This window comes from Strongylocentrotus purpuratus, unplaced genomic scaffold (genome assembly GCF_000002235.5).
Source record: "Strongylocentrotus purpuratus isolate Spur 01 unplaced genomic scaffold, Spur_5.0 spur5_scaffold_2, whole genome shotgun sequence".
NCBI classification, from domain to species: Eukaryota; Metazoa; Echinodermata; class Echinoidea; order Camarodonta; family Strongylocentrotidae; genus Strongylocentrotus; species Strongylocentrotus purpuratus.
This window is the reverse complement of record NW_022145605.1, coordinates 24,756,304-24,900,482: the sequence shown is the minus strand read 5'-3', so window position 1 is coordinate 24,900,482 and position 144,179 is coordinate 24,756,304. Positions and strand designations below refer to the sequence as shown.

The following is a 144,179-nucleotide window of genomic DNA, read 5'->3' as shown; positions in this document are numbered from 1 at the left end:
TATTCATCCTAACCTGATGAGTGCAGTCATGTCGACCCATGATGATGACGAAGTGATATTTATTACCAAACCTGTTGAACACAACACATCCCTTTCTTCTCTTGTAATATTCTCTCTCTCTCTCTCTCTCTCTCTCTCTCTATATATATATATATATATATATGTATATATTATATATATTGCTCTTTATCTCTACACCCCGCTCTCTCTCTCTTTCTCTCTCTCTCTCTGTTTCTCTCTCTTCTTCTCCCTCTTCCTCTTTTTCTGCCATATACCTATTTTGGTAGCATGAGTTATAATCTATTTAGAAAATTGTGATATTAGGTTTTTTATACCTAAATCTTCGGATATATTATGGTACATCATATTATTTACTTCATGCATTATGTCATGTTATTACAAGAAGGAAAAAGACTTTTTCTGCTGTATACGATTTTACTTCTGTTTTGCTACGCTGCGTTGTAAATTAATTTACATGATAGGCCTATAATATATGTTTACGAACAGAATATTGATTTGTTACATTGCATTGCATTGTATTTTTGATTAATGATTTATATGTTTATAAACCGATTATTGATGTAAATTAATGAAGTTTAATCAATGCAATATAATACATGTAATATATAATCATTTGTAAAAATTTAGTCTCACTTAAGAAATGTTTACAGTAAATACAAAAAGTCAATCATCCAATACATATTGTCTTATTTGTATTGAGAGAGTATTACATAATTATGATGACGTCACGGACCTCCATTTGGCGTAATACGTTACCCTTTACTGCAAAATGTCGCCTTTTACATTACCATTCTCGCACAGTACTTTAATAATGGCCCTCCCGTTCACCGGCTGCTGTACAATTGATGGAGCTTTTAACTAATAACCCGGATTAAACTGATAACAATTCACCGCGTACATTAATTTGATACGCCTCGGCCCTCTGCCTTTTGTAAATCAAACGTCATATATCAGCATACGTAGCTCTGTGATATTTTGATAATGGATTGAATTTGTTGCGAGGAAAGTTGGATATACTAGATCATGCGAAATGTCAAGCGAGCCTCTTCTTTTTATGACGTGTTTGTACATCATTTTAGGCTCTGCATGCATGTATCTGGCAATATGTTCATTATCTGGCAATGGTTTGCCCAAGAAGATTCCTCATTCTTTTAAAGTGAAAGTTTGCATCATAAGGTTCAAACTTTGATTAAGAGGCAGTTCCTATGGGGGTAAAAATCCATACAAAATCTCTAAAAGTGATTTAAACTATGTGAATCTTGTTTTGTATTGTTTTATTTTGTTTGGGTTTGGGGTGTTTTTTGCAGAAAACGCCGTCATGTGAATATATATATCATGTATTTCGATGATTTCAATCTCTAAAATTAACTGAAGTCATAACTAAAGTCAACAAAATTTTCAAGCCATATACAAAACATTTTCATACAAATCATATAATAATAAAAGATTCAGTATTTCATTTAATACCCTAAAAGGGAATTTTCTTCTAGGGCATAATGTATAAATCAAATGTTGACATTTTGTAAATGAAACCAATTTGAATGAATATCTGGATTAGGGATGACAGATTATCAACTTGGTAAAGAAAGACTTTTCCATCGATGAATGATGATAACAAATCGATTGAGACGGATGATCCGTTTTTAAACTTATGAAGTCAAAATTCTTTTTAAGGACAAGGTCGATGAACTTTGAATCCTCACAATATGATTTAAATGCCAGGAAATCGCAAGCAATTTGTAAACTAATTTTTTGACATGTAACAGTGTCAAATTTTTAGTTAATACCCAAACGTTAGTGCATGTTTAATGTGCTTTGCGACTACTCATGGTGAATACCACGAAGCTGACACTAAAAGTATTCCAGGACCCTCAAATAAAAATGTTGCATTTATTCATCGGCGCCGACCTTTTCAAATGTCACCTACAACCCAATGATACTGAAACCTACCAAAGCTTCTGGATTTGGTTTACAATAAAGATACGGTCAAATCAGTAACACAGTATCTTGTAAAGTTCTTCTGTATTATAAATTGGTCATCATAATGGCTTTTGCAAAGGAAGACGGAAATAGAAACAGATCGCTTGCTTGATAAGCAATTTGTTCGCTAGATATATTGGGACGGCAATTGTTTCCGTCTAAATCGTAATATTTTCATATCTCTGACATTCAGACGTCCTCTCTCCTTCTCCAACATCCCTTGACAATTTTGACGATGATATTTCCATCTCGACGGAGGGAATGAAAGATGACATTTTGGGTATCAATATCTCTCTTCAACATCTCATATTTTTTCCTGCGGGACTGCTTTTCGGGATGAACTAGAATACAGATAAAAAGCTCTACTTTCGATATCTGTATACTTTTTTTTCATACTGTCTTGCTAGTTGAAATTGATGTGCATTACCCGTGAAGAATATGATGTTACACAAATATTTGAAGAATATTTCTAAGATTTAAGTAACATTTGATATACTAGTACCTGAAGTGGATATGTAATCAGGAAACATTTTGATGATGCTTTTCGTCAAGTTGACTAATTTTTTTCTGGGGGATATATTTCACTTCGAATTTTCTGATAGGCAAAAAAAAAAGAACAAAAGAACAAAGAAACAAAAAATAGACAAAACTATCTACAATTTTTTTTCTTCAGATTTGGGGCTGCATTTCCAACTTTAAAATGCTTTTGACCAGCCCTCCTTCCCCCTTTCCCTTAAACAAAATATCTGAAACGAAAAAAGAAAAAAAATTGAATCGAAAACAAAGAAAAAAAGAAATGTGAAATAAGTAACACTCACAAAAGATTGTGTCACATTTAAGGGTGCCCTTTCACTTTGAAATTCATTGACAGCACCCCCACCCCCATCAGCTTCGCCCCCCAGCTCCATGTTAACAACCTGCTGTTTACCAAGCTATCTCCGTAAAATTACAATTTAGAGCTTAATCTGTGTCAGCACGTTAAAGTGAGAAAGGTAGAGAGAGAGAGAGAGAGAGAGAGAGAGAAAGAAGAAGAGAGGAGGAGAAGGAGAGAGAAAAAGAGAGAGAAAGAGACAGAGAAGGAGAAAAAGAGAAGGAAAAAAAGATATATATATATATATATATATATATATATATATATATATATATATATAGCGGGATGGGAGAGAGAAAAAGAGAGAAAGTGAGAGAAAAAAGAGAGGTAGAGAGAGAGAAAAAAGTAGAGCGGGGGAGGGAGAGTCAAAGAGAAAAATCCATAAAGAGAGAGAGAAAGAGAGATAGAGAGATGGGAGTAGAAAGAGAGAGAGAGAGAGAGAGAGAAGGAGGAGAGAGAGGAAGATATTGTCAAAAGTAGCTGTTGATAGAGAAGTACAAGAGGGAAAATAAAAAGGTAATCAAAGCAATTTCCTTCCTCATGAATTTTCATTTTAAAATAAACAAAAGGAATGAGCCCACATCATCTCAAACTCGTAACACAATAACAATACGTCAGAGAAATAGAGAGAAAGTTCCATGTTGATCCTCTTTGCGTTGTCATGGCAACCAAATGACACATCTTCCGTGACTTTCTTCGATGAAATCGTCTGTGTGCGCATTTTAGAGGTAATTTGGTTCGTTGATGAAAAAGTCAGATGAAAAAGAAAGCATTCTATTGCCGAAATACTTGCTAATATATGAGTGAAATCAATCCTAAATCATGATTTATTAATCGTAGAGGCGACAGCAAATGTATTCCAATCTCATCTACGTACGGTTTAAAAATTTGGTAAGGTATTTATGAAATGTGGAATGCCTTGTTTAAATGAAGAAATTTCGCATTGATCTTAGCACATGATGTTTGTGCTAGTTGTTTTATTGCTATCACGTGTTAATAAATTGCAAGATTTCCTTTAGAATGTACACCTAAAGCATACACGTATGTCTACTTTCTAACCCAGGTCCGCTATGGTTTGATCAACTCTATGATATGCCAATCACTACCAGAAACCCAACGAAAGGTACAATAGTAGGAACTTAAAGGCCCACTGCACTACTGGTAGCTACTTGCGCCCTCTATATAACAAACAATGCCTAATCGGTGACCATTGGTCCCCCATGATCCTCTTTTTCTTATGTTAACTGAGAGCTGAGTTGATGAGATAACCACCTGTCCAGTGACCTTGCAGAGCGGTCTAATCCCTCCTGTAAACTACGGCAGATAAGCTTTAAACAAGCTAAATGTAACGTTTGATCCACAATTGTGATACTGTCTTTAATAGTAAATTTACTGTGACCGGGGTATTTATCCAGGGAAATCCGCGAACGCACTTTAACTGTGTAATTCCAAAGCAACCCATACCATTGGTTATTATGTGATAGTTTAGATATATTGACTGCTATGAGAGGCATGGCTATTTATAAAGGTTCAAGGGGACGTGCGCCGAGGGGTCATAGCAGGATGTGCACTCGCACAAAGAAACTTTTTACACGTAAACCAATGGGGATTTCAGCAAAATTTAACTTTGCGGCCCGTTACCCGGGGCAACGGGCATCTTTCTCATTAACTATTGACCGTTAGACGGGCATGGCTAAAATCACGACTCCAATTTCGACCAATCAGATGACTAGATTTGTTCAACATACTACAGAGAGGTATACAACTTTAACTATTGACTGTTAGTGTAGCAACCATGATGGGCAATCTATCCTATGTCACGCGACCTCAATTTGACTAATCGTGTTGCAAGATTCACGGAAAAGTGAGCTGATCATGCTACATAGACATACTCGCTCCGAGTTTTATGTTCCTATTCAAATATGTGGTCATTGTAGTTGTTGTCTTTATTCCATGTCTATCCTGATTCTCAGTTAGATATCTTCAAGTTTTTTGTATAAATCGATTCTTGTTGTATTGACAAGTATTAAAGTACGTTTCTATTCCAGATGACATATTTTAGTTTCATTATCAAAGATAATGTAGAAAAGCTACATAGTTTAGTTGCGATAATAGGGCCTACGGGATAACGGCGTTGTATATTGCCTTCCGTGTATATAGATATACTAGAGACTTTCTGGGAATATAATATCGGGTTAGTGAGAGTTCCAATGGACGTGAATTGATGTAATTTGTATTCCCGCGTCTGTCCGAGGCATCAATACCAGTATTAAGGCGTGTAAGCCCCGCATACATAACCAATCTTCTCACTTTAGCATGGTGAAACAGTCGGTAATGGAGTGGTAGACAGCTAAAGGTTGCAACGGATGGGGTTTTTACCCCGAGGCGAAGTTCGCACTATCTTGCTAGAATCACACTATAGCAAGTAATAACACGTATAGTGTATGTAGAGGGAGGGGACAGATGCAGAGAGAGAGAGAGAGAGAGAGAGGGAGAGAGATACAAAGAGAGAGAGAGAGAGAGAGAGAGAGTGAGAGAGAAGGGGAGGGAGAGAGAGAGAGAGGGAGAGTGAGAGAGAGAGGGGGGGGAGAGAGAGAGATATACAGAGAGAGAGAGAGAGAGGAAAGAGAGAGAGATGGGGAGAGAGGGGGGAGGGGGAGGGAGAGAGAGAAAGAGAGAGAGAGAGAGAGATACTAGTGGATGATAGCAATCTCAATACACACACAGAGCTTCGCCACTGAACTTACCCAGTTTATAACACACACTTCTACATGCTTTTTCTGTTTCTGTATTTAACCTAGAATAGTAAAAGATGTTTTTTACAACTCTAAATCATCTGCGTTTTATCTTTATAAAAAAAAATGGTTTCACTCGAAAACCCATCATAGAGTTAATGAATCAATAGAGCTGAAAACAATGAAACACTGCTAAACAGTCAAGGAGATCAGTGAGAAAGAAAAATCTAGATGGATTCTAAAATGGACTAAATGGATTCAGTCAAGATCAAACTTTGGTAGTATTAGGTAATCATTTACAATTAAATTAAAAAAAAACGTTTTGCAGTAGCTGCATCCAAGACTTGGAACAGCATCCCTCTTTCCATAAGGGAATTTACATGTACCTGTCTTGCCACCTTCAAAATATCCCTCAAAACTTACCTTTTCCCCCAGTGATCTACTTTATGTGAGACTGTATATTTTTGTCCTCTTTTCACATATTTGTATTTGTAAGCGCTATGGTATTATTGTTTTTAGCGCTCCTAAATATTCGATACTATTAGTAGTAGTAGTAGTAGTAGTAGTAGTAGTAGTAGTAGTAGTAGTAGTACAACATGATTTAAATGAGAAAAATGAAATACGGTAGAGTACAGTAATGAAGATTATGCAGTTCGTGCACAAGTTTTGTTAAAGATAGATTAGCCTTATTGTGCAAAAGCAACAAGTTCCTCTTCCGACAAATGATATGATGAAACAATAAAGTAAGTATTCACGAACTCAAAGTTACGCTGATGGAGAAGCAAACAACAGGAGAAGAAAAACTGATCATTGAGACACTATCTTGTTGATCAAGTTATAGTATCGCTAGTGCCACTGCAGAAGAAAACTTGATAGGAACTTAGTAGTTATGGATATCGAAATAAGAATTCGTAACTTTGGTTGAATTATTCTCGACATGATTGGGTGTAATGTAAGAGCATAATTTCTTTACTGATGACTACTGTATTAATAAGCCTACGTTCATATCTCCTGAAGATCGTCTTAAGAACAGGGCCAAAATGCATAGGGGATCCTGTGGTTCTAGCGGACCCTCCTCATAAGCTATCATTTTTGTTATTTCATTTTAACAATAAAAAGTAGCTTGTATGAGTATGTATGAAGTGTGTTTTTGCGGGCCCTCGTATCTTTTACCAGTCTTGTATCAAAGTGTTGGTGAGCACACCGTTTGATAAACGTCTTCCTGTCCTCATCAAAATTTCATTTACATTCTGTTCCACTTACGAGCCACACAAAGATTAAAGTGTCACTACTGTATCAAAAGAATATATCCTTGAATAGGGCCCCATTTCACAAAACTTATGATTAATGTTGGAATATACTGGTCGGACATAATCACCTGTCAATAATATCTGGCAGCTAGAAATGGCAATTAGTTCTAAGGAAAAAATGGCAGATTTGTCACTGATTTCTGTCATTTATCATTGAAGACGCTCATGTAGTTCATCACGCAATACTTTGTTTTGCTTCTTTTTTCTGTCTTCCTTTTTTAAAATAATTTTTGCTGTTTGTTTTCAAATGATTTTCACCCCCCCCCCCCCCCCATGCAGCGCAATCCTGGATCTGCCACTGAAGCTACCAATCTGTGTTTGCAGCATTGTGGTATATGTGCGAAGGCTCTTGACTTTCAAACGAGAGAACGTTTTAGCATGACTTTCTTTTTAACTCTTACTTTCACCTATCTCAGATAACCCTAAGTTTTTGGTTGCTGCTTTATATGTAGTTGATAATGCATGATTAAAGTAAAGAGAGAGAGAGAGAGAGAGAGAACCACCATCATTTTGCAATGGTTCAGGGTTCGTGTAATGTACATTTGAAACCATTTCTTAGCGTCTCAACCCTAACAAAATGGCAAAACTATTTTTGAGGAAAAGCATTATACTGAATTAAATAAAGAATAATAGCTTTATATTGGATCATACTAATACTGATACGGGCTAAAGACAATGTGGTATTTGTATAGAGGTATTCCAAAATGACATTCTGATAATCAACATTTGTTCTGGTATCATAATTATGTATATACGCATAATACAACTGATCTTTATGATTTCTTAACGTGACATAGCTTCTTTTCCCCCTGCAAACAAAAAAGAAAACAAGGTTATTTAATAAAAGGATCATGCGACAAATAATCATTGTGATTCAAATTGATGCAAGGATTTTTTTGAATAAGCAATGCTTTTCACCAGAATCTTCTTTGTAAAAACGACTTTTACAAATCTCAGCCATGCAAATCTGCCACTGTGTTGTAAGATCACTTTCAGATTAGGAGAAGTGTATTCTTTAATGAGTATTTTACATTGAATGGAACGTCTCAACTCAGTAAGCATGGCTGAGATTTGTAAAAGTTGTTTTTACAAAGAAGATTCGGGTGAATAGCAATGCTTATTCAAACAAATATTCGCATCAATTTGAATCACAATCATAATCAGTACTAAAAGAGCCCCCGTGAGAAGGCTCACGGGGGCTCTTTTTTGGGGGAAGAGCCCCCGTGGACAAAAAAATAATTTGAGCCCTGCATGGTATATACCAATTTAATACATTTTCAAACAAGTGAGGTTTAGGCGCGAATATAATATTTTGCTGTCAATTGTTATAGTCTTCATGCTTTGCACAAAGCGACGGATGAGGAAGAGGAAGGGAGGGGTAGCGGAAGGGGGAAAAGGTAGAGGATGAAAGGTAAGGAGAGAGTCTGAGAGTAAACGGGAAATGATAATGCCGACTGGGTACATGGTCACACACAATACACAAGGCTCGACTACGGGAAATGAATTCGCTCAAAGTCGCCTGGAAAACGGAAAGAAATACAGGTGTTTCGCAGTCAATGACGTCATTGCCGACATTGTGCGAACACACTGAAAGCTCTAAGGGGCGGAGCTCTGGGTAGATTGGATAGCTATGGGGTATGGGGGGGGGGGGGGGGGGGGTTGGGGTTCATTATATTTACTGTTAGTATAACGTGTGATTGCAGCCTAAGCGATCATATTTGTAAGCTTTAGGGACGGAGAGAAAACGGTTGGGTATATTAGAAGTACAGTTTGGTTTAAGGGACTTTATGCAACGAATAGATGAAATAATTTGCTGCAACATGACACCATTCAAAGTTCATGGAAATCCACCACCATCCACCACCCCTTCTCTCTCTCTCTCTCTCTCTCTCTCTCTCTTTCTCATTCTCTCTCTCTCTCTCTCTCTCTCTCTCCCTCCCTCTCTCTCTCTCTCTCTCCAGTATCGGTGAGATAGAAGTAGGCAGCTGCTTTTCAAGTGCATTTATAGTCACAGGGCAGAAGAAGAGGTCGTGAAACACACAAAAAGACAGAAGAATAAAAATGAGAATGAGGAGATGTGTGAGATTATAAAACAAAACAAGAGAAAAAGATAGCTAGAAGGCCACATTTTCATTTATTTGAGAGATAAAGAAGAAAGCTAAAGAAAAAAAAAAAGAGGTGTAGAGAGAAAGAGAAAGAGAAGATATGCAGAAATCGACATACAGGTATTACATGGAGAGGCAGATGGAGAGATAGAGATAGAGATAGTGCATCAGGAGAGGAATGATGAGCAAGAGACAGGGACAGTTTTTGGGGGTGGGGAGGTATGGATTTTGCGCGCGCGAACGATCGTGACATTTTAGAATATTACTCCGCCTCGTATGGGGTCGCTGTGGAGAGAACCTATCGTCTGCGAATTACTGCGGCCTTCTTAATGGGATGGCCCGAGTGATCTGCGCTGCGTGCTAAATCAAATCGGAGTGAGTAGTACGGCAAATTGAAAGCATGTGAGTGCGATTTCAGCTCGGCCATCAGCCTGATTTGGAAGTCAATTTTGAGAAGAGTGTGACACAGCTTAGAGAGGACGCGGTTGGTAGGCTATGGGAGACAGCAAATCTCTTCTTTCGTCGCGTGTTTCTAAATGTCTGTTGCAAGACTTCATGCCATCTATTACGTCCACACTTCACTTCAGACGTTAGTGTTTATTGTAGCATGTGTTGTAATATATCTGCCATCTGGATACTATGATAACTGCAACTAATGAAAAATATGGAGTAATTAGCATCGAGATACCAGGAGCTTGGAGGAGAAGTTGCGTAATCAACGCCAGAAGCGTGAAACTGAATTTAGCTTTGTTTGCATTCATTACTTCTGTGTTTTAGCTTCCGTGAAAAGGTCTGCAGTGGTGTAGTAACATATTTCAAAATTTGATTTTCAAGGTGGATAACACGTTCTGTACTTGAGAGAAAAGTAAAATAAAAGTCAAAATGGATCCTCGTATTGGACTTATTTTTGATGGGATCATCAGCGCATGTCGCACAGGATGGCGACGACTGGTTCGACATCGAGCCGAAGATACGATCCCCATCATCAGCTGCGATGGTGGTCGAGATCTTGATCACACCGATGAAGACGGAGTCAGTACCCAACGAAAATCATGGTTTCGATTGGCACGACTTAGTGGTACGGTGTGCGGCATCGAGTTCTGCTACGCCGCCGAAACGGCCTTCGTGTCGCCGATCCTTCTCAAAATCGGTATTCCACAGAGATTCATGACGATGATATGGTGTTTAAGTCCCTTGATCGGGTTTTTCGTCATGCCACTCTTAGGTTCAGCAAGTGACCGTTGTTCCTCTAGACTTGGTCGTAGACGTCCTTTCATTTTGCTGCTCTCCGCCGTCATCTTCATCGGTCTCCTTTTGGTCCCCAACGGATATAGGTTTGGCCTCACGGTATGTGGACACCACGAATCCTCGGCGTCGTCGTCGTCATCATCACTTTCATATGGGAATTACTCAGAGGAAAACCCAATGATACATGACTTCGGGACCACCGTCAGTAATTCCCTGGAAGAAACAGCTTTGGTGACATCATCCTACTCTTTCCAGAATCATGATCAATCTTCCTACGGTGATTCCCCGACAACGGAAGGCATCTTTGATAATACGACATGGGAGGCGACCACTCCCTGGACGGAGACCGGGCATATCGTGGCTGGCCACGCCTGTGGTGTTATCTTTACCATTCTGGGTGTGGCTTTCCTCGACTTCAGCTGTGACGCCTGCCAATCACCAAGCCGCGCCTATTTGATTGACGTGACACACCCATCAGATCACACACGTGGACTTGCTACCTTCAGCTTCATGGCTGGGTTCGGAGGCGCTGCGGGATACCTCATTGGGGGAATCCCATGGGGTAAAAGTTCCATATGGGCTGTTGTAGGTTCACATGTCAGGTGAGATTTTAATATAACCTCCAATATTAGCTAAGGAACTACCGATGATTAGGGTATTTAAGTATAAAATCGAATGACCTTGGGTGGGCCAACAATGGTATAGCACACGAGCTGATGAGCATTATTGCGCGAGTCGGCACAACGAGCGAAATATTCTAAAAACGAGTGCGATTTTGTTTTGAAAGAATAGTCATTCAATATTAATATATGTTAAAAATCTTATCGATTGTATAAAAATCAATTTTTCACCATTATATAAATCCTCGTGTATTTTTATCAACTTGCACAATAACACGCAGTGAAAAAATAGTCCCAATATATTTTTTTTATTTCCCAATATATTGCAAGGGCTTTTGCGTACATTTTCTTAATGCACAAAATATGCCCTTTTCTGGTTGGCTCAAAACCCTTCATACACGTGATATGCTTGTATCTTCCAGACTTTGTATAGCATTAGCCTATTAACACCGAAAATATGCTAAAAAATATTGGTTACTTTGGCATAAGATTGTCGAATTTGTATTTGCCGACAATAAGGTTGCTTTCACATGCATGTTTGAAATTTTAACCACCTGTTAGATTTTAACTACTACTTTTCTGCTTATTTCTAAATCAAAGAACGATCACAATTTAGTGGTCAGGATTGCAATCAAATATCCTATCAGCCGACATGTCACCCGCTAAGTACTATGTAAGCAGACCTACAAGAAAGCGTATTAAAGTCACAATGTTAGATAGGGATCCAGAGACTCATTTTAACACAGAATCTCAAAGAGAAAGAAAATGATTTGATATTGCTTTTGAAATTCATGATGCGTATTGGAAATATTCTGATGCAACTTGATTACTAAATTCCCTTCCTTGCTTCTTCATTCCTGCTTCAATGGGCATTCTGAATTCCACAATATCATGACAGTAATTACTGTTTTCCAATCGATTCAATTGGATCCAACGGTTTGCACGCTCTGCTAAATTGTGTATTGCGACAAATTTAAATCTTCGATAATTGATGGGTCTACATTATATAGACTGTGTTTACAGATTACAGATCTATAGCAAGATTCAGAATGACATTTAGGTATGTGTTTAATTGAGGTTCACTACAGGGTAACAAAGGCAGTGGGAAAACGAATCATGGTTCAGTTCATGATAGAAAATCATAATCAATTTTCTTCTTTTGGGGCTTTATTATTACGCTTTATGAGAAAAGAATTGTCAGTACGTTGACACTAATGAACTACAATCACAAACATCGTTGCGAGCACTCCTACTTTATAATGGCAGCTAGGTTCCTAATAAATCAGACGTTGTTCACATTGTAATGCTGTAATTAAATACATATTGCAATATCTATACTTCTACAGATGCTCGAATAAATGAATACAGTCATTTGGTAATGGTAATGGTTTTTATATTGAAAATTCATTTGCAGACAGAGGGCTGAATTGCGGAATTTCGTACATTGCGTGAAAACATAAATAATTATACAAATATGATAAACTACAGTAAAATTATCCAGCAAATCGTATGAAAAGATAACACATAGGAATTGAATTGTTTTGATAAATCAGTTATACGCCTATACAGTTCGCTAAACAGGTGACAATTACATACATTCCACAATCATATATATGAGATCGTTTGAAATACGAGAGATGAGAGAACAAAATTAAAGGGGAAGTCCACCCTGAAATTAAGTTAGTTTTAATAGGAGTAGAAAAATGAGAGAAACAAGTCAGTGAAAGTTTGAGCAAATTCCGATTAAAAATAAGGAAGTTAGGATTTTTGAAGTTGTGATCAATCAAACACAAATTGGCAACTCTATGACGTATCATGCGAGCTCAACTTCCATTTGCTCAGTACTAAAAAAAATCTAAAATTTTCATTTTCCCTCAAGAAAAATTTTAACCATACATGCACCCTAAATATAATAATTGCAAATATGTTTCTATACTCCCCCTGCAAGGAACAAATATATATTCCGTCATCAATAACGAAGAAAACATGATTTTATGGAATATTATGCACAAAGCAAATGAAGGAGAGCTCGTATAATAAGTCACAGAGTTGCCAATTTGTATTTGATTGATCACAACTTCAATAATTCATAACTTTCTTATTTTCATTCAGAATTTGCTCAAACTTTCACTCACCTGATTTTCTTATTATTCTGCCTCTATCGAAACAAACTTATTTTGGGGGTGGACTTTCCCTTTAAAGGGTTGGGGGAAAGTAAAGAAGAGAGGTAGGGAGAGAAGACACAGACAGCACAGGAGATCCGGGAAAGGTTTTAGAGAGAAAAAGACAAAGGGAGAGAGATATAAGATAATGCTGAGGATGAGAGTGCATAACGGACATATCGAAAATGAGGAAAAAAGTACAACTATGACATTTGAGAGAGTACTGGTTTTAGATTCATAAATAACAAGTAAATTTACATTTTCATTAATGAGATATGGATAACATAAATTTGTAAACTAAAAGTTACTGCAATACAAATTAAAAACATGAAATATGGTAATTTTGAGGTTTTCTGGTAATCAATATGTGATAAGTATGTTTTCAAGCAATACAAAAGTTAACCATACATATAAAGTTATATTTAAGGAGTGACAATCTTTGGAAATGAATCATCTTTCTCCTGGGCTTTACACTAATCGTAGATAAACTGAAAATGTTGATACTTTAAGAATTCCGAGGATGATGTATCTCCTACTCTATACACTTTGACTTCACGAAATGTCGTTCACTCACAAATAGCGCACATGATGGATTGAAAACATAAGCATCATTCGCTTTAAGCGAATATTATTATTGAAGAGAAGGGAACTTCTTAAAGTGTAACATGAAGGACAGGTTCCTATTTGATGGAACTTTTTATCAATAACAAGTTACAACAGCTGTTATAAGCTACTTCTGAAATTATTGCATTCGATTGGCTAGGAGCAAATTCGTCGTAGGAATTCAATTTTGTTTTTGTTGTTGATAATTAGTTTTATGAAGCAGGTCCCAGACGCCTTCATCAAGACGTGAAAGCACGTCTGATCATAGACTGATTGTGTCGAGTGAACATTGAAAGGAATTACCTTTCCAATACGCACTATGAATATGACTGACAAAGAAAGCGGACAAAATATACAGTTCCTCAGGTAGACAAAGGAACATCCCTTCACTGCTAATATGTAAAAATGTGTAGAACAGGTGTCACATGCATATTCACCTTTTTACATAATAGCAGTGAAGGGATGTTCCTTTATCTACCTGAGGAACTGTATATTTTGTCCGCTTTCTTTGTCCGTCATGTTCATAGTGACGTTACCTGTTGGGTCATCTACACGTAGATCGATGTAGATGATGATTAATGAGAGATACATTAGAATTCGTTTTTGAGAAGTTAGCGGGAGGGGTGCAGTAACATGTATGCACTGTATCAAACAATAATTGAAGGAAAACAGGGGGCCAATCGGAGTCAAATAGGGAGAACAAAATGTAGAGTGTCTTCCTTTGTTTTCCTTTTAACGCAAGTTAATGGATTAAACGCGATAGATATTCATGGCAGAATGTGCATTATCCATACGCGGTCAGACAATCATTGCATGGTGAAGAAGCGCTCATTGAATGGTCAAAATAATATAAGTCGTGTGCTTTCGAATGGCTAATTGAAAAAAACTGGAGATTGTTTTTTTTTATCGTATAGCGTGACTTGTATTACAAGAGTCGCTCTTTCCACTTATTTTGGAACCATCTTAATTGGTTGATTGCACAGGGGTCAGAAACACCTTTGCACATTGGAGTTTAAAAAAAGGACAGAAGTAAAACAACAACTCAACTTGCAAATTCATTTTGAATAGATATTCAGCCTTTAAAGTGTAAATTATAATTATTTGTTATTCTATTAATTTTTAATGAACCAAATGTACATGTAGTTGGAATATTACATGGGACTGAGCCACTGAGTATTGATATGTAATCATCTCCATAAAAGTAAGTCCTGGTGCGGGTGTTAAAAGAAGTGGTTTAAACGAAGCGGGAAGAGTGTTTCTGATGGTCGTTTATAGTTACATTTTGAATAAGAACAAATTATGAATGCTTTCTTACCTGCACTGCATTATTCTCATCCATTTTAATAGCATGACATTTTTCTTTCTTTTGTATGCTCAGATATGTATTCGGTTTAATCACGATCATCTTCGTAGTGGCTCTCTTCATCACTGTGACCGCCGAGAGAGAACAGACCCTGGCAGAGATCAACCCTATCGAATCAAAACGGCGTCGAAAACGAGAAGGAACGTACGGTGGCATGGACGACGAGGACGAGGAAGTGGAGCTCGGAGTCATCGAACAGAGGAAGAAGAACTACGGCTCACAACAGACGGACATCGTCCCTACGACAACGGCGGACATCGTCTCTGAGGGGACTGTTGCAAAACCGGAAGCAGAGGGGCAGCTTCCGGTCGAAGCAGGGAAGGAGGATGTCCCGAATGGTGTTAACGGGGCAAGGTCAAAGGTCAAGGGTAGAGACGAAAGCGATGGGAAGATGGGAATGTACCAGGCGTTGCCTGAGCCATCTTCTACCAAGGATTTCATCAATGGCGAACCGCCGGAGGAGGCGGCTACCATGGGAACGTACCTCCTTTCTATTGTCTTCATGCCCCCATCTCTTCGTATCCTCTGCTTCACACATCTTCTAGGTTGGATGTCTCTTCTCTGTTACTCGCTTTACTTTACAGACTTCATGGGGCAGGAGGTGTACGGTGGAGACCCGATCGCCCCGGCTGGTTCCCAGGCCAGACAGATCTACTCGGATGGGGTAAGGAAGGGGTCCTATGCCATGGCTCTCTACTCCATTACCTGTTCCATCACATCGCTCTGTACAGAGTGGCTTATCAGGAAAATAGGTAAGAATTCATAACGCTTTCTAAGAACTAATTGTCCATGCCTTTTTCCACCTACCAGATATTATTGACAGGTAAGTATGGCCGACCGGGATAAATCAACCTTAATCATGGTATCTGAAATCCATTCAACGGGCCACTTGTTGGAGATCGATGATTAATAAATGCATAGACACATTATTCGAAGTTGCTAGTTGAACAGCCTATCACTACTGCAAGCAACACACTACACTGTTTGTCCCCTGTCTCCTCTGACATAAGGTCGTATACAGAATAGATTTTAAAAAATCTGTAGTATAAATGATGGAGTGGATGTTACAATAGATACAGATAGATACATGTACATTAATAGGATGAAATACGCCTCCAAAGTCATGAAAATATGTAGTTTATCCCTTTTCAGAGATATGTGTATTTAGAGGCCTGTAGCATGGTTGCATTGACATTTAAGAAAGACAACTTTTTCCATTGAATGAAGACCTCGTAATGACGTCACATAGTATCGCCTTGATTAATTTTCTTTCATAATGTCACCATGGCATAATATGTTACATTTTACTTCACAAAATCATGACGCCTTTTCCATTACGGTTACTTGCAGCATGCTTTAATGACCTTCCCATCCACTGCCTGCTGTACAATTGATGGAGCTTTTAACTAATAACTCTGGATTAAACTGATAACAATTCACCGCGTACATTAATTAGATACGCCTCGGCCCTCCGCCTTTTGTAAATCAAAGTAACGTCATATCAGAAATAAATCTGTGCTATTTTCGTTTTGTCGAGAGAAAAGTTGAATACTATATAGTCAGGGCTCAAATTAATTTTTCGTCAACGGGGGCTCTTCCCCCCCCAAAAAAAAAGAGCACCCGTGAGCCTTCTCACGGGGGCTCTTTTAGTACTGACGGGGCTCTTTTTTATACAAATTTTCATTGAATTGGTACCTAGGACACCCCTCATTTATTTGCTATTTCCTCATTATCATTTTAATCAGCATTTACAAACTACATAGCTGTTACTGACTGTCATCCCGTGATGACATTCTCTCGATTTCTTCCCGTTGTGCACATTATTTCCTCCTCATTTTTCGGAGCAAACTTTACATTCTTTCTTTACTGAGCCACGTAGCGGCGAGGCGATTCTGGTTTTGGTGCTTTTTTGTACAGGCGCGGAGCCATGGGCCGATTTTAACGGCTGCCCCCCCCCCTAGCCTCCCAAACCGGTAAAAAATAGGATACTAACGTAAATTTAACCTTAACCCCCCCCCCCCCGACCTGCCAGTGAGATAAATGCGGCATCAAAATGTTTGTGCTTCTTTGACCGTAATTAAATGCCTAAAACCCCTGAACCCCCACACCAATTTACGCTCGCTATCCTCTACCTGATGGTAAATACTTTAGCCCCCCACTTTGATAAACGTTCCACAGGGCCTGTGTATATGATATATACGCATACAACACTGATCTTTATGATGTAGTGCGGTATGGTATGTAATCCCGCATGATTTTTTTTGACAAAGTTGATTTTTTTTTGCTGTTTTGGCTTCAAAAGGGTCCCAATTGGCCAAAAATGATGGGGTTCAAATTTTCAGACCCCTCCTTCATTTCCTGGGGTCCATATTGGGGGCCAAAATGGCTTATATAGAGCACAATATAGATATTTGGTGTATCCGGGAAAATTTGAACCCCATCAATTTCTGATAGCTCGGACCCCAATGAATCCAAAAATGCAAAAATGCAAAAAAAAAAAATTTGCACAAAAGTCCTACGGGAGCTGTTTCAGTGACATACCGTACCACACTATGACATATCTTCTTCTCCCCTTGCAAACGAGAAAGAAAACAAGGTCATTAAAAGGGATTAAGCGACAAAAAATTATTGTGATTCAAATTGATGCGAATATTTGTTTGAATAAGCACTGCTATTCACCAGAATCTTCTTTGTAAAAACAACTTTACATATCTCAGCCATGCTTACTGAGTTGAGACGTTCCATTCAATTTAGAATACACTTCTCCTAATGTGAAAGTGATCATTCAACACAGTGGCAGAATTGCATGGCTGAGATTTTTAAAAGTTGTTTTTACAAAGAAGATTCTGGTGAAAAGCAAATGCTTATTAAAAAAAAATCCTTGCATCAATTTGAATCACAATGATCATTTTGTCCCATGATCCTTTTATTAAATAACCTTGTTTTCTTTTTTGTTTGCAGGGGGAGAAGAAGCTATCAGAATGTAATTTTGGAATACCTCTGAGGTATTCCAAAATTACATTCTGATAATCAACATTTTGTTCTGTTATCAAATGTATATACGCATAATACAACTGATCTTTGTGATTTCTTAAAGTGAGGCAGCGAAGCAATGGCTCGCTCGCATATACAAAGCACTATAACGATAGCGTGCATGCAGCCTAATGGCAGGCTATGAGTTAAGATATATTTTGAGATTTTCGCACGGATAGAATTATTATGACTTTATTTTATTAACCTGAATCCGAACCTGAAGTTGCAATTGAATACAATTACTGATTAATTATGTTATTAACAACCAACATTATTTCGATGTTGAGCCTTTTCGGTGCTTCTTTAGCATGAAGTTCTATGTTGAAATTCCCCTATACATGTATGATCAGTTTAGACTATAACTTTACCATACTAATGATATAATTCGATGGGAGCATACAAGCAACGCGTGTCTAGCAAAACAAAAATCCACGTAATTCCATGAAAAGACATATACATGACTTGTATAGAATTTACTAGATGGGTTTTTATTACTTTATATCCACTATATTTTGACCTTCTTCTTGAAAAACAATTATTCGTCAATTTCCTTTCTTCAATTTTTCCTGAAACTCTTTCATTAATCATGATCAATTTAATTTTAGTAGGAAATTTTATTTCAAACCGAAATACTGTATATCCACGGACTACAAATATCACCATGTGTTTTCGTGTTGTCTTCATACATGTACCAGTAAGCTTATTAACATGAAAAAGTGTTCATTTTCAAAGAAAAAGAAGAGATTCAAACTGGTGGACAAGGATAAATCTGGCTGAAGAGATTAGGCCAATCTTTATTGTCTTGTTAAAGCTTTAAAGCTATTTGAAGAAGAACGATTACTTGGTTTATTTCTAAAAACCTATAATTTACACCTAGGCTCATTTTCTTGAACTCATAACCCTAATTAACACAATACAGCTGTGAAGTAATTATAAGAGTTGATAAACTGAACAGATTCACGATTCACGACACAAAATATTTAACCCTTTGTCTATTGGAACCGAGCGGTCTCTGTATTAAGCCTATAGGAATAAGATAATCCAGAAGTCAACAGGTTAAAAAACTCTATGGTGTGATTTTTTAAACAACCTTTATCCCATTCTTTTGTAATCAAAATATGTATCCTCTATTAATATTAATATTCTAACAACAGCAGACTTGCTATTTTTAGTGTGATATACCGAGCTTCTACGTGTGAAACTTCTAACAGTGTTTAAAAGGTGTCGTACAACAGTATTCAGTGGGATTGACTTGACACGTATATATATAGAACGGATACCAGCTTATGTGCGTAAATAAACAAATCTGGAAGTCAACACATATATTTTTTTTGGCAATACTAGCTTGGAAAAGAAAAAAAATTCCATGCTACATAGGTGAAGAGTATGGCAGAATATTTATCCAACCATAGTTCCAGAGAAGTTTATAGTAGATTGTCCATAATGTGTATGAAATCTTATCTCATTGTTATTCATTGGATCTCGCGAATGTATCAGTTAAATGTCAAAGTTAGCATTTTGCCGTCTATTTCAGTTCATTTCACTTCATACTGACATTTACTTTCCAACTTAAAGCAACGGGCTTTCTTAATATACAGATTAATATGGAGAACCTCATTTAGAAAGCCGCAATGATTTCTACTTCGATACATTTTCAAGTCATACGAGTGACTTTTTGATATTATACATCAACATATTAAACTCTTGATCCATAACCTTTTAAAATATTTAATTGAAATTGAAATCAAGCTCTTACTATCAATTAGGAAATTCGTTTTTCATTGGTAAGATTTTGCAGATCAATTTACCAAAATAAATAATCACAATCATAGCCAATTAACAGTCATAACGGCTTCAGTTGGGTAAGTTTAATACACGAAATCAGTTTTGTACGAAGTTGAAGTAGACGAAGGCAAAGGTAGACAGAAGAAGAGGAGAATAGAGCAGTACTAAAAGAAAAAAGAGAAAGAGAGAGAGAGAGAGAGAGAGAGCCAAGAGTTACATGAAGTGTAACATGTATTTTAGCTGCGCATACTGACATAAAGAGGACACAATTAATTTTTTGAGTTCAATTAATGGTTAAAGTTAACATCAGACTATTAGACGATAATAAAAAAAAAGGAGAAAAAGAAGACTAATAGAATGGCATATAGTAAACAATCAGTGCTGTATTTATCAAGAGTTGTGAGGTGAGAAGCAAGGGTCAAACCAAAAACAATAAACTTGAGTTCTGGTAAAAAAAAAAGAAAATGAATTTTCACAGAATCAAACGAAACTTACACTGAATGTTGAAGATTACAAATAAATGTCATGTGCCAACAATTTTGGTAGAAAATGTATACTGGCTGAGTAATGAGCGTAGAAAGATAAGGAAATCAAGGTAAGTAGGCCCGACACCATTTGTGTAGTCCCATATTCATCTTTCTGTGTACAGTGATTGTTACTTTACCAAGACTGGGTCAAATTTATTATGATTTTGATGACTCTAGAACCTTGCAATACACACCAATACTTACATACTACATGATCAACTTTTTCTGATCCATTCCACACCTTTTCTTTCACAATGCAATCGCATGACCAGAACTCAACTTTATCTTTAATACTGAAACAAAGTCAACGTTGAAACTGATGCTAAAGGAAAAGACACTGGTACTTAGAATGGATGAGTTGATGATCCTTGAACTTACAGTTGAACAGTTAATGCATTAATAATGTCTGAATGACTGAGTGAATGAATACTTGATAAAGAATGATCTACAAAATGGCAGAGGAATGATTCTTAAGAGAATACCAGATGCTGATGACGTCTTTCTTTCGAAGATGATTTCGACACACAGTCAGTCTTGTATAAAATGACTTCCAATGCCTGTTGTTTATTTAATGCAATTGAAAACACCTTTTCCGAGAAATATGATTTTTTTTTTCCTCGATTTTTTAAGAGAGGAACGCTTTGCATTTCAGTCACTTAAAGATGCTTGTTGAGTTGTTCTGTTTGTAAACTTGTTTTTACATAATCTATTTGAACTTGTGGTTTCTTAACAGTTCTTTACGTTGATCGAATCCGGTCTCACTCACCCGATTGACGATATTTTTTCTCTTCCTGGTTCGTACGATTGGTTCGGTTTCCCCTAATTTAAGCTAAACTTGAATAATCTCTGGAAAGGGTTTAGACATACTATTTCAAATGTATTTTTCTTATTTTAAGGCAATTTAACATTAAATGATGTAAAACCGCAGCATTTCCTTCGTCTTCATATAGCATTGCCAGACATTTACATGCCACCGAACGAGGTTTTATTTCAAACCTTGGATATATTTCAATCTTACTTAAGGTTTAAACAAAACAAATCATGAAAAGAAAAGTGCATTTCTAAAGTTAACTAATATTCAAGTGGTTTTAAGTAACTGAATTCAGTGACACAAAGGTGTACAAAGGACACATTATGACAAACCCATGATGACCTTTGTCATTATTCCGTTGCCTTCATATACGCTCCTTTCAAGAAAAAGTATCTACAAAACTTGACTAGTTTATGTGGAATTAAAAGCCATCTACATCTCATTTCTGCGCAAAATCTGGTGTTTTTCTCATGAATAATTCCATTACGCTTGTCATCAGGTGATTTAAAGATTTGTCTGTATGCGGCATATCCGAAGTGAAAATGAAAATGTCGTGTGTATTTGAAAGGAGAAGGCCTCAAAGTAAATTGAATGGATGTGGACAGCACTTTGTTGAGATGACAGATTCCAACGTAACCTTGACATTTCATCTGGAGATATGATGGATGATTATCAATGAGATGCGTGTACAAGAATCTTTAAAATGGATGTCATATAGATTGACTATGCATCTCAAATTCACTTTTAGTTGATTGGGCGTGCCGTCGTAGTGTATTCGAATCATGTTCTTATACAATTTGAAGATAAAAGCTTATCGATTGAGTTGACCTTGGAGTTGAATATTCTTCCAGGAAGAAAAAGAATAAAGGGTTCTCATTCCTAAATGCATAAAAATCTCAAGGAAATTTGTAACCACCTGTTGTGCATTAACACCGTAATATTTGTAATATCCAATTTAAAAACCTCAGATAATGTTTCCTTGTTGTAACCATATCCTGGATATTATTCACCTATCTTTAGTATCCTCCATAAACAATGTTCTATTTTGCGGCTCAGTCAATTAGAAAGTACATTTTCATGATGTCTAGAGAAAATATTAGAATAAACAAAGCGGCTGGGGCAAAAACACATTTTAGATGATTCGAGAGGAATGTATATCTAAGAGTAAAAAAAACCCTGATAACATCACTTTATCTTGTTGTTTTGTCTTTACTTTTCTTTTTATTTTGTTTTGCTTTTATCCACGCACGTTTTTTTTTATGTCTTAAATATTAGTATACAGCAGAGGTATCTTAAAAATTGGAATCTATCTAAATGGAAATAACAACCTTTTAAAAGACTTACAATTTTCCTGATCCTAGTTTATTTCTTTCCTAAACCTTCATCACGATGGCTTAAGCGCAGGAAGACTGAAATAGAAACAGATCACTCGCATGATAAGCAATTTATTCGCTAGATATATTGTTTCCGTCAAAGTCTTTGTAATATTTTCATATCTCTGACATTCAGACGTCCTCTCTACTTTTCCAACATCCCCTGACAATTTAGACGATGATATTTCCATCTCGACGGAGGGAATCAAAGATGACATTTTCGGTATCAATATTCCTCTTCAAGACTTGATGGTTGGAATGGACTAGAGTATATTTAACAAGGTCTTCCGTTTTATTCTTTTCCCATAGTTTTGATGTTGCGATGCAGAAAAGGCTTTTTGTTTAAGGTTATAGTACTGATATTGAAGGATGAAAATCATAGTAATGGTATCTCTATGACTTCTTGTGTCTCCTCGACCCCTCCCAGCCCCCCCCCCTCCACTGCCTCTTTCGGGTGCCCCCTCCTTCTCAATGTTTCTCTCTCTCTCTCTCTCTCTCTCTCTCTCTCGTCATCTCTCGCATTTCCGTTTCATATCTCCTTATCTCTTAACCGGTTCTTTTCCCTACTCCCCTGATCGTCCTAATCATTTTGGTTGATTTAAGCTTTTTGGGGGTTCTTATTATAATTTTCGCTTTATGGGCTTTTTATTAGTTTTACTTTCTATCATTGTTTTTTACAAAGAAGTTATGTAATTAAGTGTGATGTACCAACGTGAACATGAGGAACGACCGGTACGTATTTGTAAAATATTTTACATGAATTGTATAACAAATATTAATAAAATCCGTTATGTTTGTCACCAGAAAATAAGAGATACTTCAGGCGTCAAAAATGTCAAGGCTCTGGCAGCTGCACTATTTGTTTTCTTATAATAAGCACACACAACAGTGTCCAAACCAGTGGATGACATCGTTAATTGCTGATGAGCGCAGATTTTATATAAAAATATTTTAATTTGCCGTCTTGACAGACGATTACAAATTGGATATGCCATAATCTTTAATCAAAGCTGGACTTGTACAAATATACAGACTTTATGGCCCGAATTCACAAAGGAGGTTTGTCGACAAACCTTGGTTTTCGTACGTCATATGACGCGTTTTACGCGTTTTTTTACAAACCTGGTTTGTAAAGAACAAAAGGAGGTTTGGCGAAACAAAAGGAGGTTTGAGCTCAAACCTTGGTCTGAGCTCAAACCTTGCTTTGTGAATTCGGGCCCATGTATCTGTTGTCATATGTCAGGATCGACTTATGAAACCATGACATTTAACGACTCATTTTATGTTAATCAGTGCAACCGCAATCTCTCTTCAAAATCACGATTTCGAGCTAAATCCATATTATCAGCACGTTTGCAGAGAGAGAGAGGGGGAGGGAGAGAGAGAGAGAGAGAGAGAGAGAGAGAGAGAGAGAGGAAGATAGAAAGATTGTTATCAGAGTAATTGTTGACAGAGCAGTACAAAGAAGAAAATGGTAAAGCAAAGTATTTCCCTTCCCCATGAATTTCACATAAAAAAAGAGGAAATTAGCCCACATCATCTCACATCTTACATTCATAACCCAATACTACGTCATGGAGAGGGAACGAAGCTCAATGTTTATCCTCTTCGCGTTGTCATGGCGACTAAAATGATCTTCCGTGACTTTCTTCGGTGCAAACGTCTGTACGAGTATTTTGGAGATAATTTGGTTCGCTGAGAAAAAGACAGAAAAATGCATTCGATTGCCAAATTGCTTCTGTTGCTAATTTATTACTGAGGTCTATCCGTACCTTGGTATTCAATATTGGGGGCGACAGCAAAATTATTTGAATTCAATCTTTAATCACTGCAAAATTCAATGAGGTATTTATGGAATATGGGTTAAAGAGCTACTAATATAGAAAGTGAGATTTATTTTCGGCATAAAGTGTCGTATCTATGGGGGTCATGGGGTGCGTCCCCCCCCCCCCAAAAAAAAAAAAAAAAAATCGAAAGGCAAAAATAAAGAGGTGAGAGTGAGTTGAAAGATGAAGGAAACGGGAAAAGAATGTGAGATAATGAGATAGGTTGCTCGAAAACGCTCTTCATAGGTTATAATATTATGTGAGTCGTTAACATGGGGACAACATGATAAGTCCTGAATGGTGTAAGACTGAGGTGCATTAAACGATTGCTTTGGGGTGATCATTATCTCCGCCCTTGATGTAGTGTACAGCAGAGAAGAAAAAAAAATAGAGATAGAAGTGATAGATAGATAGAAGATAATTGTCCGGGAAAAGAGACGGAGAGATTATGTATGTGTGTCCGTTCCACTCTAAGGGGCACACGGTACGCCACTGTAATCAGAAATTATTCTTAACAAATGTGTTGGTGCGATTTAGTGAATATCAAACGATTGTGATAAGCAAGACATAGTTCCTCGACAATTGATCATCCAAATACTTCATGTATATGCATTCTAGTTTCTTGCCTTCGTTTTGTTCGTTTGTTTGGAAAGTGTCGTGGTGTTGTATGTTTAACTTTCAATCGTTTTTTTGCGATGAAAGTTTTTTCAGGGATGCCATTTCTCGATGAATTCATATTAATTCCGATGTCCGACGTTTTTTTGCGACGAAAGTTTTTTCAGGGATGCCATTTCTCGATGAATTCATATTAATTCCGATGTCTTCATTTCGGACAAATCTGAAATCCAAATTCAAGGTTGAAGAAATCAACATGTCCAATATCTCTCATTGGCTCCACGATTGTAGTGCGACTAGACTTATCACAGTCGTAGGGCATAGCACCATTCGATCAAAATTATGATTGTATTATATCCGATTGGCTTATAAGCATTATCAATTCAATCACTAAAGCATCCTTAAATGTATCTTTAAAAAAGTAAACGGTGGTATAGTGTTGTTTTTTCCTATATCAAATCGTTTTTGAATAAATTCCTACTTTACAACTTACTGAAAACATTCATCATGGAACCGAAACGCCGGTATCATAAAACCATAACGTCTTGATGAAGGCTAGACGTGGCGCCTAGCTCGCATGGCCTATACGCCTCACAAGCCAGTGAGCAAATAGACGCCACGGAACACCGGCCAAGCGTACGCTTCACAATCACCCTTTCCACAGGATTTATTTCACTATCGGATTAATTTCCTCCGGAGTAGAATGCTCCAACCTCCTTTGCTATAACATTCTTTCACTTTCAGGGGAAATGGGGGAAATACTATTTCATTTTTGCCGATATGGGTTGCTAGGGATATGCATAGCGGGCAAATATTGGGTCTCTCGCCCGGGTAATACTAGACGAGCTTTGGGGAATTTTCTTAAATCCCTCACCCGAGACTGGTATAATGGGGGTAACAGCAATCAAATGGCTAGTATCAAACGAAGTTGATGAAAAACTTTATTAGATGCATTAGGGTCGCTATAAAAGTTTTTTATGAGCTTGGTTGGATATCCTGTACATCAAAATAGAGAGTTCACATGCACCCCGGTAAACTTTCATGACTATACGGAGATTTGCGAAGGCAAGAATAACATAGTTCAAAGAATGCCGCTTTGTAGTTAAAATAGAGAGGATGTCTACCCATCCAACTTAAAAACAGAATACCTCGCCAAATCTTATTTTATTAAGACAGACAATTATTCTATTTTGGGAGATGTACTACAAAATAAAATGGAGAATGATATTGAATAAAGTGTGCTGAAAGAATTTAACAGTTAGAGATGATGTGACTAGTCACTTTAATAATGAGCTTGTATTATAGATGGTGCCTTTAGAGTACCTACACAGTATTCTAAGAATCCGAAGAATTCGAAGGGGGTAGAAATGTGGAAGAGACAGAGAGGTTGGTAGCCTTGATAGCAGCAGCCATAGCTATAATGGAATATGAAGTATAGGGCTATGGTAAAGGGAGATCTACCCCAAGAGGGAGAGTGGGAAAGAGAGCAAGAAAAAAATACGTTATGCTACAGGAAACATAATGAGATGGTACCAGGGTAGAAAAGGTTGGGAGAGAGGGAGAGAGATAGAGAGAGAGAGAGAGAGAGGGTGGACGGAAGAGGAGAGAGAGAGAAGAGAGAGAGAGAGAGAGAGAGAGAGAGAGAGAGAGAGAGAGAGACGCAAAGAAGAGAAAGTGAGTGCAAGAGAAAGAGAGATAAGAATAAATATTAGGCATGTAGAGAGAGCTCGAGAGAAAGCATGGGCGAGAATGAGAATGAGAAAAGAGCACGTTATGAACAAATCGAGGACAAGGCAACATTTATCTAATCAACCTATTTTTCTCTGATTAAGGGGGCATTAAAAAATTAAACATTCGTATATTTATTAAACATCCTCAAATAACTTTTATATTTCAGCACCACGTACCAACAACCTACGTCATTTACGAATTACACGTTTAGTTGCAGGCGTAAAATTCCGGCATATTAAACCTGAATTAGATCCGAGTCAATTTAGAACTCAATTACAATTGATTAATGGAAGGGAAATTTGATTTTGAGTTGTAATATTACAGCTTTGTCGACGATGATCCTCACCCACGGCCGCTTTATTAATTTCCAGTTGTGAGCAGAAAATCGACTTTCACATTCTTACTACTAGGACATATTCATGGTTAGCTTATTTTGATGTCAGTTAAGTGTCCTAATTTCTATATACCCTTGGAAGTATTTCGGTATGGTATTAATGCAAGCAAACGAATTAATTAATGTTTTGTTTTATTTTGTCTGATGGTTTAAAGTTTACAGCATGTTCAAATAGTTTCCAGCGTACAGCATTAACTCACTCGGGAGATACTTTCTGCGCATGTGCAGATAAAGGTCATTTGTACAAAACTGAAACCCATCGAGACTACTTCTGGATACATACTCATGAAAGTTATGTTGTTTTATTCGTCTATTCATTTATGCACCGGCGGTACATTCTATGATACGCTGGTGTGAGTATTCTTTTCAAGAGGGCGAACAAAGGGTTTTAATGAAGCACCTCCATCACTTTGACAGTGATTATTCTAAAATGCACAAAGTGGGACGTCTCAATGTGTAAAAGATCTGTGGATATTTGGGGTTCATTTGTAAAAGTGCTTTCTCCGATGTGGCTTATACATTCGATGCAATTTTAACAAAATTCATAATCCCGTTCGCTCGTTAATAAACCGTCTTGTCTTGTTAATCTTTTTCTTCTTCTTTTTTAAAATTCAGCTTGAAATTAAGAATTTATTCTTATAATTTGAGGAGTATCTAGAACTTAGCCACTTGCTTAGTTCTTCAAATTGGACGACATTTACGACGATGGAAAACGATCTTGTTTGACTAAGTGCGTGCAAAGTAATGAAATGCCTCCCGCTATTAGTGGATCTCGTTGTGATAAACGACTAGCTATCCTCAAATTGTGTACTCGATCCAGGCATAAAGAATATCGTCGTGTCTTGATTTTACTTTATTTTCTTTTTCAACGCAATGAACTGAGGTTCTCATTGACACACTAAGTCAGCCGTGTTAGTGGTGAGTTGTCTTCTGCTACGCTTGCTCATGCAGGCTTTGACTGACGTGAAAACGTGGTATATGATCCGTAACGGGCATTGGAAACGCTTGGTTTCAAACCAAATCACACGAAGAGTTGTAAAGAGTCGAAAGCGATTTGGAGGTTTGTGAAGGTGTTAAACTGCGCGGATTAAATGCCCATGCTTCATCTAGTACCCAACGACTGGATACCTTAATGAACTAGGTGGAATTGTGGCGTTCGAATTTTTCACGTTTGACTTTTGATACGCAAGCGTTGATCCGATATAAAGCTCATAGAATTATTTACGAAGTACAATACTGTATGTGTGTTGAATTGACATAGATTATGTTTCTTTTTTGTTCAATGAATGAAACACCAATTTTATAATAAAGTATCAAACCGGAAGAAATTATTCATGATATAATCTGGTTCTCGATGTGTGTATAAAAAATGCTGAATAAAAAAATAATGATGACAATTTTGAAATTACAGGTTTTACTTAAATAACTAGCATAAGCTGAACATGATGCACAGTGTGTATACTTGAAGGTGTGGCCTGTCACACTCTAGCGATGCGTTTGACATAAAGAGAAAAAATTAATATTAATAATCTGAATTTATATAGCGCTTGAGACGAAGTATTGTCTGTAAGCGCTTTACAGATATTATAACCCTGGTCATCGGATTCATTCACGCATAATGTGCACCATCTCCATTCCCATGCCGTGACGGCATATGGCAATTACTATTAACACAAAACTCTTTCGTCATCCTAGATCCCTGTTTCTCTCCTGGGTATGGAGTGGCAAATTTAGATTGATGCCTTGCCGAAGGGCATTGGTACCGTATTGCTATGATGAACTGTAGTCACTTGTAGACAAATAACGATTTATTTTGTATTTGTTATAAACGGTTCGTGGACACCTACCCCCTGGACATCAACCCCCGGATAACCACCCCCAGTCAACTACCCCATAGGGCAACCACCCCCTGGATAACTACTCCCAGGACAACTACCACCCAGACAACTACCCCCAGACACCTACCCCACGGACAACTACCCCAGACAACTACCCCCTATGATAGTTGCCCGGGGGTAGTTGTCCTAGAGGATGGTTGTCGTAGGGGGTAGTTGTCCGGGGGGTAGTTGTCCGGGGGTAAGCTTTCAAGGGGTAGCTGTCCTAGGGGGTGGTTGCCCTAGGGGGTGGTTGCCCTAGGGGGTAGTTGACTGGGGGTGGTTGTCCGGGGGTGGATGTCCAGGTGGACAGGTGTCCGGATACGGTTATAAACAGAAGGGAGATGTATAATACGTTCACATCTTATGACGATAACGTATACCTTTCCATTAAACCTTCCCATTCAACTTCAAACTGCTCTTACAAATTGGCTTCGATCCCCTTAAAGAGAAGGTTGAGTTCGCGGAAGAGAAGAAAAATAATTTGGGAGAATTATCATTGTTATTATGCAAGTGTGGTAGAAAATCAGATAAAAAATGTTCCTTTAGAAGCATGGCTCTTCAAATGCCTTAATATTATAAATATGGCATGTAACAGCATACAAATCGGGACGGATTTTTATGCCACATGTTCGTGTAGTCCCATATACACATTTCTGTGTACAGTGCTTGTAACTTTACCAAGACTGGGCCAAATATCTTATCATGTTGATGATTCCAGAGCCTTGCTGTGCACACCAATACTTGTAAGCTAGATGATCAACTTTTTCTGATCGATTCCACACCGTTTCTTTCACAATGCAATCGCATGACCAGAACTCAACTTTATCTTTAAGAGTCCCTTTAGTAGAATAGAACCCATTCTTTTTTGTTCTAATTAGTTCGCGAATGTAACAATAATGTTTACCTATTAATTATCAAGGATTGTGTTAAAAAGGCAGCGATACAAATGTAACCGCAGTCTAGAAGGTACTACCTATGCGTGACCACAGTCGTGTTCCTGCATGATATATCAATTCTGATATTCTATAAAAACATCGTGCTCTTCTACCAGAGTGTGTATGAGTAGATCATGATTGCGTATATGCCCCCTGGCTTGATGGCGGTTGCATCTTTCTCAAATCAGTGGTAATTGAAGCACGAGAGATACATATCTATACATCCACTGTAAATAATGAGGAGCTCAAAACGTTTTTAATCATCTCCAAATCTTTCAAATACAAATCGACTGGAATAGCAATCACAAATTGAGCGGATGAACGTCTGCTCTTATGCATAGTAGTCCTTTAGGCATGTTTGGTATATGGAATAATCTAAGTCGTAAGTTTGTATTGGTATAATGACTGTGAGCACGCTTTTCATTTGCTTCAGTAGATTCATGTACATAGATAGGTATTGAGAAAATATCGTAGCTTTGAAAATGCGTGTATCGGCACAGTTAATCTACTTTCATATATGATTGCCATGACAACATTACCAAGGGATTTCTATATGAATTAATTAAACTGTTCATCTGTTATCGATGATTATGACAAGTCAATTGCTAACGAGAGAAACATAGAGAATGAATAAAAACGAGCGTTAACTAACAATAGTTCATTATGATTCAGTGATGAGAACCTTGCAAAATACGATGACGAAATTAAGTGGGCGAAACTGGGAGGAGGGTGAGAAGAGAGGGGTTGTTCGGGAGGAAACGGTAAAGGAAAAAAAGGAGATGGAAAAAGAGAAAGAAAAGAAGAGTGTTTAGAAATGAAAGGTCTATCATTTTATAAATCACGTATCATTGTGAAGAATTGGAAGTTGGATACGCGAATGCCTTTCTGCACAGTCACAGTGGGACCATGGGACCACCGCGCCACTTCGTCAGTTTTTAGCAAACATGTCTCGTATCTATAATGCTCTGTATGCATTACATGCAATCGTACACGAATAATTAGTGCAGGTTTCGGAGGTGATTGGATTTAGAAGCATGAAGTGTTAGTGCGAGAGACATAACAACCTTGACTCGCATTCATCATAGGATGTGAGAAAAACACTTTGTTTGAGCAGTGATGGAGTCGCAGACAGATTAAAGACAGTAACCTTTTATTTGTGCCTCCTGTGCTATACTCTTTTATCATTCTTTCTTTTAATGGAACAACATTTTTGAATTATTGAATCTTCTCAATTTCCTTTTTGTGATGCATATTCTTACATAATACTTATGCTTCCGTTTTTCTCGCATTTTTCTTATTTTACTTGTTCTTTTAAATATTCCTTCTCATTCATCTTATTTTTCTAAGTCTATTATAGAAAGTTGTCTGCTTTACTGCTTTACTGCTTTCTCCACAACCCTCTTTTCCTTTCTCTTCCTGTTCCTTAGATTTCTTTTTACTTGTCTTTCTCATCCACCTCCTCCATGTTCTCCTTTTCTACCTTCTTCTTATTTCTCTTAACTTTCACAACGATCCCATCTACCATGATCTGTCACTGTGTCAGCAGTGTTGCCTTCTTAACTAAAGGCTCGTTTAGATATGAGGTGTTGGTAGCCGCGCTTTTTTTTTTGGTCAATGTGTGAATGAATGGCAATTTCGAGCAAAAAAATACGTGTATTCATTAAGCTCTGTGTTTGTTGTAGGATACAGAAATATGAAGCGTACTAGTATTACAATATAATTACGTCATCATAAAAAACATCGCCGCAGTTTACCGCGTCACATCTGAGCGAAGCTTAATTCAACCTTGACGCACACGGTAAAAAAAAGTGAATCACTGAAACACCAGTGACTGAAAACGTGATAAAATTCGTTTCATCTGATCAGTTAACAGCAGCACCATGCGACGCACTGTTTGTCTTCTCATTCGCATAAACCAGATTGGTTGAAGAAAGAAACTGGAAAATTATTCTCATTCCAAATCCCCAATTATTGCAGCAAGTGCAATACATCGAATATCAACTTTTAATGTGGATGGAAAATGAAATCTGTGTGTGTGCATGTGTGTGTGTAAGTTACAAATTCTTGTCTCATTGGAGTTATTAGCAAAAAACATCGTGTCATTTATATCTAAATATAAATTTAAATATACATCTAAATATAGTTTTTTGGTATGTTTACTTTAATTTCCCTATATGTTTTATACAACTACTACCAGACCTGCTTACTTATCCTCCTATTAATATTACATTTATTAAGAATATATTTAAGGATAACGTCTATGTATTATGTAGTACACATTTAATTAAGATTGTTGTTGCTCTTACATCTACTCCACAATGCCACATATACAAACAATATAATCTCCCTGTCCGGTCAATACAGAGAGGGTACCTTTCGAATCTTTTAGAGGTGTCTTTTTTTTTTTTTATATATATCATATGATTTGTAGATCTATAATAATTAAGAGCTTTATATTTCGTCACCTTATGAATACTTCATCCCCGATTCCTTTCGACATATACATGTACCTCTGTAAAAAGGGATGTAACAGTTTTTACGATTTTTGATTTTTGCCATCTGATTAATCTGTTTCACTCCTCTGTCCAATCTGCTATGATATACTACTCTAGACAAACGTCAATAATTTTGCCAGGGCAGGGATGGGAAGGGAGGGCTGGCGTGCCTTTCCGAATATAATTTTTTTCCAGTTTTTAAAATTTAAATCTTGCGAGTGAGCGAGGCGAGGGAACAAAATAAATTCTTTAAATTAAACGACTTGTTCTTAATTAATTACTTTACTATGAAATTATGGCACGATGAAATAAAGCTAATTTAGGTGAATTCGATTACAGCACATTCTGTAACTGCAGGGATATCTATAAGTGGGGTCTACCTCTCCTTTTACCCAACTGTTAGCAATTTACAACCAATGTAACAACCACACACACACACATTTGTCTTCTGTTTACATTTTACATGGTCTTATTTTGTGTGGAATGATGGACAAAGAAATAGGGAGAACTGTAAGGAGAGGACGGGAGGGAGAGATCGAGACAGAAAGAAATTAAGAGATGTGTGTGGGGGTGAAAGGGAGAGACAAAACAAAAATGAAAATATATACACACACTATTGAAAAAGAGGAAGGAGAGAAAGAGAGCCAAAGAGGGAAAGAGCAAAAAAGAGGAAGAGAAATCGGTAGAGGGTCACAGAGAGTGAGAGAGAGAAACAGAGAGAGAGAGAGAGAGAGAGAGAGAGAATGTGTGTGAAAGAGAGAGAGAGAGAGAGAGAGAGAAATTGAGAGAAAGCCAACAAGGAAGATTGTTTGAGAAGTAGTAGGATGATTCACGGTGGTCATTCTGGGCAAAGGTGTTAGCGGGCTCCGCTTCGTAGCACGAGCAAATACATGTTTATAAAGTACAAAAAAGAAAAACACATATCGATCTCAATTCACTAGAAATCCCACCTTACTTCCTTCCCGCCCTGCCCGGCGGTCTGCTTCTCTTTCTCCCTCAGTTCAGTTTCTCTCTTCACCCCACCCCACCCCATCTCTCTCCCTCTCTTTCTCTTTCTCTCTCTCTCTCCCCCTCTCTCTCTCTCTCTCTCTCTCTCTCCTCCCTCCCTCCCTCCCTCCCTCCCTCCCCCTCAGCGCCTATTCTGATTTGCCCGTCGCTTTCTTCTGTCTCCGATATGACTTCATCTTCGCAGACACCTGTTTCAAATATTGATCGTTGCCGTGATCGATACTGGATGTGAAATCCGGATTGGAAGTGATTTGACTTTGCAGCGCCTGAAATAATGCTCTGAATAACAAGAAGGGATTGTGGAGAAAGGAAAAGAAGATATGAGGAGAGGAAGAAAGAATCAAAAAGAGACGGATAGACAGAGAGGAAGAGAGAGAGATAGAGAGAGAGAGAGAGAGAGAGAGAGAGAGAGAGAGAGAGAGGGAGAGCGATGTTGAATCATCGCAGATTCACTTGAGAACGATGATGATTGGTCAGTTTTAATCACCGCGGAATTACATTCAGGAATCAGAAAAGTAGTTAAATTGAATTAATCTGTATTCGACTGCAATGTAATTATGGTCATAATATGTATGGAAATGCAATCCCAAGGAAATTCACTTGTATAATACAAAACTGCACCGCAATCATTGATAACTGTTGATATTTGCATTATGCCCCCCCAAAAAGAAAAGAAGAAAATCTATCTGGAATAAGTGATAAAAAGGGAGACATAGACTTCTAAAAATCTCCACGCTTCCTCTAACTATGTAAAAATGCTCTTTTGAAGGAGTCACCGGTTCTCGCATACGGGACGATGTCGTTCTGTTTAGAATTAAATGAAGCCATTGAAACTCATCAAATAGGAGCGGTAAAAATGGTCAGATTGAATCTTAGAGTTGATTCGATTTCCGCGAGACTTCAGGATATCATTTCAAGCATGCGCTCGGTGAGCTGTACATAAATGAGTCGATTGCAGGCTCCGAAATTGGAGACAATATTGGACTCGGCTTCAAATAGAGGCAAAACGTGATCCATTCACGAAAATTAGTTTTGGGGAAATTCAAAGTGCTTTTCAGCCAGCATGGTGCATTATGGTTAAAGGTAAAGACCAGTATTGGAAACGCCCCGATTTCAAAAAATGAAATGGAAGCTCTTATTACCAATCATGTGAAAGAATATATTTTGAATAATACATGATGATAACAATTTTGCCGGGAAACCGCCTACTAATTGATATATTTGGTAAAATAGTTTATCTATTGGTGTGTGAGAGATAAAAACGCATGTGTCGCGCACGTGTGTGAAGTCCCATATACATCTTTCTGTGTACAGTGTTTGTAACTTTATGAAGAATGGGCCAAATTTCTTATCATTTTTGATGATTCCGGATCACCTTGCAGTACACCTATGCTAGATGATCAACCTTTTCTGATCGATTTCACAACGTTTCTTTCACAATGCAATCGCATGACCATAACTGGTCTTTATCTTTAACGAAAGCTGGCAATGAAAATTGCTCTCTGTATATTTCTGAGCTCGATGCCAAATTTATAAAAAGATGGTTGCTAGTGGATTTCGTTTTAGTCCTAATTTATATGATTATTATAATATGTTTTTATAGTCGTCATCTTTTTCCAAGTCATTTATCAGATGAGATCAAATCAGATCAGACCATCTTTATCATCATCATCATTCCCATCAATTGAATCATAATAAAGCATCATCAATGTTTTATCTTAAATAAGTCATTCAAATTTTCTTTCTTCTATATGTCTTTTGTTTCTCCTATATATTTCCTCTCTTTATTTCCTAACGTTTCCTGTACATTCCTTCGATTTATTTTATTTAATTTATTTATTGTAATATAATCCAAAACGATATTCTGAAAAACGATACGCGATGCAAACCCCAGTGTAACCATGACAACGTACATTCAGTGCTATGAATCATAGTACCATTACTTTTGGGGCTACTACTGAAGCTACTAGAGATGCTGTAGTCAAATAGTTTAAACACTACTATCCTATGGTTGTGGTTTTGAACCGCGGCGGGGCACTATAATGTCCTTTGGCAAGACATCAATATTTATTAATTTGATATTTTTCATATAATCCAAGTATTTTAGCAGCAGGAAATGTGGAATGCTGTGAGCACCGGAATTGGTAGCCTTTATACCTAGAGCCGGGGTAAATTTAGTACCACTGCCACTGCCACTACCACTACAACTACCACTCCCACTCCTACTACTACTACTACTACTACTACTACTACTACTACTACTACTACTACTACTACTACTACTACTGCTACTACTACTACTACTACTACTACCACTACTACTACTACTACTACTACTACTACTACTACTACTACTACTACTACTACTACCACTACTAATACTACTACCACATTATACTCCTACTACTACTACTACTACTACTACTACTACTACTACTACTACTACTACTACTACCACTACTACTACTACTACTACTACTACTACTACTACTACTACTACTACTACTACTACTACTACTACTACTACTACTACTACTACTACTACTACACTACTACTACTCCTACTACTACTACAACTACTACTACTACTACTACTACTACTACTACTACTACTACTACTACTACTCCTACTACTACTACTACTACTACTACTACTACTACTTCTACTACTACTACTTATACAACTACTATTGGAGTAAGACAAGTTAAATCAAACAAAATTTTCTCCACAGTAACATTCATCGATTCGGTAGAACAACTGGTATAATTAAAAAAAATAGTCTGACTGATATTCATATTTCATCGACCCCTCCCCTTCCCCTTCTCACTTGCTGATGACATATCTACATCATTTCGTTTAATATCGCTATGTTTTCTTATCTTGTCATCCATCCATGCAGGTGCCAAGTGGGTCTATGTTGGTAACCAAGCAATCTACTGCGTTAGTATGGCTCTGATGGCGGCTATACGAACTCCTTGGGCAGCCTTCCTCTTCTCGGCTACAGCAGGCATCGAATACTCCACTCTCTTCACGCTACCGTTCATCCTCTTAGCAAATTATCACTCTACAGATACAGTGAGTTCATTAATAATAATAATAATATTAATTATGATTATGATAATGATAATCGGCCTAATAATGATTATAATAATCATAGCAGGCATCGAATACTCCATTCTCTTCACGGTACCGTTCATCCTCTTAGCAAACTACCACTCAACAGATACAGTGAGTTCATTAATAATAATAATAATATCAACAATGATTATGATAATGATAATCGGCCTTATAATGATTATAATAATGACAATAATAATGATTGTAGTAAGGATAATAATAATAATAATAATAGTAATAGGACTAATAATAATCAAAATAATGATAATAAGAATGAAAAATAATAATAATTATGATAATGATAATTATTATTATAATAATAACAATGATGATGACCCCATAATAATAATAATAATTTTGATAATAATAATGATAACATCTATTATTTAGGAGCCTTAAAAAACGAAAAGTACCATAGCGCTTACAGAATCACAAATTTTGAAGAGAAACATAAAACTCATAAAATAGGCCAATCGTATCATATTCCTAAGGAAAAAGTACGTTTGAAGAGAACTTTTGAAAGTGGCAATACAGGTTAATTATTCTCTGATGGAAAGTGGCATACTGTAAAACGTCTTTGCAGCAGATGACAGTCTGGATTTGGAAATAATTAGTTTGTATTTGGCAGTTTTTGAGCGGAGGTTACGAGCTAGTGTATATTTTGGAGAGTGCCGTTCAGACAGGTATTCAGGTGCCATGCGATTTAAAATTTGGGGGCATACACATTTTATCTAAATAAATCCAGTCTTGATACCTCAGTCATTATTATTACTATTCATTCGGCAAAAACAAAGAAAATCATTGAATACAAAACAAGAGTACATTTGGGAAAGAGTCACATGGATGCCGGGAAAAGAAAAAGATTAACTAAATAACTGTAACCCAAAGGTCTCCTTTTCCAATCCATGTGACTTTACAGAGATGGTAACAGTAAAATGGTGAGGCACAACAACAAGGAATGAGCATAAATAAATTACTCCTAATGGCCAAACACGGTATGGCGTCGATGAAGACTATAGCCGTATTGGGTTTAGTTGTGTGACTGAGGTATGAGTCAGTGCATGGTCAAAACCGATGAACAAGAAGTGATTAGTGTCGTAGTTGGGTGATTTAGGCACTTGACTTGAAATTCAAAGGTTGTGGTTCGATCCCCGACACGGCACTAATGTTCTTTGGCAAGGCATTAAACTACATTTGCCATTCAATACCCAAGAAAGAAATGGGGACCTGCATGGTACGATGACGAGAGCATTTTGCGATAGTAATTGCCTATGCCCTCACGGTGACCATATGGCAGGAATACTCCCCAGGGAGTGGGAATGGTGCACATTGTGCGTGAATAAATCCGATGGTCGGGGTAGTAATACCAAGTCACCGAGGGATCACTAAGGGCTCGCTATAAGGCACAACACTAACAGGGGTTCGAGTTATGGGCCCCATTTCACAAAACTTGCCATCAGTGACAAATTACAATTTTTTTTATAAGCTACTGAAATCCTTGCTTCTGATTGGTTATCAGCACATTTGTCACTGATTGTTGTCAATGAAAAAGGGCCTTGTGAAACACCCCCATACCTTGACGCAGATAATCTGTGGAGCATCCTTAATTATTTTATGACGATTGTAAATGCATTGTTTTCTAATGATAAACCAGATCCGTTTCATGCCTTTGCACCAGTTAATAATTTTCCTTCTCACCTGTCTACGTTTCTCACTTTACCATTTTATCATTACAGTTCTATAAAACGAAGAGCGCCACCCTCGACGAGGATGAGTCCGATGACGAGGACATCACTGAGAGCAGTAGCAGTAAACATGCGAAGCAAGTCATACGGGGAATCGGCACCGATGTCGCCCTCCTCCAGAGTATGGTGTTCGTAGCTCAGTTCTTCCTCTCCCTCTGTATGGGGAGTATCGTCCACGCCGTGGGAAACACGACAGCTATAGTCGTCGCCGCATCCGTGTTGAGTGGGCTAGGGGCGCTAGCAGCTACCCAGGTCCTATACGCGGGCTTATGATAGAGTCATACCTATACAGTCACTATGAACATGACGGACAAAGAAAGCGGACAAAATAAACAGTTCCTCATTCTACCCTCAACAATTGCTGTGGTAGACAAAGGAAAATGCCTTCACTGCTATTATATAAAAATGTGTAGAACGGGTGTCACATGCATATTCTTCTGTTCTACACATGTTTACATAACAGCAGTGAAGGGATGTTCCTTTATCTACCACAGCAATGTTGGGGGTAGAATGAGGAACTGTATATTTTGTCCGCTTTCTTTGTCCATCATGTTCATAGTGAGTAGTACCTGCAGTCATCGAATCTCCTCTCTTTCTACTCGATCCATCCAAAGGAGTTTGAATTTAGGAATAAATGTGATTTATAGATTAATAGCACAAATATATGTGTAGAGGTGGTTATTTTACCTGACTGGTAAGAAAGCATAAATGCTTGTTAGTAAGCAACCAGAGGACCGACGGCTTTAGTTCCCCTCCGAAAAGCCTGGTAATAAGGATTAAAATGTCTTACCAAAGGGCACTAGCGCGTCGCCTTGGTTTCGAACCCGGGTCGCCGAATTACGAGACCACTGCTCTACCAACTGAGCTATCGTGACCTAGCAACGGATACAAAATATAGGTTTATCAAAAAGATTATGAATTCGTGGTTTTGCGTCACTCTGTCAGTACTATATATTAGCAAACAGACCACGCGTAAGGTCAATGGCATTTCATTTTTTTCACAAAATTAATGACTTATACTGAGACTGAGGTAAAACCATTATACCTGAATGAATTTTTAATGTGACACAAACAAAATCTCTAATTTGTAAATCAGTAAAAGATTATCATCTGCCGAATCAATCATGGCTTTTAAATGGTTATAGATTAAGAAAGTACGATTATAGAGAAAATATGATCCGCGTGGAAGTTCATTCAGACGAGTGGCTTCTGCCTTTATTTTGGATCATATAATTTCGATATTCAAACTTGATATATTTGTACAAACATGAAGTGATAATAAAAATACACCAGATGGCCAAAAATATATTTTAGATATATTCAAAATATGTTTAAGTCAAATAAAAATATATTTAAAGTATATTCAAAATACACTAAAAATATAGTATAATTCTGAAATGATTGCCAATAGCAGAATACTGTATGACAATCCTGAATCAATAGATCAATTTCGACAGAAGAAAAAAATGAATAAGTATAAGTTCTGTACAGGAAAAAGTTAAATCTCTTCAGTACTCAATTCATTGTTAATCGTGTGTTTGTATATTTTGAAGTTAACCTACCTTTTTAACAGGTTCAACATTGTGATCCTGCGGTAAGAGAATTAAGTATACTCGTAAAAGAGGTTTGGTTGTATTTGCGTATTCATATATTAGATAAAATAGTACCTAAAATGTTTTCAAAATATAGTTAACGTTCACATCGTTTCAAATGAATGTAGATGTATGATTAAAACAAAATAAGTATATCATTAGTTCACTAATGTAAATGTATATATATTGCGAATGTTGATTCAAGTGTCAAAACTACAAAGCCCAAACTCCAGAGACACACTTATTATTGCGAACTTATAATCTTTAAAAGAAAAAGAAGGGCATTACGCATCAGTGGTCCAAACAGTTTTTATGTCTGTTCATGTAATGGTTTATTTAATAAGCATTGAGTAAAATTTGTGTTATGTAAGTCAAGATAAGGGTGTGTCTTATGTTTTCTGTTACAGCATGATACTGACATGTCTGATGTATATCGTGGTTAAGGTTTTACAGAAAGGGGGTTGAGATTCTCTCGGGAAGGGGGAAGGAGGTGCAGAGAGAAAGACAGGAGAAAGGGAAAGAGGAGAGAGAGAAAAAAAAAAGGAAACTGAGAGATATAGAGAGAGCGAAAGAGAGAGAGGGGAAAGGAGTGAAAGCGAGGTAGGAAGGGAGGGATATATATATATATAGTGAGAGAGAGAGAGAGAGAGAGAGAGAGAGAGAGGAGAGAGAGAGAGAGAGAGAGAGAGAGAGAGGGGACGTGTAGTCGCATAGTGGTTCATTTACTTGACTATCAATTCAAGGGTTAACCCTAATAAGACCGGGGGGCCATTATGCCCCCCCCCCCTCCACGATTTTTCCGATTGCTCGGAAACGCATATGGATGGCGCCCCGCCGCTCGCTGACTTTTTTCTTTCGAGTCTTGCGCAACTTTTAAAAGATTTTTTTTTGAAAATCGGACCTACGGTTACAAGGTCACGTGACCTTTTGTCTTTGCATGTCAGCCCGAAAATCGCTCATTTTCGTGATTTGTGTACAAAACATATGGAAAAGTCATTTTTCCTAAAAACAGATCAAACATGGGTTATTGGGTCTTGTTTAAAGTTTACGTGGTTTTTTGGGGTGTCAAAATAGTTGAATTGTAGTAATTGATCTTAAGGGGGGCCATAATGCCCCCCCCCCCACCACGGCCGTACTAAGACCTCAAATAGCCCGGCCTTTTTAGGGTTAAGGGTTCGAATCCCAGCTTGGCAATACCGTTCTTTGACAAGATATTAATCCACATATGCTACTCAATCCAGAGGGCTGACGTCTCTTGCCATAATATTTACTTTATTTCTTTAACATAGGGGCTGACAAAATGATTTTGCCATCAAAGTAGTATCAAAATACGATCGCAAACATTATCGAAAAATCAAATCAAGAGCGAATACAAAACTATATTGTATTGCCTTAAAAATTAACATCCGGATTATGTTACATATAATGGTAATGTTCGAACGTTTCATAAGGAGTTGCACAGGCCTATTGAAATTGCACTATGTTAATTGTTGATTAAAAGATATTTTTGTTAAAGCACATACTGATCAACTCGCTGCTCGAAAGTGAAGTGGAAGCTTTCACTTCGTACACCTGTAATTCAGTTTAAAGCTTATCTGCCGTAGTTTACAGGAGGGATTAGACCGCTCTGCAAGGTCACTGGACAGGTGGTTATCTCATCAACTCAGCTCTCAGTTAACATAAGAAAGAGAGGATCATGGGGGACTAATGGTCACCGATTAGGCATTGTTTGTTATATAGAGGGCGCAAGTAGCTACCAGTAGTGCAGTGGGCCTTTAATAGCGTAAACTTCGTGACAATCAAATAATTTGTAGTTAGCATATAATGTCTGAAACACTTTGAATTGATATTGTTATAGCCCGCCAAACATAGGAAAGTACCGAATTATCCCCTCTCTCTCTCTCTCTCTCTCTCTCTCTCTCTCTCTCTCTCTCTCTCTTTCTCTCTTTCTCTCTGTGTCTCTCTCCCTCTTCATCTCTCTTCCACCCCTCTCTCTCTCTCTCTTCCACCCTCTCTCCTTTCCTCCTTCCCTCCTCTCTCTCTCTCTCCGTCCCCTATCCATCATGCTACCCCCAATCCAATCACACCCCCGAGGCCCTATTTTGTAAAATTGACTCCTGGATTCGATTATCACAGTAGCTGTATACAGCGCACTTAAACTTGTGTGTGGGGTTCGGATTTCAGGATGTGCGCTCTCTCCGTTTGATTACACAATATCGGGTTTACAGGTGGGGTCTGCCGCTCGGTGGTTCATTACTCCAGTATAAAGAATGAAAAGGTCGCTGTATGCTCTTTGTATACCTTCTGAATTATACGGATGTTCACCTCTACAAGTGTCTTGAAAAACAAGGCATTCTTCCCCCTTTCTTTCTTTCTCTCTTTATGTCTCCCCCTTATTATTAAAAAAAAAGAGAAAAGAAATTGTTTCAACAATACATTCTATATATAAATGTTCTAAACGAACAAAGGTGCATTTCTATTACAGCTACGGTCACAAAGGTTCGTACGAACGATGCGTTCGTACGAATCTCCCTTTTTTTTCTATTGTCTTTTCGAATTTCCATTGTCTGAAAATCGTTCGTACGGCGTTCGTAGCAGTTCGTAGCAGTTCGTAATGGCATTTGTGACCGAGGCTTAAGGTAGTGGCCCAAAAGCGAGTTCTTTTAAATATGTTAATTCAAATCTGAGAACGTTTGTGATGCTTTCCAGTCCGCTCCCCCAATTGGTGCTAATGTGCAATTATACTATAGGAAATACAATTCCAAACATGTTAAAATAGCAGTATACAAAGTTGATCAACTAGACGATTGAAAAAAACGTTGCTCGAATATTGGATTAAGTTGATCAAATTTGCAACAAGAGAGTATTAAATAGACTTGTGACAAAGAAGATTCGGTGACGCATGCATGCTACTTAAAGCCCCACTGCACTATATACTTATAGCTACTTGCGCCCTCTATATAGCAAACAATGTCTAATCGGTGACCGTTAATGTTATTAATGTTATCTTATGTTAATTGAGAGCTGATTTGATGAGATAACCACCTGTCAGTGACCATCCAAGGAGGTCTAATCCCTCCTGTCTAATGTAGTGCAGATAGGATTTAACTTCCTTGCCACTTTCAGACTGTCTGTCAAGACAAAAAATTCCAAGATGTGATGTTGCCGCTGATGACGATGGTGGTGGCGTTAGTTCTGGTGATGGTACTGGTGATGATGATTGTGATAAGGAAGGAGAATGAGAAAAGGAATATAAAGAGACGGAACATGGAAGGAATGTGATTAAACTAATATGCCTTAAAAATCACCGTTAACCTGCCCCATCCATGTATATTGCTAATGAGATTTTTGTTTAATGTGATTTAAAAAGGCATTGAGCGCTTTTATGTATACTCATCTCTTTTCCATGCATTCGTTTTCGTTTGGTTTAAGTATTTTGTTTGTTTGTTGTTTTAAATATATATCTAACTTTAACGGGCATAAATGACAATCAAATTTGTTATCTATGTAACGTGTTAATACACTGTATGCCCCACCCACATCTCCCTCTCTCTCTCTCTCTCTCTCTCTCTCTCTTTCTCTCTCTCTCATACACACACACTATATATAATCTATCTCTCTTCCTCTCACTCTCTCCATCATCCTTCTCTTTCTCTGTTTTATCACCCGAATCATATCTAACATACTCTGTATCGAATGTTTTTACTATGGTTCCAAATTTGTATCGGTTATATTGTTCCTCTGCAATTAAATTACAGCCAAACAGTACCTATCGAGTCATGCAATATGTACTTATGTTCTTCAGGAACTCTGTTATACCCCAGTAACACCGCCAAACCGACTCCATCCCGACTCCGAACCGACCAAGTCTCGGCTATTCGCGGTTATGTCATTTTATGTTCGTTCTGTCGCTCTTTTGTCGGTTTCGTTGGTGTGATTAGAGAGGAATGAGCCCATTCATCGCCGCAGAAAAATAAGAGAACCATATCAGAGACAAATATTATATAAATCGGGCAATTAATGATAAAATAATGATGACGACAAATTTGGACAAAGGATTCTGACTATAACTTTTTGTTGAAACTGAGAGGATAAATAACATGGAACTGATGAAACGTAATATGTGGGAGGACATGACATCATTTTCGTCGTTATAATAGGAAAATGATATGTCTCTTTCATAAAAATAAAAATAAATTATATTTTTGAAAATGGAAGTATGCGTGGCAAACGGAATAACCCACTTGCAAACACTAAGTTTTCCAGTATTATCTGAAATTTGAAATATTTGAAACTTTATCTTTTACCAATTAATTTCAAAATTGTATTAATTTTTTTTTTTTACTGATCTCTCAGCTTATACTCATGCAGGTTGAACTTCGTTTTAAAGTTCAATGAGAATTTATTCCTTCTCATCATTTGATATAAGGATCATTCAACACGGCACTGTCCTGGATGATTTCAAACCGGTGGAAGTGGGGCAGAATGCTGGATTCTGTCAACAAGATGGCGAACATGTCAGGATGTTCTTATTTATAGGAACTAAGAAACATAGACAAGGAAGCCCTAGAATAGAGCGGAACTTAAAGTGCAATGTAAGGTTGATGAAAAACGGAGTGGAAGAGGCGGGGTGAGAGACGAGGACAGACAGACAGACAGACAGACAGACAAAGAGGATGACATGATAAGAACGCGCGAGATAGAGAGAGAGGGGGTGGAAGAGAAGGATGACGGGAGAGAGAGAGAGAGAGAGAGAGGGAGCATTGAGAGAGAGAGAGAGAGAGAGAGGGGGAAAGAGAGAGAGAGAGAGCATTGAGAGAGAAAGAGAGAGAGAGAGGGAAAGAGAGAGAGAGAGAGAGGGAAAGAGAGAGAGAGAGAGAGAGAGAGAGAGAGAGAGGGAAAGAGAGGGAGAGAGAGGGAGAGAAAGAGAGAGAGAGCATTGAGAGAGAGAGAGAGAGAGAGAGAGAGAGGGAAAGAGAGAGAGAGAGAGGGGGGAAAGAGAGAGAGAGAGAGAGAGAGAGAGAGGGAAAGAGAGGGAGAGAGAGCATTGAGAGAGAGATAGAGAGAGAGAGAGAGAGGGAAAGAGAGAGAGAGAAAGAGAGAGAGAGAGGGAAAGAGAGAGAGAGAGAGAGAGGGGGGGGTGGGAGTAAGAAAGGCAGAGTGGCTCAGAAAAAAAAGAGAGTCAGACGAGCAATAGAGAGAGAAGATTAGAAAAAGAAAGAGAGAAAGAGAAAGGAGAGGGGCAAGGAAAAAGAGGCGAACAGAGGACAAAATAATGAAATACAGTAGTGAGAAGAAAAATATCGGGTACAAAAATAAGAAAACGGCAAGAATATATCAGTAGGACGTAGTCACATTTCACTTTAATCACAACTGTTCACTACTATAACGAAAAGGTTGGTAAGACAGCGATAACATGGAGACCCATGGGCCAACTAAATCAAATTCTCCTTCTCCATCAACCATGAACGCAAGTAAAATTCGTCCCCCACCCCCTCGTAATATTAGTAAAAACAATTGACAACGCATAATCCCTAAAGGTTTTTAACAAAAATCAGTTCAATTCAATTCAAATTTATTAATGTTTCCAACAAAACATTACAAATCAATTATAAGCATTTAAAACAAATGTAAGAAATACATGTTGGAAACAGAGGGGTTCACTAAAAAGCAATGCTTGTACAAGTGTGAACACCTCAAAAGATACTTACGAATAATGAGTAATTAAATTAACTAATCTGTAAATACAAAAGGAACTACAAAATAGGGGAAAGAAAAATGGGGGATGCCAACAGAGACGAGAAAGGGACAAGACAATACTTTACACGACAAAGATAGAAGAACACGGTCAAAATACAAAGAGTAGACAATGACAAAAAGAAGTGAGAGATCGAGGGTACAGAAAATAATACAAGATGATGAGCTGCAAGTAGGGTTGAGAAAAAGATAAGGAAACAGAAATGCGCGTTAGAAAGGAAATAGGCATGAGAAGGCACAATATAATATATCAAATTACATTTTGAGTCAGCGAGCGGAGAATGATCTTATATTATTAAAGCAAAAGCAACAACAGCATATAATTCAATGAGGTGTATATGTTTGTAATAAAAACAATTTCAATTTTTTTCTTAAAAGAATTAATCGATGGAGCATTTTTTATTTCACTACTTAATGAATTCCAAAACTTTGGACCTTCATATATAAATGTTTTTTGAGCTGAACAAATGTGACAATCTTTCTGTTGGACCAATATACAGTAGAAAGTATTTAATGTTATGTTCTTCCCGTGTTCTTCTCATATTTCATTTCAACACGTAAAATGAGGAAATAGAGGTTAACAACGTCGGATGGCAGAATTCGAGCGTGAACTAAATAGATTTGAATTACCTTATTCGTATCAAATGATATAAATATATCAATTCTTAATAGAGAGGAAGGAAAATCATGAGAATAAGAACGGATTATTGATACCGAGTCACAAAATCTCTAAATTTAGGCCCGAGTGAAGATTTTAGTACATATCTCACATGATAATATGTTGTGCCTTTGTGCAACGATCAAAGGAAAATGTTTCACTGTGTAGAAACAAAGCTCTATTTTTAAGTGATACTTCCCCCACAAAACCCAACGTGATATAGATCGGATAGGACTATACGTGACAAGACTATCTATGTTCCGAAATAATTTTTTGTTGTTGTAATATTGTCTTTTTATTGAATTTGGATATTATTATTATAGAAATTTTTGAAAACAAATGGTTTAGTTTCAAACACTCTTATATCTCTTACAGAAAGGAAATACATTAGGTAGTCGGAAAGAAAATATCAGTATTCAGGTTTGATCCGGTAAAATATCGCTCATGGAATAGTATTCACAACAAACTGACAGAAGATGGATCGAATTATTTGCAATCTTTCAGCGACCACAGCAATTATTGTTTCATTATCACTAAACTTTTCTCTGTTTTTACTTCTTACTTTTATTAGAAATGTTCTTCTCGTTCCTTCACGTATAACCCTTTCATTTTCACCTATGACTTTAAGTGTCTTGTAATATATTTAACCCTTTATATTTCTTCGTTCAATTTTTTCTTTCTCAATTCTTTTGGGAAACACTTTTCTTCCTCCTTTTAAGATCGATACCTTTTATTTCTGTTCCCATAATCACTTCAACGGTTTTACTAATCTCTCAAAATTCAATATCTAATTAATGGTGAAGAACTCGTGAAGGAATTAAACAGAGTCGTCGTTTGTCTATCGTATGTGAATCACATTCGAGTAGATCTATAGAGAGCACCATGATTCGTCAAATGTGTCATAAATAGGTCAAACTATTTATATCCGCTTGATACAGGGAACTTCCCGCGTTATAAAATAGGATAGGGGATGGGTAAGGGCTTACAAGGGTGGGAAGGGGGGGGGGCATCTGCAGGACCCAGATAAATGACTCTAGATTATCAGTATTTGGGCAAACGTCACTTTACATCCGGTCAACCTTTACCTCATATTCACGCAGTAAGGTGGCCTATAAATAATCTCACATCCCAAATGAATATATTTATACATTTCTTAATTACCTGGAATGATATTCTACCAAGAGAAGTTAGCCCCCCCCACACACACACACGCACATTGGCCAATGAGTTGTGGAAACATGCATTCAGGACAAACAGGCGGCGATCATGCTCAGTTTCACGTGCACTTTTAACAAGAAGATATTATGTTCTGATTGCAATTTAGATTTGGATTTTAGATCTGTCCCCTTAGCCTTTGTCAATAACCCATACCTGTATCGACTAGCCATTCAATATTTAGTCTTCATGTTTTCTCATTTGGTATAATCAGGGGGGTGAGTCTCTGATATAATATTACACTTCTCTACGATCAAATGGGGGATAAAAATCAACACACCCTTTGTGCACAGTAAATTTTGATTGAAGACAAAAATGTCCGCACTTTGAATAAGGACAGACTCGACGTAGAACGTGTTACGTAACTGGTCATTGGGCCAAATAATGGTCTTTCCTTGGAGTGTCCACTGAATAATCTGAAAGCATTTTACAAAGGACCGAAGTCCAGTGAAAGAAAAGTGTACCTTCTTTTGTTCTTTAAATGCATGGTTTCACAAGACAGTCACTCTCCGTTTTATAGACGCCCTTCTTATCTTCTCAATCGGTCCCACCCTATAGAGAGATACGTTGTGTTGAACTCGCGTACTTCGTGAGTTCTAAGTAGGAAGTGGCAGGTATTGATGCTCTCAAATGCATTGACAGATATCCTGCAAAGCATGCCGTAAGCACCTGGCCCAGACTCAAGAGAAACACCAACGATACAACTTAATCTTCGCTGAAAGACAACTGCAGTTAGGAAGATCAAACTCCGACACATTCTCGGCTCCTGCGCCTTGGATTTTAGAGTCCTGAAAATCTATGACGATCTTTAGAATCGTTGAACCCACTTTGAAATGCTCATCGCATAAGCTTGAAGACAAGTGGCGCTTCTACGGAAGAAGTGTGGAATGGTAGCATTGAGGAGCAATCCAGATTGACTAATGTGTTTTTTGGCCAGGGATTGTTGTCTGAATCGAAGGATATTATGGCGGGAATTTACGGGAATATATCGCGTCTGGCTTGGTTAATCGTCTGCGCGTTCCATATGATCTCATCAGTGCTCACACAAGGTAACATGTTTCTCTTATTGGTTAAAACTCAAGTGCACTTTCTTCAAGTATCGTTAATTTCTAAGGAATAGGCATAACTGTGAAGATGATATTTTCATTAGTCAAAATTAGTAATAAAACTCTGTTTTCTTAATGTTGAAAGAATAAACATGAGAAAAGAGGGATGATTTTCAATTTTCGATGAGTACAGAAACAGTACGATTGTATCATTTATGTCTGAGTAATTGTTTAGTACCAGATAATATTATTAATCACGCACTAAAAACACAAATTGTTGTCGTCATTCAATTCTGCCCTAAAAGTAAAGTGAACACAATATTAAAGAATGACTCTACACTGATTTAAAATCTGTCACTGTCAGTAGAAATTGAAGAAGGGACTAAAATGTTTTAAATTCTGCAGGATAAATGTATTACACCATTCCTTCTTTCCCAGTGTCATCAGCAAGCACTTACTAGAGCAGCCCCCACCCTTTAATATGCAGTTCAAAAGGGGGCTAGAACGAATGACACTAAGGCCAGAGTGGACAGTACACAGGAGAACTTTTTACTTGCACCACCACACTTTTCACTTACTAGATATTTAGAAGGACAGTTTCACCGCCACACCCCGCACACGGCACAAAGTACGAAGATACCGAGGCCGGTACTGAAGAAGAAGAAGAAGAAGAAGAAGAAGAAGAAGAAGAAGAAGAAGAAGAAGAAGAAGAAGAAGAAGAAGAAGAAGAAGAAGAAGAAGAAGAAGAAGAAGAAGAAGAAGAAGAAGAAGAAGAAGAAGAAGAAGAAGAAGAAGAAGAAGAAGAAGAAGAAGAAGAAGAAGAAGAAGAAGAAGAAGAAAAGAAGAAGAAGAAGAAGAAGAAGAAGAGGGTTTCAAATTTTTATTCTGGTTGTATGGCTATTTTTATTTGAAAGTTTGATTACCTATTTGTTGTGAGTAACATTTACAGACCACCCTGAAACCATGCGCGATCAACGTTCTATTCTTATCCTCCTGGTTGATCTGCATTTATTTCATATAATTCTGTTCCCTAATATGACTTGGTCACAAACGGCTAATCTCATTGGGTGTAAATCTCTCATCCAATCCGCACTAATCTGTGAAATGTCATGTTCAATTTCTCCTGTTTACCGTTTGAAATGCAGATCCCTGCGCTACCAGTCCTTGCCTGAGTGATGCTACATGTGTTGCTGTAACTCCCAATCAGTACTCGTGTGTTTGCCCTGCTGGCTTCACCGGTAGCACATGCACCCTAGGTAAGCTTACTGATTACCATTTGGTCCAAAGCCATTTGGTCCAATTCCCAGATTGTCTAACTTCATGTAGTCTTCTCTCAGTTGGCCACTATAGGCCTACACCACTGATCCAATTTACATTTCGTCTAATCATCATTTAGACTAACAACCAGTGTAGCAAACAATGCGTAACATCATAAGTTTGGAGGTGTGGTCACAAAAGGCCAAATTCAGTAAAAAATATAGTCGTAAAGACTTTCAAGAAATCAACTTAGGCAATCGTTTTTTTACAACCTGGTATATTGTAGAAATCATGCACGAATTGCATATGTCTACCCGAAATTGACTACTTCATAGGGAAATATACGGTCTTCATGTTGATCTACCATGTCTAGAATGACACAATCATGGTGATTGCATCCCGATATAATATAACGCTAATTAGACATGTGATTACATCCAGTTGCTCATCCACAATTAATAATTAATGATTCATTATCTATTCCGGTGATTTGACCTCAAGAGGCAAAAACATTGACCGGGGAGGAGGTGAGAGTCTTGAAGGCATTGTAGGGGCTGTGATAAGGACATGGCCACACAGTTACTCAGCAAGATCAGAATCCAAATGTATCTTGCCCCTCGGTCAAGGTTACATTAAATTGTGAACTTTAGTACTCTTCTTTTTAAAATTAATCTTTCTGGATCTTCCTTTCCTTGGTTATTTTGAGATGCACATTTGCTTGTTCTGATTTCCTGTTTGACGTATCTAATGTTTTTCTTGTAAGTCGGCATCCTACATGCCTGTAACCACAAATCACTCAGGATTATGTTCAGGCAACATGACTGTCATATGAAGCTAAACAGGTACCACGAAATTACTACATAGTCCGCAAATGATCCACAATACCGAACAACTTTCACATTACTTTCCATGTCTCAAAAATCTCAAATCTACAGTTACAAATAAAAAAGGAAAATGCTTCTGTTAAACGTGATTTTAATGAAGAAAATTCACAGCTTTTTGTAAATAAAATTATGAATGTATGTTGGTCTGTTGAAAATCATGATGCTAATGAAGCCTATAATGATTTTTTGCAAAAGTTTTTAAACATTTATGAGTCATGCTTTCCAATTAAAAAGTCAGTTAAAAAGAAATTCAAAAATAAATCATGGTTTAATAAACCACTACGTAAGCTCTGTAATAAAAAATGTTACTTATACAGACGATATGTTAAAAAACCAACTCCAGAAAGACATGAAAAATACAAGAATTTCAGAAATAAGATAACTGAAGAAATTAAAGAAACAAAGAGAGCATATTTTAAAGGTAAATTTCAAAATGCTGCAGGTGATATGAAAAACACATGGAAAATAATCAATGGAGTACTGGGTAGGGGTGTAAAGAAGAAGGTGCTACCAAGTTCAATTCAGTGCAATGATGCAATGATAAATGAGACAGCAGCAATGTGTAATGCTTTTAACAAATACTTTGTAAATATAGGCCATACACTGTCTTCTTCTTTTGTAAATTCTGGGGACTGTATGCAACATGTAATAAAAAATAATTCATCTGCATTTTTTACTCCGTGTACACCAAAAGAAGTTATTAATATTGTTTCTAAACTTAAAAATGGCAAGAGTCCTGGTTTTGATGGAGTGGATATCACATTGGTTAAAAATGTTATTCATATTTTATGTTACCCTTTATGTGATATTATCAATTTATCTTTAAATACTGGTGTTGTCCCAGACAAACTTAAAATTGCAAAGGTTATTCCTATTTATAAAAATGGATCAAATGATAATTTATCAAATTATAGGCCCATATCTATTCTTCCTATTTTTTCAAAGATTTTAGAGAAATGTGTATATAGTCGTGTATATAAATTCTTGGAAAAGTGCGATATTATTACTCCCAAACAATTTGGTTTTCGAGCGGGACACTCTACTTCTTCTGCCATCACTGATTTTATTCATAAAGTTACAAATGCCTTTGATAATAAAGAAATAATGATTGGCCTGTTTTTAGATCTTAGCAAGGCTTTTGATTCTCTTGATCACTCAATATTATTAAAAAAATTGGAATGTTATGGTTTTAGAGGTATTGTACTGGAATGGTTCAAAAGTTATTTAAGTAATCGCAAACAATATGTTGTTCTAGAAAAATGTGAATCACAGACAATGGCGATAAGATGTGGAGTGCCCCAGGGCTCAATTCTTGGGCCATTATTATTTCTTTTATATGTAAATGATATTTGCAATGTTTCAAAAGTGCTAGAACTGATATTATTTGCAGATGACACTAGTGTGTTTATGTCCCATCAAGATATTGTATCTCTTCAAAATATTTTTAATACAGAATTTGCTAAACTGGTTGATTGGTTATATATAAATAAACTTGTAATCAATATTAAAAAAACACACTTCATGATTTTTACTAAAAAACACATTGATGTTACCCAAATAAAGGTTAAAGTTAAGGAATCAGTTATTGAACACGTTACGCATTTAACGTTTTTAGGGGTCACAATAGACGATAAATTAAATTGGAAGGAACACACTGGTGTCGTCTGCAATAGATTGGCTAAACATGTTGGTATATTTTATAAATTGAAATTTTTACCTAAAGAAATATTGATAATTTTGTATAATACATTAATATTACCCCACTTAAATTATTGTATTCTTGTATGGGCATGCTCTAGTATGCAAAATACAAATAGGCTTTTAGTTTTACAAAAGAAAATTATAAGAATTATATCGCACAGCCAATACCTTGCTCATACTTTACCTCTTTTTTACAACCTAAAGTTTTTAAAAGTAAACGATATTTATGTTTATCAATGTGCAATTTTTATGTATCTATGCTTTAAAAAACTTTTACCAAATACTATTTTACAATATTTTCAACTTAATAAGAATATTCATGGCCACCAGACCAGGATTTTAAATAATTTTCATATTCCAGGAGTAAGGACACTAGTTTCCCAAAATACAATTTTTTTCAGGGGTCCAAAAATTTGGAATGACATACCCATAGATATTCGACTGAGTCCATCACTAAATAGTTTTAAAAGAAAATTTAAACTGTACTTGTTAAGACAATACTCAATAGTGCAATAACCTATATTCTTAATGTTCATCAGACAGAAAAGTGTGTGTTTGTGTGTTTGGGAGAGAGTGTATGTGTGAATGCAATTTTTTATTTCCCCTTTTTTTTTACTTACTTTTTATAACAAATACAAAATTTAAATAATGTACTTAGTTTTTTATACAATTACTGGAGACAGACTTTTATATAAGGCCCAGCCTTCCTGTCTAGTCTCCAAATACTTTCATTAATGTACATGTTTAAAATGTTTTTCCCTTGTCCATCATGTCTTCTCCACTTGTGTTATCCTCACGTTATATATTGATACATGTATTATATTCTAACTTTTATATGTTTGTTTTCCTTGTATATTTTTAATGAAAGTATTGAATAAAGTGAACTTGAACTTGAATGTCACTGGTTCGGACCTCCGGATCTTTAAGAATTTTCATATGTTAATGATGATGATGATTATATCTAAATGTTTATGGCCCGTATTCTACTAAAGATTTAAAGCCCTGCTGTACTACTTGTAACTTCTTGCTACCTCTATATAGAAAACAAATAATCGGTGACCATTGATCCCTCATGATGCTCTTTTTCTTATGTTAATTGAGAGCTGAGTTGATGAGATAGCCACCTGTCATTGACCACCATGGGTGGTCTAATCCCTCCTAGCCAAACTAGTACAGATGACCTTTAAACCCTCCGCTGAGCCTAAGTTTTTTCTTCAAAATCGAGTTTCCAAAGGAGGTTAGTTTGAGGTATAAATTTTCCGTTTGTTAAACTTATACACAGTGTCGAGGATTAACTGAATAAATATAGTACGGACCATAATCTGCTTTAGCTTTAGATTGTTCTGTGCATTCTACTATTTATCTATTTATTTATTTTTTCTTCTTCATATTTTTCCTCCAACAGACACACCTTGTTTTCCAAACCCATGTCAGAATGGCGCTGGATGCATCAATCGAATAGACACCTTTCAGTGCGCCTGTTCCCCGGGCTACTCTGGACAGCTCTGTGAGATCGTTGGTAAGTAGTGGTGCAGGGCGATGATGACGACGACGACGTCAATGATGACGGTAGTGAGAATGATTAGTGATTATAATGAATGCAATATTGAAGGCAACTGCAATGCTTTAATGATCGGTACAGAACTTGGATTATTAACGTCGACGTTGTAAATATTTGTGATTGTCCTACATGATGTTGATGATGATGACGACGATGATGATGGAGGCGATGACGACGATGACGATAGCAATGATGACATAATAGAATGTGAGCATGATGATTACGATGACAAATATTTTATTATGATGACAGTCTGCTTATTTCAGCTATATTTGTACATTTAGATACCTTATATTGTGTACCTCAGATATTAGCAATACTATTTGTGCTATTTGAGTATAAAATCCACTAAAAGCTCGAATATAAAAACACAGAGACATAATCACCAATGATTTATGGAAATAGCATGCAAGAAATATTTGATCGATTTCCCGCAAAGAAGACCTAAATGCTGAGGTTACATACGGTATCGTATACAACGCTATTGAATCCACTTCATCATGAACCTTTGAATATAGCAACGTTATTAGCCCAACAGCTGAAACTGGGAAGACTTCTGCCAAAATATCCCATTTCCTCCAAAATTACTCAATAACCAGCGCACGATCATAGCGTAAAATTATTAGTAATCTCGGAGTTTTTCCCCCTTCACAGTTTCACCTTACAAGACGTAACAAGTCAGGTGATGTGTGAAGGAACATGACCTTCCGAAGATTTCTCAGAGCACAGTTTGTCTCTATTTTAAGATTTAGTTTGGTGCTATAACGGGTCCAGGGGGTACAGGGCCACGTGCCCCAGTGTAGGTTTTTGGGGGAATGTTCTTTACTACCCCACCCCAGCAAGTCTGGGAGCACTTCAGTAAATTGTCACCAATTGCGTGACTGCTAAAGCATGTGTGTGCTACTATGCTAATCAACTAGGGGACCTACGTCCTTAAATCAAAACTGACAGTAATGGGGATTAATGCCTCATAAAAGGGCACTAATATAGCACATCAACACGGTTTTGATCCTGGGGGCTCACAGTAATGAGGCCTTTGCTTAGCCAATGAATCATGACTGTACGCAGCGGGCGCTAGGGTACGTCGACGCCCCCACAAAAAAAAACACAAAGAAAATGCAATAAGTTTTCAATAATTCATTGCATTTCCCCCAGTCCCCAACAGGAAAAATTCCTCTGTAGGGCCATGCATTATTGATCAAGGCATACCCACATAGAAGATTTTGTTATGTTGAGGGTCGGGACAAAATGCAATGAATTATTGCAAATTTATTGCGTTTTCTTTGTTTTTTTTTTGTTTTTGTGGGGGCATCGACGGGCCCTAGCGCCCGCTGCGTACAGTCATGATTTATTGGCTAAGCAATGGCCTCGTTACTGTGAGTCCCCATGATCAAAACCGTGTCGATGTGCTATCTTAGTGCCCTTTTATGAGGCATTAATCCCCATTACTGTCAGTTATGACTTAAGGACGTAGGTCCCCTAGTTGATTAGCATAGTAGCACACATATTCTTTAGCAGTCACGCAAAACAAACACTCCCCAATTGTCATTCAATAAAATCTGAGAATGTATACTATTATCTAGATCTGTTAGGAATAAACCATTGTCAAAATCATTCAATAAATTGGGGTAAAAATAATTATTCCACCATTGTGACCAACAGTGTACATCACCCACCCCCCCCCCCCCACCCCCGGTGTCTCGATCTTACTATGAGCATCCAATTTATGTTTTCGACATCAACGTTTATCTTTCCTAGCTAATTCTTGTGTTCGAGGACCATGTAAGAATGGTGGTGCATGTATAGCTGATGGAGCTGATTTCGTTTGTAGGTGTGCTTTCGGCTGGATGGGGGAGACTTGTGAAGAGCGTGAGTAAAGCCCCTAAATACTCCTTAGTTTGTACAATCTTTCTCATTTTACCTTGTAAATACTCCATACGTAAAAAACGTTCTCAATTTAGTTTTTGAATATTCGTTACTTAAAGGTGAAATTCAAAGAAGATCAAAAATATGTCAACTAATGTATCACTAGAAACTGGTAAGCTAACAGATGGCCATCGGACAAGTTTTAGGTGAACTACATATCGGGTGATTTATAAAAAAATAAAAATACAACCACCTCCATAGCAGCTGGGATATACGAGAGATTCGCCGGAAAAATAACGATGTTTTAATGACGTCACTATATGGACCAACACTGCCCAAGCAGACGACATCCCATAGAGAATTAACATAATTTCAAAGCTATTATTTCTCAAATTATAATGAGTTTAGTGTATATAAATGTAATGGCATGTCAAACCATTCAAAAGGGGATATGACCCGATTCTGATAACTAAAATCTTTTGCTTGTAAATACACAGGATAGGGGTTAATTAACAATCAAAGAAACCAGACTTTCAAATTGAAAAGCCCCGGAATGATATTAAGGAATTTTGTTCCCTCTTAAACTGCCGAACATACCCCGGTGTGTGCAGCTGAATATACAATGGCGTCTTATTTTGTTTACAAGCAACAGATTCCTTTATTTTTGTGTCGCTGCATTTGTCATCAAAATAAAACCATGCGCGGGGTTTAGAGTGAGGCAATAGATTATACATTTAGCCTGACGGTAGTGAAGTAAGAGAAAGAACTCAAGAGAAGATGAAAACATAGGCACTGAAAATGTGTGAGATGTCATGGGACATCGTCTGCTTGTGCAAGTCAAGTCCATACTGTGATCTCACACATCTCAGCAGCGTTCGGAGAGCTCTTCAGGTGCTATGCCGGGGCTGTATTTAAGCGTTTTGTAATTTATAATAATCATTACTTCGAATGTTTCCAAGCATTGAAATTTGATAAACTTGTCGAATCAAAGTTTCAACTTTGCAATAATGAAAATAAAGTTAGTTTTTAAAATCAATAAATATCTACTTTAAGTCTTTCTCAATTTAAGCGTTATGATCTTTCTTCAAAAGTTCATCGTATAGAAAAGTTAACTTATGACACACACTAAGTCTGATGTATTATAAATAAAGCACACTGGTAAATCTTAGGTCTGCATCCACAAGAGAGAGACGGGGAAATGTACGCAACTGTTTTTTTTAGCTTGTTTGTATGGTTGCGTAAGTCCGTATTTTCTTTTCAAATAATGCACTTTGCATACGAACTACAGTATTGTATAAACATGACAAATAAAGACATAACTTGGAAAGTAATTGGGGACGAATATATAAAGCTATAGTTTACATTAAAATTTGTAACACTTCTCTACATGTATTTTCTTGATCTGATTATTATTCATAGGTATTCCGCCCCCCTTTTGTTTTCCTCTCTCTCTCTCTCCCTCCCCCTCCACCCCTCTCTCTCTCTCTCTCTCTCTCCTTCTTTCTTTCTCTTTCTTTCTCTTTCTTTCTCTCTCTTTTTATCTCTCTCTATTTATCTATCTTCCTGTCTATCTACGTATCTTTTAAAAAAAAGTCTTTTTGTCGTCTCTATGTCTCTCATTCTCTTTCTCTTCCTTTTCTATTTGTTTCTGTCAAATGCATTCATATGATTATTACATTTTGATTAAATTCTACATTGCAGCCGATTCCTGTAACAGCCAGCCGTGTTTGAATGGCGGTACATGTATTACGGCCCTAGGAGGGTTGTTACATCACTGTCAATGTCGTACAGGCTTCACTGGTAGTGAATGTGAAATTAGTAAGTCAATCATCTAAATCATTCCTCTGTCATTATACCAAAGGATAATTATGAATTATGTGTTCTAGTATAAAGTTATGATAATTATTTGTATAAAGTTCCATGTTAATTTATAAGGCAATGTTTCTCTACGACTCTATTCCCTCCTTGCCCTACATAAAATTAATGTCGTGACAATTTGTGTTCACTCTACATGTTCTAATGAGACATTTTGATATTGGAATTAAGTAAAATAATCATAAGCAAGTATGTACATTTATTTTACACTTGAATGTGAATGTAGAGCGTTGATTAAATGACAATAAATAATTAAGCCTTCTCTTGAAGGAGCTATAGTATTCCAATGGGATTTAATAACAATGTAGCTTAAGGAAGTATAACGATGTATTTTTTATGTTTGCATTCGAATTCGTATATCAATATTTTTTTTGCATCTGATGGTGCAAATGTTTTTATACTAAATAATTGCTTAGCAACCATGGAATGTAATGACAAGTACAAGTTATTTTCAAGGTCATGTGGTAGCATATCAGAATGCATGGTCTTTATAAACAGTTTGCTGACCGATGACTCACATAGTTATTTTGGTCGCTCTATATTTCCAATTCCCCGGCCAAGTAAATAGTCGATAAGAATTTGTTTAATTAAGGAAACCGGGGACAGGTGGCAATACGATGTGAGGAGAAGAGAACAAATTAAGGAGGAATAAGATAAAGAAGGGGATGAAAATATGCAGGTAGAAAATTACATGGCTCATGATTATGAATATTCTATTAAAACCTTACCTGTAACGTATCGCAAAGATGCGAGAGCATAAAACAGAAAATTTTTGATGATTGTTTTTTTCTTGGGCAAGGTGCATGGAACTTGCCAAACTCCATCTTTATGAAGCATATTAATAAATTGATAATTTTCTAAAAGAGACTTGGAACTACTTTCAAACTCAATATAGTTTACTTGAGTCTCCAAGGACTCTTATTCATGTGTCATTCTTTGGTTTATAATTTTCCTTTCACTTGCTTGTTTGCTGCTTGTTTCCCGCCCAAACGTCTACCCATTACCTCCCACAACCTAGATATGATCCCCTGCATCAGCGATCCTTGCATGAACGGCGGTGTGTGCCTACAGCCTCAAAATACCTATGACTACAGGTGTTTTTGTGAGGGCGATTTTACCGGAATCAATTGCGAGTTCAGTGAGTGATAACACGCCAAAGGTTTTGCCATATCATCATTGTTGTCGTCTAGAAGCTAATCCGGTTTTCATGGCGTTGGCGTGCTTTGTTGTGCCTTCTAATATATTTGTCATGTAACATAATTTGTTAACCATTTCAAAGTGTTTCTACATCCCGTCTTCGTCTGTTTTCCGCATGGTCCATTATTCATTTTTGAATGCTTAATACTGTGCAATTCTTTAGCCTTGTTCCACTTTTACTGTTTTCCTCGTTTATATTCTTTGTATGCGTATTTACTTGTTGTTCGATTTTTGTTCATCATCGTATTAACCATTTTGTAAAATTTACTCATATTCCATCATGACTTAAATGCTATCATCATTTACTCTCATAATGTCAGATTGTGCATCTTCAGTATCAACGTTTATAGCATTCTAATATATATATTTTCAGACAGATACATCTACATAGCTTTATCTATTATGTTACAGTCTAACCTGTCTATAGCAACTGCCCAAGGGAAACACAAAAAGTGGCCTTTGTAGACAGGTTCCTTTAGAACATGTTTTAAGGAGAAAAGATTTTCAAGGGAAACAAAAAATTTGGTCTTTCTAGACAGGTGGTCACTAAAGCAAGTTTGACTGTATATCCATATCATGTTAATGGGGCTGTGTTTTTTACTTTAAAAATATGTGACAAGCAATGGTTTTCAGTGAGTCATTTTGGGCAGATTGACAGATCCAAAATCATCAGGGCATGCATATGTGATATTATGCACCCCCCCCCCCGCATTTCCTAATGTATTACAGTCGGAAATGGCGTTTCCATAGATTGAAAGTGGCTCAATCCTGTAACATGTCGAAGGAGGTGGGAGGGGCGGGATGTATCAGGACCCTGTTTCATAAAACTTTATATCAATAACAAGTTACAAGCTACTGTTATAATCTACTGAAATCATGGCATCTGATTGGCTGAGAGCAAATTTGTCATAAAAATTTAGCAATTGTTTTTTATAAAAAAAGTTTTATGAAACGGGCCCCTGGTCAGCCCAACGTAGCCGTAGACATGTTAGACCCATTTGAAGTTATGTTGAAACCCCCCCTGGACTTTCTAGGGGTTGGGGAGTGGGCTTACGCCAGCTGCATAATTATGCCGCTGGTTAGTTTACGCTGATGAACGTAGAATTTTATTTTCAAAAGGGTGAATTGTAAATCGTAATTGTCTCTCTTGTTTGTCTACTGGTTGAATCAAATTTGAGGTGTGAATATTTCACCCTTCCTGTTGGTAGACAGGGTGTGCGTGGGGGGGGGGGGGGAGGCGATTATGCCATGTTGTCACGGGAATGACTGTCAAAATTCACCAGTAGACCGGAGACAAAATATCCTGTCTTTACGAAATCGGTGACAGGTTAAAGGGTCAATACCAACTTGAGGGTCAAACTGACTGGGGGCAAAGACATAGCTGGTCGCTGCCAGATGTGTGTTGCGTTGAAAACAGGAGAGGATTCTAGTCCATCCCCTTTCTTCCTTCACATAAACTTACCATGGACATTGTCATCACATTTACTCATCTCCATTCATGCTAACAATTCTCAACATTGTATCACAATATTATTCTCTCTGTGATGTATTTTACTTTAATAAGGGCGCGTCAAAAATAAAGGGACATTTGAGGGAACTGTTTAATTTATTAAAAATTATGTGAACTAAAGTAATACATGAATACATATCTGCTATTTTTAGAACATTTCCTTTATCCGGATAGGTTAATTAAAAGATATTAGAACAAGGCAAATGTGCATGTTTACTGATTCGGTTTTTATTATATAGACTATGTCACATTGTAGTGTCAGTTATTCTGTTAGTGTCGATTAAGTAAATTGCAAATGTAGATATTTGCCTTATGTATTTGATATAAAATTCTCTTAATCATATAATATACATGTTCTACATATAAAATGATATTTTGTTAACAGTAGGCCTATTCGTGCAAATGCACTTCTTGTACCTGGTCTTAAACCAGTAGATTGGCACTTGTGGCTTTTTCTCTCATGCATTACCCATCTAACATGATTACAAATATCTGTATGTTCGGCGACTTCACGTCAACATAAATATCTGTCTTTCTTTAGCCTTCAAGTCATTTTTAGCTCGTCACGAGTCACTGTGTGTCTCATCCAAATTTTTTACAACAACGAAGTTGTACCTTCTTCCTTCACGTATTAAAATATAAATAACTTTTGTGTTATTCATGTCGATGTTAGTATCACTCGTTCCACACATGTTGCAATACTTTGGTGAGACTTAGAAATTATCATAACAAATCCCCTTAAATTCGTTCCGTATGTTTCTCGTCTTCTTCGTCATGGTTTCCTTTCCTTCCAATCGTATCTCTCTTTGTTTACTGTCCAGGAATAAACCCGTGTTTGAGCAACCCTTGCCAGAACAGAGCTTCGTGTTTTAGTCGACAAGATAGAACTGGTTATATCTGTAACTGTGCCGATGGATTTGAAGGGATTTTCTGCGAAAACCGTAGGTTACCCGATACCATACGATTTATCTATGATAATTTTCTATGGATACAATGTAGATAGACCGTTTACAAGAAACACTCTCTAATAGATTGTGCCTTCAGATGAAATCATGATGCATATATCACATCGACAAGTCTGTGGAAAGGGAGTGTTGAAGTGCTTATAAAGAATATCACAAAAAGAGTAAAACATAATTTTTAAAGAACAATCTCTATAATTAGTGTCCGGGATTCTTGCAATGAGACCTAAGTCGATAGACAATTATTTATCTTGTAATACCACTTGAATAGGTTAGATGCCAGTTTTTATTGCCACGCAAGGTATTGAGTGAGGAAATGTTTGAAAGAAATTTAACATTTATATTTTTACAGTTTGCAGATGTCTATATTTTTGTATTCGTTATTGTGTTTTAAAATAACGCCTCACTTATAGAACTATTTCGAGTATATTCATAGGTTTTCATCCTCCTGTTCTTAATGCAGGTACCCCAGCATGTAGTGTCAATGCCTGTCAGAATGGAGCGACTTGTATGGAAATTAACGTGAATACTTACAACTGCACATGTCCAAATAACTACTACGGAAGTCGCTGTGAAATAGGTAAAGAATAGATCTTCGCCAATATGATTTGTAATGACACATTGAAAAGAATTATGTGATGCAATAAGAAAGCAATGAAAAACCGAGTGAGTGCAGTGGTTGTGATGTGTTAACGCTTTGGCAGTGTTCCACTCATTCGCTGTGGTTACAAAGGGGTGCGTATACATACACTTGGAAAACAGTGTAAATACAATGCTATGTTCGCATTGCACATTAATATGATAGTGTTCCAAGTCATATGAACATGGCATAATATCGGCTCATGTATTATGCACAATTCTAGCTCTCATTCGAGCAAATAATTTTGAATTTCCGTTAATTTCAAACAATGTATAGTAATAGTAACTATATCCAATACAATATGATCTTTTCCCTCGGTAGTTAGAGCATTTCAGAAAGCTTTTAATTTTCAATTATTTCTTTACAAATCCAGCCTGAATATCACTCTCCGTATATTTTTCATTTCAACGTCGTATCTTTCCACATTGAGTTTTTTGTTATATTTAAATTATCGTAAACTTTGTATTTTGTATTTGTAGCTGGTGCGTGTGTCACTAATAACGATTGCAGAAACGGAGCGACCTGTGTTGGAGGACCCAACCCTTCTGATCAATCGTGTCTGTGCAGGCCGTATTACAATGGTGAACGGTGTGAACTTGGTGGGTATACACAGCCTTTCATTCTCCTTAATCCAACTATATTTTGAAAGAAATGTTAACCTGAACAATTTGGTTGACATTTGTGATATTCATTCATCTTTAATAAATGAAATATCTCAGGAATTTGATGCACTTTGTTTTAATATGGTCGATAAGAATCTACTCTTCCAATATGAATATCATTTAGTAAATTCTGAACAAGCATGACTCAACAAATTAATTTGTATCGATGAGGAAATTTTACATAATCATCACTCTTCCTTCATAAGGCCTACAGATGACAACTTACTCTATTTATTCAGTAGATACCTAAGGCGTTCAATATTAATGTCACAACCGTGAATGATTCAGCGAACACAGTAGAATCAAACATGTTACAAGCACATTTCCCTTCTTCATGTTCTTACTTGGTTTTCCCTTATCCCTTCAAAATATTAGTCTATCTACATGCACATATGGCAAGGATTGTTTTGAGGCCTACATCTTAGAAATATATCGTTTGTTCTTTAACATCTTATACAGATGAACGCAGTCCATGTTTGAGTGACCCGTGTATGAATAACGGATCATGTTATAGTTCAGATCCCTCGAGATTTGTATGTACATGCCCTGTTGGATATGAAGGCCCACATTGTGAAACAGGTGAGTAACCAGAGTAGAATAATGATGATGACGACGACGATGACGATGATGATGATGATGATGATAATGATGACTATGATGTTGATGGTGATGTTGATATGGATGATGGTGGCAATGATGATGGTGATCATAATAATGGTGATCATGATGATGTTGATGAGGATGATGTCAGGATGATAATGGTGATGATAATGATGATCATGACCATGGACATGGCCACGATAGCGGTGACGATGATGATGATGATGGTGGTGATGGTGATTGCGATGGGATGATGATGATTGTAATGATGCTGGTGATGATAATGATGATGATGGTGATGATGACTTATCATTATGAGCTTGCTGATGAGGATCATGAAGATGGTACTGACGATGACGGTAAAGATGACTCTGGTTATGATGGGGATGATGATAATTGTGCTCGAAGGAAGATAATGGTAATGATCTAATGACAACGATGACGATGAATATGATAGATTTTAAGGATGATCTTCAAGATTAGTCACTGTCGAACGAAAATATAACCGATTTACTGGTTAATTTATATGAAAATTTGCCTAGACGATAATACATGTGTACCTCCCCTAAATGTTCATACTGAATATGTCAAAAGTAAAATAATATGCCTTTATAGTTGTAATAACTAAATGGTATTGTCACCTAAAATTAGTAATTTTGCAGTATACCCTCTTAAATTTGGTGAAGCCATCGCCGTCATTTTCTATATCCGGTTAGAGAACTACGATAAATAGTAGTCCGTGATTTCATACGACGCCTACAAGCCATGTCTTAAAAAATACATTCACATGTATACTACATTTCCTTGTGCACGAGGCCCGAAGACTTAATCCAATTGGCTAGGAATGTCTTAGTGAATTAGAGAAAGTTAAGTGGACAGTAGTTGAAGTGTGAAATCGGGTTCTTACTAGGATTAGGTGTCGAGACATGTCGAATCTAATTTGGATCACAAGGTAATTAGAAAGAGTAGAACAAAATAGATTCATGGAGAGGAGCAGAGGGGCTTCCGGGGGTTTCCCGCTAACGCTTTCCAGACGTGCCAGATTTCATTTTTGTTTGTTTAGGGTGTATCGTAAATATGTATTTGTCTTATTGATTCTCATTAGGAATCAATGCAATGTATGCACATTGTTCTTCTTCTTTGGCTTGTTTTGTACTAGTTCTTCTTTTTCTTCTTCTTTTTCTTCTTCTTTTTCTTCTTCTTCTTCTTCTTCTTCTTCCCTCCCCTCTCTTTCTCTCTCTCTCTCTCTCTGTACCCCTCTGCCCCCTCTCTCTTGCTCTCTCACTCTCTTTCTTCCTCCTCACCCCTCTCATCCCTTCTCCCTCTCCCCCTCTCTCTCTCTCTTTCTCTCTCTCTCTCTCTCTCTCTCTCTTCCCCCTCTTTGTTTCGGTGAGTTAATTATTTTCTTTGCAATATTTTGTTCTCTTCTCATAATAATATATAGGCCTATCTCTCCCTTTATCACATTGTTTTCTTTAAATCTTTCTGTGTGAAATTCTCAATTAATCTCCGTTAAAAATAATTATAGTATTCAGTGGTGCGTTAAATATGGTCCTCGAAGGTATTTCACCACCTGGGTCACGCGCGCCGGTAGCAATTATTTTGTATAATTATCCGTTATTATAACACCTGTGTCATGCAATCGGGTGCTAATAAGCACACTTCCGCTATCACTGTGGATGGGTTAGAGGAAGGGGTTAATTGCGATCCACTCGCATAACGGATGTCGTGAAAACACCTTCTTTTGGCGAATGGCTCAACCAATGAATGTAAAGGGGTCATATTCACACAGTTCTGGGTCAGATGATGTAATCGGTCCAAATTCGACACGTAAGAATCTTGTTAGTTGTCGGTCATAATCAATAGATTTTGCCTCCAACATTTTGTTTGTTCGATATGTCTCGGTGTCATGCAGTGGTAAGCGTTATGAACGTAATAAGTATGTAATAAGTATCTATATGATTCTTTTGCAAACATTCCTCTAAATTTAAACGTATGGACTTAAAATATTAATCGCTAATATCTCATGTGGTATAATGCAGCTGCGGTTATTTTCAGGCATCTTTAATGTTACTTTATATGTAATATTGAAAAAATGTAAACCAAAGAAAGGATAACGTTACATTTGACAATTTTAGAATATGAGTAAATACAAATAATGGCTATTTTTTTCAGCTGAACCGACGAAACCCAATTTGATGAAATGATTTACCACCAAGTTGTTAACAGGAAGCACATTGGAATAGCCAGTCTTACATTGTAAATTTTCCCTTTTCATTGGCGTACATGAACTATTCCGCCCGGAGTGACTTTCTTAATATGTATCAAAAATTGTAACACATCTAATTTTTGAGTGCATTGTATTTATGCGTATTTTCATTATGGAAATACTACCAGATGAGATATTAATATTTAAAAGGGACCTCTCTGCCAAATAATAAGATGACGGTTGCCCTAACGGTAATATTTGAAGCTTCAGAATGATGCGATCTACAGCCAGTGTAGCCCCAGCCCCCCCCCCTCCACCCGCCCCCTAGTCGTGGGTATTTGGTAGTTACCCTCATTTATGGGCTACTCGCACTCTAACAAGCGATTGAAACTTTTGAGCTTAAAATACTCTTGAGGCATAACGACGGATATCCGTTAATGTTCAAGATGCCTTCAGCAAAGGATTTTTCTTTCGTTTAAAACTCCCATTCCTACGACAAATGCGCTCTTCCCTTCAAAATACGATCAATCGTCGTATTATGCTGCCACTGAACTTTAACTTCAACCATGGAGTTACTGGTTAGTAACTCCATGCTTCAACAGATCAGGGGATGTTTGAGAAGCGTGCCTGGCATACATGGGAAGCAGCAATTTACTGTTCTTGCTCGTCTCTGAACTATCTATATATGTGTTAAAATATGTTGCGGAATTATAATCAACGCTTGTAGATATTATTAGCACTGGCAGAATCGGGCACCTTGTTCTCTTTAAGCAATGAGATTCAGAATAAGCTTTTTAGACTCCTGTCGTTGGGTAGGGATTAATCCAAACAAGTGGGGATTAAGGGTGGGATCTAAGTACCATTATGTGCTTATCCCGTGGATGGAGATTGAATATTTCTCGTTAGGTTACTCATCGATGTAGTTCCAATAAGCTCTCGCTCGAGCTATAAAGAGTACAATAAGATTTATGCGTGTTATATTTGTAAACCATGGGTATTATCTGGGAGGTGATAGTCTCACTTCCCTGGTATTATGCTAAGCTTTATTGGTATTGCTTTGTTTCGATCAAATACAAAATTACGACTATTACACTTCGAATAGCAGTACATTATGTGTCAAAGAATTACATGTACTACACTCTTAAAATAGGTGGTCAAAATGTCAACCAATTCTTAACCAAATATGGGTCATATATGCTAAATTTGGGGTATCTAATGCCCAAGTTGTGTTGGTTAATGCAATTTAATACCAAATTGTCTCATTTCTGATTAACCAATAATTACCCAGTCCTACTTCACGAACCTTTTATTTTACCAACTCCATTTTGATATTCATTTTACCAAACAACGGGTAACATAACCTATTATTCTTCTTATTCTACAATTTTTTTCCAGAGACGTGTCCTATAGTTGAGTGTCAGAACGGTGGATCATGTGTGGAATACCAACAGAGTCGATACTGTGTGTGTGCTGATGACTGGACGGGTTCATTCTGTGAGTTAGGTAAGTCATGATTATACAATGCGTCCCAGAAAAAACGAAACCGAGAATTATCGATGTTTCATCATAACTAACTCTCGACTATGATTAATAAATAAGGCAGCCAATGAAAACGAATTCGTTTACTAAAATTATGGAAATGCAAGCATTACTTTAAACAACAGAGCTTTGTTATTCCTGGCTCAATTTTTCTGATTAAAAGGGCAGAAAATGAACTTTGTAGAAATGTGATTTTCTCTTTGAAATTCGGATACCGCCCGTCAAATGACTTTTTGGTTTCCTCTCTTCAAATTGTTTTTAATCATTGATGCGTGAAATATGCATCATATGAGTTGCTTCAAATGAAAGAGTAGGATCTAAGCCTTACAAACATTTGTCATTTATTAAATATAATTGTGCTTAAGTTATGATAACACATCAATAATTCTCGGTTTCATTTTTTCTGGGACGCACTATACAATGAAAGTCCACCTCATACTTTCCCGCTCCTATGATTGCCTCTGCCAGCCAGACCATATAAATTGATATTGAAAACTGTCCTCATTTACGTATTTGATAAGCGTAATAAAACAAACGATAGCACGTAACCTGTATATTCATGGTGTTCGTCATTTTGATTTTTCGCTTGAAACTTTTTACATACAGTACCCATTTCACTGATTTCAGGTTCATGTTCATCTACATACAGGTATACCGATGTAACAAACTGATACAAAGCTCGCGACCATATATTACGAATGATGTGAAGTCTTTGTTGTCTTGTATATGAAACATAATTATAACACTACATGGTGTAAACCTTAGCGCCATGACAAAATTGTAGGCATTAAGAGGAAAACATTTCTTTCTTTGGTTTGCATTATCATCTGGCTACATTTTATTCACAATGAAAAAAATGTCTACTTTTTATTAGCACTATAGTAATGTAGAATATCATTCATATCATTTCTTACAAAGTTAATTATCTAAAATGCACTTTTATCATTTCTACCGTGAAAATGTGCAATTTATCACTAAGTCCAAATTATAAGATGACAGAGCTTTGCTATTTTATAAGTTTCTGTCAGCTTTCCTTTGTTTTTATCTTGAAATTGTAATAGATTCTCATCACCATTCTTTTCATATATTATTTGTTTCCAATTCATATAGGCATTCAAAACTGTGATCCCAACCCGTGTAAGAATAATGCATTTTGTGCAAAGATTGGAGGCGAGACCACGTGCTATTGTCCACGAGGATTCAGGGGAGAAAGATGTGAAACCAGTAAGTCATCTAATAATAATAATATTTTATATTTATAAAGCGCTTAATACTAATGTTTCTAAGCGCAAGAAAAAGAAGAAACGAAAAGGAAGGAAAGTGAGAGATATCAAAGAAACATGTTCAAATATTAAATTACAAGTAAACGGCAAAAAAGAATATGACATTACACAAAATAATGACTACATCCAAATTAAATGAAATTAGAATTCTAGTAGCTATGATGATAAAAATAACAATAATAATGACAACAATGATAATTATGATAATATCAAAATCAATTATAATATTAATAATGATAATAATGATAATATTTAGAACAACGATAATAATAATAATAATATCATTAATGATAATTATATCAATAATATTAATAATAATTACAATAATGGTAATGTTAAAAATGATTTGATGATAATTTTGTTTTTGTTTTGTAATGTTCTTTATTGTGTTCATTCAATACATCAAATCAATTCATACATGTACATCTGTGTTACATTATATCATTCAATACATAACATCGAATCATACATAATGATAATAATAACGATAACGATATTTACAATAATAATAACAAAAGTTGGTTCTTGTTTAGCGCTAATGTCTGTCGGACTTGACACTCTTTGCGCTTTACAATAATTACACCCGGCATGGTTGCCATAAAAGCAGTAGCTTCTGCAAGGAGTAAAGGAAATTTATGTTGAAACAGGGGTAGAATAATTTTGATTTCTACTACGAAAATAATATCTCATACAATATCTTGTGTCAAAGACAGCAGAACGGAGAATTGTGTTTATGCCTTAAAAAAGACAAATTTCAAGTTCAAAGCAAAGATACGCGAATATCTCGTATAAGGTAAAATGTGTTTTTCTTTCTAATTGTCCTCTTTTGATTCTTCTTCTTTTCCCTCTCCAGTGATCATCAATTTCAACATATTTAACTCAGCGAATCACCAACGATATGGACTGTATCTAATTCTCTCAGGAATCTTACTGAACTTGGTGGTATTTTTCTTATAAACCTTGATCTATAATCGATAGTCACTGACTGGTTTTATTTAACTAACTGAAATTTTAGAAAGAAATGAATAAATTAATTGAGATATTGTTTTTGTTATGAACTACGATTATATCGACCAAAGTTTGAGCCCCAAATTGCTAAAGCCCACAAGGCCGATAGCCCACGAGACCGATATTCTATACAGAAGACCCGGGATGTAACATAATAGGCCTATTTTTTAAGTTAACTCGACCCATTGTCTGTATTTTTTAACCTGCCTCTGGAGCAGTGTTGACATTGTTCCCACTTATTGCGACAACCTCTGGATAGTAACTGATGTGAAAGTGGCTTAATGACTAATGGCAATTCGAACAATCCATACCGGAGTTTCTAAAGGCACAATATTCTACTCATCTCTACACCATCACGAATCGAGGAAAGGGTATCAAGATTTCGATCATTTAAACAAATGTTTAATATAAAAAGAAGAAGCTTTCTATTCACGTGAGTTTTATATATGAAGCCTATGAAGAAATATATTCTTATTTTAATATTAATAAGAGATAATTGATTATATTAATTATATACGTGCTTGCGTTTTTTAATATTTTACAGTGGTTGATTGATTTTTCTACATATATTTTCTATTCTGAGAGGAAGGTTGTTGGTGATTGTAATATTTTTTTAAATAATAAATTGTTCATGTATATAGCAATATTTATGAGACTTTCATTGTTATAAGTTTGATTATCCGTTTGTGTTTCTTGATATAGGAAAGATTCTGTAGCAGAAACTGATCGGATCGGGCTAAATTTGATACCTATAATTGTAATACTTCATCATTAGAAAACAATAATTTTGGTGCTATGTTCATAAGATTTTTTTCTATATCAATAACTGTTCTCAACATGAGAATAAAAATTTATGATATGGTATTGATCTTTACAAAAGAATATCCCTTGGTGGCTGTCAATTGAGTGTTTTTATCAAATGTTCTTTATTATAGTTGTACAAAATAAAAGCGTATAAAGTATTTTTTGTGAAATGTATAATAATTCCTTTAAAGTCTTTTCATTTCTATAACAAAATATTTTTTATTGTGGTTCTGTAATGTTTGAGTTTTAATAACTCTAGTGATGAATCATATTTCATGCCTTATTTTATGTATTCTTGAATTTTTGAATAAGTGTAGTAGTTCTTTTAACTAACCAAAGTCATTTCAATCGCGTTTTGTTTAACATTTTCAAAATAACACACAGTGTAAAGATTAATATGTAATTTCAAGAAATTACTTAAAACAATTTATTAAAAATATATCCAAATTAATATTGATTAGTTTCGGCCACTTTTATTTTCTTGCTCCATCATACCTTTTTATTTGGCAATTTCACATTTCTCACCTTATTTTATTCTACTCTTTTGTATTAGTAATTTTAAATTCTATAATTCTAATCATTTCACTAATTTGTATCATTTTTCTATCTATTTAGGCTTTATCCTCCTGGGATCTGTGTTATAAAAGAGAAATAATTTGTAATTGATATCACCATTATCTCCTATCACTATTTAGTAGAGTTGTGATTGATATAGATTCCAATTATTTGTAGTCAATCGCGCTCTTTTTGGGGCAGGTTCCTGATTTTTACCAAACTGGTGATAATGTATGTAATTTTAATTGACTTGTGTGAATGTACAAGTTCCTAATTTGAATGAAGATTGTGAATAGATGTAGATTTTTTAATCAACGATGTGTCGATATTTTGATAAAAGAAACTTTAATCTTAGATAATGCGTTTAAGTGTGTTCATTGTCATTAACTGGTGCTATACGGATACATGTTGGAAAGTATGAAGAGAGTGTCGATTTGTTAGAACAAGTATCTTTACTGTATGTAATTTCCTTGTTTTCCCTTTATCCTCGTGCCCTCTCGTTTTCTCCCTTTGTTCTACCCCTGCACGTCTCCCCTTCTCCCCTCTCATTTGATCTCATAATTGATACTCCCTACTGATCTCTCCGTCATTCCCTTCCTCTCTCTATCTCTCCCTCCTTCCCTATGTTTCCCTCTCAACCCCCCTCTCTCTCTCTCTCTCTCTCTCTCTCCTTCCCTCTGTTCCCTCCCCCTCTCTCTGGGCCTTGCTGCATCTTTCTCATCTTGTCCCATTTTGCATATACATCATTATAATTGCTTTGCCTCAGACCTCCCTTTCTCTTTTCCCCAGTACATTTTTAGAGCTAAGAATACTATTCACACAACAGCGAAGAGCAGTTACTGAAGGACTAACACACAAAAAAGAAGAGAGAGAGAAGAAGAAAATATATCAGAAAACAAGACAAAAATGACAAGTAGAAAAATACAAGAAAAAGAAACACCAAGAGAAAACATCAGGAGGAAGAAGAAACTTGAAAACAACAGTGATAAAGGCTGTCAATGAAGTATATGACAAAGAGAAAAGGAAAGAAATAAGAGATTGAAAGCAAAAATAGAATATACCTCTTGCAATTTTTGTCATCCATTAAAACCAATTGCAAATATTTCAGCCACTAGGATCGCTACACCCAAATGACCCAATACTTGGACATGTTTTGTCTTCATCTTTTTTTTTGGGATCCTTTATTGCATCAACAGACATACACACAATCAGAAAAAAACGCCATGAGAAAGGTCCGTTTCTTGTTTCTATTTTAACTTTATTACAAAATGCAACGTTTCACCCCCTCACAAACTTGGGTCTATGTACATAAGGAATACCTTTGGCAAGTCCTTTCAAACTTTCCTTAAGGAAAAGGATACAGTCTGGAATTACAGATGTGACATCTGCAATGTCTTGCTCTGCTCAGTAGATAGGTGAAAATGGAAATGGGGTTTTGTAACCATAATTGAATTCAGAACAAATCTGATTGGGCAACAACAAAAAATGTATGTTCTGTACGATCAAGATGACAATGCATAGCCATTCTGGTTGATGGTAGGTACTGGAGTACTGTACAAAAGATCATACAAGAAAAACAAAATCATTGGTTACACCACAGACACAGTATTCAGCACCATCTTCTGTTGTTACATTATTTTACACTTTTCTACAAAGAACTTGTCAACGATAAAGTGTTTTTGGTTTGTTTTTGGTTGGAATCATTAATCACAATAAAAAATAATGTGAAGAAAAAGCCACTTCTGAGATACTATCTAAACATGGGAAGATAAGGGTTGTTTGTACAAAACTGTAAAACCCATCAAGACAAATGTTGGATGAACTTATGTAATCATTATTCATTTATGCACCGGTGGTACATTCTATGATACACTGGTGGAACTCTTCTTTCAAGGAGGGAAAACAAAAGGTATTCATGAAGCACCTCCATCACTTTGACAGTTATTATTCTAAAATGCACAAAGTGGGAAGTCTCCATGTGTAAAAGATCTGTGGGTATTTGAGGGTCACTTGTACAAGTGCTATCTCTAAAAATGGCTTATTGTATTTTACAGTTACTACATAGATATAGCCAACCGGTGATTAGAAGCTGCAAGATTATTATCCTTGATGTCAGCCAGTGGAATTTCAATGTACTAGTATGTAAATGAGGAGAACTGATGGTTTTGGTAGAGGTTAGGAATGGTCATTATCAGCAGAAATCTAAAGAGAAAGCCTTGTAACCAAAGTTTGTGTAGACATCAATCTTAGAACTCGCCCCTGATGAACACAGAACCTGAATAAAGGAAGATAAGAGAAACCATTACATACATTAGAGAGTTATGATAATAATCACTAATGATGAATACCATATGAACATGTGGGTCGGTATTTTATCAATTCAGTTAAACCTGACCCTGGGTCTAAGATCATGTTTTACAAAACGAAAACATAGACCTCAAGACTGACTTCCTTTGTAAAATCAAATTAAAACCAGCATAGGAGTAGAATATGGAGAGAAGTTATTCGGCAACTTGTATAAGATTGTGTGAAAAAAAATATTTCTGTTATCACCAGGGCCCTGTCTTATAAAAAGTTGATCAAAAAAGCTGATCAAAATCAATCACAAGTTTGCAGTCCCCCACCTCTTATGTAAATAGTTGCGATATATATCAATTGCAAATAGGTTGCAATTAATCACAACTGTTCATAAGATGGTGCTAAGAACTCTAGTGTACCTTTGATACATAGCGGGACAATCACAATCAATCCAAAAAAAATTGATAGGTTGGTCATTTCAATGCATTTACAATATAAAACCACAGTATTCTCAATACTCCTGAGCTCATCCTGGGCCCCATTTCACAAAACTTGTCATCAGTGACAAATGACAGTTTTTGTTATAAGCCACTGAAATCCTAGACCGAAAGCTTCAGTCTCTCTAATCGTCGGTTGTTCCACTGAGACTACGTCTGGCTCCACTAGACCTCCGATTATAGAGACTGAAGTCTGGGGACCTCTTTCTGTGAGGCACTGTACGGAACAAATGGTTCGGTTCAACCGGACCGCGATGAATGAGATATGCAACGAGATTTTCACTCTTTACATCCTCATAACTGCTGCAATTATAACACAAATTAAAAATAACATATATATAGCTTATTTGACTTACGATAGCTTGCTCATTTAGATCCTAAATTAATGATTAATCCGAGAAAGTCTCGTCGTCAACATTATACGTCTTGGTGTTAGTTGATGAATATTCATTTTTTCAGCTACGTAGGAGTAAGCCCAGCTTGACCAACGAACTCCCACGAAACGAGTGCTCTGATTGGCCATTTGGCTATGTTTTGGTAGGTTGACCCGGAAATATTTTGGCCGCCGGGTCATATAGCCCTATGTTCCGAGTGCATGAACGTTCGGAGATACAAATTGGATAATTCATATAAGTAAGTCCGTAAATTATCCATTTAATATTGAGTTATCAAATTTTGATAACTGTAATTAGGACAAATGACATACCGACCTAATTTACATCTGATTTAGAAATCAGGAAATTAGATCTAAATAAAGAAAATCGGGGAGAAAATGTCGTGGACGAAAATATGTACATAGCCTGCCCCACGGTACGAGATCTCTGGGTTGCCATCTGTATTGGGGAATGACAACAAATGTCAGTTTTATTAAAGAAATGACCCAAATCAGATGGTTATTGCTGTCTACTGAAATCCTTGCTTTTGATTGGTTATCAGCAGATTTGTCACTGATTTTTCGTCATTTGTCATTGAAAAAGGGCTTTGTGAAACGGGTCCCATGTTTCTCAGAACCCTGGCAGTGAGGTGAGATAGAGCCTTACCTTGTTAGCCTCTGACTCTGTATTGATGACTACACTGTAGACATCCATAGCTGTACATGGTGTGGTTAGTTTAGAATCACCGTTCACATGCCAATGATAGATGTTTGGAGACGTCCCTGCAGAGATTACCTGAATTCAACAAAAAACCATCATCACACATGAATCATATACTCTACACAGAAATGATGCTTTGCAGCATTGGAATGAACATTCATTGAAAACAGTGCATTCAAATTTATTTTCATTTCACATGCATTTTGGAGGATTTTATGATAACTAAGCTCTGGTTTAGTTTAAGACTTCATCATGAGTTGTGTCTGGTATAGTTTAGGAGGATTTCATAAAAAGTTATCTCTGGTTTAGTTTTTTAGAGGATTTCATAATAAGTTATCTCTGGTTTCAGACTTAACAGGTTAACATTGAAGCCAAAATAATATGAGGGGATGCGTCGATACAAGTTTATAACAGATATGAATAATTGACAAGTGATATAGTTGAAATTATATTTGTTTACAAGAATATACAAGAATCACTTCCAATGTGTTACGAAAAAAAGGAAATTACTTCCTGCCTTGAAAGTAAATTAAGGCCTTTAGGAATTTGACATAAAACCTCAGAGAATGTGTTTATAGTATACTATTTAAAAAAAAATTGAACTCATAATGAATGGTGTAAAAAGAGACTAAGACATTTTGGAATCTCATACGTGTTGCACAAAATGAAGCCTGAAAAAGCCTAATTTGGGAAGTTGTCACAGCCTAAAATCGGGCTATGGCATGAGAGCTGGCATCACTGATATTACAAAAATATAATGGCAAAATTAAAAGGTTCCTATATAGCTCAAAATTATAAAAAAAGAATGTGATGACAATATATGGATAATATTTCAGCATCTATACAATTAGTTATATCATAGTTAATGATTACGATATTTGTTATAAGCCATATAATAACAATAATCATTTTTATATAGACAGAGTAGCCTCATCATTAGTATTACTGTTCTCCCTGAGGGCCCTGCAATCATATTATTACCCCGGCTTCCAAGTCTATTATCGAAAAAGAGTGTTTGACTTACAGCATCATCATGGTAGAGAACAACGTGTGGCTGACATTTAGGTGCCTCAAAGACAGTGGTAGGAGAAAGAGATCTCAGATGCCACAGACTCAATGATGGTCCACCACCACAAATCTAGGGGAGGAAAAAACACATCTATGTTAAACATCAGGAACATGTGTCGTAGGGTCTATGCTATAACCATCATGACCACATTTATCATAACCCTCCATCTATGCTGCCACACCAAATCTACCAACACAATTTTTGACATAACCATTGTCATTATCATTATCATCATCATCATCACGATCATCATCATCATCATCATCATCACAATTACTACCACCATCATCACCCCCAGCTCCATGCCCTAAAACATCATCACCATCAATACCAAATCCACAATCAACATCATAGTGATAAACCTTTCAGGATACTTCTGAGGTGGGCTACATTTCAATTTTTATTTAACCTGAAGTTGTAACCATATTCCCCATACCTACAATTTGAACTGCCTTGCAAATGCCTCACATCTCTACACACCTTTTGGGGGAACTTGTTTGCAAATTAACAACCATCACAAGAAGTCTGATATGTACCAGGTAATAAAAACTCACCAGCCAATCATCTGCGGGATCCACTGCTACACAGCTTATCCATTTATCTCTTGGATTATTGATGCATTCCTGCAAAATATTTACAAAAATATATTCATTTCTTAGTTATGTGTAGAAGTTTATCACAAAAAAAATCAATTGCAGATTGCATGAAGAGAGGGGGAGAAAGAGAGAGGGGGAGAAAGAGAGAGGGAGAGGGAGACAGAGACAGAGACAGAGACAGAGACAGAGAGACAGAAAGGGGGGGGGTAGAGAGAGGAAAGAGACAAAGAAGAGACAAAGAAAGATCAACTAATATAGTCCTGTTCACACATTACACAATCCTTATTGAATAACAGCAAAGTCTGGAAGACAATGAAAACACATACATTACAGATTTAATGATTACAAGGTAATCATGTAATACATTTTACTCATCTTCATATTGATATGTCAAACAATGATAAAATTCAAGCTAATATTGTTTAAGGATAGAGAGTGGTTTTTTCACATACAATCCTATCAATTGCTCTCTAGTACCTTTTAAATTTGAAACTCTCACATGTATATCAGGATACATAAAGCTTTTATTCCATTCACTTCAGTTTAAAAGAACAAAATAGGCAAAACAGCAAAGAAATTAATGAGAAACGGATATAATTATTAATAATAACAATCTGGATTTATAAAGCGCTAAATACAAGATGCCATCTCTAAGTGCTTTACAGATATTAATTTTCCCGGTCATTGGATTCATTCACGCACAATGTGCACCATCCCCATTCCCTCGGTAGTATTCCTACCACATGGTGACCGTGAGGCATATGGCTATAACTTACACAAAGGCTTTTGTCATCCTACCCGGTCCCCATTTCTTTGCTTGGCATGGAGTAGCAAATGTAGATTACTATTTGCCAAAGGACATTAGTGCCATGTCAGGAATCAACCCACGACCTTTGCATTTCAAGTCAAGTGCTTAACCACTCGTCTCTGACACCTCTACATATATCAGACTCACCTCATGTTTGCTTGGTTCCAGTATGGCTACAGGTTCTCCTGACGTTCTTGTATCTGAGGAAGCACAAGAAGAAATCCATATGCATAACCCTCATAAATTTGATGATTTTTGTGTTTTTCATAACTCAAGAATGAAAGTGAACTGGTTGAATTAGGGCCTCTGTTGAATACTTTTATATGTAAGCTTTAATATATACCATTCTCAAGAAATATAAATCCATTAATATGGGCCTCAGAGTAGAAGTGCTGGTGTTTTCTTGGAATGCGTGATAAATTTCCTTTGTATAATTTTTATGACAGATGTCACTGTTATTCGGAGAACCATTTTGTTTAAAATTGGCAGTCTTGTTTTCCTCAGCTTCTCTTCCAAATCTAATCTATTTAGAGAAGCCAACAACCTGGGCTTGATAATCAAAAGTCTGCTGTTATACTGGCAATGGTAACATACCTGCTATACATATAGATCTATCTTGAAGAAAGAAAAGGGAGGCACTCTTTGTTTCTGAAGGTTTATAATTCTGTTATACAAATTTTCCATAGTAGAGGGGCCATAATTCTGAAAATGAAATGGTGTTTATTATTCTAAACGTTTTTCTTGCGGGTTTCCGAAGGTTCGTTTGTCCGAAGGTTCATAAATCTGGAGAAAAAAAATAGGATTCATTATTCCAAAGGTTCATAATTTCTAAAAACAATACAGGGATTTTTGTCACTTTTAGAATTTTGAACTTTCAGAATTATGGTCCACATTTCATTTCCGAGAATACAAACCTTCAGATTATGAACCTTTGATGTAACGAACCTTCGGAATCACACATCTTCAGAAACATGAATATTTGGATAAACGACACGTAACAAAAGGAAATGTGAATGTTTTGCTCACCCCATATCCTGACTGTTCCATCTTCTGAACCTGATGCGACCTGTGCTGATGTATTGAACAATGCTACAGCATGGATGTAGTCAGTGTGGTCTGTATAAGAATGCTGCACACAAATGAAAATAGTAACAGTACATATTTAGAAAAATGTTTCCTCCTTTATAGAGGCATTTGGCACCTAAAAGTATATATATATTTAGAATTAATTTTCCCCTTTTAAGAGGCATTTGACAACTCAATATCATTACTTCGCAATCAAAATAAGAATGCTGGATAAGAATGCTGCACAAAAATAAAAGTTATAAACAAAATATTTCATATTTAGACAAACAATTTTTTTTCTTTTATCGAGGCATTTGAAAACTAAGAACAAGTGCATATTAATTCACATCTTATACGAGTACACTTTCACAGATATAAAGAGTATATATTTAGAATTCATTTTCTCCTTTACAGAGGAATTTTACAACTTCAAATTATAAACTCACAATTGAAATTATTAATTCACATCTGCATAAGAATGTTGCACAAGTAAAAAGATTAAAAATTTAGAAAAACATTTCCTCCTTTAAAGAGGCATTTGAAAACAACAAACTAATGCATTTTAATTCATCTTATATATCAGTAATACTACAACCACATATAGATTGTCAAGTACACATAGATGATGCACAATTTATAGGCCTCTTGTTATTTCATTTACAAATAACATATTTATTTGTAGTAAACTGTGGTTAAACTCCATAAATGCAATCAAGATTCAAGGCAGCTGGTACATTTATTTAGGATTGATAAAAGAGACAGACAGACCAAGAGTGGTAAAGACAGAGCAATATATGAGGAAACTATAAATAAGGAAGGAGAAGGAGAAACAAGAGTAGAAGTACATGAAAATCAAATGCTTACCTTACATGTACCGGACTCTAAGTCCCACACATGTAATTCACTGTCACCTCCACCTGAGTATAGAGTGTTGTCCTGTTCATGAAAGTTATTCATTAAATAAAGCATTAAAATTCATACATGAAATAAAAACATATTAAATATTATGTCCTTGTGTTCAATACAGAGTGGTGTCCTGTTCATAAAATTAACAGATTAGATTAATATCAAAAGAATGAAATTACATTTGGTGGGCATTAGGAAGTTACAAAAAAAAGTCAAGATGTATTTTCATTCATTTCATCTTTTTATTTTTGTTTATTCGTTTTGTTTGTTTGTATTTCACATGTACCCGTCAAGTGAATGGCAAGTGAGGTACAACATAGTCCTAAGTGTATTATCTGTAAAATTAAGAGATACTGAGATGAAAATACTGTTCACTCGGCATTCCTTGCAGTACATGTGAACAAGGCTTAAACAGTGTGAAGGGAAAATGTTTTAAAGCCCGTCTGCACTAGTTTAGCCAGGAGGGATTAGACCAACCTGCAATCTCACTGACAGGTGGTTATCTCATCAAATCACCTCTCAATTAAGATAAGAAAAAGAGGATCATGGGGGACCAACGGGCACCGCTTAGGCATTGTTTTCTATATAGAGGGAGCAAGTAGCTACAAGTAGTGCAGTGGGGCTTTAATAGATGTTCTCACCTGACGGCTGTAAGCAAGGCCGTTTGTTTCCACCGCTCCAAAGTTAGCAGAGTGGGGCACAGACAGTGACCAGGCTACCCTAGGTGCCTGCAATATAGATACAACAGATCAAAACATTACAATCAACGTTGAACAGAGTGATTCAAATCATGCTGCAAGAATCGTACATTGCTTTCCTGAAAACCAGGGTAAATATAACTTTTGGGCCCCGTCTTACAAAGAGTTGCGATTGATCTGAATCAATCGCAAGTCCTCTTATCAATAGCAAGTGTGCAGTCCCCTATATCTTATAAACACAGTTTTGATTGACATCAATCACAACAAAAAGTTGTGATTAATCTATTTCTTAAGGAATAGCTTGAAAAAGAAATGATATGTATATTCAATAAGTGATTTGGTTATGAGGGTTTATAATATTCTTAATTATGACTTATTGTAGGTGATATAGTCATTAACATTTAAGAAACTACCTCAAATCTATGAAAAACTGAAACAAAAATTGAAAGCACTTAAGACCTCATCAACACAAAATATTGACCATAGCTTTACAAAATGTTAAATGAAAATTTCATGATTATACAGGCAATGAAAGATAGACTAGATGAGGCTTGAATCTCTGACCTTCTGTTGAATGTCCTTCCACTTCCAAGCTTTGATATCTCCACTTCCACCACTTTAAAGAGAGAACGGAGGGGGGAGGGGGGGGGGGGAGGGGGATGAAACAAAATGATAAATGTTGAGGGTTTTACTTTCAACTATCTTTACATTGTACTAACAGCAACCACACAAACACATATAAAGAAGGAGGAATAGAAAGAAATAAAGAAAGAGAAGAGGGAAGATGATGAGAGGGAAAGAGAGATAAAAGAGACTGAAGAAAGAAGCGAGAGATAAGGACACAGAAAAATTAAGGAAAATGTGATTACTGTCAGAAATAATAAGTGATCTAATCTATAATACCAGAAATATAGCTTTTTTAACTGCAAAATTTAAAAATATTAACATTTACTTCTAGAATTTACATTAATAAGGGGCATTGGTTTCTATTTTAGCAGATCTGATAGGAGTTCCTACAAAATTACATTCTTCTGATTGAATTTCTCACGCTGCCATGGCAACCAATCATGCACTTTTAGCGTGTTTTGTCTGTCATAGTTTGCAGGCACAGAAACAAATTTTGACACAAAATTGATAGCAACTTAAGCCTAGCTGAGATTGATCAATCACTGGCTTCAAGGAACAGCTACAGGACAAATCCATAGACCTATTATGGGTATCACAAACTTCTACCCAGTACACCCCCCCGATCATAGTTATGTTTTCTAAAGGTGACCTGACTTTTGTATCTACCGTATTTGCTCCAGGCTTAAGCATCATTCAGAAATTCCATAGTAAACAAATGTGGATTTTGTTTTTTTAATGATGTAAATGAAATGCACTTCGCATTTGTATGATCTTATAACAAAGAGGTTAGTTGGACCTGCTGCAGTTCACCACTTCATATCTAAATGAGCCTATATTCCATCAAAGGGTTAGAGTTGCAATTGGGTTTTTGTTAGGTTTAGGGTTAGGTTTAGTGCTGAGTCCTGGTTTGAAATTAAGAATTTGTTTAGAGTAGGAAATTGAAAAGGAGCATTGTCACAGATGCAATTGTTGTACAATCTATTCCAAATTACACAGAAGCATTTGATCTTATTTCAAGGAAATTTTGGTTTGCTATACATGATTGGTGAGGTTCAGAATTATGTTTTGTTATAATTCATTTTTATAACCTGTTTTTCCCACATTGATTTGTTCTGTTAGTACTCCAAGTTCTTACCAAATCAAAAAGTTTTCTGTTGACAACAGAGCAAAAATAGCACCATCAAAGGCTGAAGAAGAAAAGAAAGACAGAATTTCATGAAAATTGATGTAATTAGTATTACTTGATATTTCCTCCTAACATGTTATATCATAAACATTAATTCAAAAGATGTCCAATTAAAACACACTGTCACCAACATATCATGAACAAATTATAGATGTAGCTGCCTTTGTTAAAGCATATTTATAGAATTCAAAATTTGAAAATAGACATTTTTATTGTAGCAACTCTTCATCTCTTATGGAATTTCAACCACAAAATACATTACATCCTTATAATTTCCTCATTTGTCAATGATTTGCTTTATCATTCTAAACACAGAATTACAGATAAATTGCAAGATTGAACATGGAATTACCTTTGAATGTGAAGATGGGTTTTCTGCTGTTCTCATTTGCATCTGAAGCCAGTGCATTACGCATACTAGATAAACAAAAATACAGAAAGAACATCAGTTTATTAATAGGTAATATATATTATGAAACATAAATATTTAAAAGCCCCTAATGTAAAAATGTGATACTTAAAGGGATTGAGTAACTTTGCATCAGATTCTGAAACAAAATCCATAAATTAGCTCATGCTACAATGACAATTGTATGACTTTTACAAGCCGATCATCTCATCTGTCTGATTACCAAGATATTTATGATTGGAAATCAAAATCAAATTTTGCGTTTTCCTAACGGTTTTCATAACACAACAGTCTATTGGGGGAAATGAGTATGGTAAAAACATGATGTGTTGCTGTGTATGACAAATAAAGTTAAAATTGCAATTTTTCTTAATTTTTTTTACTACCACCAACTTTTTTATGTTTGCCCAGATCAAAATACTTTTCGACACTTTACTTGTATGACTTCATAATGGTAAGAAGTTTTTGCAAGTTGCAACCATTCATCTGCTAAACTGAACAAGAAGAATTGCATTTGGAACTGAATGTATAGGCTTTAAAAATCCTACGTTAAGGAGAGTCCGTAGTAAGTATCATTAGTTTCAACATACACAATGTATTTCTTCAATATTCTGAAAACCAACCCACCTGAAGACAGCAATTGTTCCATAGTTGTTACCAGCTAGTAAGTACTTGCCATCTGGTGATATACACTGTGCAAACACTGACATGTGAAGCTGCTTCTTCTCCTTCAAGATTTGTTCCTACACAGAGAAATATATAGCCATAAATAAAATACAGGCCTATTTTCAATTCCTTAAAATTGTTACAATTACAACAGACTTTACCAATAAGAGACTTTAAACAAAAAAATATGTATACTAATGAACTGATGCTAACAACTGAATTGCATCATATCAAATTGCAGATCCTTTAATTAAGGCTGTCAGCAATAGACAATCTGTTTATTTTACTGTCATTATATTGTGTAGGATTTGTCAACTTAGATTAGAAAATATACATAAATAATGAGAAAAGGAAGTAGAAGAAAAACAAAAAGAGGAGGAGGAGGAGGAGGAGGAGGAGGAGGAGGAGGAGGAAGAGGAGGAGGAGGGAGGGAGGAGGGAGGAGGGAGGAGGAAGGAGGGAGGAGGGAGGAGGGGGTGGGAGGAGGGGGAGGGAAGTGGGAGGAGGGGGAGGGAAGTGGGAGGAGGAGGGAGTGGGATGAGGAGGATGAGAAGGAGTAGGAGGAGGAGGAGGAGGAAGAGGAGGAGGAAGAGGAGGAGGAGGAGGAGGAGGAGGAGGAGGAGGAGGAGGAGGAGGAGGAGGAAGAAGAGGTGGAGGAGGAGGAAGAGGAGGAGGAGGAAGAGGAGGAGGAGGAGGAGGAGGAGGAGGAAGAAGAGGTGGAGGAAGAGGAAGAGGAGGAGGAGGAGGAAGAGGAGGAGGAGGAGGAGGAGGAGGAGGAGGAAGAGGAAGAGGAGGAGAAAGAGGAGGGGAGAGGGAGGAGGAGGTGGAGGAGGAGGAGGAAAAAGGGGGAGGAGGAGGAAGAGGAGGAGGAGGAGGAGGAAGAGGAAGAGGAAGAGGAGGAGGAGGAGAAAGAGGAGGGGAGAGGGAGGAGGAGGTGGAGGAGGAGGAGGAGAAAGGGGGAGGGAGGAGGGGGTGGGAGGAGGGGGAGGGAAGTGGGAGGAGGGGGAGGGAAGTGGGAGGAGGAGGGAGTGGGATGAGGAGGATGAGAAGGAGTAGGAAGAGGAGGAGGAGGAGGAGGAAGAAGAGGTGGAGGAGGAGGAGGAGGAGGAGGAAGAAGAGGTGGAGGAGGAGGAAGAGGAGGAGGAGGAAGAGGAGGAGGAGGAGGAGGAGGAGGAGGAGAAGAGGAAGAGGAGGAGGAGGAGAAAGAGGAGGGGAGAGGGAGGAGGAGGTGGAGGAGGAGGAGGAGAAAGGGGGAGGGAGGAGGGAGGAGGAAGGTGGGAGGAGGGAGGAGGGGGTGGGAGGAGGGGGAGGGAAGTGGGAGGAGGGGGAGGGAAGTGGGAGGAGGAGGAAGTGGGATGAGGAGGATGAGAAGGAGTAGGAGGAGGAGGAGGAGGAGGAGGATGAGGAGGATGAGAAGGAGTAAGAGGAGGAGGAGGAGGAGGAGGAGGAGGAGGAGGAAGAGGTGGAGGAGGAAGAAGAGGAGGAGGAAGAGGAGGAGGAGGAGAAGGAGGAGGAGGAGGAAGAGGAAGAGGAGGAGGAGGAGAAAGAGGAGGGGAGAGGGAGGAGGAGGTGGAGGAGGAGGAGGAGGAGAAAGGGGGAGGAGGAGGAGGAGGAGGAAGAGGAGGAGGAGGAGAAGACATATTTTTTATTTCGTTGTATGGATGAAGGATGAATTATGTTTCGGCTCAATGAGAGAAAAAACAAGTAGAACTAGAAGTATAATCTATCAATTTTTTTGTTAATTTGTTATCAAAATCTAATGTAAAGTTTTCGGGAATTTTAAAAATTAGATGGATAGTGATTCTTTACAATTGTGATATATTTACATGTAGACGCCCCTGTGGATGTATTACATGCATAAGCACTAGAAAATTTAACCCCTAAAGCACTTTTGCTTTTGAGTAAAATTAAATATTAAAATTTACCGGTGCTCCCGGTAAATTTTGATAAATTTCAAATAGCGATTATGGTCATACAATTGCAGCTGCGGCCATGAACATCTCAGAATATGTAGATGTGATATATAATTTCTAAACGGAAATAGTCAATCGGTCGATTTTAGTCAAGAAACTTGGTTTATTGGCTCAATTAATATCTTGACCTTGAGAGGGAGCTATACAACATAAGGAGTTTATTATTTAAAATTTCATAACTTGAGACTCGATTTGAACCGCGACAACGATCACTGAATATTGTAGGATCGCTATATGCTTCCAATCAGTTCATTTGAATCAAATTCATGACCCCATACCAAAACTTTGTATTACCTTTAAACAAAAATAACAGGGTAAAATCCACATCAGCCATACAGTCACCCACACACAAAATAAAGATTTAATATCCAATTATCCTATGATTCACAGTTCACACAAATTTTCAAGAAGAAATGCAAAGGCTCAATTAGATCTTATGAGTTATGTAGATTCTATCTAGAACTTAGAAAGCCTTCAAAGAATTAGAATATTCATGGCGTTTACAAACTTTGAAGTTTGATCCAAGAAGTGAAGCCCAAGGCAAGATGCAACCTAGACCGAATTTTCTGTCTCTTTCGTTCATTAGCCTCTGATTTGGGTAGGGTCGGCTCCTCTCTAAACGACCCTACACAAATCAGAGGCTAACGAACGAAAGAGACAGAAAAATCGGTCTAGATGCAATCCAACCCTAATGGAGCTCTCACACTCTGCCGTGTAGGCCTACCGTCCACCTGCCGGGCTATTAAAAAAACAGAGTACAGAACGTTGGGTTTTGAGCAAACTTGTCCCCGGCCGCAAAAAAAAATTCATAAAATTAATCTTTTCACCGTTTCGTTGCCATCTTCTGACCGTTCTCACCGGGCGCATAGCGGGTGTTGAACGTGCTTCTACCGTCTTCACCGCCCAGATTGACTTTTGTTGAAAATTTTGGCCGTTTCCATACCGGGCCCATACCGGGTCTCGAACGTGTTCACCGGGTTTGTAGCAGCCACCTACCAGTCACTTAGCGTCCCCTCACCGCTCGGAGCGTCCTGTGAGCGAGTCCCCGGACTGCTGACGTCATGACACGACTGCCATAAATACCCCGATTTGAACGGCAACGGTCAGTCCGCTCTCCATTTTTCATCACCGTTCTGTAACAGGTTATGAGCGTGTTGTGAACGTGTTCATACAGTGTGACCGTTTTCATAACGTATTCATACCGTCCTCATTCCGTTCAACACCATCCTCTTGCCGCTTACTTGCGGCCGGTGCCAGCCGGCCAAAGTTTTGAACATGCCCAAAACTTTCGCCGGGTCCCACCGGGTGTAAATAAGCGCCAACGCCCTATTAACGTGTTGCCCGCTTTGATAACGAACCACCGTGTGCCCTCGCCGTTCTCCACCGTCCGCAGACATTTTCGCGCACGGTGGCACACGGTAGGCCTACACGGCAGAGTGTGAGAGTCACTTAATCCAATTATCCAAACCCATATCTACTAGGCCTAGACTCTAGTCTAAATGATCAACATTGATTCATTTAATTTTAAGAGCATGAATAATTATGAGGTGGTCGTATATTCGTTGCATATTATAGAATCTTCAGTATTGAAGGAGGCAGATTATCTTGAAGAAGAAGAAGAAGACCAAATTAATCCGTCTACCTCAATGCCATCCTACGAGCCCGACGATAATAATATTCGCGTGCATGCCATGCCAGATCTACATACAGGTTCGCTCGGCGGAGGCCATGCGCCAAGGATCTCCACGCCGCCAGAGCTCCGTAAGTTACCGCTGTCTGATCGCAGGCGATGCTACAGCTGACTGACATCTAAATTAATTTTAACAACGATACCCAGCATAAAATCACACTTTTCAAAAAGATTAGAATAGAATTAGAAAACAAGGTATGAAATGCATTCGGAAATACAGGGCATTACCTCATACGACATAGCCATTTCCGTGACTTTTGGCAGCACTTCAATCAGAAAACCCGTGCACTCGTCTCGTCTAAGTATTTGAACCAGGGCGGAAAACAGAGAGGGCGTGAATTTTTTCACTAGAAATCCATTTGTGGCACAGTGGGTTGATGAAAACCCAGGTATGTGCACCTTAATTATTTTTTAAATTATTTAAATCACTGTGATATCATGAATCACTGATTTCTAGCTAAAAGAAATCTCAATTTAACAGAATTTTACTTTAACAATAATTGAATCGACTGATTTGACTGACTTGCAGTCCCACATGTTAAAAATTGTGTCACTCCTATCAATCTTGTAACACTTATGACATGTAGTCTATTTGGGTCTTAGTTAAGCTTTAACATGTATGATTGAGCTATGTCTGTGCACCTAACACTTCACCCGAAATTGATTAGAATTTTCTATCACATTCCCCTGGCTATTGACCGTGTATTTCATCTTCCGTATTCTAATTTCTAGATAGTGAGTTGCGATGTCGTGTGTAAAAAATCTCATCAAATTTGTTACAACAAATTAGTAAGAACAATGTCATTTTCGAAAGGCAGTGTGCCAATTTACTTACTTACTTGGGTATACTTCGTTGTAGAGACTGGAAGCTTTGCTTATTTGTCCCTCTTTTATTTTTCCATCCTGTTTTACATTGTAAGTGGTTCAAACTTAATTGGGATGACTTGCATGGCATTGGTTAATTTGACATTGCAAAAAACAAAGGTTTCCATGTCTGCACACTCACTCACTTTACACGCAGTTCAGGATTATTTACGTGAAAGATTGCATCTAGAGCCCTGTGAATAAAATTACTTGTATGAGATTTTCTCCTGAATTAGTTTTTACTTGTTGTTTCCATGGATATGTACTAAATTAGATATTAAGATTTAATGTTTGCTGCATGTTTTGTTATGTTAGAACTGGGAACTAGTTATGTGTAATTGCAGATATGGGCACTCTGGTCATATTTAGAGTCTCTATTAAAGTAGACACCTATCTGTATGTCCTGCACGCACAAAATCAGGACTTTTGTCATTCTTGATACAAACAGATTTTTTGGTGGCTGATTTTTTAAATTTCTTTTTTGGCAGAGTTGCAAATTTTCCTTCAGAGATTCAAGTGCTTGCCAGCCTGCTGCCGCCTCCTGTTAGGTTCCATATGCTATAAACAAAAAGGCACTTTTTACCTGCATGGTGCATGCTCATATTATAATGTTATTGTGCATTTGTGAAAATGCAATTATTTACTTCACCGTGGCACCTTACACTGACGGCGTCCAATGCACAGCATGCAGTATCATCATCCCATTATAGATTCTAGGAGCTACTGGAAGTGAAAAGGAATATCATTTCAAAGTTCGAGGTTCTTCTACAAGCCATCAGATTGTCAGAATTCCAGGACATATCAGTTTAAGTCTTTGGGCAACAGAAAAATTACAACTTCCTAGAAAATTTGCAGTGCTTATCCCAACCAGATTTTGAAAATTAGTTCAGACATTGGTTAGTGGAGCTCAGTGTATGAATCTGCACACATTGAACTCTATGCTATTTGTGCTGAAATTAACCCCTTGGCTACTGAACTCTCATTTTCCCCATTGATTTGATACAGGTATCACCATGTTCCAGAAAGTAACGGGTCAAACAGTTCAGGAGTTTGCAGCAAGCTAGGAAACCTCAATTTAAATATTGCATCTCTCTTTTGATTTTATTTGCAGTTGTAAACTTGGTTTGACGTGCCATCATGTCATCTCTATTTGATCAGTACGAGCAGGCTACTGCCCGGGCTGCGTCCAGCGTTCCTCATCCTCAACCAAGGGAGTCTGCTCCGGTGAGTAAGACTTACATGTACAGGGGGTGTTTCACAAAGATCCTAAGTTGAACTTATCTCTCTAAGTTGAACTAAACAATTATGGATAACCCGAAAGCTAAATTACATTGCAAGTTTTACAAGCTTAGTTTTAAAAAAGCTGTTAGCATTTTTGAAAATATTTTGTAAAATTTATTTCAAAAGACAAAATGTTGATTCAAATCATTCATATTTTCTATTATCATGGGAGACTTCATGTTCTTGATGTGGAATTTATGAAAAGTCTAAAATACTTGAATTTTTGCTTTTGAATATATTTAATTTTAAGGCTACAAATGGCTCTCCATAATTTTTAAGTCCAACTTAGAGTTAAGTTCGACTTAGGATCTTTGTGAAGCACCCCCCTGAGACAGGCTTGGCATCGTCAGGTATTCAAGGCAAAGTTACTTGTTTTCTAGGCCTTGGTCAAAATATGATATTTCTTAATATAAAAGGGGTAGGATCTTGTAGTATTAGATATGCATCTGATATATGAAATTTTCTAAGATAGCTGCCACATACACATGTACATCCATTCAAAGACCTATCAAATCAAATAAAGAAAGGTTATAACTTATACAGATATTTGAGAAATGATTCCCCCAAAATTGTATTTTGTATCTGCTTTTTTCTTTAGACTTGAAATTCAGTTATTCAGTTACCTATACAGTTACATTACATATTTATCTCTAAGATTTCTCAGTCTATGGAATGTTTACAGGCGTTAAAAAAATATGCATTTTACTATTTTTCCCCTACTCGCTTTTATCTAGATCTCATCTGGTTATGTCTCGGCTTCTCTGGAGGAAGATGTTCGCATTTTCTCAAGGAATAGGATAAGCTTTACGTAAGAAACTTTCTATAATTTTGTTTAAAGATTGTGATAATGTATGTCAGATGTTTATCAGCCAACTTTTAAATATTATTTTCCAAATTGCATTACAAACATTTAATTCTGTATAATTTCTTATTCTGTTAAGGATATTCATAATCTTCAACTTTTATTCAAAAAATCTTATGGCTGACAATAACACTTGGATCATTGATAATGAAATATCATACAGAAAGTTTTCCCATCTGCAGGAGGGGTTTAGTAAAATTGTATCAGATCGGAAATGTTCTGATGAGATATTGACACGTTTGCAAACAAAGAATAACAAGGAACAAACTTTAACCAAAAACAAATGGGCATTTAATAAGAAAGTAAAAGAAATGTTTTTCTTTGGAATAGTGCTCCGTTAGTTTTGACTGCAGTTTTCCTTTTCCTCTCCAAAGTGATTACAAAAATTAACCAGCTTTTCGGGGTTTTGGGGGGAGGGGGTCATTTTATCCCTTTTATGTGCAATGTCAGGACTATTTCCTATTACATTAGTATTAGAAATTACATGTACATATCATACTCTGTATAATTATGGCAAATTTGTTTGACTCCCCCGACCAATCTTGTTTATCTCTAGGCCTCCTAAACCGATAACTCACATGGTGGTAAACAATAATATCCTGATCATTGCCATGAAAGATCATTCGATACTCAGGATTGATAGAGAACACCCAGAGCAACCTGATGGTAAGCTTTATCTTCAGTAATAAATACTCTTCTTATGTACCAGGTTGTGTGTTTGTTTGTTTGTTTTCTTCTATTTTATGTTTGTACTTGTAGTTTTAAAGAAGAATAAACAGCTCTCAAGAGCTTTAATTTAATTGCTCATTACATATTTCATTGCTTTGTTTGTTTGCTTGTTTGTTTTCTGTAATGAAACTCTGTTTTTTCTTTTAGAGCTAAATCACTCTCAATGCCAATTTTTTCACTTTTTCAATCATATATGTGACTGCTTATTTCCTGCAAATTTATTGATGGACTAATGTATTTAACAATCAAAAAACAATTCAAATCCATTCATTAATTAATTTTGCTAGGGATCTGTTTAGGACAAGCCTGTAACAAGGTTTGTAGGCTACCAAGAGCACCATCTTTCCTTGAACAGTATTGTACTGGTCTAGATTAAAGCTAATCTTGAGCTCGGATATGTGCATCGTATCTCGAGAGAACATGGCTATTCATTCTGGATTGTTTATCTTGCGTACATTCATTTGAACCAGTAAAGTGAAAAGAACCTGACAAAAACTTACTGGAAATCATCTTTAATAAAAACCACAACTCTCATTTTCACATAGTGACTTATGTTATAAAGCACATTATGTCGGGCCTACTTATCCTTATCTTTCTATGCCCATTACTCAGCCCCTATACATATTCTACCAAAATCGTTTGGTACATGTCATATATTTGTAATCTTGAACATTCAGTGTAAGTTTTGTTGGATTCTGTGAGAATTTATTTTCTATCATTACCAGGACTCAAGCTAATCTTTACGCTCCCCTCTTCAGTACAGTATCATGTATGAGATGCAATGCGTACAAAACTAAGACACTGTAAGAAATTGCTCATTTGATTGTAAATCAGTAGAACCATATCACACTTTGATGCTTTAACTCCACAGAGGTCAAGGTAGGGGACGACCCGGTCCATCGTCTGTTCCTAGACCCTACAGGGCGCCATCTATTGATCAGCACTGAAGCGCAAGAGGTCTTCTATCTGTCTAGGAATAGCAAGAAATGCAAGAACCTTGCCAAGTTCAAGGTATTTAATACAGACTTGCACTCCTTCGTGTTTCTTCACAACAAAAGTAGAGGGCATAATTTGGTGTGGAGTGCCAGGAGTGTCAAGTTTTGACAGACATGAGTGTTATACAAGAACCCACTGTTATTATTTTTATTATTATTATTATTATATTTCTATCTTGCAGTACTTTGATACTCAAAACTAACATTAAAGATTGGTAAAGAGTGAGAAGATATTCTGGAAAGAAACTTACTCTCAGGGGGAAAAAAAGAAGAAAAAAAATTCAAATAAGTGTATGAGAAATGCACATGTAAATAATTTTTCCGCGAAAAAGCAAATCTGAAGTCTACAGCTAAACCATATTATGTTTTTACATAGAGAAATTATCTTTTATGTTGTTCATTTGAATTGTTTGCCTCATCTTCAAAATTGGAAAGGTCCCATTATTGAAGGCATTATTGATGTTCCAAATGATAGTTTTATTTAGCTATCTTCAAGGAGGCACTGTTCATTTTGTTCTTCATATTCTACCTATACCTTTTTGTCATAAAATACTGAAATTTTTTATATTGAATTTTTGGTATTTCCTTTGATATTTTCCTTGCAGGGTCATTTGATTGATTCAGTAGGCTGGAACAAGTCAAACACTAGTGATACTTCAACTTCTGAAATCCTTCTTGGCACAAGTCAAGGTAATGTTTCTCACAAATTTGGCTCTTTGGATAATTTTCAAAATCTATTAAAAGTAAAATTTGAATGGAGAAGTTTTTTCTGTGGTATGACAAATCTGTGATGCTTTGGTGATGATTGTGATTGTGATGGTAATAGTGATAGTGGTGATAGTAGTTGTAGTAGTGGTGGCAGACGATGGTGATGATGATGTTGTTGAGAACATAATGATAATGATGAAAGGACAGTTTCGCCTGTACAAAATTAATTAGTTTCTTAGAACTAAGTGTATATACTGTACCAATGCAGCATAATAATGAACTCTGTATGCAGTGCTTGATTGATCATTGATCTATACATTGCTTTAATCATACCTCATATTATGAAGTTTTTTCTTTTCATCATTATCCAATATGCTCCTTACTGATTGTGTAATTATTGCAGGAAATCATTTGACTTCAAGGATAAGTTGATAACGTTGATTGTCCATGGGTGAATGACCTAATTGATATTGTTTTGCTGTTTCAGGTGTGATTTATGAAGCTGAAATCCAAGCAGGAGAGGACAGTAGATTCTTTCAGCAGAGCTTAGATCAGTATTTCAAACAAGTAAAGATACCCTACATTTATCTCACATTTGATTCAGAATAAGATGTATCCAGCCATATGTTGATGTGTGTACAAACAAAAAATGATGGGCACAGCTCAAAACCACAAATAATTCATAAACCCAGTAACTACAAATAGTTCCAAAATGAATTGTCTTAAAACAATCAATTATCTATACAGTAGGCTTGCGGATGCACCATGTGAGAGAGAGAGAGAGGGAGGATTGAGGAGTCCTGAAAAGGACTCTTGGTAATCTTTCTCGAGGGTATGTAGTCCTGAAAAGGACTGTTTGTGTAGTCTTGAAAAAGACTGTTGGTTATCTTTCTTAGCTTTTGTTCTAAGGAGAACTATAGCGCCGATTAGAGAGGATGGGTGGCGGGAGTGGCTCGACGTTTGAACAGGTTGAATATCAGTCTCCTGATGACGGATAGTCAACCTGTTCGAAATTACCAAGAGTCCTTTTCAGGACTTCTCAATCCTCCCTCTCTCTCACGTGGTGCATCTGCAAGCCTACTGTATATCTACATCACCATGCAAGCCGATACTTACAAGCAGAATCAATTATCTGTCTGTTACAAATGTGTATCTATGTTAATTATCACTTTATCACATCCTAAATTTTGGAATCCCATTGCCTGAGAAATATCAATGTTGTTTATTTAAAATAACACTTCAAGAGGGATGGTCAATAATATTTCAACCTTAAAATTTGATAGCAAAATCATTATAAATGCTGCCCCTTTCAAACAGAAGAGAAAACTGTTTATTTTCATCATCTGTGTGTATTATTTCATCACTTTCTGTTGGGAAGATAACTGAGATATATGTAGAATGGTCTGAACATACTGGGCTTTCTTGTTTCTCTGCCAATCAACAATCTAATTAGTCAGGTGGCTTGGCGTCAAATTTATCGATTATCGTTAATTGCCAGATAAAAGCACCATTTTTGGTACAGAGCTTCCGTAGGACCTACTAAACGATATTAGACTAGGAGCCCCCAGCAAGAATTTCATATAAGGGTGTGGGGCGGGGCGTTGCCTCATAGCCCACAAATAATTAATAAGGTAATATAACATTGAGTTTTTGTTGTACAAACGCCATGGGGTTCCCAATCACACATATATGAATATTTATGCCGGTAGCTCCTACCCTACCATTATTCAGCAGGTCCTAATGAAGCCCTGTACCAAAAATGGCGAGTAACGGTAATTTCACTTAGCCACTTGATATGCTTTCATGAATGCGTGCTATGATACCTCTACAATAAGCTATGCATAAGGCATCAAAATTCATTACCTAAACATGAATGTTGATTATCCATAATTTCAGGTTTTCAGTCTTGGTAAAGAAGGTACTGTCCCAGTGACAGGGATTGAAGTAGAACGTATCCCAGCAACAAAAGCAGGAGAGGTTGCTAGGTTCTTTGTCATGGCAACCACACCAGGGTAAAAATTATTCACCTTTCTTCTGATTTTGGGAGGAGATTGACATCTAGATATATTGTGATATCTTTAACTTATATATATACTCAGGAATATAAATTCTAATATTCAGGGGCATTTTTTATTACAAGGCCACCATGGGCTTTTCCTTTGTTCTCCTATTTCATTTGAAGTTATCGTATGAACTGAACATTCTCTGCTTTAGTATGTATATATACTTGTATGTTTATTTGCTTTTGCTCTGTGTTTTATGAAAATGAAATGAATAAACGAACGAACGAACAAATATAGCAGCAGATGTCAGAGGCACTATCATCATTTATTTTTTTATTAGGAGAGATTGAAATGGAAATAACTGCAGATATCAGAGGCACTGTTTTGATTTATGTTTTTTTTTAATGCACATCGGGAAATCAATCAAAAGGTTATGGAAACAAGATGATATGGGTGGTATTAGTAATCTAAAACCCTTTTGGAAGAATACCTGTAATTCTGATTGTATCTGTGATTTTAGAGTAATCTGTACTGCAGTTGAATAATTCTTGTTATCACCTTTATTGAACTAAAGATCTATTTTCCCCTCAATGTTAATCATTGTTCTCTAAAGTTTGAGGAATATTTTAATTGAAACAAAATTGATAAAATTTAGCTACTTTCACAATATTGAAATGTTTAATAGTGTCTTAAATCAGGGGGGTGAAGCCTGCTCATTTATTTTCAATTATACTGTAAATATCATTTTAAATGTAGAATCAAATCAACAAGCTTTACAGTATCATGGTTAAGCTTGTTATTCACAAGGCATACACCTCCTTCACTTCCAGGGGAATACTATCTGAATAGCACAGGAGAGGAGATGAGTGTCATCTCAAAGGACACTGATGCTTTGGATGTCATTTGAACCAAAGCCATTTTAAGTCTGATGACCACTACAATATGTATATTAAGTTCTACGCTATTCACAAGATAAATTTGTTACTGGGAAATTACAAATGATCTTTGGTAGAAATTGCAGAGAATTGAAAAAGGTAGTCCAAATCACGTGGCTTCAATCCATCTTTCTCTTGACACAGGCGTTTGTACCAGTTTGTTGGAACCGTACCATCTCAAGCGGATACACCCATCTTTCTAAATGTTTTCCAGAAGTATGAAGACATCACACGTAAGTCAGACCATCATCAAAAATCTATACTTCTCTAGATAGAACCAGGAGGTCGTTTCTCAAAACCGTCATAACTACAAGATTAACAATATCTCAACGCTGTCGCTCAACTTGTTCAAACAGATTGAATTAGATTAAGCTTCATAATCTCTTTTGCTAATTCAGGATAAAATCTGATGGATCATGACAAAGACTATATTTTTCTAGCCAATAGTATCGAAATCATGAATTTGTCACTGGTCATGGTTTTGTAAAACTGGTTGTCCGATTCCTGACATCTCCGTAGGTCACGGACAAAAATATGACTGTCATGAAGTTGGTTTCATGAAACGACCCCAGGGGTACAATCGAAATTGCAATTTTTCTTGAAAAAACTGGGACGATTCAAGGAATTAGAAACAAAGTTGCTATCTTCACGCTTTTCTATTTCACACATGGTTTCTTTTGATGTCTTGCAACCAATTATTCTGTGCTCAGTTTTATCCAGAAGGACTGAAGATCATTCCCAATTGCTGTACTTCATACACATTGGTGATAGCTGGGTGTTAAATGGGCACCTTGCAGGGTGGATATGTGCGCTATACAATTATATCAAATATTATTATTATTATTATTATAGCTGTGACATGATTATATGTGAACGATGAATTTCTACTTCTTTTCTTAACTACAGCCAGTTTCTTGGAGTTGCCAGGCAACTTTGGTTACAGTAAGCTTGAACAGTACTGTCCCAAGGCTCGAGGACTACCCAAGACGTTTGCATGGATGACAGGTATGTTGTATCCAAACAGTAATATTGTATATCCGTTACAGTAGAAACAAAAATATTAGTGAGTTATTTTGAACAAATTCATGTACAGTATATTTTAGTAATTGACCTATTGAAATGAATAAGGTAGAGAAACTCAGGATGAAATGTCATCATCTGCAATAGGGTTTAACTGGAAATAGCAACCCATATAGAGGTGTTCATGGAGATATGGATATGGAGTTTGCAATATCATTGCTAGTTCACAAACTAAGCACTTTTATTTTTCTACTTATCTTGACACCATTTTTTGTCTCGCCTGCGTAGCAAAAAGCGAGACATACACAGAGCTGCCAACTAGTACGGATTTCCCGTAATTGGTACGGAAATTAACGACCATTACAGAATGTTGTCTCAAATTACGGATTTAAAAAAAAAAAAAAAAAAAAAGATTTTTTTATTTTTTTATTTTTTTTAATTTTTTTTTTATATTTTTTTATAATGAATTAAATATGATTTATCGTAGCGAGTGCTGTGAATAGGAGCCATTTTTCATGATAAACTGTGTTGTGATGACCTGAAATTCAATACTTAACATCTTTGTGTGAGTAAAATCACCAAAAATTTCAGATAATCATGCGTCCGCGCAGTGTTGGCGTGTCGTTTTTTTAGATTCATAGCGCCGCATAAGAAATTACTGATTTATACCCCAAATTACTGATTTTGAGCCTTGTGATTACTGATTTTCTGTTCTGGAGGTTGGCAGCTCTGCATACATGTAGGCGCCGCTTTTCCGGTGACGGCGGCGACGGCAGCGGTGGCGTCAACATCAAAAACTTAACCGAAGGTTAAGTTTTTGAATTTTTGATATAATTTTGAAAGTATAAGTCCTTAGTCAATGAAACTTGAACTAAAGAGTTAGCAAGTATCCCCAATCATGTGAGTTGAATTTCAGGTCACAAAGTCAAGGTCAAAGGTCATTTCAGGTCAACAGACTTAGACTATGTTGTGGCATTATCATCGAAAACTTAACCTAAGGTTAAGTTTTTGAATTTTTGATTGATTTTGAAAGTATAAGTTCTTAGTCAATGAAACTTGGACTATAGGGTAATCAAGTATCTCCAATCATGTGAGTTGAATTCAGGTCACTATGTTAAGGTCAAAGGTCATTTTAGGTCAACAAACTTAGACCATTTTTGTGGCATCAACATCAAGATTTTGAATTTTTAGCATATTTTCAGAAGTGTTTGTTCAAATTCCATGAAACTTGTACCCAAGGGTTATCAAGTATCACAAATCATATGACACAAATTCCAGGTCACAAGGTCAAAGGTCATTTTAGGTCAGTAGACTTGGATTATGTTTTCACAACATAATATGAGAATAAATGAATCAATTTTTGTTATTTGTTCATGATTCTTAGTCAATATTCACTTCAAAATGCTGATTATATTCAGAGGATTTCATTTTTTGAGGCCTGATAATGGGCCACCCTGCCTATAAATAATGTTCCAACCTCAATTTTTCATCATTTCAAATTACGTAATGCAGGCGAGAATGCCGAGAGCGTTTCCCTTGTTTAGCTTTCATACTAGAGTCATGTAAGACTTCTTTCTAGGCTATACTAGTATATGGGTTGTTTGATTGAGCAAATACAAACATTTCTGAGTATTGTAATATTCTCTGAAATTCACATTAGATCTGTACAAACGAATCAGTACTGGCAATACTGATAAATTTTCTTTTCTCTGCTTCAAGGTATAGACCAATTTTGGAAACGCACCTTCTCAAAAAATTAAATGGAAGCTCTTATTACCAATCATGTGAAAGAATATGTTTTGACTAATACGTGATGATACAAATTTTGCCGGGAAACCACCTACTAATTGATATATTTGGTAAATTATTATATCTATCTGGACCGGGTAGATATCGCGCACATGTCGCGTAGTGATCTAGTCCCATATACATCTTTCTGTGTACAGTGCTTGTAACTTTACCAAGACTGGGCCAAATTTCTTATCATTTTGATGATTCCAGAACCTTGCAGTACACACCGATACTTATATGCTAGATGATCAACCTTTTCTGATCGATTCCACAACGTTTCTTTCACAACGCAATCGGATGACCAGAACTGGTCTTTACTGACCTTTAACCAATATTAGACCAACTCTATCTCTCTCTCTCTCTCTCTCTCTCTCTCTCTATCTATCTATAAATCTATCTATATCTCTCTTCCCTTCTTCATCCCATTCTCTCTTCCACTTTCTCTTTCCTCCCCTCCCCTCCCCTCCCCTCCCCTCCCCTCTCCTCCCCTCCCCTCCTATCCTCTCCTCTCTAGGTCCTGGAGTGTACTTTGGTAGTTTTGATTTCAGTAGCCAGTCCAGAGACAACCTGACCTGTGACAGTCATCTCTTACCTTACCCAGCCAGAGACCAAGAGAGCTTCCTAAGACCCATCTCAGTCGTCCTTACTGAGTTTCATGTTCTTCTACTCTTCCAAGACAGGTATATTGAAAAACCTGTCTACAAAGACCACCCAAGGGAGACAAGAAAAATTGTCCTTATGGGCAGGTGGTCTTAATGCACAGGTTCCTTAAGTACGTGTTCTTCCACTCTGCCAAGACAGGTAAACTTCATCCTGGCATGTTATTGATCTTTTAGTACAGCGAAACCTGTTTATAAAGACCATCCAAGGCAGACAAGAAAAGTGGTCCTTATAGGCAGGGGGTCTTTAAATTATGTACAGGTTCCTTTAGTACATTTTTCAAAGAGAAACTGTTTTCAAGGGAAACAAAAAATGTGGTCTTTGTAGACAGGTGGTCACTAAAGCAGGTTTGACTGTACATGAATGAAGTGTCTCTGTTGCTCTCATGAATATAAAAATCATGATCAAGTTATCATAAATGTATCTTTTTCTTCCAATATGCTCACATCTGATTTTAATTTCTTGAAAATGTCCTTTCATTGCCAATTACCATCCAATTCAAATTTTAGTATTCACACTTCATTTGTTATATCCATTTTAAGGTTGAAATTTATTTGCTTTTTGAGAGAGATAGAACGGGAGGAATATGCGAAGGAGAGAGAAAGGAGGCAGAGGAATGATAGAAAAGAAGAGAAAAAGAGAGAGAGAGAGGGGGGGGGGGGGGGGGAGTGAGATATAAAGGAAAAAGGGGATAGAAAGATGGAAAGGACAGTTGCCATGCTTTAAGTGTTTTGTATGCAAGATGGAGATGATAAAATTTAGAATATTAATGAGAGGGTATTCCCATCCATTGTTTAAATCCACTTGCCTATTTTTAGAGTTAAATCTACATTAGATATTACATTCATGGAAAGCAAATCACATTTCGTCAATGAATACAGGAAAAGCAATATTCATTCTTGATAAATTTGAGCTCATTTTATAAAAGTTTTCTCAAGTTAATTCTGTGCAGAATGCTGTACTTTACTTTTATTCTCGACAGGATATAATTCTTTGTGATATATTGGTACAATCATTATTACAATCTTAATTTATTGTTCAATTCTTTTTACAGAGTGAAGATCCTGTGTGTCCTGAATGAACAGCTCATCGATGAAGATATCTCTCAGTCTGTAAGTATATGTTTCGTATTTACTATGAAATCATTAGAAATAATGAGAAATAATGACATCCTGCAAACTTGGAAAGATTTAAAAATGTCATATTGGCTTCTCTACCTGTACATGTACATTGACCTTTTGAAGTAACAAAGATTAAGGCAGCATTTAAAACGAAACAATCCTGTGGTACAAAGTACTTTATTTCATTCATTTATTTCCACATCAATATAAGAAACCGTATCAGGACAATTACCCCCTGGGCAATCACCCCCCCGGGCAATTACCCCCCCGGAAAACTACCCCCGTAGGACGATTACCCCCCGGAAAATCCCCCCCCCCGGAGAATTACCCCCCGAGGACAATTACCCCCCAAGGACAATTACCCCCCGGAAAATTACCCCCCGGAAAATTACCCCCCGAGGACAACTACCCCCCGAGGACAACTACATGTACCCCCGAGGACAATTACCCCCATGGACACTACTGGGCATGGTGGCTCAGTGGTTAGAGCGCCCGCCTCATGATCGGGAGGTCGTGAGTTCGAACCCCGGCCGAGTCATACCAAAGAATTATAACAATGGGACCTTCTGCCTTCTAGCTAGGCGCTCAGCATATTAGATTGGAGAAGGGTGGTAATAACATATAAAGTTATGCAGGGCCCGCTGGAAGAGCAGTTTCCGCTGGAAGAGCAGTTTCATAACTGAAGTGGCTACGCTGGGTAAATAAAACGTTATTATTATTTTTATTATTATTATTATTATTATTATTACCCTCGAGGACAACTATCCCCCAGGAAAACTACCCCCGAGGACAACTACCCCTCCCCCTTCGAGGACAATGACCCCCAATGACAATCACCCCCAAGGAATTTATAACACTGTGACGTATAACGCAAGCTTCTCTCCAAATTGCTATTTACAGAAAATTGCTTAAAACCTTCATTTTCTTTGTTATTTACACTGTATGAAGTTCATTTCAGTCTTTTCAAATTATTCAATTCGATATGGGGGGTGGAGGTTGCCTAATTCCCCTGTAGTTTTGCTACCGAGTAAAGAACAGAAATTACATTTCTTAGAAACTGAACAATACAGCGCGCAGATGAGTACGCGTTACAGCTTCTCTCACCATCAATGGCACAACAAAGAAATTAGGATGTAAGATTTCCTTTATGCATCCTCTGTAACTTTTTTAATCAGCTGATCGTGTATTTGTCTTTGTTTGTATAATGGGCCCTCGTCCATGCCATGATCCATAATTAAGGTTTTCTTCACGTTATCCATTATTTCTGTTGTCGTGCTGAAGTATAATATGTTTTCGTGTATGTTAAATTATTTTGAAATAGAAATTGCCTTCAAGTAATATGTACGGTGCCATGTCAAAAGATAATAAATATCCGCTCTCTGGTAATTTATCTCATTTGATTTTGTAACGCTAGTACAGCGTTTTTCAACCGGGGTGCCGCAAACGAATGATTTGGAAAACGTTGATTTTGTAAAAAAAAATCAAATACCAGAAACGGTTAAAATATGTAATTACATGAGAAAATAGATTTTGAAGATACTACAGTGTCTTCCTTCCTCGCTCGCTGACAATATCCTAACAGCAAAGCAAATAAGGGCAACGAGAGGCCCGAATATCCTCAAGATCATGACCGAATATATCACTTTTTATTTATGTACATTTGGCGGCAAGGTGCCCGCATACAGTGCTTTAAATAGTTTCTAGTTTGTGGATTACAAACTAATTTTTTACCAGTTTGAAAAAGTCTTCTCCTATTTATTCTTAAATGTGCCCATACGTGCAGGCGCGTACGCAGGGGGAGGGGGTGTTTGGGGGTTAACCCCCCCCTTTGGTATTTTTATGTGTATAAACCCCCCTAAAAAAAAAAAAAAATATTCCCATGGCTGACCCAAAAAAGACGACCTTACCCCCCCCCCCCCCCCCCCCCAACGGTCAAATTTTCAAAAGTGTCCTCTTCCCCCCCCCCCCACCCCCCCCCCCCCCCCCCCCCCCCCCCCCCCCCCCCCCCCCCGCTTATTCAGCGGCTGGCTGAGTCGATGCGAAATTTTCGGCCCGATTTAAAAATGTTAAACCCCCCCCCCCCTTGAAAAAATCCTGCGTACGTGCCTGCATACGTGTGTGCATAGCACTTGACGAGAGCCAGAGTCATGCAAAATTAATAATCTGTAAAGACTTTGGGATTAGGGAGAAACTTTTCATTTCTTAAGAGGGTACCGTAACTAACAAAAAGTTAAAATAACGCTGCTCCAGAGAAATATATTTCTATGCATTTTGAAAAGCGCTGGACAATTACCTAAAACTTACGTCCTTCGTGGAAATTAGCAACCGCACTGGCGTTGCATAAATTATAATAAAAGTGAAATGGGTAGTAATGAGGAAGACAACATGATAAAGTATTTGAATGCCTATGGGTTCATCCAGGGGATCTTATGGGCTCGAAGCTATCTCTCAATGTGTCAGATCGTCTTTTGCTATTGAATCCTGATTGTCCACGGGGGGTAATTGTCATCGGAGGAATTGTCCTCGGGGGGTAATTTCTCGGGGGGTAATTGTCCTCGGGGGATAATTGTCCTAGGGGTAATTGTCCTCGGGGTTAGTTGTCCTCGGGGGGGTAATTGTCCTCGGGGGGTAATTCTCCGGGGGGTAATTTTCCGGGGGGTAATTGTCCTTGGGGGGTAGTTGTCCTCGGGGGGTGATTCTCCGGGGGGTAATATTCCAGGGGGTAATTGTCCTTTGGGGGTAGTTTTCCGGGGGGTAATTTTCCGGGGGGTGATTGCCCAGGGGGTAATTGTCCTAGAACCATAAGAAACAATATCATATAATCTTCAAAATTCAAACATATATAATGACATCTGGAGTGGGAGAATCATGAAAAGAACATAAATGGCTCGTTAAAAATGACCCTCACAAAATATACTAAATAACAATAACTTTGGTACATAATTTACATAAAATCAAGATTACGAAAAAGGGAAAATAAAGAAAATAGAGAAAAGAAGGAGGAAACATTGCATAAACATAGACATTGTAAAGGCAAATTAATTATTGGAAATTGTTAAGTAGTAGTACAGTGTGGCAGTATGGAGCTACAGCAACAAAGTAGTAGAAGAAGGCAGAGCTGAAGGAAAATTGGCATGAAAGAAGTATGTGATGTGTAATATGTAATGTAATATTGTGGTTATGATTGATATTACCACATTTGTTGATATAAACGGTGCCCATTTATGTTTTCTTTCAGAAGTTTGGTCGTCTGATGGGGCTGTGTAGAGACAGAATCAAGGGTACTATCTGGGCTTTCACTGACACGTCAGTCTTCATGTATAAGATAGTCAGAGAAGCAAGGTAAATATAATGCTTGAAGGTTAAAGTTCTGGTAATGGTAATGGTTTCGGTATAGATTTGAGTGATTTAACCCACTTATTGTTCAGGTCTTAGACTGGCCTTTTAACTCTGTTAGAGTGTTTGTTTTGATTTGGTCAGGATTTACTTTGCCTGTTTAAAGTAGATATTCATTGATTTAAAAAACTAACTTTATTTCATTATTGCAAAGTTGAAACTTTGATTCGACAAGGTTATCAAAATTCAATGCTTGGAAACATTCGAAGTAATGATTATTATAAATTATAAAACGCTTAAATACAGCCCCGGCATAGCACCTGAAGAACTCTCCGAACGCTGCAGAGATGTGTGAGATCACAGTATGGACATGACTTGCACAAGCAGACGATGTCGCATGACATCTCACACATTTTCAGTGCCTGTGTTTTCATCTTATCTCGAGTTTTTTCTCTTACTTCACTACCGTCAGGCTAAATTTATAATATATTGCCTCACTCTAAACCCCGCGCATGGTTTTATTTTGATGACAAATGCAGCGATACAAAAATAAAGGAATCTGTCGCTTGTAAACAATTTAAGACGCCATTGAATATTCAGCTGCACACACCGCGGTATGTTCGGCGTTTCAAGAGGGAACAAATGCCGTCCTTAATATCATTCCGGGTGTTTTCAATTCGAAAGTCTGGTTTCTTTGATTGTTAATTAACCCCTATCCTGTGTGTTTACAAGCAAAAGATTTTAGTTATCGGAATCGGGTCATATCCCTTTTGAATGGTTTGACATGCCATCACATTTATATACACTAAACTCATTATAATTTGACAACTAAAAGCTTTGCAATTATGTTCATTCTCTATGGAATGTCGTCTGCTTGGGCAGTATTGGTCCATATAGTGACGTCATTAAAACATCGTTATTTTTCCGGCGAATCTCTCGTATATCCCAGCTGCTATGCAGGTGGTTGTATTTGTATTTTTATAAATCACCCGATATGTATTTGACCTAAAACTTGTACGATGGCCATATGTTAGCTTACCAGTTTCTAGTCATACATTAGTTGACATATTTGTGATTTTCTTTGAATTTCACCTTTAATAAATCTATGTTATCTGTATTTCTGTCATTGGCATTCTTATCAATCATATATGTAGATTTCATACAGAGCTTTGCTACATGTGGGTCTTTCCCTCTCAAAATCTTACCATATTTGATAGATAGGATAAAGATCATTTTAAAGAGATGATTGGTTCTGTAAAATCACAGAATAGTAACAACGCTGGTATACTAAACCTTTATGTACTGCACTTATCACAGGGAATCGCAAAAAATGACTGAATGACAGAAATTTGAAATCGGACAATATAAACGGAAGCTAAAGGAAAAAAGTGCACAAAAAAATAATGGGCTGTTATTGCCTGCCGTAGTAGTAATATAAGTAGAACTAGTACATGTAATACCAACTTTTTAATCAAAACAGGCTGTCCAATTTCGGTTTTCTGTTCATTCTTGCGATTTACACTGATGACTGTAAGACAAAAAACTTTAGTATGTCTCTAGTTGTTGCTATACAAAGATCATTTTTGAAGGGATTCAAAGTCCAATTGTCTGATGGTTACCAGACTTGTTATGAGCATGTTATAAAATGATTTTCTACGTGTACCCACTAATTGTAGGGTGGAGGTGACGCAATAACATTTTATAGTGCTTGATACATCGACGATATCTCTAAGCGCTTTACAGATGTATTATTACCCTGGTCATCCAATTCAAGCTTACCCACACACAATGTATGCACATTCTCCACTCCCTGGGGAGCATTCCAGCCAGGCATACCACTTGACTTGTTTTTCACGAAAGAAGTATTAATTGAAAGTACAGTGCAATGAATGAATATCGCAGGAATGTTTACATTTGACAAACTGACAATATTGTATTATATTCTGTTGAATACAGGGATGTTTGGAGGATCTATCTTGATAAGGGTGACTTTGATCGAGCTAAGGAGTTTGTCAGGGACAACCCTGCACATCTAGACCAGGTCATGAGCAGACAGGCGGAACACTTCTTTGAAATGAAAAAGTAATTATTAAAGCGAGTTTAATGATGTATGGTTTGAATATGAATAGTTCTATTACATGTACTACATGTATATTGATAGTTTTTTTTCTTTCTTTTCTTCAATTTTGTCAACTGGTTGCCTAATGGAACCAGGCTGTTCCTTTAGTAAGCCTATTGGAATGATAGAATCCAGTAGTCAGTGGGTTAAATTGATAGCAGTATCAGCTCTGTCCATTATGATGATGAGGGAGATGAAGATGATGTTGATAGGAATGATAAAGGCAGTGATCCTAATCTTGTGCTATTAAACCGTGATATATATTTGCTGTGAAAAGTTATTGAATTTTCATTCTTTGGTGTGAATAGTTATAGGATCTTCATTCTCTGTTGTGAAAACTAATGGGATTTTTTATTCTCTGTTGTAATAAACAGTTATTTTGCTGTACTCACCAATGCATAACCTGGAGAAGAAACAGATGAGATAGTTTGTTTGATAGCAAAAATGAAGAGTCAGGCCCACAAAACATTTATTGAATATTGTTACATGCATTTTCATCTGTCATATTCTTCATGTATTACACCAGGTTTAGAACTGCTGATATATCATTTATCATGATAGCAATAGTTGCTGTGCACAATGACGATAACCCATCAAAATTTCATCCAGATGGGAATATTCCCTGAAGATCATTACTCATTCTGAAAGGAAATTTCAATTACACACATGATATTTCTGTTCCTCCACAAATAATATGTGTACATGTATGAAGTCATCCATACATTAATGTAGCATTTCATCGTTTCAAAAGGAGCATCGCAGCAAACTCTCTTGAATTTATTTGTCCATATTGAAGCACCTTCTTGTTGCTTTGGATAAATAAATCGGTTTAATTTGAAGGTAATATAGCAAGTGTCAATAATTCAAAAGGAGGTCGTGTGACTATCATTGATTGGCTGCTTATGTTACACAAGTTCTAAGAAAGCATGTATAATATGTTGGTCAGTATGCTCCAGAGGACATACAGCTTAACATCCTATCCAAGGGACTAAGTCAATCTTCAAATACAGTGAAACCTGTTCATCAAGACCACCCAAGGGAGACAAGAAAAGTGGTCTTTATATGCAGGTGGTCTTTGTAGACATGTGCCTATAGTAAATGTTTCAATGAGGAACCATTTTCAAGGGAAACAAAAAAAAGTGGTCTTTCTTTGCAGGTGCTTGTTAAAGCAGGTTTGACTGTATAAGTAATGGCAGTAACATCCTTGGTTTGTTTTGGGTTGCCCCATTTCAAGATCATCGTAAGTGATTGAATCTTTAATAGTCTTAGCATTTTAGGTTACAGCATGTTGTGATTTTTACTTGAAAGGTATGACAAGAGTGCCATGTATTACGCCATGACGGAGAAGTCTTTTGAAGAGATCTCCCTGAAGTTCATCGAAGCCAAGCAGACGGATGCTCTCAAGGTCTTCCTCATGAAGAAGCTTGGTGCTCTCAAGGCCGAGGTAGGTTTGAGAGCAGGCTTATTTTCTCATTCATTCATTCATTTATTGTTTACCAAATTGTCCAAGAAAAATTTCAGAATAACAGTGTTTAATAAGTATGCAGTTGGCGAATCGAGCCAACCAATAGCAAAAGTTCAATCCACCATAACTTATGACAATAAAGTTATCTTAAATGATAATCACTGAATCGTAATTTGTTTTGATTTGCATCAAATTCAAAGCATTTCTGTGTAAGCAAGTATGTTTATATACACACAACAAATATATAACTCTAAAATGTATACACTATTCATATTTGAATTATTAAACACATTTCAATAATTTTCTTCATTTTTATACGTATGTAAAATTGATTTCAGTGGTGGTCATAGTTGTGTGAAAGTCAATTGAAATGATTGTCCTTGCTTAAAATGTACACCCTCAATCTCAACCAACTAGAAGCATATATTGGAAAGGCAAATATCAATTTTTATTGTATTCTTCTTTTCTCTGATTTCTCCCTAGGATAAAACCCAGCTGACCATGTTAGTGATGTGGCTGATTGAGCTCAATCTCAATCAGCTCGGAGCAGCGAGGGGCAAAGCTGATCAGCAGACTAGGTTCAAGGAACAGCAAGAAGAATTCCAGAAGTTCCTGGCTACCACCAGGGTCATGGTATGTACATTCTCTTATTAGTTGGATCATTTGTAGTGGGCTCTTATGAGGAATTTACCCAATATACCCAATAACAAGTGTTCTCAATCACCAGGATTAGCCTTCAGTTTTCTGACCAACAAGCCTTATGTTAATGCTCTGCATTTCCCAACTATTGCCCAATATGGAAAAGTTGTTATCTTACATTTCCCACACATTTCCCTCACCTGAAGACTCTCTGATAGACTAGGGGGTATTTATTGATGGGACCCCATGTTGCTGTGTGCATAACTTTTACACCCATTAATAGTATTTCTGCCAAGTCTGGTGTCAGTGAATTTTGACCTACTGCACAACTGACTACTATCTCCTTTTAAAATGTAAAGCCAAAGATTATTCTTTGGCTGCAATATAGTGGCATAAAGTAAGTACATTGTTCAATTTTCCCTGCATTACTTCAGATTTCTGAAGAATGGAATGTGGTCACTCGACTCTCTCACAGTGGTGGAGATGCTCCAGGACTAGTGTTTGTTTCTGCCTCAGAAAAGAACCCTTATACATATTCCTGTATGTTAATTATGCGCATGAGCAGAATGAGAAGGCAAAGGGGTGTGTGACCACATCTATTCAAGGAATGCACCATGATTGCCTATGGGGATTACATAACATTTATGAATATGTATATTATTTTTTAACTTGAGTTTATTCCTCAATATTATCTAAATGGACTCATCTGCATATTTGCAGGACTACCAGTATGTACAGTATGAACTGGCCATTCCGCCCACTTATTAAGAATGATAATATATACAGCATAGTAATATAGCACACTTCTTGTACACTTTTCTGAACCACAAGACGACATTGACAAGAATGGTATAATGATAAACTTATTAAAAGTTACCTATATTTGAAGACATACATTTATGAAGTATTAATGCGTGTGTAGAGTAGAGAATGTAGGACACATGAATTGTATTAATAATTGACCTATGGAATGCGATATACTTCATGATCAAATTGTCAATTACAGTTATGCAATACTATTGATTTTTGACAGGAATGCCTCAGCAGCAATGTAAACACAGTGTATGATCTGATAGCTAGCCATGGAGATGTGGAGAATATGGTCTACTTTGCAATGCTCATGCAAGGTAAAAAATATCTCATTCTCTTATTTATCGTTGCCCTTGTGTAATAACATCAATTAGTGTAACAGAAAGTATTTTGCTCACTCCTTGTAAAATGCCATCACTCAAATATACTCTGGCCAGAAAGATTGTGATATTATATAAAGTAGGAATGTACAGCATTAGATTTCATGATGGAGACATATTCCTGTAAATACTTCTGTGAAGATCAGAACAAATTTCTTTTTCTTTCTTCATTTATTTCATTGGTTTTGTCTCATCATGATGTTTATTGTATCCTTCCTTCATCCTTACAGCACTGAAGGTAGTTTTTAAACCACCAATTCTGTCATATCTAATCCTCTATTACAATAACGAATCTATTGTGTTTTTTTTCTTCTTTTGGCTTTTAACCTTGTAAATTGTGGCTTTTTATATGAAGGAACATTGTTTTTGTTAAGATTGACAGTAACAACGAGACAATGATTAGAAACTTGGTCATGGAATCTTAGTTATATATATATATATATATATATATATATATATATATAAATATACTGTGTGAGTCGAAAAAAGTTTACACCTAGAAAATTGCTAATTATTTAAAATAATCATCTATGAACAGCAAATTAATATTCATTTTATGAAAGAGTGTTTTATCCGAAATCATTTGGTATCGTTTTTGTGTGGTATGTGTTCACGCTTGGATGAACAGGAGGCATTGTTTGCGAGAGTGCAAAAATCAACTTGCGCCAAAGTGATGCCTACAGCATGTATTATATTGGGATTAGCGGAGTGAGAGAATGAATTGAATGTATCAAATGAAATGCATTGCATATGCTTTTTGTAGAAGCAAAGTCAAACACGCACATACACACGACTTATACACGTGAACACATACCACACAAATATAATACCAAATGATTAGGGATAAAATACTCTTTCATAAGATGCATAATAATTTACCCTTTCATAGATTATTTTTTTAATAATTAGCAATTTTCTAGGTGTAAACTTTTTTTTGACTCACACGGTATACATATCTGTAAACTTGTTAGCAATGTAATGGTTGAGGTTATGAACCATCCCGAAAAATCAGAGAAGACCTTTCTGGATATCTCCTTAGTCATCATGTTGTCATATTGACATTTAAACTGTACACAGATTATGAGAGAGTGATCAGGCATCACATACAGAATGAGGACTACACCGCGGTCCTGGGTGTTCTGAGAAAACCAACGAACAGCGCGGCTCTCTTCTATAAGTTCTCACCTGTACTGATGCAGCACATCCCCCATGACCTGGTATCGGCGTGGATCGAGCAAGGCAAGGCGCTGAAGGCGAAGAAACTCATCCCATCCCTGGTGCAGTGCGACAGTGGACCCTCGGAGATGCAGGTAATGAAGGGGTGTGTACTGTTGCTATGGTGATAAGATGGAGATGGAGATGAGGGTGGTTTTTTAGGAGTTGGGTTTTGGTATTAAAAGGATGGTGAGAATGAATGGATAAACAGATAACAGGAGAAAAGTGCTTGTAAAATGTGGCAGGATGTAATGGAAATGAGTTAAAGATAAAGATAAGGAGGATGATCGTGGTGGTGATGATGATGATGATGATGGTGATGATGATGATGATGGTGATGATGATGATGATACTGATGATGATAGTGATGATGATGATGATGGTGATGATGATGATGATAGTGATGATGGTGATGATGATAGTGATGATGATGATGATGATGATGATGATAGTGATGATGATTATGGTGATAGTGATGATGATGATGACAGTGATGATGATTATGGTGATAGTGATGATGATTATGGTGATAGTGATGATGATGATGATGATAGTGATGATGGTGATGATGATGATGATAGTGATGATGATAGTGATGATGATGATGATGATGATGATGATGATGGTGATGATGATGATGATGATGATGATGATGATGAGATGATTATGGTGATGATGATGATGATGATGATGATAGTGATGATGGTGATGATGATGATAGTGATGGTGATAGTGATGATGATGATAGTGATGATGATGATTATGGTGATGATGATGATGATGATGATAGTGATGATGGTGATGATGATGATAGTGATGATGATAGTGATGATGATGATGATGATGATAGTGATGATGATTATGATGATGGTGATGATGATGATAGTGATGATGATGATGATGGTGATGATGATGTTTATGGTGATAGTGATGATGATGGTGATAGTGATGATGACGATGAAATGTGCAAGGACTAAAAATGGCTTTGCTTAGTGAGTAATGAGATTAAGGAACGATTAAAGACCATAAATTTGACTTGAATGATAGCAGAGATGCTTTATGCAAGAGGGTGCCCAGGATAAGGATAAACATTATGAAGATACATGCCGATACTTGATATTCATTGACTATTCACTCTATGAGTAAATATGTGGTGGTCCATATGGTACCTCTGTTGAAAATGAAAAGCACTATCTTTATAGGTAGCTTTGTACTGCCATTCACCTATTGATTATTATTACTTTTCTTGTCCTCGTCATTGATAGGTCCTGGAAGCCATCCGATATCTTGAGAACTGTATCAAGAAGCTGGGAAACAAAGAACAGGCCATCCACAACTATCTCTTGTCTCTCTACTGTCAGCACCAGCCCTCCAATCTGATGGGCTACCTAGCAGCTCAAGGAGAGGTATGTATCTTTAGTTCATGTCACAGACCACTATACAATAGAAACATGACCATCTAAAACTTGTCTTCTCTCTCTGCACTGTGAGCGCCACCATTTTTTAACAGCCTAGGGAGAAGTGTCCTCACCTATATTGCAGACTTTAAGTTATTATTTAAATTTTTTTGAACAATAACTAAGTGCTGATATTACAAGAGGGCAATGCATATATATATATATATATATATATATATATATATATATATACACAAAATGTATAAACTATATATATTATGATAGAAAATTATGCAGTACATGCTATAATAATTACAATGGGAAATAATTATAGTAGTTTAATATACCCAGTTAAAAGAAATTCAAAGTGACAGGCATTGCTAATCAGCAATAAAAGTACATTCTTCACTAATTATTGGATGAAAAGAAAACTCTTGTCAAGTCTACCTTTTTGTCCATTGAAGTAATACATGATGGTATTGCAAATGGCTTCAACAAAATTGTCTTTTTTGGTTAAACTTATAATTTATATGAAAAAAATGTTAGCAAAATGATTCATTTTCTCTTCTTGATTTAATATATTCATCAATGTACTTTGTTGCTGCAGATTGCAGATAATGTGAACTATGACGTGAAGTATGCCTTGAGATTATGTGCTGAGCGAAAGCACTTCAAGGCCTGCGTTCACATCTACACTACAATGGGACTCTATGAGGAAGCTGTGGACCTAGCATTGCAGGTAAATAATAATATTCAGTTCTTGTATAGCGCATATCACATTATAACGTCCCTATGCGCTTCCAGAGAGCTTTGGAAGTTATTACTCTAGCTTTAGCTCTAGCAGCGGTTATCAGCGCACAGTCTATTTCAAGGAACAATCCTATCAGGTACCCATTTACTTCATTTGGGTCGAGTGTGGCAAAGGACATTAGTGCCGCGGCAGGACTCTAACCACGGGCCTTGTGATCCATATATTCACTCGGCCACGACAACTCTATCAAAACAAAACAAAATCAAACAGGGCGGTATATGGATTGATGAAACTGAGATGCTTTAAAATCGCAAATGATCATCGAAGATTGCATATATCCTTGCAAATTGTTGACTATTTGGTAGCTTGTAATTAGGGAATATTTTGGTCCTTCCGAGGTCTACAAAGTTGTTAATTATTTCTTTGTCTAATAATGCAAACAATAATTTTGTTTACCAGAAGATGTGCAGTTTGTTAGAAAAGGACAGAAATATCTAGATTCTATGTATTTTGTACAGCATTTCAAAATACATTTCTATACGAAAATGCATAATTATTACTTTGTCACCACCAGAATGTACCCTTGCCATGTATTGTTTCCTATTTGTGTTCATTGTAAACTATGTCTGAGCCTTTTCTTACATGTCAGCAAAACAAATATCCAGGGATTCCATTTGGAATAGTAATGTGCATGAATCAGTTTTAAGGCTTTAGCCAAGCCTCATGAATGAGTACAAGTCTGGAGTCATTATTTGTATGTTTGTTGAACCCTTTAGGTTGATGTAGACCTTGCTAAACAGAGCGCAGAGAAGCCTGAAGATGACGAGGCTCTGAGACGTAAACTATGGCTACGCATCGCCAAGCATGTCGTCTCTGAGAAGAATGACATCAAGAAAGCCATGGCGGTGCTCCATGAATGTCCTCTCCTAAAGATAGAGGATATCCTACCTTTCTTTCCAGACTTTGTGACCATTGACCATTTTAAGGTAAATTAAAGGATGTTGCAGTGATTTTAAAATTGCCCAAATGTTGTAAAAAATCATGATGGAAAACTTTGCTTAAAGTATTTTGGCATACATTAATTAGTATCAAAATTACATATTTTTTTTCAAATATGAATTGAGCAACTGGCAGTGCTTTAATTACCCCATTTGTTGTGTACAAATGAGGGCTTCAAATTGCACTCATATAAAGAAAGCCACAGATTCTTTAGAATGAAATTTTGCAAATATTTGCATAAACTCATCTAGCTCTCTAACAGACTATTACCAGTATGTAGATGCCCTTAAGCCTGATTTGTATTTTTTGTTTCACTTTGTTTTTAATGTTCATTTCATTGCTTAATATTTGATTGACGATTATTACTGATTATTTGTTATTCTTTACCACCTTTATAGGATGCCATTTGTAGTTCTCTACATTACTGCTGTTGATATTAAGCATCTTACTGAACTAATTATTTGTTATTCTGTACCTCCCCTGTAGGATGCCATCTGTAGTTCTCTAGCAGATTACAATCAACACATAGAAGCACTCAAAGCTGATATGGAAGATGCCTCAGAGAGCGCTAAGGCACTAAGATCTGACATCCAAGAGACTAGAAACAAGTCAGTAACAACTAATGATGATGGTGGTGGTGGTGGTGATGATAATTTTGATGATAAATGGTGATGGTGATGATGATGATGATGATGATGATGATGATGATGATGATGATGATGATAATGATTTTGATGCTGAGGATGAGGATGAGGATGAGGATGAGGATGATGATGATGATGATGATGATGATGATGATGATGATAATGATAATAATAACGATAATAATGATAATTATGATGATGATCATCATCATCATGCTTATGTTGTAGTGCTTATTCAACAAACTTGGTCCTAGCTAAGCTACTGCTTTCTGTACTCAAGACTTTTTAAGACCCATTTAATTTAACACCTGGGTGTAGAGTGGCAAATGTAGATGAAGAATGTCTTGCTGGAGGACACAAGGACTCAAACCAAAGATAATCTCATCTCCAGTCCTGTGTTTAAACCACTCAATTGCGATAGCTCTATATTTTACTTTAATTCAGTTCAGTAAAATCTGGCCCACAACCTTCAATTCAATTCAATACAATACAATTTCAATTTGTTTATTTCTAATTTGTTTCTTTAGTTAAAGCCCCACTGTACTACATGTAGCTACTTGCTCCCTCTGTATAGAAAACAATGCTTAATAGTTGCCTGTTTGTCCCCCATAATCCTCTTTTTCTTATGTTAATTGAGAGCTGAGTTGATGAGATAGCTACATGTCAGTGACCTAGATGGGTGGTTTTATCCCTCCTGTCCACACTAGTACAGGCGGCCTTGAAGAATGACATTTTTAAAGATTTGTTTTACTTTTTTCATATGATATTTGGCTTAGCCGACAGGATGATGAATTTTTTTATAAAACTCACCTGATTACAGTTTTAACTCATAGCTACTTTTTATGAGAATGTTACATTACACTGACTTTAAGTTTGACTCTTACCTCTATATCTTTCCCCTTCTCATCTCTTCACCTAGGTATGGTATTGTGAGTGGACAGCAGAAATGTGCCTCCTGTAACTACCCCCTGCTGACCCGGTCATTCTATCTGTTCCCTTGTGAGCACATGTTCCATTCAGACTGTCTGGTCACCGAGGTATGTATGTCCAATTGGTTCATCGGTCAGTAGTGGATTTTTATGAGAGGTGTTAGTCATCAAACCTGTATTCAAAGGCCACTTAAAGGGATCCGGTAACTTTGTCTCAGATTCTGAAACAAAATTCTGGATTTAGCTCATGATGCTATGATAATTATAAACTTTTAGGTCAGTCAGGAACCCCATGACTTTTACAAGCTGATCGCCTGTCTGATTATCAAGATATTTATGATTGGAATTACAAATTTTGAAAACCGTTCGCCTGACGGTTTTCATAACACTACAGTCTATTGGGGGAAACGAGTATGGTAAAACCGGTCACTCAAAGATTTTTACTTTTTTGAGGCACTTCTTGATCATTTTGAAGCGCAATTTTTTTAGGGCTTCAATATTTCACCATATCACAGACACTGATAACACGTAGGGTCGTGTATCTCAGATTTAACATTGTTAAACGATCCCTTTAAGTATGAAAAAGTTGGTTTTATTTTGTGCACTGGTGGTCCTTTAGTATAGGTTCCTTAAACTGAGAGAGACTGTCCATTTTGTTCTTCAGTCAGAAGTGGATTTTATGAGAGGCGTCTATTAAACCTGTATACAAAGGCCACTCAAGTATGGCAAAGTTGGTAATATTTGTGCACTGGTGGCGCTTAAATTGCATTATAAATAGAGGAGATGTCCAAGAATCGAATGAAATGCTCTCTCTCTCTTCTTTCGTCAGGTCCATCCTCATCTGACACCAGCAAAGAATATCCGCATTAGTGAGATCCAATCACAGCTCACGACCCTACATGGACAGCGCCCTCAGGGTTCATCCACATCTACGGAGGGCGCCACCAAGAGGGAGGAAATAGACAGGTTACGAAATGAACTTGATGACATCGTTGCAGCCGAGTGTGTGTACTGCGGAGAGATCATGATCAGGTGAGAATATTTTTTTTTTTTTTTCAAAGATTTATATTCCTCAAAGTGATTTTCAAATATGGTATTGTTTCCATAATACTGTTTACAAAGTACTCATACCCTTACCAAATTTTGTAATTATTTAAGTGTGTGAAAAATTTGTCCTGATTTATGTTTCTTGAGAATTTGACATACATATGTAGCAAATCTTACATCTGAAAGTATTCTACAAAGGACCCAATTGAACCAGTCCACCTTTCATTCTTGAGTTACGAAAACACAAAAATAACAAATTTACAAGGGGTATGAATAATTTAGTTGTTAACTGTGTATATTCATTAGTAAATTCATGTGAATCATCAATACTTCCAAGTTTTATGCCACAATTTCCCAGCACCCTGCTTATTTCTTTCATAATCTTTATTATACAACACCTACTAAGATTCTTGCAACCTCATTGGTCAATTCTTGATCACATGACATGCGCTAAAAGTACCATTAAACAGCATCATTCTCCAGCCGTGCAATTCCGTTTGATCCTTTCGCACCATTGCACTCTGACGTCACTAACGATATACAAAGTATATGGTGAGGTAAGTGACGTCGCCGTGCAATGGTACCAATGGATCAAACAGAATTGCACTCCGCGTCACAATAAACATAAAGCTTGGTACGCGAGGAGCATGGTATGCGCGTGCGTTGATGCCTGCTTAATAGTGCGTGCTCACTATTGGCAATTTCATCAATTAAAAATAAGTTTGATTATGGAGTACGTAGGTCAAAGGTCAAAGGTCATAGCTCATTAAATATGCGAAAAAATACACATCTGGTTTCTGATTGATAACTTTAGTAATGTTTGACGGATTTTAATGAAATTTGATATGAAGGTACATGGTATCAAAACACAGCCTAAGTTCAATTTCCGAGTATGTAGGTCAAAGGTCATAGCTCATTAAATATGCAAATCTGGTTTCCATTCGATAACTTGAGTAATGTTTGACAAATTTTAATATTTGATATGAAGGTTCATGGTATCAAAACACAGCCTAAGTTCGATTTCAGAGTATGTAGGTGAAAGGTGAAAGTTCATAGCTCATTAAATATGCAAAAACACCTAATTATATATGTGAAAATGTGGTTAACTTCCTTGCCTAATAATATAATAGAATAGTCCAATGGAGGTAACTTGTTCTGATGTATAAAGGCCATTTGTACCCTGCGAGGGGATGCTACGCTTTGCGTTGACTTGTTCTACTATTTTCATGTATCTGCCTCCTTGATGAAGACATGTTTCAATAGAATTCAATGTGTTGTTGTTATTCTTTCTCTCCTCCATTGTAGGTCTATTGACAAGCCGTTCATAGATCACGATGAGTACGAAGCAGTCATCAAGAGCTGGGAATGAATCACCATGGAAACCGATGAATAAGACTCTCCAAACATTTCCATAATTTGATTATCATGCTTTAAAATTAGTTCTTTTCCATATGTATCCTACATGTCAAATAGCTGCATACGTTGCATCTCTTTTGTCATGTTTAACTATTAATGATAATGAAGGTGGATTTATTAAACAATTTTTCCTGAGGATACAAAGGGCTGAATACTAGCTAGTATTTTACCCGAACATTTTTCATTTCAGGTAGAACGTAGAGGTGTTTTGGTCTAACGACACTAACGTCCTTTGGCAAGACGTTAGTCTACATTTGCCACTCTCCACCCAGGTGCTAAATTGGTACCCAGTAGGATGCGAACGTTAATGTAGTTTGCTCAGCATTGTGAGTGTCTGTAAAATGGCGCCTGGCTGGAATACTCCCCAGGGAGTGGAGAATGTGCACACATTGTGTGCGGGCGGGCTCGAGTCCGATGACCGGGTTAATAATATATCTGTAAAGCGCTTAGAGTAGTACTAGCTTAGAGTCATCACACATTAATCTCAGCTCTTTGCTTGGAGACTGGGTGTGGGTGCAGATTGTAGTGTATACACACAGTCCTAAGTTACGCAAGTGTGTAGTACAGGCTGCCATTTTGAATCCCAGGATGGTATCTAAATATTTTTTACTTCTCATTCATTTGATATTTCATTTGAAGAGGACACAACTTCACAGCAGCTTAGTATTGCTAGTATCTTCCTATTTATCATCTAAAATCAGAGAAATCTTTCATCATCTAAAATCAAAGAAATCTGACAAAAGGTTTTGAGGGCTTACCAAAACTATACATGACTTTTAAGGGTACATTTACTGAAAACATTCCTCGAATGCTCGAGCATCTTATCAGATCAATTTAGCTTAATCTTGGATGCTTTTATTGTGCTCTCTGTATCATCAAGGAACAGTGATTTCCAAAGCCAGTTATTATTATTATCATCATCATATACTTATAAAACTATATGCTAGCAATCAAGTGATGATGCAATATTGATATATGGATGCAATGAAGTCCTCTGTTTGATTGTGCTTGTGATACTACAAGTGAAGGGTAAAATGATACCCAGACATGATTATGCTTTTTCTTGTGACATTACATTTGCATCACTTCCTTCCTTTCCAATGTAATCTTTTTTATTTTAATTGTATCAACTATATTGAAATTGCATTTTCTTGGCAGACAAATATCCATGATACTTTGAGGTCATAATAGCTATACTGGCCATTTTTTTGTTTCAAAAATTGTTTAAAATTGAATGTTTGGTATGCTTGAAAAGAGTAAAAAACCTCATTCTAAAAAATGTACAGTTTTGTTATGCAATACCATGATAGAGAGAGAGAGAGAGAGAGATGAGCATTTGAAAGTTGGCATCGTGACCTTTTATTGAAAATATTGAACTTGCAAAAGTCCATGGCACAGGAAGAGTTCATTTTTAAATCTTTTTTTCATGGCATAACAAGCAATTTAAATCTTTAACAAGATAAATTCACATTGGGCCACCTTTCCATATCAATAATTTTTAATGAGATTTTCCTTGCACAATCATACAAATACAAATGTGAAGAGAAGGTTGTCAAGAATTATATTTTCTGGTATAACTGTGCTTCTTTGATGAAATTGGCCGCTTGTAAATTTTATATGGGTTCTGTAATGGTTTTTGATGCACTAATTACCTCGCTAAGGAAAGTTCCTACTATCTACTACATTATAGTAGGCCTAAATCCGTCTGATGAAGTAATTTCATCTCAAAATATGTGCAAGTAATTCGACTGTGTAGACTACTAATCACATGCGTATACTGATATAATTATGTTATTGAACCTTTGATACAATGTTATCACAAATGTGGTTATATATATATATGATGAAACTCTTGGGAGTTTGTATATAGTTTTCTTGCCATCGTTATCTGTTAATGTATCAGTGTAGAATAAAAAAATATATTGATGGAAGAAATATACATGAACTAAGAACAGGTAATACTTGAGTGTGAATCATTTTGTTGTTTAACTGTTTTAGATGATAGACTAAGACAAAAAAAGGGAGAAAATGTGTGATAAAATGAAAGAGAGAGAGAGAAAGAGAGAGAGAGAGAGAGAGAAAGAGCAAAAGTGGGATTTTTTATTTACATTAACAAGCTACAAGCTCCTTCAAATCTTAAGTCCACTGGAATCAGCATTTAGGGTTTATATTAGTTTTTAATCACACTTACACTTTCCAACTGTCTTTCTTTATATTCCTCTCTCCCTAAAGATATCTACTTGTTTCTTCCCTTCTCTCTCTCCACTCTCTTTATCTTCTTTCAAACTGAACACAGGTACTCTCTCAATGCCCTCCCTCTCTCTCTCTCTCTCTCTCTCTCTTTCCCTCTCTCTCTCCCTCTCTCTCTCCACTCTCTTTATCTTCTTTCAAACTGAACACAGGTGCTCTCTCAATGCCCTCCCCCTCTCTCTCTCTCTCTTTCCCTCTCTCTCTCCCTCTCTTTACCCTTTCAAACTGAATGCAGAATGCTCTATGTTTGCTCACTATCTTCCAATTTTCTCCTCTCATTTTTCAAGATAGGATATAGTACAATGTTTTTTTAAATCATGGGCAAGTCCAGAAAATGCTAAAAAACCAAAATTTGTAATTGTATTACTTATTTCTTATAAATTGTGATAAAACATTACTATTTACAATTGGGATTTCAAAAAATGTTTTAAAATGTTTGTCAAAATCAAATTATCTGAGGAAGATAACATATAATCTTTCACAAAATTTCAATTAATATCAACAGTGATCGATGCAGGCACCAAGAACAAAAATAAAATTGATGTCCTTTTCTTAAATTATGAATGGTTAAAATAGCAGTAGCAATCACAAAATACATCATTCAAATAACCAGGGTGAATCATGAAACACAGTGTAACATAAAATATGAAATACCTCAGCCCATATTTATATTTGTTTTTCTTCTGTCTCTCTCTCTAACCCTTAAATCTCTTTGTATGGACAACATAGGGTCATAGCTTACAGGTCAGGGTCGAAAACACTTTACAGTGCAACATTGAATACCGGTAATAAAACATAAAATTACTTCAGGCTATATCTAGACATATTTTGGCTGTCTCTCTAACCTTAAAATTTCTTTGAACAGACAAAAAAGGTTGCATGTCTCAGATTGGGGTCAATACATTTTTGTTCCCAGGAGCTTTTTGAAATTTGCCGTACTGAGAGTGAGATTTCCTCTCTGCTATTTGTCATGTATTTGTTTTTTTACAAGAGCTCTTTAGAGCTTTTCAGAGCTAAATCACTTACCGCTCCTGTGTTTTTGTAGGTTTGTTTTATAATAGATGAGTGTAGAGTTGTAGAGAAGAATTAACTTTCTGCAGATCGCTTTGCAACTTCCAAACAAACAAAAAACAAACAAAAATCACAAATCAGAAAGACAGCGAGTTCAGAGGGATAAACAAAAAAATTCTATGTAGACTCTGCCTTAAATGATACATTGTACAGAAATATACTATCAAGAGGAATTTTGTATTTCTAGAAGATACGATTTCATATTTTCATTTTTTTAATGAAAAGGTAAAATATCACATTTTAATGTATTAATTGTTAGATATCTATATGTTTGTGAAATAGGAAGACATTTGAAAAGTCTTTATACAATTATTATGTAGTAAAGTGAATAATAGCGTGTGGAAACAAGTTAGCTGGTCATGCTTCTAAAACTGATTGAATTTCAGTGGGATATGATTAGCAAAAAAGCAGCCAGTGTGTTCCTCAGAAAGCATGGAGAATAGTTGAAGCATATCTGATACAGAACTCTCTGGTGTTCTGGTGGCAGTCGGTCCACCCATGTCAGTCGAGGCCCAGCCTGGGCACTGCGATAGGACCAGGATCTTGTCTGCTTTCAGTTCTAGGCTTAGATTTTTGGAGAACATGTTGAGAGCAGCCTATAACAAGAGGAAACATAAGAGCATGATGAGATAGATAGTGAAGGGTAGTGAAAGGCAGAGAGTTTGTGAGGAATAGAGAGAGATTGAGAGGGAATGAGGAAGAATGATAGAGATAGGGAAGGCAGAAAGAAGGGGAGAGAGAGGGAGAAAGAGGGAATAAAAAGAGCAAAGGAGACAGTAAGAGAGAGACACCACAAGAAAGATATGATGGGAATGGAAAGATGAACAACTGCTTAAAGAGAGAAAATAGAAGGACTGCATCAAACTTTCAAGGGATTACTTCCAATATAATCCTGTTTTATCTGTTTATATATTTGACCCCAAAAAAAGTCTAACTTGGGTCCAGGAATTGAGATGTGCACAGCCATTCATGTTGAAAGCCTTAATAGCCTATTCAAAAAATATAATTTTTTCCTCCAAAATGCTGAACCACCCCGGCCCTTACAATTTCGGCCCGAAAGTTGTGATAATTCAAATTTTTACAATATTTGCCCCTACGCCCCTTTGAAAGGGATATGGGGGTCAGGATCCATCTAATGGCATGTACGTACATTCATTGTGGGGAAACTAGCCTAAAAAAAAAATTCAATATTTTCCTCGAAAATGCTGAACCACCCCGGCCCTTACCATTTCGGCCCGAAAGGTGTGATAATTCAAATTTTTATAATATTTACCACTACGCCCCATTCAAAGGGATATGGGGGTCAGGATCCATCTAATGGCATGTTTGTACATTCATTGTGGGGAAACTAGCCTATTCAGAAAATATAATATTTTCCTCCAAAATGCTAAACCACCCCAGCCCTTACAACTTTGGCACGAAAAGTTGTGATAATTCAAATTTTTACAATATTTTCCCCTACCCCCCTGTCAAAGGGATATAGGCATTAAAATCCATCTAATTCAATGTATGTACTTTCATTATGGGGAAACTAGCCTATTCAAAAAATATAATTTTTCCTCCAAAATGCTGAACCACCCCGGCCCTTACAACTTCGGCCCGAAAAGTTGTGATCATTCAAATTTTTAAAATATTTGCCCCTACCCCCCTGTCAAAGGGATATAGGCATTAGAATCCATCTAATTCAATGTATGTACATTCATTATGGGGAAACTAGCCTATTAAAAAAATATAATATTTTCCTCCAAAATGCTGAACCACCCCGGCCCTTACCATTTTGGCCCGAAAGTTGTGATAATTCAAACTTTTACAATATTTGCCCCTACGCCACTTTCAAAGAGATATGGGGGTCAGGATCCATCTCATGGCATGTATGTACATTCACTATGAGGAAACTAGCCAATTAAAAAAAAAAAATATTTTCCTCCAAAATGCTGAACCACCCCGGCCCTTACCATTTCGGCCCGAAAGTTGTGATAACTCAAATTTTTCAATATTTGCAACTACGCCCCTTTCAAAGGGATGTGGGGGTCAGGATCCATCTAATGGCATGTATGTACATTCATTGTGGGGAAACTCGCCTAATAAAAAAAATTAATATTTTCCTCCAAAATGCTGAACCACCCCGGCCCTTACAACTTCGGCCCGAAAAGTTGTGATCATTCAAATTTTAAAAATATTTGCCCCTACCCCCCTGTCAAAGGGATATAGGCATAAGAATCCATCTAATTCAATGTATGTACATTCATTATGGGGAAACTAGCCTATTCAAAAAATATAATTTTTTCCTCTAAAATGCTGAACCACCCCGGCCCTTACCATTTTGGCCCGAAAGGTGTGATAATTCAAATTTTTATAATATTTACCACTACGCCCCATTCAAAGGGATATGGGGGTCAGGATCCATCTAATGGCATGTTTGTACATTCATTGTGGGGAAACTAGCCTATTCAGAAAATAGAATATTTTCCTCCAAAATGCTAAACCACCCCAGCCCTTACAACTTTGGCAAGAAAAGTTGTGATAATTCAAATATTTACAATATTTTCCCCTACCCCCCTGTCAAAGGGATATAGGCATTAAAATCCATCTAATTCAATGTATGTACATTCATTATGGGGAAACTAGCCTATTCAAAAAATATAATTTTTTCCTCCAAAATGCTGAACCACCCCGGCCCTTACAACTTCGGCCCGAAAAGTTGTGATAATACAAATTTTTACAAAATTTGCCCCTACGCCTCGTTCAAAGGGATATAGGGTTCAGGATCCATCTAATCGCATGTATGTACATTCACTATGAGGAAACTAGCCAATTAAAAAAAAAAAATATTTTCCTCCAAAATGCTGAACCACCCCGGCCCTTACAACTTCGGCCCGAAAGTTGTGATAACTCAAATTTTTCAATATTTGCCACTACGCCCCTTTCAAAGGGATGTGGGGGTCAGGATCCATCTAATGGCATGTATGTACATTCATTGTGGGGAAATTCGCCTAATAAAAAAAATTAATATTTTCCTCCAAAATGCTGAACCACCCCGGCCCTTACAACTTCGGCCCGAAAAGTTGTGATCATTCAAATTTTTAAAATATTTGCCCCTACCCCCCTGTCAAAGGGATATAGGCATAAGAATCCATCTAATTCAATGTATGTACATTCATTATGGGGAAACTAGCCTATTAAAAAAATATAATATTTTCCTCCAAAATGCTGAACCACCCCGGCCCTTACCATTTCGGCCCGAAAGTTGTGATAATTCAAACTTTTACAATATTTGCCCCTACGCCACTTTCAAAGGGATATAGGGTTCAGGATCCATCTCATGGCATGTATGTACATTCACTATGAGGAAACTAGCCAATTAAAAAAAAAAAATATTTTCCTCCAAAATGCTGAACCACCCCGGCCCTTACAACTTCGGCCCGAAAGTTGTGATAACTCAAATTTTTCAATATTTGCCACTACGCCCCTTTCAAAGGGATGTGGGGGTCAGGATCCATCTAATGGCATGTATGTACATTCATTGTGGGGAAACTCGCCTAATAAAAAAAATTAATATTTTCCTCCAAAATGCTGAACCACCCCGGCCCTTACAACTTCGGCCCGAAAAGTTGTGATCATTCAAATTTTTAAAATATTTGCCCCTACCCCCCTGTCAAAGGGATATAGGCATAAGAATCCATCTAATTTAATGTATGTACATTCATTATGGGGAAACTAGCCTATTAAAAAAATATAATATTTTCCTCCAAAATGCTGAACCACCCCGGCCCTTACCATTTTGGCCCGAAAGTTGTGATAATTCAAACTTTTACAATATTTGCCCCTACGCCACTTTCAAAGGGATATGGGGGTCAGGATCCATCTCATGGCATGTATGTACATTCACTATGAGGAAACTAGCCAATTAAAAAAAAATAATATTTTCCTCCAAAATGCTGAACCACCCCGGCCCTTACCATTTCGGCCCGAAAGTTGTGATAACTCAAATTTTTCAATATTTGCAACTACGCCCCTTTCAAAGGGATGTGGGGGTCAGGATCCATCTAATGGCATGTATGTACATTCATTGTGGGGAAACTCGCCTAATAAAAAAAATTAATATTTTCCTCCAAAATGCTGAACCACCCCAGCCCTTACAACTTCGGCCCGAAAAGTTGTGATCATTCAAATTTTAAAAATATTTGCCCCTACCCCCCTGTCAAAGGGATATAGGCATAAGAATCCATCTAATTCAATGTATGTACATTCATTATGGGGAAACTAGCCTATTAAAAAAATATAATATTTTCCTCCAAAATGCTGAACCACCCCGGCCCTTACCATTTTGGCCCGAAAGGTGTGATAATTCAAATTTTACAATATTTGCCCCTACCCCCCTGTCAAAGGGATATAGGCATTAGAATCCATCTAATTGCATGTATGTACATTCATTATGGGGAAACTAGCCTATTCAAAAAATATATTTTCCTCCAAAATGCTGAACCACCCCGGCCCTTACAACTTCGGCCCGAAAAGTTGTGATAATTCAAATTTTGACAATATTTGCCCCTACGCCACTTTCAAAGGGATATGGGGGTCAGGATCCATCTAATGGCATGTATTTACATTCACTGTGGGGAAACTAGCCTATTAAAAAAATATAATATTTTCCTCCAAAATGCTGAACCACCCCGGCCCTTACCATTTTGGCTCGAAAGGTGTGATAATTCAAATTTTACAATATTTGCCCCTACCCCCCTGTCAAAGGGATATAGGCATTAGAATCCATCTAATTGCATGTATGTACATTCATTATGGGGAAACTAGCCTATTCAAAAAATATAATATTTTCCTCCAAAATGCTGAACCACCCCGGCCCTTACAACTTCGGCCCGAAAAGTTGTGATAATTCAAATTTTTACAATATTTGCCCCTACGCCACTTTCAAAGGGATATGGGGGTCAGGATCCATCTAATGGCATGTATGTACATTCACTGTGGGGAAACTAGCCTATTCAAAAAATATAATATTTTCCTCCAAAATGCTGAACCACAGCGGCCCTTACAATTTCGGCCCGAAAGGTGTGATAATTCAAATTTTACAATATTTGCCCCTACCCCCCTGTCAAAGGGATATAGGCATTAGAATCCATCTAATTGCATGTATGTACATTCATTATGGGGAAACTAGCCTATTCAAAAAATATAATATTTTCCTCCAAAATGCTGAACCACCCCGGCCCTTACAACTTCGGCCCGAAAAGTTGTGATCATTCAAATTTTAAAATATTTGCCCCTACCCCCCTGTCAAAGGGATATAGGCATAAGAATCAATCTAATTCAATGTATGTACATTCACTGTGGGGAAACTAGCCTATTAAAAAAATATAATATTTTCCTCCAAAATGCTGAACCACCCGGCCCTTACCATTTTGGCCCGAAAGTTGTGATAATTCAAACTTTTACAATATTTGCCCCTACGCCACTTTCAAAGGGATATGGGGGTCAGGATCCATCTAATGGCATGTATGTACATTCATTATGAGGAAACTAGCCAATTAAAAAAAAAAAATATTTTCCTCCAAAATGCTGAACCACCCCGGCCCTTACAATTTCGGCCCGAAAGTTGTGATAATTCTAATTTTTACAATATTTGCCCCTACCCCCCTGTCAAAGGGATATAGGCATTAGAATCCATCTAATTGCATGTATGTACATTCATTATGGGGAAACTAGCCTATTCAAAAAATATAATATTTTCCTCCAAAATGCTGAACCACCCCGGCCCTTACAATTTCGGCCCAAAAGTTGTGAAAACTCAAATTTTTCAATATTTGCCACTACGCCCCTTTCAAACGGATATGGGGGTCAGGATCCATCTAATGGCATGTACGTACATTCAGTGTGGGGAAACTCGCCTAATAAAAAAAATTAATATTTTCCTCCAAAATGCTGAACCACCCCGGCCCTTACAACTTCGGCCCGAAAAGTTGTGATCATTCAAATTTTTAAAATATTTGCCCCTACCCCCCTGTCAAAGGGATATAGGCATAAGAATCCATCTAATTCAATGTATGTACATGTACATTCATTATGGGGAAACTAGCCTATTAAAAAAATATAATATTTTCCTCCAAAATGCTGAACCACCCCGGCCCTTACCATTTTGGCCCGAAAGTTGTGATAATTCAAACTTTTACAATATTTGCCCCTACGCCACTTTCAAAGGGATATGGGGGTCAGGATCCATCTAATGGCATGTATGTACATTCACTATGAGCAAACTAGCCAATTAAAAAAAAAAAATATTTTCCTCCAAAATGCTGAACCACCCCGGCCCTTACCATTTCGGCCCGAAAGTTGTGATAACTCAAATTTTTCAATATTTGCCACTACGCCCCTTTCAAAGGGATATGGGGGTCAGGATCCATCTAATGGCATGTATGTACATTCATTATGAGGAAACTAGCCAATTAAAAAAAAAAAATATTTTCCTCCAAAGTGCTGAACCACTTCGGCCCTTACAATTTCGGCCAGAAAGGTGTGATAATTCAAATTTTACAATATTTGCCCCTACCCCCCTGTCAAAGGGAGTTAGGCATTAGAATCCATCTAATTGCATGTATGTACATTCATTATGGGGAAACTAGCCTATTCAAAAAATATAATATTTTCCTCCAAAATGCTGAACCACCCCGGCCCTTACAACTTCGGCCCGAAAAGTTGTGATAATTCAAATTTTTACAATATTTGCCCCTACGCCACTTTCAAAGGGATATGGGGGTCAGGATCCATCTAATGGCATGTATGTACATTCACTGTGGGGAAACTAGCCTATTCAAAAAATATAATATTTTCCTCCAAAATGCTGAACCACCCCGGCCCTTACAATTTCAGCCCGAAAGTTGTGATAATTCTAATTTTTACAATATTTGCCCCTACCCCCCTGTCAAAGGGATATAGGCATTAGAATCCATCTAATTGCATGTATGTACATTCATTATGGGGAAACTAGCCTATTCAAAAAATATAATATTTTCCTCCAAAATGCTGAACCACCCCGGCCCTTACAATTTCGGCCCGAAAGTTGTGATAATTCAAATTTTTACAATATTTGCCCCTACGCCACTTTCAAAGGGATATGGGGGTCAGGATCCATCTAATGGCATGTATGTACATTCACTGTGGGGAAACTAGCCTATTCAAAAAATATAATATTTTCCTCCAAAATGCTGAACCACCCCGGCCCTTACAATTTCGGCCCAAAAGATGTGATAACTCAAATTTTTCAATATTTGCCACTACGCCCCTTTTAAACGGATATGGGGGTCAGGATCCATCTAATGGCATGTATAGACATTTATTGTGGGGAAACTAGCCTATTCAAAAAATATAATATTTTCCTCCAAAATGCTGAACCACCCCGGCCCTTACAACTTCGGCCCGAAAAGTTGTGATCATTCAAATTTTTAAAATATTTGCCCCTACCCCCCTGTCAAAGGGATATAGGCATAAGAATCAATCTAATTCAATGTATGTACATTCACTGTGGGGAAACTAGCCTATTAAAAAAATATAATATTTTCCTCCGAAATGCTGAACCACCCCGGCCCTTACCATTTTGGCCCGAAAGTTGTGATAATTCAAACTTTTACAATATTTGCCCCTACGCCACTTTCAAAGGGATATGGGGGTCAGGATCCATCTAATGGCATGTATGTACATTCATTATGAGGAAACTAGCCAATTAAAAAAAAATAATATTTTCCTCCAAAATGCTGAACCACCCCGGCCCTTACAATTTCGGCCCGAAAGTTGTGATAATTCTAATTTTTACAATATTTGCCCCTACCCCCCTGTCAAAGGGATATAGGCATTAGAATCCATCTAATTGCATGTATGTACATTCATTATGGGGAAACTAGCCTATTCAAAAAATATAATATTTTCCTCCAAAATGCTGAACCACCCCGGCCCTTACAATTTCGGCCCAAAAGTTGTGAAAACTCAAATTTTCCAATATTTGCCACTACGCCCCTTTCAAACGGATATGGGGGTCAGGATCCATCTAATGGCATGTACGTACATTCAGTGTGGGGAAACTCGCCTAATAAAAAAAATTAATATTTTCCTCCAAAATGCTGAACCACCCCGGCCCTTACAACTTCGGCCCGAAAAGTTGTGATCATTCAAATTTTTAAAATATTTGCCCCTACCCCCCTGTCAAAGGGATATAGGCATAAGAATCCAACTAATTCAATGTATGTACATGTACATTCATTATTGGGAAACTAGCCTATTAAAAAAATATAATATTTTCCTCCAAAATGCTGAACCACCCCGGCCCTTACCATTTTGGCCCGAAAGTTGTGATAATTCAAACTTTTACAATATTTGCCCCTACGCCACTTTCAAAGGGATATGGGGGTCAGGATCCATCTAATGGCATGTATGTACATTCATTATGAGGAAACTAGCCAATTAAAAAAAAAAATATTTTCCTCCAAAGTGCTGAACCACTTCGGCCCTTACAATTTCGGCCCGAAAGGTGTGATAATTCAAATTTTACAATATTTGCCCCTACCCCCCTGTCAAAGGGAGTTAGGCATTAGAATCCATCTAATTGCATGTATGTACATTCATTATGGGGAAACTAGCCTATTCAAAAAATATAATATTTTCCTCCAAAATGCTGAACCACCCCGGCCCTTACAATTTCGGCCCAAAAGTTGTGATAATTCAAATTTTTACAATATTTGCCCCTACGCCCCTTTCAAAGGGATATAGGCATAAGAATCCATCTAATTGCATGTATGTACATTCATTATGGGGAAACTAGCCTATTCAAAAAATATAATATTTTCCTCCAAAATGCTGGACCACCCCGGCCCTTACAATTTCGGCCCGAAAAATTGTGATAATTCAAATTTTTACAATATTTGCCCCTACACCCCTTTCAAAGGGATATAGGGTTCAGGATCCATCTAATCGCATGTATGTACATTCACTATGAGGAAAGTAGCCAATTAAAAAAAAATAATATTTTCCTCCAAAATGCTGAACCACCCCGGCCCTTACCATTTCGGCCCGAAAGATGTGATAACTCAAATTTTTCAATATTTGCCACTACGCCCCTTTTAAACGGATATGGGGGTCAGGATCCATCTAATGGCATGTATAGACATTTATTGTGGGGAAACTAGCCAATTAAAAAAATATAATATTTTCCTCCAAAATGCTGAACCACCCCGGCCCTTACAATTTCGGCCCGAAAAATTGTGATAATTCAAATTTTTACAATATTTGCCCCTACACCCCTTTCAAAGGGATATAGGGTTCAGGATCCATCTAATCGCATGTATGTACATTCACTATGAGGAAAGTAGCCAATTAAAAAAAAATAATATTTTCCTCCAAAATGCTGAACCACCCCGGCCCTTACCATTTCGGCCCGAAAGATGTGATAACTCAAATTTTTCAATATTTGCCACTACGCCCCTTTTAAACGGATATGGGGGTCAGGATCCATCTAATGGCATGTATGTACATTCATTATGAGGAAACTAGCCAATTAAAAAAATATAATATTTTCCTCCAAAATGCTGAACCACCCCGGCCCTTACAACTTCGGCCCGAAAAGTTGTGATCATTCAAATTTTTAAAATATTTGCCCCTACCCCCCTGTCAAAGGGATATAGGCATAAGAATCAATCTAATTCAATGTATGTACATTCACTGTGGGGAAACTAGCCTATTAAAAAAATATAATATTTTCCTCCAAAATGCTGAACCACCCCGGCCCTTACCATTTTGGCCCGAAAGTTGTGATAATTCAAACTTTTACAATATTTGCCCCTACGCCACTTTCAAAGGGATATGGGGGTCAGGATCCATCTAATGGCATGTATGTACATTCATTATGAGGAAACTAGCCAATTAAAAAAAAAAAATATTTTCCTCCAAAATGCTGAACCACCCCGGCCCTTACAATTTCGGCCCGAAAAGTTGTGATCATTCAAATTTTTAAAATATTTGCCCCTACCCCCCTGTCAAAGGGATATAGGCATAAGAATCAATCTAATTCAATGTATGTACATTCACTGTGGGGAAACTAGCCTATTAAAAAAATATAATATTTTCCTCCAAAATGCTGAACCACCCCGGCCCTTACCATTTTGGCCCGAAAGTTGTGATAATTCAAACTTTTACAATATTTGCCCCTACGCCACTTTCAAAGGGATATGGGGGTCAGGATCCATCTAATGGCATGTATGTACATTCATTATGAGGAAACTAGCCAATTAAAAAAAAATAATATTTTCCTCCAAAATGCTGAACCACCCCGGCCCTTACAATTTCGGCCCGAAAGTTGTGATAATTCTAATTTTTACAATATTTGCCCCTACCCCCCTGTCAAAGGGATATAGGCATTAGAATCCATCTAATTGCATGTATGTACATTCATTATGGGGAAACTAGCCTATTCAAAAAATATAATATTTTCCTCCAAAATGCTGAACCACCCCGGCCCTTACAATTTCGGCCCAAAAGTTGTGAAAACTCAAATTTTCCAATATTTGCCACTACGCCCCTTTCAAACGGATATGGGGGTCAGGATCCATCTAATGGCATGTACGTACATTCAGTGTGGGGAAACTCGCCTAATAAAAAAAATTAATATTTTCCTCCAAAATGCTGAACCACCCCGGCCCTTACAACTTCGGCCCGAAAAGTTGTGATCATTCAAATTTTTAAAATATTTGCCCCTACCCCCCTGTCAAAGGGATATAGGCATAAGAATCCAACTAATTCAATGTATGTACATGTACATTCATTATGGGGAAACTAGCCTATTAAAAAAATATAATATTTTCCTCCAAAATGCTGAACCACCCCGGCCCTTACCATTTTGGCCCGAAAGTTGTGATAATTCAAACTTTTACAATATTTGCCCCTACGCCACTTTCAAAGGGATATGGGGGTCAGGATCCATCTAATGGCATGTATGTACATTCACTGTGGGGACACTAGCCTATTCAAAAAATATAATATTTTCCTCCAAAATGCTGAACCACCCCGGCCCTTACCATTTCGGCCCGAAAGTTGTGATAACTCAAATTTTTCAATATTTGCCACTACCCCCCTGTCAAAGGGATATAGGCATTAGAATCCATCTAATTGCATGTATGTACATTCATTATGGGGAAACTAGCCTATTCAAAAAATATAATATTTTCCTCCAAAATGCTGAACCACCCCGGCCCTTACAATTTCGGCCCGAAAGTTGTGATAATTCAAATTTTTACAATATTTGCCCCTACGCCACTTTCAAAGGGATATGGGGGTCAGGATCCATCTAATGGCATGTATAGACATTTATTGTGGGGAAACTAGCCTATTCAAAAAATATAATATTTTCCTCCAAAATGCTGAACCACCCCGGCCCTTACAACTTCGGCCCGAAAAGTTGTGATCATTCAAATTTTTAAAATATTTGCCCCTACCCCCCTGTCAAAGGGATATAGGCATAAGAATCAATCTAATTCAATGTATGTACATTCACTGTGGGGAAACTAGCCTATTAAAAAAATATAATATTTTCCTCCAAAATGCTGAACCACCCCGGCCCTTACCATTTTGGCCCGAAAGTTGTGATAATTCAAACTTTTACAATATTTGCCCCTACGCCACTTTCAAAGGGATATGGGGGTCAGGATCCATCTAATGGCATGTATGTACATTCATTATGAGGAAACTAGCCAATTAAAAAAAAAAATATTTTCCTCCAAAGTGCTGAACCACTTCGGCCCTTACAATTTCGGCCCGAAAGGTGTGATAATTCAAATTTTACAATATTTGCCCCTACCCCCCTGTCAAAGGGAGTTAGGCATTAGAATCCATCTAATTGCATGTATGTACATTCATTATGGGGAAACTAGCCTATTCAAAAAATATAATATTTTCCTCCAAAATGCTGAACCACCCCGGCCCTTACAACTTCGGCCCGAAAAGTTGTGATAATTCAAATTTTTACAATATTTGCCCCTACGCCACTTTCAAAGGGATATGGGGGTCAGGATCCATCTAATGGCATGTATGTACATTCACTGTGGGGAAACTAGCCTATTCAAAAAATATAATATTTTCCTCCAAAATGCTGAACCACCCCGGCCCTTACAATTTCAGCCCGAAAGTTGTGATAATTCTAATTTTTACAATATTTGCCCCTACCCCCCTGTCAAAGGGATATAGGCATTAGAATCCATCTAATTGCATGTATGTACATTCATTATGGGGAAACTAGCCTATTCAAAAAATATAATATTTTCCTCCAAAATGCTGAACCACCCCGGCCCTTACAATTTCGGCCCGAAAGTTGTGATAATTCAAATTTTTACAATATTTGCCCCTACGCCACTTTCAAAGGGATATGGGGGTCAGGATCCATCTAATGGCATGTATGTACATTCACTGTGGGGAAACTAGCCTATTCAAAAAATATAATATTTTCCTCCAAAATGCTGAACCACCCCGGCCCTTACAATTTCGGCCCAAAAGTTGTGATAATTCAAATTTTTACAATATTTGCCCCTACGCCCCTTTCAAAGGGATATAGGCATAAGAATCCATCTAATTGCATGTATGTACATTCATTATGGGGAAACTAGCCTATTCAAAAAATATAATATTTTCCTCCAAAATGCTGAACCACCCCGGCCCTTACAATTTCGGCCCGAAAAATTGTGATAATTCAAATTTTTACAATATTTGCCCCTACACCCCTTTCAAAGGGATATAGGGTTCAGGATCCATCTAATCGCATGTATGTACATTCACTATGAGGAAAGTAGCCAATTAAAAAAAAATAATATTTTCCTCCAAAATGCTGAACCACCCCGGCCCTTACCATTTCGGCCCGAAAGATGTGATAACTCAAATTTTTCAATATTTGCCACTACGCCCCTTTTAAACGGATATGGGGGTCAGGATCCATCTAATGGCATGTATAGACATTTATTGTGGGGAAACTAGCCTATTCAAAAAATATAATATTTTCCTCCAAAATGCTGAACCACCCCGGCCCTTACAACTTCGGCCCGAAAAGTTGTGATCATTCAAAATTTTAAAATATTTGCCCCTACCCCCCTGTCAAAGGGATATAGGCATAAGAATCAATTTAATTCAATGTATGTACATTCACTGTGGGGAAACTAGCCTATTAAAAAAATATTATATTTTCCTCCAAAATGCTGAACCACCCCGGCCCTTACCATTTTGGCCCGAAAGTTGTGATAATTCAAACTTTTACAATATTTGCCCCTACGCCACTTTCAAAGGGATATGGGGGTCAGGATCCATCTAATGGCATGTATGTACATTCATTATGAGGAAACTAGCCAATTAAAAAAAAATAATATTTTCCTCCAAAATGCTGAACCACCCCGGCCCTTACAATTTCGGCCCGAAAGTTGTGATAATTCTAATTTTTACAATATTTGCCCCTACCCCCCTGTCAAAGGGATATAGGCATTAGAATCCATCTAATTGCATGTATGTACATTCATTATGGGGAAACTAGCCTATTCAAAAAATATAATATTTTCCTCCAAAATGCTGAACCACCCCGGCCCTTACAATTTCGGCCCAAAAGTTGTGAAAACTCAAATTTTCCAATATTTGCCACTACGCCCCTTTCAAACGGATATGGGGGTCAGGATCCATCTAATGGCATGTACGTACATTCAGTGTGGGGAAACTCGCCTAATAAAAAAAATTAATATTTTCCTCCAAAATGCTGAACCACCCCGGCCCTTACAACTTCGGCCCGAAAAGTTGTGATCATTCAAATTTTTAAAATATTTGCCCCTACCCCCCTGTCAAAGGGATATAGGCATAAGAATCCAACTAATTCAATGTATGTACATGTACATTCATTATGGGGAAACTAGCCTATTAAAAAAATATAATATTTTCCTCCAAAATGCTGAACCACCCCGGCCCTTACCATTTTGGCCCGAAAGTTGTGATAATTCAAACTTTTACAATATTTGCCCCTACGCCACTTTCAAAGGGATATGGGGGTCAGGATCCATCTAATGGCATGTATGTACATTCACTATGAGCAAACTAGCCAATTAAAAAAAAATAATATTTTCCTCCAAAATGCTGAACCACCCCGGCCCTTACCATTTCGGCCCGAAAGTTGTGATAACTCAAATTTTTCAATATTTGCCACTACGCCCCTTTCAAAGGGATATGGGGGTCAGGATCCATCTAATGGCATGTATAGACATTTATTGTGGGGAAACTAGCCTATTCAAAAAATATAATATTTTCCTCCAAAATGCTGAACCACCCCGGCCCTTACAACTTCGGCCCGAAAAGTTGTGATCATTCAAATTTTTAAAATATTTGCCCCTACTCCCCTGTCAAAGGGATATAGGCATAAGAATCCATCTAATTCAATGTATGTACATTCATTATGGGGAAACTAGCCTATTAAAAAAATATAATATTTTCCTCCAAAATGCTGAACCACCCCTGCCCTTACCATTTTGGCCCGAAAGTTGTGACAATTCAAACTTTTACAATATTTGCCCCTACGCCACTTTCAAAGGGATATGGGGGTCAGGATCCATCTAATGGCATGTATGTACATTCATTATGAGGAAACTAGCCAATTAAAAAAAAATAATATTTTCCTCCAAAATGCTGAACCACCCCGGCCCTTACAATTTCGGCCCGAAAGTTGTGATAATTCTAATTTTTACAATATTTGCCCCTACCCCCCTGTCAAAGGGATATAGGCATTAGAATCCATCTAATTGCATGTATGTACATTCATTATGGGGAAACTAGCCTATTCAAAAAATATAATATTTTCCTCCAAAATGCTGAACCACCCCGGCCCTTACAATTTCGGCCCAAAAGTTGTGAAAACTCAAATTTTCCAATATTTGCCACTACGCCCCTTTCAAACGGATATGGGGGTCAGGATCCATCTAATGGCATGTACGTACATTCAGTGTGGGGAAACTCGCCTAATAAAAAAAATTAATATTTTCCTCCAAAATGCTGAACCACCCCGGCCCTTACAACTTCGGCCCGAAAAGTTGTGATCATTCAAATTTTTAAAATATTTGCCCCTACCCCCCTGTCAAAGGGATATAGGCATAAGAATCCAACTAATTCAATGTATGTACATGTACATTCATTATGGGGAAACTAGCCTATTAAAAAAATATAATATTTTCCTCCAAAATGCTGAACCACCCCGGCCCTTACCATTTTGGCCCGAAAGTTGTGATAATTCAAACTTTTACAATATTTGCCCCTACGCCACTTTCAAAGGGATATGGGGGTCAGGATCCATCTAATGGCATGTATGTACATTCACTATGAGCAAACTAGCCAATTAAAAAAAAAAAATATTTTCCTCCAAAATGCTGAACCACCCCGGCCCTTACCATTTCGGCCCGAAAGTTGTGATAACTCAAATTTTTCAATATTTGCCACTACGCCCCTTTCAAAGGGATATGGGGGTCAGGATCCATCTAATGGCATGTATAGACATTTATTGTGGGGAAACTAGCCTATTCAAAAAATATAATATTTTCCTCCAAAATGCTGAACCACCCCGGCCCTTACAACTTCGGCCCGAAAAGTTGTGATCATTCAAATTTTTAAAATATTTGCCCCTACCCCCCTGTCAAAGGGATATAGGCATAAGAATCCATCTAATTCAATGTATGTACATTCATTATGGGGAAACTAGCCTATTAAAAAAATATAATATTTTCCTCCAAAATGCTGAACCACCCCTGCCCTTACCATTTTGGCCCGAAAGTTGTGACAATTCAAACTTTTACAATATTTGCCCCTACGCCACTTTCAAAGGGATATGGGGGTCAGGATCCATCTAATGGCATGTATGTACATTCATTATGAGGAAACTAGCCAATTAAAAAAAAATAATATTTTCCTCCAAAATGCTGAACCACCCCGGCCCTTACAATTTCGGCCCGAAAGTTGTGATAATTCTAATTTTTACAATATTTGCCCCTACCCCCCTGTCAAAGGGATATAGGCATTAGAATCCATCTAATTGCATGTATGTACATTCATTATGGGGAAACTAGCCTATTCAAAAAATATAATATTTTCCTCCAAAATGCTGAACCACCCCGGCCCTTACAATTTCGGCCCAAAAGTTGTGAAAACTCAAATTTTCCAATATTTGCCACTACGCCCCTTTCAAACGGATATGGGGGTCAGGATCCATCTAATGGCATGTACGTACATTCAGTGTGGGGAAACTCGCCTAATAAAAAAAATTAATATTTTCCTCCAAAATGCTGAACCACCCCGGCCCTTACAACTTCGGCCCGAAAAGTTGTGATCATTCAAATTTTTAAAATATTTGCCCCTACCCCCCTGTCAAAGGGATATAGGCATAAGAATCCAACTAATTCAATGTATGTACATGTACATTCATTATGGGGAAACTAGCCTATTAAAAAAATATAATATTTTCCTCCAAAATGCTGAACCACCCCGGCCCTTACCATTTTGGCCCGAAAGTTGTGATAATTCAAACTTTTACAATATTTGCCCCTACGCCACTTTCAAAGGGATATGGGGGTCAGGATCCATCTAATGGCATGTATGTACATTCACTATGAGCAAACTAGCCAATTAAAAAAAAATAATATTTTCCTCCAAAATGCTGAACCACCCCGGCCCTTACCATTTCGGCCCGAAAGTTGTGATAACTCAAATTTTTCAATATTTGCCACTACGCCCCTTTCAAAGGGATATGGGGGTCAGGATCCATCTAATGGCATGTATAGACATTTATTGTGGGGAAACTAGCCTATTAAAAAAATATAATATTTTCCTCCAAAATGCTGAACCACCCCGGCCCTTACAACTTCGGCCCGAAAAGTTGTGATCATTCAAATTTTTAAAATATTTGCCCCTACCCCCCTGTCAAAGGGATATAGGCATAAGAATCCATCTAATTCAATGTATGTACATTCATTATGGGGAAACTAGCCTATTAAAAAAATATAATATTTTCCTCCAAAATGCTGAACCACCCCTGCCCTTACCATTTTGGCCCGAAAGTTGTGACAATTCAAACTTTTACAATATTTGCCCCTACGCCACTTTCAAAGGGATATGGGGGTCAGGATCCATCTAATGGCATGTATGTACATTCATTATGAGGAAACTAGCCAATTAAAAAAAAAATAATATTTTCCTCCAAAGTGCTGAACCACTTCGGCCCTTACAATTTCGGCCCGAAAGGTGTGATAATTCAAATTTTACAATATTTGCCCCTACCCCCCTGTCAAAGGGAGTTAGGCATTAGAATCCATCTAATTGCATGTATGTACATTCATTATGGGGAAACTAGCCTATTCAAAAAATATAATATTTTCCTCCAAAATGCTGAACCACCCCGGCCCTTACAACTTCGGCCCGAAAAGTTGTGATAATTCAAATTTTTACAATATTTGCCCCTACGCCACTTTCAAAGGGATATGGGGGTCAGGATCCATCTAATGGCATGTATGTACATTCACTGTGGGGAAACTAGCCTATTCAAAAAATATAATATTTTCCTCCAAAATGCTGAACCACCCCGGCCCTTACAATTTCGGCCCAAAAGTTGTGAAAACTCAAATTTTCCAATATTTGCCACTACGCCCCTTTCAAACGGATATGGGGGTCAGGATCCATCTAATGGCATGTACGTACATTCAGTGTGGGGAAACTCGCCTAATAAAAAAAATTAATATTTTCCTCCAAAATGCTGAACCACCCCGGCCCTTACAACTTCGGCCCGAAAAGTTGTGATCATTCAAATTTTTAAAATATTTGCCCCTACCCCCCTGTCAAAGGGATATAGGCATAAGAATCCAACTAATTCAATGTATGTACATGTACATTCATTATGGGGAAACTAGCCTATTAAAAAAATATAATATTTTCCTCCAAAATGCTGAACCACCCCGGCCCTTACCATTTTGGCCCGAAAGTTGTGATAATTCAAACTTTTACAATATTTGCCCCTACGCCACTTTCAAAGGGATATGGGGGTCAGGATCCATCTAATGGCATGTATGTACATTCACTGTGGGGAAACTAGCCTATTCAAAAAATATAATATTTTCCTCCAAAATGCTGAACCACCCCGGCCCTTACCATTTCGGCCCGAAAGTTGTGATAACTCAAATTTTTCAATATTTGCCACTACCCCCCTGTCAAAGGGATATAGGCATTAGAATCCATCTAATTGCATGTATGTACATTCATTATGGGGAAACTAGCCTATTCAAAAAATATAATATTTTCCTCCAAAATGCTGAACCACCCCGGCCCTTACAATTTCGGCCCGAAAGTTGTGATAATTCAAATTTTTACAATATTTGCCCCTACGCCACTTTCAAAGGGATATGGGGGTCAGGATCCATCTAATGGCATGTATAGACATTTATTGTGGGGAAACTAGCCTATTCAAAAAATATAATATTTTCCTCCAAAATGCTGAACCACCCCGGCCCTTACAACTTCGGCCCGAAAAGTTGTGATCATTCAAATTTTTAAAATATTTGCCCCTACCCCCCTGTCAAAGGGATATAGGCATAAGAATCAATCTAATTCAATGTATGTACATTCACTGTGGGGAAACTAGCCTATTAAAAAAATATAATATTTTCCTCCAAAATGCTGAACCACCCCGGCCCTTACCATTTTGGCCCGAAAGTTGTGATAATTCAAACTTTTACAATATTTGCCCCTACGCCACTTTCAAAGGGATATGGGGGTCAGGATCCATCTAATGGCATGTATGTACATTCATTATGAGGAAACTAGCCAATTAAAAAAAAAAATATTTTCCTCCAAAATGCTGAACCACCCCGGCCCTTACAATTTCGGCCCGAAAGTGTGATAATTCAAATTTTACAATATTTGCCCCTACCCCCCTGTCAAAGGGATTAGGCATTAGAATCCATCTAATTGCATGTATGTACATTCATTATGGGGAAACTAGCCTATTCAAAAAATATAATATTTTCCTCCAAAATGCTGAACCACCCCGGCCCTTACAACTTCGGCCCGAAAAGTTGTGATAATTCAAATTTTTACAATATTTGCCCCTACGCCACTTTCAAAGGGATATGGGGGTCAGGATCCATCTAATGGCATGTATGTACATTCACTGTGGGGAAACTAGCCTATTCAAAAAATATAATATTTTCCTCCAAAATGCTGAACCACCCCGGCCCTTACAATTTCGGCCCGAAAGTTGTGATAATTCTAATTTTTACAATATTTGCCCCTACCCCCCTGTCAAAGGGATATAGGCATTAGAATCCATCTAATTGCATGTATGTACATTCATTATGGGGAAACTAGCCTATTCAAAAAATATAATATTTTCCTCCAAAATGCTGAACCACCCCGGCCCTTACAATTTCGGCCCGAAAGTTGTGATAATTCAAATTTTTACAATATTTGCCCCTACGCCACTTTCAAAGGGATATGGGGGTCAGGATCCATCTAATGGCATGTATGTACATTCACTGTGGGGAAACTAGCCTATTCAAAAAATATAATATTTTCCTCCAAAATGCTGAACCACCCCGGCCCTTACAATTTCGGCCCAAAAGTTGTGATAATTCAAATTTTTACAATATTTGCCCCTACGCCCCTTTCAAAGGGATATAGGCATAAGAATCCATCTAATTGCATGTATGTACATTCATTATGGGGAAACTAGCCTATTCAAAAAATATAATATTTTCCTCCAAAATGCTGAACCACCCCGGCCCTTACAATTTCGGCCCGAAAGTTGTGATAATTCAAATTTTTACAATATTTGCCCCTACGCCACTTTCAAAGGGATATGGGGGTCAGGATCCATCTAATGGCATGTATAGACATTTATTGTGGGGAAACTAGCCTATTCAAAAAATATAATATTTTCCTCCAAAATGCTGAACCACCCCGGCCCTTACAACTTCGGCCCGAAAAGTTGTGATCATTCAAATTTTTAAAATATTTGCCCCTACCCCCCTGTCAAAGGGATATAGGCATAAGAATCCATCTAATTCAATGTATGTACATTCACTGTGGGGAAACTAGCCTATTAAAAAAATATAATATTTTCCTCCAAAATGCTGAACCACCCCGGCCCTTACCATTTTGGCCCGAAAGTTGTGATAATTCAAACTTTTACAATATTTGCCCCTACGCCACTTTCAAAGGGATATGGGGGTCAGGATCCATCTAATGGCATGTATGTACATTCATTATGAGGAAACTAGCCAATTAAAAAAAAAAAATATTTTCCTCCAAAATGCTGAACCACCCCGGCCCTTACAATTTCGGCCCGAAAGTTGTGATAATTCAAATTTTACAATATTTGCCCCTACCCCCCTGTCAAAGGGATTAGGCATTAGAATCCATCTAATTGCATGTATGTACATTCATTATGGGGAAACTAGCCTATTCAAAAAATATAATATTTTCCTCCAAAATGCTGAACCACCCCGGCCCTTACAACTTCGGCCCGAAAAGTTGTGATAATTCAAATTTTTACAATATTTGCCCCTACGCCACTTTCAAAGGGATATGGGGGTCAGGATCCATCTAATGGCATGTATGTACATTCACTGTGGGGAAACTAGCCTATTCAAAAAATATAATATTTTCCTCCAAAATGCTGAACCACCCCGGCCCTTACAATTTCGGCCCGAAAGTTGTGATAATTCAAATTTTTACAATATTTGCCCCTACCCCCCTGTCAAAGGGATATAGGCATTAGAATCCATCTAATGGATGTATGTACATTCATTATGGGGAAACTAGCCTATTCAAAAAATATAATATTTTCCTCCAAAATGCTGAACCACCCCGGCCCTTACAATTTCGGCCCGAAAGTTGTGATAATTCAAATTTTTACAATATTTGCCCCTACGCCACTTTCAAAGGGATATGGGGGTCAGGATCCATCTAATGGCATGTATGTACATTCACTGTGGGGAAACTAGCCTATTCAAAAAATATAATATTTTCCTCCAAAATGCTGAACCACCCCGGCCCTTACAATTTCGGCCCAAAAGTTGTGATAATTCAAATTTTTACAATATTTGCCCCTACGCCCCTTTCAAAGGGATATAGGCATAAGAATCCATCTAATTGCATGTATGTACATTCATTATGGGGAAACTAGCCTATTCAAAAAATATAATATTTTCCTCCAAAATGCTGAACCACCCCGGCCCTTACAATTTCGGCCCGAAAAATTGTGATAATTCAAATTTTTACAATATTTGCCCCTACGCCCCTTTCAAAGGGATATAGGGTTCAGGATCCATCTAATCGCATGTATGTACATTCATTATGAGGAAACTAGCCAATTAAAAAAAAATAATATTTTCCTCCAAAATGCTGAACCACCCCGGCCCTTACAACTTCGGCCCGAAAAGTTGTGATCATTCAAAATTTTAAAATATTTGCCCCTACCCCCCTGTCAAAGGGATATAGGCATAAGAATCAATTAATTCAATGTATGTACATTCACTGTGGGGAAACTAGCCTATTAAAAAAATATTATATTTTCCTCCAAAATGCTGAACCACCCCGGCCCTTACCATTTGGCCCGAAAGTTGTGATAATTCAAACTTTTACAATATTTGCCCCTACGCCACTTTCAAAGGGATATGGGGGTCAGGATCCATCTAATGGCATGTATGTACATTCATTATGAGGAAACTAGCCAATTAAAAAAAAATAATATTTTCCTCCAAAATGCTGAACCACCCCGGCCCTTACAATTTCGGCCCGAAAGTTGTGATAATTCTAATTTTTACAATATTTGCCCCTACCCCCCTGTCAAAGGGATATAGGCATTAGAATCCATCTAATTGCATGTATGTACATTCATTATGGGGAAACTAGCCTATTCAAAAAATATAATATTTTCCTCCAAAATGCTGAACCACCCCGGCCCTTACAATTTCGGCCCAAAAGTTGTGAAAACTCAAATTTTCCAATATTTGCCACTACGCCCCTTTCAAACGGATATGGGGGTCAGGATCCATCTAATGGCATGTACGTACATTCAGTGTGGGGAAACTCGCCTAATAAAAAAAATTAATATTTTCCTCCAAAATGCTGAACCACCCCGGCCCTTACAACTTCGGCCCGAAAAGTTGTGATCATTCAAATTTTTAAAATATTTGCCCCTACCCCCCTGTCAAAGGGATATAGGCATAAGAATCCAACTAATTCAATGTATGTACATGTACATTCATTATGGGGAAACTAGCCTATTAAAAAATATAATATTTTCCTCCAAAATGCTGAACCACCCCGGCCCTTACCATTTTGGCCCGAAAGTTGTGATAATTCAAACTTTTACAATATTTGCCCCTACGCCACTTTCAAAGGGATATGGGGGTCAGGATCCATCTAATGGCATGTATGTACATTCACTATGAGCAAACTAGCCAATTAAAAAAAAATAATATTTTCCTCCAAAATGCTGAACCACCCCGGCCCTTACCATTTCGGCCCGAAAGTTGTGATAACTCAAATTTTTCAATATTTGCCACTACGCCCCTTTCAAAGGGATATGGGGGTCAGGATCCATCTAATGGCATGTATAGACATTTATTGTGGGGAAACTAGCCTATTCAAAAAATATAATATTTTCCTCCAAAATGCTGAACCACCCCGGCCCTTACAACTTCGGCCCGAAAAGTTGTGATCATTCAAATTTTTAAAATATTTGCCCCTACCCCCCTGTCAAAGGGATATAGGCATAAGAATCCATCTAATTCAATGTATGTACATTCATTATGGGGAAACTAGCCTATTAAAAAAATATAATATTTTCCTCCAAAATGCTGAACCACCCCTGCCCTTACCATTTTGGCCCGAAAGTTGTGACAATTCAAACTTTTACAATATTTGCCCCTACGCCACTTTCAAAGGGATATGGGGGTCAGGATCCATCTAATGGCATGTATGTACATTCATTATGAGGAAACTAGCCAATTAAAAAAAAATAATATTTTCCTCCAAAATGCTGAACCACCCCGGCCCTTACAATTTCGGCCCGAAAGTTGTGATAATTCTAATTTTTACAATATTTGCCCCTACCCCCCTGTCAAAGGGATATAGGCATTAGAATCCATCTAATTGCATGTATGTACATTCATTATGGGGAAACTAGCCTATTCAAAAAATATAATATTTTCCTCCAAAATGCTGAACCACCCCGGCCCTTACAATTTCGGCCCAAAAGTTGTGAAAACTCAAATTTTCCAATATTTGCCACTACGCCCCTTTCAAACGGATATGGGGGTCAGGATCCATCTAATGGCATGTACGTACATTCAGTGTGGGGAAACTCGCCTAATAAAAAAAATTAATATTTTCCTCCAAAATGCTGAACCACCCCGGCCCTTACAACTTCGGCCCGAAAAGTTGTGATCATTCAAATTTTTAAAATATTTGCCCCTACCCCCCTGTCAAAGGGATATAGGCATAAGAATCCAACTAATTCAATGTATGTACATGTACATTCATTATGGGGAAACTAGCCTATTAAAAAAATATAATATTTTCCTCCAAAATGCTGAACCACCCCGGCCCTTACCATTTTGGCCCGAAAGTTGTGATAATTCAAACTTTTACAATATTTGCCCCTACGCCACTTTCAAAGGGATATGGGGGTCAGGATCCATCTAATGGCATGTATGTACATTCACTATGAGCAAACTAGCCAATTAAAAAAAAAAATATTTTCCTCCAAAATGCTGAACCACCCCGGCCCTTACCATTTCGGCCCGAAAGTTGTGATAACTCAAATTTTTCAATATTTGCCACTACGCCCCTTTCAAAGGGATATGGGGGTCAGGATCCATCTAATGGCATGTATAGACATTTATTGTGGGGAAACTAGCCTATTCAAAAAATATAATATTTTCCTCCAAAATGCTGAACCACCCCGGCCCTTACAACTTCGGCCCGAAAAGTTGTGATCATTCAAATTTTTAAAATATTTGCCCCTACCCCCCTGTCAAAGGGATATAGGCATAAGAATCCATCTAATTCAATGTATGTACATTCATTATGGGGAAACTAGCCTATTAAAAAAATATAATATTTTCCTCCAAAATGCTGAACCACCCCTGCCCTTACCATTTTGGCCCGAAAGTTGTGACAATTCAAACTTTTACAATATTTGCCCCTACGCCACTTTCAAAGGGATATGGGGGTCAGGATCCATCTAATGGCATGTATGTACATTCATTATGAGGAAACTAGCCAATTAAAAAAAAATAATATTTTCCTCCAAAATGCTGAACCACCCCGGCCCTTACAATTTCGGCCCGAAAGTTGTGATAATTCTAATTTTTACAATATTTGCCCCTACCCCCCTGTCAAAGGGATATAGGCATTAGAATCCATCTAATTGCATGTATG

General features: G+C 37.1%; 4 protein-coding genes across 5 annotated transcripts; 3 read left to right on the top strand and 1 right to left on the bottom strand.

The window, feature by feature from the left end:
- Positions 1-9,326: 9,326 nt before the first annotated feature.
- Positions 9,327-38,620, top strand: LOC582658 (membrane-associated transporter protein). Its single transcript, XM_782603.5, has 4 exons — positions 9,327-10,872; positions 15,034-15,770; positions 36,329-36,504; positions 38,283-38,620. The coding sequence occupies exons 1-4, from the start codon at positions 9,905-9,907 to the stop codon at positions 38,562-38,564; spliced, it is 2,163 nt and encodes a 720-aa protein (XP_787696.2). The 5' UTR covers positions 9,327-9,904; the 3' UTR covers positions 38,565-38,620.
- A 9,409-nt stretch (positions 38,621-48,029) lies between these two features.
- LOC580491 (fibropellin-1) lies at positions 48,030-71,024 on the top strand. The gene is made up of 13 exons (XM_030992050.1): positions 48,030-48,562; positions 49,705-49,815; positions 53,807-53,920; positions 55,721-55,831; positions 57,530-57,646; positions 58,722-58,841; positions 61,232-61,351; positions 61,836-61,952; positions 62,492-62,611; positions 63,134-63,253; positions 66,879-66,986; positions 68,133-68,246; positions 69,159-71,024. The coding sequence occupies exons 1-13, from the start codon at positions 48,478-48,480 to the stop codon at positions 69,260-69,262; spliced, it is 1,461 nt and encodes a 486-aa protein (XP_030847910.1). The 5' UTR covers positions 48,030-48,477; the 3' UTR covers positions 69,263-71,024.
- An 885-nt stretch (positions 71,025-71,909) lies between these two features.
- Positions 71,910-86,555, bottom strand: LOC580431 (THO complex subunit 6 homolog). The gene is made up of 13 exons (XM_011680239.2): positions 86,482-86,555; positions 82,553-82,668; positions 81,869-81,933; positions 81,466-81,517; positions 80,268-80,319; positions 79,647-79,733; positions 78,964-79,035; positions 78,061-78,163; positions 77,182-77,234; positions 76,185-76,253; positions 75,586-75,699; positions 74,508-74,636; positions 71,910-72,947 (listed from the first exon to the last, which is right to left on the bottom strand). Exons 1-13 carry the CDS (start codon positions 86,497-86,499, stop codon positions 72,864-72,866), a joined length of 1,014 nt encoding a protein of 337 aa, XP_011678541.1. The 5' UTR covers positions 86,500-86,555; the 3' UTR covers positions 71,910-72,863.
- Positions 86,556-86,562: 7 nt separating this feature from the next.
- On the top strand, positions 86,563-118,328 carry LOC580372 (vacuolar protein sorting-associated protein 18 homolog). Of its 2 annotated transcripts, none has more exons than XM_030992049.1 (25): positions 86,563-86,642; positions 88,229-88,341; positions 89,133-89,206; positions 89,817-89,926; positions 90,861-91,000; positions 91,590-91,674; positions 92,180-92,259; positions 93,589-93,704; positions 94,775-94,863; positions 95,537-95,635; positions 97,956-98,121; positions 99,156-99,213; positions 102,464-102,564; positions 104,515-104,640; positions 105,986-106,121; positions 106,626-106,775; positions 107,815-107,908; positions 109,049-109,281; positions 110,452-110,592; positions 111,191-111,322; positions 112,111-112,320; positions 112,820-112,941; positions 113,897-114,014; positions 114,736-114,938; positions 116,259-118,328. In XM_030992049.1, the coding sequence occupies exons 2-25, from the start codon at positions 88,255-88,257 to the stop codon at positions 116,320-116,322; spliced, it is 2,934 nt and encodes a 977-aa protein (XP_030847909.1). In that variant the 5' UTR covers positions 86,563-86,642; positions 88,229-88,254; the 3' UTR covers positions 116,323-118,328. The 2 variants fall into 2 exon arrangements, with proteins under 2 accessions (XP_030847909.1, XP_030847908.1); XM_030992048.1 differs by having other exon boundaries at positions 102,461-102,564.
- Positions 118,329-144,179: the final 25,851 nt, after the last annotated feature.

Coding starts and splice junctions, on each gene's coding strand:
- LOC580372 (XM_030992048.1), top strand. CDS start 88,255: ATGTCATCTCTATTTGATCAGTACGAGCAGGCTACTGCCCGGGCTGCG. Junction 92,260..93,588: donor TAGATCAGTATTTCAAACAA/GTAAAGATACCC, acceptor CCATAATTTCAG/GTTTTCAGTCTTGGTAAAGA. Junction 93,705..94,774: donor GTCATGGCAACCACACCAGG/GTAAAAATTATT, acceptor CTCTTGACACAG/GCGTTTGTACCAGTTTGTTG.
- LOC580491 (XM_030992050.1), top strand. CDS start 48,478: ATGGCGGGAATTTACGGGAATATATCGCGTCTGGCTTGGTTAATCGTC. Junction 48,563..49,704: donor CTCATCAGTGCTCACACAAG/GTAACATGTTTC, acceptor TTTGAAATGCAG/ATCCCTGCGCTACCAGTCCT. Junction 53,921..55,720: donor ACAGCTCTGTGAGATCGTTG/GTAAGTAGTGGT, acceptor TATCTTTCCTAG/CTAATTCTTGTGTTCGAGGA.
- LOC580431 (XM_011680239.2), bottom strand. Junction 77,235..78,060: donor TGGAACAGTCAGGATATGGG/GTGAGCAAAACA, acceptor GTGCTTCCTCAG/ATACAAGAACGTCAGGAGAA. Junction 75,700..76,184: donor ATCCCGCAGATGATTGGCTG/GTGAGTTTTTAT, acceptor TTCCTCCCCTAG/ATTTGTGGTGGTGGACCATC.
- LOC582658 (XM_782603.5), top strand. CDS start 9,905: ATGGATCCTCGTATTGGACTTATTTTTGATGGGATCATCAGCGCATGT. Junction 10,873..15,033: donor GTTGTAGGTTCACATGTCAG/GTGAGATTTTAA, acceptor TTGTATGCTCAG/ATATGTATTCGGTTTAATCA. Junction 36,505..38,282: donor ATTATCACTCTACAGATACA/GTGAGTTCATTA, acceptor TTATCATTACAG/TTCTATAAAACGAAGAGCGC.